Source organism: Mauremys mutica, chromosome 2 (genome assembly GCF_020497125.1).
Source record: "Mauremys mutica isolate MM-2020 ecotype Southern chromosome 2, ASM2049712v1, whole genome shotgun sequence".
Taxonomy (NCBI): Eukaryota; Metazoa; Chordata; order Testudines; family Geoemydidae; genus Mauremys; species Mauremys mutica.
The window spans coordinates 236,707,033-236,833,333 of record NC_059073.1 but is presented as its reverse complement, the minus strand read 5'-3'; the positions used below and the strand labels follow the sequence as shown (position 1 = coordinate 236,833,333).

At 43.4% G+C, this 126,301-nt stretch overlaps 3 protein-coding genes and 1 pseudogene across 3 annotated transcripts; all 4 read left to right on the top strand.

Moving 5' to 3' along the window:
• Positions 1-17,542: 17,542 nt before the first annotated feature.
• Positions 17,543-27,628, top strand: LOC123363273 (phosphatidylcholine translocator ABCB4-like; the record flags this gene model as incomplete). Its single annotated transcript, XM_045004140.1, has 6 exons — positions 17,543-17,657; positions 23,806-23,912; positions 25,368-25,455; positions 25,546-25,594; positions 26,450-26,603; positions 27,570-27,628. Coding segments are annotated over exons 2-6 (399 nt in total), but the record flags the coding sequence as incomplete, so codon positions are not given.
• On the top strand, positions 27,617-66,700 carry LOC123363994 (ATP-dependent translocase ABCB1-like). The gene is made up of 19 exons (XM_045005675.1): positions 27,617-27,636; positions 27,831-28,022; positions 29,108-29,279; positions 30,005-30,129; positions 32,256-32,433; positions 34,327-34,440; positions 36,872-36,982; positions 39,393-39,518; positions 41,550-41,753; positions 42,615-42,785; positions 46,090-46,251; positions 47,174-47,410; positions 48,870-49,016; positions 49,970-50,074; positions 50,985-51,062; positions 52,098-52,181; positions 55,728-55,931; positions 64,378-64,478; positions 66,416-66,700. Exons 1-19 carry the CDS (start codon positions 27,629-27,631, stop codon positions 66,558-66,560), a joined length of 2,664 nt encoding a protein of 887 aa, XP_044861610.1. The 5' UTR covers positions 27,617-27,628; the 3' UTR covers positions 66,561-66,700.
• Positions 66,701-66,910: 210 nt separating this feature from the next.
• LOC123363272 (ATP-dependent translocase ABCB1-like) lies at positions 66,911-78,308 on the top strand. Its single transcript, XM_045004139.1, has 7 exons — positions 66,911-66,944; positions 67,014-67,204; positions 73,841-74,038; positions 74,915-75,121; positions 76,041-76,187; positions 77,698-77,964; positions 78,246-78,308. Exons 1-6 carry the CDS (start codon positions 66,911-66,913, stop codon positions 77,893-77,895), a joined length of 975 nt encoding a protein of 324 aa, XP_044860074.1. The 3' UTR covers positions 77,896-77,964; positions 78,246-78,308.
• A 34,385-nt stretch (positions 78,309-112,693) lies between these two features.
• LOC123363990 overlaps positions 112,694-126,301 on the top strand; it is a 184,822-nt pseudogene continuing 171,214 nt past the window's right edge.

Genomic DNA, 126,301 nt, shown 5'->3' with positions numbered 1-126,301 from the left:
CAGAATTGATTCCTTGAGGACCTGCTCCATGATTTTTCCAGGGACTGAGGTGAGGCTGACTGGCCTGTAGTTCCCCGGATCCTCCTTCTTCCCTTTTTTAAAGATGGGCACTACATTAGCCTTTTTCCAGTCATCCGGGACCTCCCCCATTCGCCATGAGTTTTCAAAGATAATGGCTAATGGCTCTGCAATCACATCTGCCAACTCCTTTAGCACCCTCGGATGCAGCGCATCTGGCCCCATGGACTTGTGCTCGTCCAGTTTTTCTAAACAGTCCCAAACCACTTCTTTCTCCACAGAGGGCTAGTCACCTTCTCCCCATACTGTGCTGCCCAGTGCAGCCATCTGGGAGCTGACCTTGTTTGTGAAGACAGAGGCAAAAAAAGCATTGAGTACATTAGCTTTTTCCATATCTCTGTCATTAGGTTGCCTCCCTCATTCAGTAAGGGGCCCACACTTTCCTTGACTTTCTTCTTGTTGCTAACATACCTGAAGAAACCCTTCTTGTTACTCTTAACATCTCTTGCTAGCTGCAACTCCAAGTGTGATTTGGCCTTCCTGATTTCAGTCCTGCATACCTGAGCAATATTTTTATACTCCTTCCTGGTCATTTGTCCAAGGTTCCACTTCTTGTAAGCTTCTTTTTTGTGTTTAAGATCAGCAAGGGTTACACTGGTAAGCCAAGCTGGTTGCCTGCCATATTTACTATTCTTCCTACACATCGGGATGTTTTTTTCCTGCAACCTCAATAAGCATTCTTTAAAATACAGCCAGCTCTACTGGACTCCTTTCCCCCTCATGTTATTTTCCCAGGGGATCCTGCCCATCAGCTCCTTGAGGGAGTCAAAGTCTGCTTTTCTGAAGTCCAGGGTCTGTATTCTGCTACTCTCCTTTCTTCCTTGTGTCAGGATCCTGAACTCAACCATCTCATGGTCACTGCCTCCCAGGTTCCCATCCACTTTTGCTTCCCCTACTAACTCTTCTCTGTTTGTGAGCAGCAGGTCAAGAAGAGCTCTGCCCCTAGTTGGTTCCTCCAGCACTTGGACCAGGAAATTGTCCCCTACAGTTTCCAAAAACTTCCTGGATTGTCTGTGCACCGCTGTATTGCTCTCCCAGCAGATATCAGGGTGATTAAAGTCTCCCATGAGAACCAGGGTCTGCAATCTAGTAACTTCTGCTAGTTGCCAGAAGAAAGCCTCATCCACCTCATCCCCCTGGTCTGGTTGTCTATAGCAGACTCCAACCACGACATTACCCTTGTTGCTCACACTTCTAAACTTAATCCAGAGACTCTCAGGTTTTTCTTCAGTTTCATACCGGAGCTCTGATCAGTCATACTGCTCTCTAACATACAATGCAACTCCCCTACCTTTTCTGCCCTGCCTGTCCTTCCTGAACAGTTTATATCCATCCATGACAGTACTCCAGTCATGTGAGTTATCCCACCAAGTCTCTGTTATTCTAATCACATCATAGTTCCTTGACTGTGCCAGGAATTCCAGTTCTCCCTGCTTGTTTCCCGAGCTTCTTGCATTTGTGTATAGGCACTCAAGATAACTCGCTGATCGTCCCGCTTTCTCGGTCTGAGACAGGTGTCCTCCCCTCTTGCACTGTCCTGCTTGTGTTTCCTCCCAGTATCCCATTTCCCCACTTACCTTAGGGTTTTGGTCTCTTTCCCCTGGTGAACCTTGTTTAAAGCCCTCCTCACTAGGTTAGCCATTTAATCCTGGCATAGCTTATTTTGGTTCCCCAAATCAGAATGAGCTATACTGGTTTATGCACCCTATAACTATGTCAGTACTGGAGCGCTTTTGCTGCTTTAACTATGCTCACACAGTTAAAGTGACAAAACTTTTAAGTGTAGACAAGGCCTAGGTATGTGCTTCTTTTGGCAATGCACACTCGTCATACCAATATGATCAGCTAGCCTGGTCTAATACTGCTGAAGAGTTAACTTTCTGCTTCTTTCTTGATGTGGGTCCAGATTCAGCCTTGCTGTTGCCCCAGGAGGGAGTCACCCTGGGGACCATGTGTCACCCACTCCAGGGTTATAACTCATGCTGCAGAACGGCAACTTTAAAGTTTGCCAGAGGTTCTATAGGAGCCATGCTGGTGGAGGCTGCTGAAGGGATGTTTTGAGTCAGTTCATCACAGCCACCCCCGGTGGTCACACACTCTGCCTAATAAGAACTCTCATTTTTGGCACCTTTACAAGTGCTGTTTTCTATTGCTGCAACCTCCCCACTTTCACACACAGGAGTCCATGCCGAGACTGGTGCCACCTAAACTGGCACAGACCCTGTGTGAATTTGGCAGGTTGTCTTTAGAGGAAATATAAAACATATGATCTCCCCAGTGTATGGTGCTGCACCTACCCATTGCTCCATTCAGGCATGCTGTACAGTCAGGTAAAAACCTTATTTTCTCACCACACACAGGGTGTTTCCTCTTCTCCCCTTTTATAGTAACAGATAAACTACATTGACCTAAAAAAGCCACAAGACTACGTCCTGCCCCTTTTGAGTAAGAGGTGATCTGAGAGATCTGCCAGATTCTTTGCATTTAATTAAATTTCTCCTAGGGCCTAGAGCAGATGTACAAACTTTTCAGGAGGCAATTAGAATGTCATTTCTTTGTTTTTCTTCCTTACGCAGATGTGATCAAGGTGAAGTGATCAAGGTGAAGAAGGAATTAATGGGCGAGATCATCCTCATGTGTACAGAGCCTGAGTGAACTGGTTTAACACAGGTGACTGAGGCAGGGGTTGGGCTAAGAGGGAAAGAATCTTATACCGTAACTGGGGCATCAACCCAGACCTGTTCCCAGGCTGAAATTTAGGCCCTGCAATACGCCATGGACACCCACCATTGCTGCTTATATAACACAACCCGGAGGAGATGGCCAATAACTGGGAAACAGTTTTTTAAAGTAAACTAATGTCAGGCAGAATTGCCTTCGCTACAGTATCCATCTTTAATCTAAATTGCCAGAAAATTTATAAAGTACATATAAAAAATTATCAGTGAAAAATCAGTCATGTATCCACATCTACATATCTATCATTATGTATTGATCAACATTTTTAATGAAAAGCTTGTGACGATGAGCTGTTTGTGAGGGACCATCTTTAATTTAATCTGTGTGCAGTATTTAGCGCAATGAGGCCATGTTCTCTGTTTGGGGCCTTGAGGTGCTAGCTGCAGACTGTAAATGTCATAATAAAAGTTGTGTTTTATGTTTCACAATAATGCCCTAGAACTAGGGAAGGTGCGTGTGACAGAGGGGGGATGCTGGGATTGTGAAGGTGACCTAGGAAACTTCAGAGTGTCGTGCCATCAGTTTCCTCTTTAGCTCCTGATTTTTCACAAATATTGGAGCAGAAGGATTTTTTGTTGGTTGTGGTGGTGAGGGAGTACTAATTATGTCTGTATTTAAAATGTAGTAGCTTACACTATCAACTAGAATTGGTACAATGGCCTAAATTCTGCCCTCAGTGACACAACTGTAACCCCACACGGATTGCATGGTTGTAACTGAAGGTAGGATTTAGTCACCAAACTCTTAACCCTGTAACAGTTGTCCAACACCAACCAGGTCTGGGTACTGCTGTGAGAGGCACCCAAGAAAGGAATTCTGTCTTCCTAGTATTTGCCTACTATATCAGGGGTGGGGGTGTTAAGCCGAAAACAGTATCTATTATTTTACCATTGCCACATGCAGATATATTAATCTGAGAGTTGCCACACATTGGGGTATTTCCAGCTCAATCACGTCAGGAAAACAAAGTGTAGCTTGTTTTTTATGAATGCTATAGTGGGTATATTCCAGCTGTAACCAGTATTTCCTTTAAGCAGATACCACCCTCCAATCTAGCCAGTTAGGACTGATCCTAGTTAACTCAACTTGACTGATGTTGCACTGTAGTTATTAGGCCCTTCCCATTAGCAGCTGCCTCTCGGAAGGGCAATCAAATACAGTGAAGTGCTGGAACAGCCTCACAATAGGAGTTGCAGGGACAAGCAACTTAATTTTAAGAGAGCTGGACAAATTTCTGAGTGGGATTGTATGATGTGGTTGGTTAGGGGAGCTGGCTTCACAGCCCTGAGCGTCCCTTTTGGTTCATGTTTTATGTTCCTGAAATATCATGCTTAAGGGATTCAGCTGGTCACCTGCAGGGATCCCCCCCCCCATTGTATTCTGGTGTTTATCTCCTTCCTCTAAAGCATCAGAGATGGCCATGGCTGGAGATGGGACACTGGATGAGGTGGGCCACTGCTCTCAGGTGTTACTGAGAATTTTCTTATGTGCTTAGCCAGCTGGCTCTTGTTCATGTGCTCAGGGTCTAACTGACCACCATGTGTGGAGTTGGGAAGGCATCTTCCCCAAGTCAGATTGGCAGTGAGCTGGGGGCGTGAGGGGGTTGTCTTCCTCTGCAGCATGTGGTGCAGTTCTTGTGTTAGAATCATCAGGGTATATCTTATTAACTCAATTCCTTGCCATGCCCGGTGCACCTCCGCACCTCCTATTCTCTGCCTGTGACAGTTTAATCTCCTGAGGGATTTAATACTTTGGTCTAATTTCAGTTGTTGGGTTTAATGCCTGGGTGTTGGAGGCCTGTGATATACAGCAGGTCAGACTAGGTGATCTGTTTGTCGCTTCTGGCCTCAAAGTCTGACATTTGGACCTGAAGATTGTCTATTTCAAACCAAAGATGATTTTTAAAATTAATTGAGTGGTTTCATAAAATAGAACTCCTAAAAAGGGAAATGGCATTCTTCCTTCCAAAGCGCACACTTTCCTTAAATCATAAACAAAACAGTCTTCAGTATTCTACAGTAATGACTCAAAATACTGTAGAGACATTATTGTAAACTATAGTGTTGTGGATCATGACAGTGTAAAAGAAAAAAAAAGGTTTAAGTTGCCATTTAAGTATAAAAAACAAAGCAGCTGTTAAACTAAGTCTTAGCCTAATATCGCAGAACCTGTTAATGCAGGGGGCTTACATCAAAAGCAAATAAAAACAGCAAAATAGTCAGTGTGACCCTACCTTAAAATAGCAATATTTAAAAACAAAAATAAAAAATACAAAAATAAGCAAAACATAACATAAACAAACTGCAAATGTTTTTAATTAATGCATGACAGTAAAATGTATAAATGCTTGTGTAATATTGTTTGTACTTTAAAAAAACTAAGTCAAAGATGCTCTCTGTCAGTTGTGTTCTTTCCTTGCAATTGCATGTCCTAAACAAAGCTGTCTCTAATTTTGTTGCTTCCAACCTAAAAGTAAAGTCTGTTTCTTCAACAATATTTGGTGCCGTGAGACTCAGATGGCTACGCCCGGCTGAGCAGTGACCGCTACTACAGACCATTCCCTTCGAACCCCAGGTGCCTAGCCAGAGATAAGAGACCAAGCGGTGTCAGAGGAGGACTGACCGTGGAGCTGTCTGTCCCTTTGGGCTCACGCCATGCAAACTTTTGCTTATGCAACAAGATCAGACGCAGAACGGTGTTGGAGAATTGGTTGCCCCATGTAAGGTCAATAATATGCATATGCGCGGCTGGGAAATGTGTTGTTGCCCCAGGGTAAGCCAATGTGTGGCTTAGGTCAGACCTATTGAGTTGAGGGGTTGTGGTAAATCCCTGAAAAAATAACACAGGTGTGTGCAGTCCGGACAAAGGGGTTGTGGTAAAGCCCTCAGGTAAAAAAAAAAAAGAGAGAGTGAGAGGAAAAAAACCTGATGCTCCGTGGTAAAAATTTCCTTTATAAATTAAAAAAAGCCAAAAATAAAAAACAAAAAACAAAAACAAACAATCAATCAAACAAACAAGAAACCATAGCTAGCAAGTTATAAAAAAAACACTGGCATAGCTTATTTTGGTTCAAAAATAAAACACTGGCCTGTTCAAATATGCTGCTCACAGCTAAAACTTGGCTAACAACCAAAAAAAAGGGGACTTAAATATGCCCAAACAGCTGTAAAATCTGCCAAACACTGCCAAGCATTAATAAAATGTGTTAGGTTTCTTTTCTCACAAATAAAAAAAGCGCTACCCCAAAACCCTAGCAGCCTTGCCACTTCTTAAAACCAAAAAACTGGATCTATGTAAAGGTCCACCAACAAAAAACTGCTTTGGTTCCACGCTAAAAAGGCCCTTACCAAGTCCTGCTAACTATCAGCACCGCAGTAAAGTTCCAAAAACTAACTGCCTGGACCCATGCTTCTCACTGCAAAAAACCCCTCCGCCTCAAAATAATTCCACTCCTACTATTAACCAGCCTCTCTCTCCTTCTAGTATTTCTTTTCCTCCTTCTAAACAGCAAAAGAAAAAAAACAAGGTAAAGTGCTAGTAACCTCTCCCTTGTCCACTGACAAAGCTAACCTGAATTCAGTATTTGCTACAAAAACCAAAGCACTACAGGGTGATGTGCTGGTAACCTCTCCTCGGTATAATGCTAAGCCACAATTGCTTCCAAAAAAACCCCAAAAAGAAGAACAAAAAAACCCCTCGCTCCACTAAAATTGCCGAAGTCCAAAAATTCCTAACTACAAAAAATATTAACTAACCCTAATTAAAAAAACAAAAAAATTATACACTGGAGAAAAAAATACTTGTAAAACTCATCCTTGAGAATGTGGTATTAATTAAATTTTGGGGTTTATTCTACAGGCTGCGCCTTGTGTTTTTAAATAAGTACTTTCAGCATGTATTGCCCTCCCTAATTAAATTTTAAATAACAAATACCAAAGGCACCTTATTGCCACGGCCCCCGCCATCTCCTCCATTACACTATTACCCCTGTAATACATCCAAATACAAACAATGCCATATATCTAATAAAACCCAATGGCCAGAGCCTTCATACTTTAGTAATTTATTTAAATATTGTTTTAAAAAAATATTTTTAAAGTTCAAAATATCCCATATAAGCAAACAATTAAATAAAAAAAAACTAATAAAAAACAAATAAAAATATATAACATCACTACAAATAAGCTTCAAAATTTTAAAATTAAAGTTTTATAATGGGGTTAATATAATGGCCAAACCAAACGTCTATACTATATATTTTTTAAAAATTCCTTATTGTTTTGGTCACCCAATTAATAAATAATCAAACTCATACTCAAAGAATATGTTTTGCTGCTAAAAATTTTACTTGTACTGAAATAATCCCAGTAACTAATAATTTAACCTGTACCATATTACAGTATCAGAGGGGTAGCCGTGTTAGTCTGGTTCTGTAGAAGCAGCAAAGAATCCTGTGGCACCTTATAGACTAACAGACGTTTTGCAGCATGAGCTTTCGTGGGTGAATACCCACTTCTTCAGATGCAAGAAGTGGTTATTCACCCACGAAAGCTCATGCTGCAAAACATCTGTTAGTCTATAAGGTGCACCAGGATTCTTTGCTGCATATTACAGTATACCCCTTCCTATGCTATTAATGTTAATGCCTCTCAAAATTACCTACAAATATTTAAACAATAATATAATATAATGCTATCCCCAAAAATATTAAAATATCAAATAACAATAATTAATGCTGCATTAAAAACTGTAAAATTTACGCTGCCCCTATCCAGCTTTCAAATCACTTTCATGTATCCAAATTGCTCAAAGGAGCTGCCATCTGGCTAGCACAGCAAAAAGTAGAGGTCTACTCTAAAAAAAAAAAAGGCTTAGCTAAACACTCATAAAATGGTGCAAATAGTGCAGCATCAATTTGAAATATTCCTAAGGACCAACAGAGTAACCCAAGTACAAGCTAAAGTTGGTAAATACATGTTATTTCTGCCCTTAGCCCTGGTCTACACTAAGCTCGGGGGTCGAACTAGGGTACGCGAATTCAGCTACGTGAATAACGTAGCTGAATTTGAACTACCCTAGTTCGACTTACTTACCGTCCAGACGCCGTGGAAGCGAACTCCGCGGCTCCAGGGTCGACTCCGGCAACTCCTCCTGCCACGGTGGAGTACCGGAGTTCGAACTAGCGCTTCCGGGGTTCGAACTATCGCGTCTAGATCAGACGCGATAGTTCGAACTCCGAGCAGTCGAACTCGCCGCGTCGACCGTCCCGGTAAGTGTAAACGTACCCTTAGTTTAATAACCCAAAAGCTGTTAACAAAAATAATATTAAAAATCACTAAGGCAAAAAAAAATTGCAATAAATCTAGCATGTTCAAAAATTCAAAATTTCCTAAATGACCAACTAATGGCCATTCAAAATCATCTCAAGCATCAAGTGTGGCCCACTGCCCTTACTAGTGCTTCAAAAATGTCATCTAATTTGTGGCCATAAAAACATACTTAAAAATTTTCAAAATAAATGTGTAAGTACTCGCAGTGCTCCTTCCAAGCATATGGGCCGATAGGAGAGGTGTGGGCTCCCACATACCAAATCCTGCCAAGGACATAAAAAAATGCATGTACAATTAAATAATTCACTGTAATATCTAAAAAATTAAACCACCTAGTAATGTCTAGCCAATTTGTTCTCAGTGCTTCTAAAATAACAGCTAATATTTAAATTGCAATAAAAAAATCAGTAAACATTTTGGCCCTTAAAACCCCCATAGCTTTAATATGTAAAAAAATTAAAGCAAAAAAAATTGTCACAATATTTAATAAAATATTCTAACAAAATAATTACTGTTCCAAGCTAATAATAGCTGCATATACATTAAGGCCACCTCGTTACTAAATATGCATGTAAATTTCACCATAACCACAAAAAATCACATTATTTTTTGGCCTGCAAACAAGCCCTACAATCAAACCTTATTATTTTAATTGAACCACTTTAATACCTAACCAATTTCAAAATTTGCGCTTACTCCTACCAAAGGTTCAAAAATTTTCTAACATTCAGGGTGTGACGTTATTGATATAAATGGGGACCATATAGAACATGGGTTGCAACCAAGGTCCTGTAGTGGCACCAAATCCTAAGTAAAGGGGGTCATATAAGGTGTCTAAGACCAGGTTCTGGGTTGCTGGTTATGATTATGCTGTCTGTATGTCTGTGTATCATTTTGTAGTTGAAGTTATAAGTATTGGCTCTGTAATATCTATATTTTGTTTTATGCTCTGCCTCTGGGAAGTGTCCCAGACAAGCTGATGTCAGCCCTGCATAGCTGGCTTGATGGCCCATTAAGGGCCATCGGCTACACAATGGACCCATGGAGAGAAGGCAGACACGCCTTGTGACTCAGCAAAGTATGCAGGGACTGGCCCATGTGACTCCAGGCTCCATTTTGCTGTAAATTTCCACAGTGAAGACAAAGGGATTCTTACACCTGGAAAAGTCTATATATGGCTAATGCCTCATCTCCATCTTGTCTTCAATCCTGCTTCTAACCTCTGGAAGGACTTTGCTACAAACTGAAGCTCTGCACGAAGGACTGTTGACCCATCCCAGCAGGGGATGTTCCAGAGACTTAATCTAAACCTGCAGTTTACTCCAGCATTGCTGCAAGCCTGAACTAAGAACTTTGCCATTACTGTATGTAATTGATTCCATTTAACCAATTCTACCTCTCTTCTCTACCTTTTTCCCTTTGTAAATAAACCTTTAGATTTTAGATTCTAAAGGATTGGCAACAGCGTGATTTGTGGGTAAGATCTGATGTGTATATTGACCTGGGTCTGAGGCTTGGTCCTTTGGGATTGAGAGAACCTTTTTCTTTTATTGGGGTGTTGGTTTTCATAACCATTCATCCCCAGGACGAGTGCACTGGTGGTGATACTGGGAGACTGGAGTGTCTAAGGAAATTGCTTGTGTGACTTGTGGTTAGCCAGTGGGGTGAGACCAAAGTCCTTTTTGTCTGGCTGGTTTGGTTTGCCTTAGAGGTGGAAAAACCCCAGCCTAGGGCTGTGACTGCCCTGTTTAAGCAATTGGTCCTGATTTGGCACTCTCAGTTGGGTCCCGCCAGAATCGCTCCGTCACAGTGGCGTAGTCGTGCTTGGATCCACAGAACCAGGTCAGTTAAGCTTTGGGTCAGAACCCCACGCTATCCAAATTTTAACTGTGAGATTGAGAGTTTGGTTGGTTAAAGATCAGTGACCATGAGACAGAAAGCATCAGGAAAAGCAAGGAAACTGCAAGCCTTGAGAGACAGCCTGCAGTTTGATTATGAGCAAGAACTGGCAGAAATTTGAATGGAGAAAGAGGCTGATGAGAGAAAGAAAGAAGTTGCTAAGAGAGAAGAAAAAGCTCGTAAGAGGCGTCTGGAGCTGCTGGCTGCTGAGGAGAAAACTCAACAGATGCGACAGGAGACAGCTAGACTCCAACCCCAAGTCAAAAAAGCAATGGAAGAACAGCAGAGACTGTATCCTCTTGAAAGTCCAGTTTGTAACAATGTTGGTATGTTGTATAAATCTGAGCAGTTGTCTGGGGGTAACCAAATGTACCCCAACAATGCCACCTTTTATGTCAATGCTGTTACTGTGTGTTCAGTAGGGGGTGGCCCCATAAATTGTGCCAGTGCTATGGATGGGAATGGTAATGGAAAATTCATAGAGTGTGTAAAAGTCAATGGTAAAAGCTGTTTAGGGCAAATTATGGCTTCTAACATCACTCTTGTTAGAGCAGATCTGGTCAAAGAGGAAGATTATTTACCAAATCAGAGTGTGAATGTTGTGATCCTCTGTGAGTTTACTGTCCGTGTGCCTTTAGCCAGAATCCACCTTGAGTGGAATGGGGCTCAGCATGAAGTGATAGCTGGCGTCAGGAAGTTATTGCCTACAGATCTTTTAATTGGGGAAAATGTTAAAGCCTTGTTCAGGCCAGGTAGCCAGTCACAGGAGAGGAATAATCTTAAACCTGTGTCTATTGTGGGCAATGATTTGCCTGAGGTGGGTTGCTCCAAAGGTTTGTCTGTGCCAAGAAGCAGTGTGTCTGGGAATGAAGTTTCTGAATGTCTGTCTGATGTCTCAGAAGTTAATCTGGAGTTAGATCAAGAGCAGAAAGATCTCATTGGGGAGGAAAATGTTTCTCAGGTTAAATCCCTAACTGAGGAAGGAGAGGGTAAATTTGTAATGGGTAATGGATTGGTGGCTAGTGCAGCTTGTAGAAGTAAACCTGAAATGGGTAACTGTGATTTGCTAAAAGTAGCTCAGTGTAGTGAAAAGAGCAGCAGCTTATCTGTTGGGAGAGGCAATGTGCCTGGTAGGGAAAGTTTGGAGAAGCCTAGGCAGCCTTGTGAGCTGATGGCTTTGTCTAATCAGCAGTTTGGGAAGGGAGGGATAGTGGAAGATGAGTGTCCATATCCCTTACCTGTTTCCTGTGTGGAGAAATGTGACAGTGAAGGGAATGTGCCTGTCTCTGTCAGGGGTATTGACTTGCCTATGAAGGGAGCTACCTCGGTCTCCGAGCAGTTGTCTGTGAACAGCCCTGTGTGCTGGGACAAGGGAAATGAGATCCCAAGCTGTGTGTCTGGTAAAGGAGAATGTGTCTCCGGCTCTTCTGTGTCTGTGGAGCAAACAGAAGGGGCCTTTCAGCCTGTGATGGTTGAGGGTGATTCAGTTGTCTCGGAGTTGGTTGTAAATACAGCTAAAGCCCAGGAAGGGAATAGTCCTAAGTTTGTGTCTGCTGGGGAGAATGGCACTGTGACTAGGTTGCATCCAGTTAGTGTCATAGCAAGGTCCCAAAGACCAGACAGTTCTGGTGCTTGTAGTTTGCCAGTTGCTAATGTGTGGTTGGAAAAGGGTGCAGCAACTCTGTCTGATCAGGGTGATACCCTAGCCAGGGCACAAGGAGAGCATGAAGGTGATTTAAGTGTGTTACCTACTGACAGTTTGACAACTTGTAGCAAGAAGGAAAAGATTCCTAAACTTGTTCATGGCCAAGGGAAGGAGACTGCTTTTGACCTGTTATCTAGAAAGTCTGTAGGTGTGCCTAAAAGGGGATTGTGTAGAAATCCGCCTATTGGGCCTGAAGTGATTCTAAGTGTAAGTGAGACCCAGAAAGCGGCTGTGGTTGCTCAGGGAAGTGTTCCTGTAGAGCAAGCCCTAGGCGGAGAGGGGAAGGGCAGAATTTCTGAGAGGGGTGAATTGCTGCTTAGAGAAGCTCCTAGGGAAAGGAATCCTCATGGTAGCCTGTGCAAGCAGTTTACTGCAACTGAAGGGTGTAAAAGTGATTTAATCAAGAAAGTTTCAGTTCCTAACAGCCAGAAATTTTCTGTTGTGAATGGATCCACTGACTTTCCTTTTGAGAGATCCAGTGTGGGCAGCTTTGAAAAGGTCTCAGGTGGAGTAGAAGCTGTTAAGGAAGTTGAGCAGCCCTATAACCACGTGGCTGTGTGTGGCCAGCTTGTTGGGGAGACAATGCTGTTGGGACAGGAATGTCTCCACGCTGAATCTGTAAGTGAGCAGTCTGTGCTTCAGGATCTGAGGACAGATTCAGTTACTGGTGTTTCAAAGCAGAACAGTTTTATGGCTGAATGCTTGAGGAGGCAGGGGAGTGCAAGCCAGCTCTCACCCTCAGACCCTTTAAATTGGTGTGATGTCTCTGTAAGACGAAGTCCAGCCTTGAAATCCATAGCAGCTGAAGAGTTAAAAGCTAGTGTCTGTGTTAATGCAAATTACTTGGCTGGCAGGGAGAAGAAAGAATTGCTAAGAGCTGTTAGCACGGAGGGCCCACCCCATCAGCCAGTGAATTCTGTTAAGCAAGAGAAATCAGGGTTTAATCCAAAAGGAAAGAGAAGACTGAATTTTGCAAAGGGAAGCCACAGGTTAACCCTAAAATGCCCAAACTCCAATGGTATTGAGCCAAGGGTGTGGCATGACAAACATGATTGTAAATGGACACTTGCAATGAATTTGTTGTTATTGCTAATGCTAATTTTTGTAACTAATGTGTTGCTATTGCCAAGAACTGTAACAATGTACAATGTGCCTAATCTTTTGGAAAATCCCTTGAACATGTTGGAAGGAATACATGAAAACACACTTTATGTTAAAGGGCCTTGCTATACTGATGTTTCACAGTTAATGCCTGTGAACGGTATTGGAACTTTTCACAGGGGAAAATACATTCCAGACCTGATGTGCTGTATGAAAGGGGAAACTGAGGCACACTACCATATTGCTTTCATGGCTAAATGCCAAGAGTCCTGTACTATGAACAACATCAATATCTACATGGGTTTAATGTTAATTGGGTTCAAAACATTGGCCAGAGCTGGTATGGATAAAGTAGCTGTTTTCTTTAGCTCTTGGCAAGATCACATGAAACATATAGGAACCATGCTGCAAAAGCTAATCAAGTTATACCTTGAGTTTGTAAAGAGATTCATTCATGTTATTGAACATGACTTTGATAAACCATTTCTGTTATACACTGGTACGGCCTCTAGCCCAACACTAGCTGTAGTGAGACAGACCCAAGGAAAGGGGGCTCTTGGGATGCAGTCAGCGATGTTTTGTCATCCCTTCCTGCATCAATTTTGCGTTGGGGGTGTGACGTTATTGATATAAATGGGGACCATATAGAACATGGGTTGCAACCAAGGTCCTGTAGTGGCACCAAATCCTAAGTAAAGGGGGTCATATAAGGTGTCTAAGACCAGGTTCTGGGTTGCTGGTTATGATTATGCTGTCTGTATGTCTGTGTATCATTTTGTAGTTGAAGTTATAAGTATTGGCTCTGTAATATCTATATTTTGTTTTATGCTCTGCCTCTGGGAAGTGTCCCAGACAAGCTGATGTCAGCCCTGCATAGCTGGCTTGATGGCCCATTAAGGGCCATCGGCTACACAATGGACCCATGGAGAGAAGGCAGACACGCCTTGTGACTCAGCAAAGTATGCAGGGACTGGCCCATGTGACTCCAGGCTCCATTTTGCTGTAAATTTCCACAGTGAAGACAAAGGGATTCTTACACCTGGAAAAGTCTATATATGGCTAATGCCTCATCTCCATCTTGTCTTCAATCCTGCTTCTAACCTCTGGAAGGACTTTGCTACAAACTGAAGCTCTGCACGAAGGACTGTTGACCCATCCCAGCAGGGGATGTTCCAGAGACTTAATCTAAACCTGCAGTTTACTCCAGCATTGCTGCAAGCCTGAACTAAGAACTTTGCCATTACTGTATGTAATTGATTCCATTTAACCAATTCTACCTCTCTTCTCTACCTTTTTCCCTTTGTAAATAAACCTTTAGATTTTAGATTCTAAAGGATTGGCAACAGCGTGATTTGTGGGTAAGATCTGATGTGTATATTGACCTGGGTCTGAGGCTTGGTCCTTTGGGATTGAGAGAACCTTTTTCTTTTATTGGGGTGTTGGTTTTCATAACCATTCATCCCCAGGACGAGTGCACTGGTGGTGATACTGGGAGACTGGAGTGTCTAAGGAAATTGCTTGTGTGACTTGTGGTTAGCCAGTGGGGTGAGACCAAAGTCCTTTTTGTCTGGCTGGTTTGGTTTGCCTTAGAGGTGGAAAAACCCCAGCCTAGGGCTGTGACTGCCCTGTTTAAGCAATTGGTCCTGATTTGGCACTCTCAGTTGGGTCCCGCCAGAATCGCTCCGTCACACAGGGTCAAATCCATGTGCTTCAAAATATATATTAAATTAAAAGACATGCTTTTCATACAGCCTATAAAGTGTCTATGTACTAATTATAATGTAATGTGCTATATAACTAAGGCAGTAAAACAACCCCAGCATATTATTACAATAAAAACATTAATGCGTGTATTGCTTTTATTGACTCTAAAAATATGTTGTTGTTGTTGTAATAAATGTAATAACAAAATTGTCTTTCATGTTCATACTCATCATGCATTATTGTTATATCCAGTTAACACTTATAAGGCTAATTCTAATCCTCCTAAGCTAAAAACAAAAATAGAAAGCTTAATGCAATTAAAAATTTTAAAATGTTAGTTATGCTAAAAAAAGCACAACGGGAGGAGTGTAAAAGCAAAAAAAACAACAACAACAACAAAAAAGAGGGTTTAAGTTGCCATTTAAGTATCAAAAAAAAAAGGAACTGTTAAGCTAAGTCTTAGCCTAATATTGTGGAACGTATAAAAGCAAAGCTCACATCAAAAGCAAATAAAAACAGTAAAATAGTCAATGTAACTCAGCCTTAAAATAGCAATATTTAAAAACAAAAATGAAAATTACAAAAATAAGCAAAACATAACATAAACAAACTACAAATGTTTTAAATTAATACATGCCACTAAAATATATAAATGCTTGTGTAATATTGCTTGTACTTTAAAAAAACTAAAACAAAAATGCTCTCTGTCAGCTATGTTCTTCCCTTACAATTGCATGTCCTCAATAAAGCTGTCTCTAATTTTATTGCTTCCAACCAAAAAATAAAGTTTGTTTCTTCCACAACAGTTAAATACTGAAGCTTTATTTATAAGCTTATGTCCGTTCTAAGTTACCAACACATTTATTTCAGTCCACTGCTCTCCGTTCTGTTCAACTTTTAAATAATTGTGGTCATCTTTTACTTATAAAGGAGGTTTAAAAAAAATAATGCAATTTTCTTTGACTTTCCCTGGTCTTCTACCAAGTGATAAGTGGGGCCCTTATATCTCACTGGGTTACTGCAGGAATTATTTGCCAACTCTTCCCTTTCTCCTCCTCTCACTTTCCCTTTGCTTCCCTGGTTTTTACTTTTTAAAGTTGCTTATTAACATTACAACTAGTCAAAAATTTTCAGATAGAACATTTTCCCATCATAAAATGCCATTTCATCGAAATCTAAACTTTCTGTGGGGCTGTGTCAACCCTGACAAAATTTTATTTTGGGAGGGAAAGCATTTTGATAATGCTAAACAACATGTATTTACAATGTTTAGCACGATGTGGCTCCAGTCTTGGTTGGGTTATCTACACACAAAAAGAGCAGAACCTCTGTTTTACAAACTAATTGGGGACTGAGGAGTTCATAACATTGAAAAGTTCATAAAATTGAATATCTCGAAATAGCAGTAGGTACAGTGCGAGTTGCAACATGGTGCACTGCATCACTTTCTCCTTGTCCTTCAAACCACAGCAAAACATTTTCCAACACACTGAAGGCCTCCAAATGGGAAGGGATGTCAACTTGTTCTTCATCAGATCACATTCATGCTGTGATTTTCTCCTTCCTCCTCCCAATCGGAGGGGGGGGGGAATGATTCCTGTCACTGGTTGTTCGTCAGATTGGTGGTCATAAAATCAAGGTTGCTGTAATAGTAAAATGGCCTGATTTTCTGATGTGCCAAGCACCCAGCAACTCCTCGAGAGTTCAAATAAGAGTTGTGGGTGCTTAGCATCTTCAAACTTCTGGTCAAGACTTTCCTATTTAATTCTTCTTATATTCTTAGATGGCATTCCTTGCTGTGGTATCTGAGATCAGCCACGACCACCACTAAGCCTATGGCCAGGTCTACTCTTGAAAAGTCTTTGCCAGTAAAGCTATACCAGTCTACTACACCAGCAAAACGCTCCAAGTGTGGATGCAGGAGTTGTTCCTGTTCCCACTGAAATGGCAAATATCCCATTGACTCCATTGGGATTAACACAGTTTGGGGTTTGGGACAATCATGTATTTGTGCTTCTCACCTTTCCTCCCTGCTAATGTACAGACGCAGACTTCTGAGCTATGGAAGCCAAGGAGTTTATAAACTCTTAGGAAGAGTCAGTCCCTGTCCCAATGTGTTCTGTACAATGCCTAGCATAATGGGGACTGAAGTTGAGTCCTGTAATAAACTTGAGAACAAAAAATAATGTTATGGTAATGAGAGCGTGGGGCCCTAGAAATAAACAGACTTGCGGTGTAGGGTTTTGAGCAATATCGAAGTCCAGCTGTAAAGTAAAAAGTAGTGGTGGTGGTGGTGAAGAAAGCGATGGGAAATGTTGCCTTTTCTTTCAAAGGGAATTATATCATTTTACCCTGAACCTTGGGGGGGTGGAGGATGAAAAGAGGAATCATCATATGGGGCCCAGGCTTAAACTCCTTAATTAGGCAAAACTACCACTGCTTTCCCTGACTTTCCAAAACCCTTGGGCACTCAGATTCCAGCATGATGAGGATGATATCAGCACCCAGATGGGTGGAAAGATAATTATGGGATTTTGTTTTTGCACAGTGGAAAGGGGTGGGGAGCCACAGGGTCCTGTAAAGCCTGCTAAGTTTTCCCAGAGTAACTGAGAGACGTCCCTACAAGTGTGGTGACGAATCTGAGCTTCGGGGTGTTTTTCTGAATCGACTCTCTGAACTTCTTAGGAGACATTTAAACTCATTTAAGCAGGGAAGAACCACAATGGGAGGCTTTAGTCCTTTTACCCATTTCTGGTCCCCACAGCAGCACGTCTTCACCAGAAATGGTTTTCTTGCTTTGGGCGGGGGTAACGGTGGGGAAGGAGTCACTGACAGGAGATGTGGAAAGGGGGCCCCAGAGCGTTACCTTGAAACCTGATCCCCCGGGATGTGGCGGGAGGGAAACAAGGTAGCTGAAAAGTGGGCGGCCGGCAGCAGCCTGCTGTTTATAAGGGGCAGGGGGAAGCGGGCACGGAGGTTTAGGCAGAGCAGCGTCTGGGACACACCACAGCGGGGAGGCTGCCTGGGGCAGGGAGCGGAGGCAGGTGCGGGCGCTCCGCAGTCACAGCCGGGCTGGGAGCAGCGCAGGGAGCAGCGGGCAGGTGAGGCTCAGAACCGCTGGGCCGGGGCCAGTCTCCTGCTGACGAATCTCTCCCAGCCCCGAGCCCGGCTTCCCCTACCTGCCCCCCCCGCCCCGGGCAGGAGGCCGCCGGGGCTCGGCCCAGGGCTGAGCGATGGGGAGGCTCCAGCCCCCCTGGCGCCAGCGGCGTGTCCGAGCGACCCCCTGGCCCAGCCCCTCCCCGCTCCCCGCTCCCCTCCCGCGGGGGCTCAGCGGCGCACGCGGGCAGCGGGGCCCCTTCCCCGGCAGGAGCGGGGCCGCGTCTCTGGGGGCTGCTCGCTCCGTGGCCAATGGCAGCTCGGCGTGACCCGCGCCAGGGGAGCCCTGCCTGCCGCCGGGACTGACAGCAAAGGGCTCGCGGGCACTGCGGGGGGCGGAGGGGACAGTCAGCGGGTCCGAGCCTGGCGGCACCAGGCAGGTGTAGTGTGTTAAAGTGCTCTGGGCAGGAATGTGCTACTGGCAGCAGTTACCGGTACCTAATGTGAGAAACTGCTATTGGAGTAAACTGCTCCCGGCTGTAGCAGATGCCTACAGGTAGCAGTTTCATGCACTACGGTCCACGTGAAATTGCTACGTGTAGAAATGTGCTACCTGTAGCAGTCGTTTATAGTGTAGATTGTAAGAAACAGCTTTTGTAAAAAGATGCTGCTTCTCTCATAGGTCATGTTCTAGACCTTATGTTTTTTCTCTTCTCTGGACTCTCTTCAACTTGACCACATCTATCCTGAAATGTGGCACCCAGAACTGGACACAGCGGCTGTCCAGCTTCAGCGGTAATTTGGCGGGGGGCGTCCTGGTTTGAGCATTGGCCTGCTAAACCAGGGGTTGTGAGTTCAATCCTTGATGGGACCCTTTAGGGATTAGGGGATTGGCTCTGCTTTGAGCAGGGGGTTGGACTAGATGATCTCCTGAGGTCCCTTCTAACCCTGATAATCTATGATCATGGGAGACTGTATCAAAAGCCTTACTAAAGGCAAGATAGACCATGTCAACCACTTCCTTACCCATCCACAAGGCTTGTTACACTGTTAAAGAAAGCTTTCTGTTTGGTTTTACATGTGAGACTACTTGAATTAGCTATATCAGGCCTTTTTTAGCATAGTAGAACTTGTCGCTGCTGTAGGTAGCCCAGTCCTACAGCTTGCAGATTCTTACGTGTGTGTGTGTGAGAGAGAGAAAATGCAAAATGCTACCTGTAACACTGCAATCTGATGAAACTAATTCCTACAGATAGCAGTTTCTCACACCCTAGATATGTGAGACTGCTATCTGTAGCAGTTAGCTATGTCAGATTGCCCTTTTTAGCATAGTAGGATATGTCGCTGCTGCAGGCAGCCCAGTCCGACTGGTAGCATTTTCTCACCCACTGCCCTCTGTAGGGATGTGCTACCCAGCGTACACTGCCAAACCAAAGCTTCCCAAAATACAGTGGGATATCTATTCATGGTGCACCTCACTCTAAATCTGTACAAGTGCTTCTGGTGAGTACCCGGAGTGCTGAGACAAGGAGTCCAGGAGGCATGCACACAAGTGGCATAGTGACTGTATGCTGACATAAGTTGAGTTAACCCACACATAAAGTGTAGATATGGCCCTAGGCATATGAAATGTTTGGGAGAGGTAACAGGAACTGTATGAGTGTAGTCTAAGAGTCATTCAGGGGTTTAGGCTCAAGGCATTGGAACTGGCCTTACTGCACCCTACAGGCTCAGGAACAAAGAGGCACATAAAAAAATCATTTATTTATTAAAATTTCTTGACTCAAGGGTGTATAACTCATGTTTCACTGAAGTAAACCTCAAGGATTATCTACACTGGCAAGTTAAAGCGCTATAACTTGCTGGCTCAGGGGTGTGAAATATCACACACACACACACACACACACACACACACACACACATCGCAGCAAGTTTGAGTGCTTTAAAGCACTATTGTGGACAGGCTCAGCCAGGGGTGGCTCCAAGCACCAGCCCACCAAGCGCATGCCTGGGGCAGCAAGCCGTGGGGGATGGCCTGCTGGTCACTGTGAGGACAGCAGTCAAGCTGCCTTCAGTGGCATTTCTGCAGGAGGTCCGACGGTCCCCTGGCTTCGGCGGCAATTTGGCAGTGGGTACGCCGAAGGTGCAGGACCAGCGGACCTCCCGCAGGCATGCCGCCGAATCCACATTACCAGCGGACCTCCTGCAGGCATGCCGCTGAAGGCTGCCTCACTGCCGTGCCTGGGGCGGCAAAATACACAGAGCTGCCCCTGGGCTCGGCTGCCAGTGCTTGGAGCTAATCCCCTCATTGAGGTGGATTACCAGGAGCACAGGCACCCACGGCAGCGCTTTGAACTTTGTAGTGTAGACATGGCCTTAGTAGGTTAGATCAGACAAAGAAGAGTTGCATTGACTAGGCATGGGAATGCCTGTGCCTTTAAGAACCCAGCCTTGTGCTTGTTCCTTTAAGAACCCAGCCCTGGGAAGCGGATGCTGAGAGGTGCTGTCTGTGAGAGAAGAAATTTAAAAAAGCCCCTTTGCCCCCCACCATTTTTGCAAACACGGGTGTCTCAATGCCACTGGGGTAACTGTTACCCCCTGTGCCCAGGGCCGGCTCCAGCTTTTTTGCCATCCCAAGTGGCGGGAAAAGAAAAAAAAAGAAAGAAAAACCTGGTTGAGCTGCTGCCAAAGTGCCGCTGAAGAGGAAGACGGAGTGAAGGACCCGCCGCCGAATTGCTGCCGAACACTGAAGCTGACCGAGTGAGCTGCCACTGAACTGCCACCGCTGACCTGGATGTGCCGCCCCAACAATGGATGGTCTGCCTCCCCTTTCTCTAGGCCACCCCAGGCACCTGCTTCCTTTGCTGGTGCCTGGAGCCAGCCCTGCCTGTGCCCCTGCCTGTGGCAGGTTTTGCCGTCTGTCATCCTCTGCCAGCACCTCACCTTGAGCTTAACTCCTGCTCCCCCCCCAGCCCTGATTTTGCCCTTTAGCCTAGTGCTGCCTCCAGCTTCTTGACCTCCGAACCAGTCAATTTCCGCCCCCTGCTCAGACCCTGGCCACACTACCCCCCCCCCAGCTCCAATTTGCAGCCTTTGCCCCCTTTTATCCCCTGCAGATAGCAGTCAGCAGATTTATGCAGCTAATAAGGGCAGGGTGAAGGGCAATGGCTTCAGCAGATGTTACTGAGCATGCTCAGTTCGTGTGACCATACAAGAAAGCCACTTTGCCCAAATAAAAAAGCCTCTTGTCCCCTCAACAAGCTAGTTTTTGCAAACACTGCTGTCTCAGTGCCACTGGGATAACTGCTACCCCCTCTGCCCCTGCTTGTGCCAGGGCTTTGCCCTCTGTCACCCTCTGCCAATGCCTCACTCCTGGGCTTAACTCCGCCTCCTCCCCCCCATCCCTGATTTTTCTCTTTAGCCCCTCTCCTAATGATGCCTCCAGCTGATTGACCCCCCCAACCAGTAAATTTCCACCCCCTGCTCAGACCCTGGGGACCCTCCTCTTCCAATTTGCCCCTTTGCCACTTTTTAACCCCTGTCAAAAGCAGTCTGTAGGATCCTATGGCTAATAAGGGCACGGTGAAGTGCAGTGACTTCAGCAGATTAACTGAGCATAAGTAGGACATTACTACGGAGAGCACTTTATTACACTACACTCGCAGCGGGGCTCAGGCAGTGATTTAAAGGGCCCTGGGCGGTAGCAGTGGGCAGCCAGGAGCCACTGGCCCTTTAATTCACCCCCGGAGCCCTGGGAAAGCAGGCGGTAGGCTATGAATAGCTTGGCTTTCCCACCATGTGGGAGAGACCAGTTGGGAAGCAGAGGGGAGAGCAGGGCTGCCTGTAGTCTGCCAGCACAGCACTTCCAGGCCCAGCAACTGGCCTAACTTGTAACCCCAGCCTGCAGAAAAGCCCCAGGAGAGGACAATCCACCTGTCGCTGCCTGCCAGCAACCAGAGGAGATGGCAGGAGAGACAGGCTTTCACTGCTTCCAGCCTGTCTGCCCTGCAGCCAGCCCACACCAGATCTGGGGTTTTAGAACCCAGGGGTTCCAAGCTTTAAAGACTGTCAGCACTGTTTCAGAAGGGAGTGGGCGGTTAGTCCATTTCCAGTGATCGCTAGGCAGGACCTGCTTGCCCGAATCAGTCTCCTGACCATTCGGCCAGAAATAGAACCTGAGGGAGTATCCGGCATTAGGACATGGCTACACTTGCAGATGTAGAGAGCTTTGAATTAAACCAGCCTTCAGAGAGCGCAGCAGGGAAAGTGCTGCATTCTGTCCACACTGACAGCTTCAAGCGCACGGGCGTGGCCACATTTGCAGCACTTGCAGCAACACTGGGAGCAGCTATCCCAGCATGCAAGTGACTGCAACGTGCTTTTCAAATTGGGGTGTGTGGAGTGGAGTGTGAGAGGGAGAGTGTTGTGTGTATGTGTTGGGGGAGGCAGAGAGTGGGTTTTTGGGGGGCTGAGAGCATGTCAACATGCTGTCTTGTGCATTCAGACAGCAGCAGATCCCCACCCGCAGCATTCTGCAGTAATGGTTGCTTTGTCTCAGAGCAGATAAGCATGCCGGTTGTCAGAAATGGAGCTTTGAAAGGGCATATCCGCATTCCTGCAGTGATTCCAAAACAATGACAAGAGTGGCCACTTGACTTAAGGGGATTATGGGATGTTTCTGCAGGCCGATCAGAGCGCAGTAATGCAACACCCTGTTCACACTGGTGCTGCAGCGCTCCAGCGGGGGCACATCAAACGTTATTCCACAAGCCGAGGTGGAGTACCAGGTCTAGTTGCGGAGTCAGAGCGCTCTACGTGCCTTGCCAGTGGGGACAAGTAGTGAGCTAAGGCACCCATGCCTGGTTTCATGCACTCTAACTCACAAGTGTAGCCAAGCCCTTAGAGTTATATGGGCAGTTAGGTTGTAATTTTGCACCATGAATGCACATTGCATCTGCAGAAGGATTTTCATCTACCTGGATCATCAAGACCTGCACTGCCAATTCCCAGTATAATAAAGTGTGTTTCTAACAGCATTTTCTTACCAGCCTGCAACATGTCTCCACATGCACCACCTGAGATGCAGGGAACAGACAGAACTGGGGGTGGGAGTGGGAAGAGACACTTTAGTTTAGGAACATTCAGAGAGAATGTGGTCACGTGACCTAGCATGCCTCTTGGCAGAGCCTTTAGTAATTACAAAGCATTATTGATCTCCAATCATTTTAATCATTTAATATTTTCACTGATTGTCTATTTCTCTTTGGTCATGTCCTTATATAAAGTTTATAGTTATTTTTTATAATGTGTTTGCTTATGTGAGTTTGAATTATTTGTGAGTTCAAGTGCTGTAGCCACAACCTTAGTGTGGTTATCCCTTGTCTTACTGGAAGCATCACCAAGTAGCTTGATCCTTTAGCATGCCAGGAGGGGGAGGCAGGCACCTACCAGCAGCACACACAACTGAGCCCAGGGTGACCAAAACTTTGGAACTGTCCAAAAATGGTGAGGTACCCCTCTCCTGTTTGCACTGCATTCAGGTACTAAGCCAGCACTGACAGGGGGGTTACATCTCTACTTTGTTAAATAAACTTTTGCTCGTTTTCACTATAAATGTATCTAAGTGTCGTGTGTTAAGCAAAGAGGTGATCTGAGCTGGAACTGCTAAGCTGGGGTGTACTGTTCCTTTCCAAAGAGCAAATCTGTAAATACTGTGAGTTTGCAGTGGAGCAGGGAGATGCTCGGAGAGCTCAGGGGTTGGAATGTGCCTACCGCTAACCTGTAAAGAGACAGCAGGGCCTGCCTAGGCCTAAAGGGGAGTGCTTGTGTTGCCTGTGGCCACTGGAGTTGAGGAGCTGACCCCCATCAGGCACAGACAAGACTTTCTCGTGCTAAGGGCAGATGGCCACTGCCCTGTGTACCCCCAGGAAGCAGGCCACATTGTTGTCCTAATTTTTAAAAATGAACATAGTTCTTTAGAAAAATAATTTACCCTGATGTAAAAATAGTATGTAATGATAATATTTTTTCTTCCCTGGGAAAAGTTGTTGAAAGGAAACAAATAATTAATAAAGAAACATAAACATATCTTAATGTGAACTCTTTGAATGGCTATTGTCTCTGAAAGGTTGTGCTGTTTTCTTGTGTATGCAGATTTTACACAAAGTGATCTACTTCTGCAAGTCTAATAACCATACAACAGAATAACACAATGAAGGATGATTTCATACATTACACAAAAAAGGAACCACTTAGTCCCAGTAAGTTTTTCAGTTAGTTGTTTCTTCTTTTGAATGTTAGGCTAGTTGTTGGAAGGATGTACTCCATTGCCACGAAACTAATCCACATGTTGAATCTTGTCTGGTAGCCATGAGGGATTTCTATGGAAAAACAGATCAGCCCTCCCATCGTCCTCCACAAATCATGCTGCCCTGGCTATTATGGACCCTTCTTGGGGATCTGTGTGGAGGAAACAGCATTCAGAAAATATTCATAGCAAGCACTGAATACACGTATTCTCTTTTAACTTAATCACAGCACTGGCTGGGCGTAGCTCTGTGTGGCCTTTCTACCAACTTAAGTGACCCTGGTGTACCTAGAGAGTCACTCTAGTTTGAAAATAACTACGTCTTCCATCCTGCAAGCATTTATGCACATGAGTAGTCCCATTGAGTTTCAATGTGGCCGTTCACATGCATAAAGTTATTGACATGCATCAGCAATGGGGTCTAAGTGTGCAAATGCTCCACTATGTGAGTCAGGAACCAGTTTACTGCATTTGAAGTATTTTATATAATTATAACAAAAATAATAGTGTCCTGTAAGTCTCTACAAAGATGTTCTAAAAACTAGTGATGGAAAACACAGTAGTTATAGTTCAGGTTGAGAGAGGATAGACAGCTGGTGTGATGTGACCATCTTTTATCCAGTAGTTCAGAGTCACCTCGCTATTCTGTTCTGATTCCTCTGCCTGTTTCTTTCATCCACTTGTTATTTCTCATCTTATTCCTTGATTATAAACTCTTTTGGGTGGAGATCCTCTTTTTTTGCTTGTGTTTGTGCAGCCATAGCACAGTAGGGTTGAGGCCTGTAGGTACTACTGAAATGCCAACAAATATGTCTGCCTGTTCCACTCTAAGGCCCCAATCCTGCAAAGACAAAGGCCTGGTCTACACCTAAAAGTTAAGTCCACCTAGCTACATTTCTCAGAGGTGTGAAAAATTCATGCTCTTGCGAGACATAGGTAAGCCGGCCTAAGCCCCAATGTAGGCACCATTAGTTTGACAGAAGAACTCTTCCAGCAACGTAGCAGGTGGATTCACTAATCCCTTCAACCATTGTAGTAAGTGTATATGCTACAGAGAGCATAGCTTTAGCTGTGCTACTGTCGCATTTCTAGTGTAGACATACACTTAGGCATTCCCTCAGTTTTTGCAAGGCTGAGGCCCAAGTTAATCTTTAATGACTTCCCTTAAAATTATTTTTTGAGCTGAAAATAATGTTTGTTCTCAGCTTGGATGTGATCTTTGGGGAGGAAAAAATTGAAAGTTACTGACCTGTTTCAAGAGCATGAGACAAATGTGGTTTTCCTGCTTTAAAAAAATCAACAGTTTTGGTGCGCCGATAATTCAGAAAGGGATTTATTGTGCTTCAATAGAATCTGACTTAAAAGACCTTACTATTTGTGAAAGCAAAACCTACTTTCTCCTCCACAGAATCTGCAAATAATGGCTATTACAATCCTGCTTTCCAACATGATGAAATACCAGAGCAGAATAGCGAGTTACAGAAGAACAAGAAAAAGTAGGGGTTCCTTGATCTTAATATGCTGTTAAATTTCTTGCCTTGCCTTTCAAGAAAGGGTCTGGATTAATTTTTCATTAATCTTTTTAGAAAGAAAAATGAGGAGTCAAAGGAAAAGATGGTTGGCATTTTGAAATTGGTTAGTGCATAGTTTACTGGTTTGATTTATAGTTCTCATTGTTCCTTTTCTTTGCCTATTGTACGTTATGTTGACAGACGAATGTGCATCCACAATACTGCATTTCGAAAGGGAAGAAAGAGGTCTGTGCAAAACTTAGTATTGCCGCACAGCCATTTTGTGCATTGACTCAGGTCCACTCTTTAAAAATACGGCCTGTTGTGCAAAGTTCCCCCCACAGCTAACTGCCAGTGCTTGACGATGTTTCAGCACTAGCACCATGACGGAGTGAAATTCACCCATGTTAAGGACTGAAGTGAAGCATGTGCGGTAAGTAGGGCCTTGCCCTGGGTCTCTCAACTGGAGATAATTTTACCATTCATGCACAATGTCTTATGAATTATCCAGGGAAACAAGTGCCCTGTTTTTCTTAAATGTGATAACTGCTACGTACCCATTTCTGTTGGTAGGCAGCAGCCAAATGTTTGTTACTTACCTGTGCTTGTTTACATTTTCAATGCACTGAGTAAATATGTGCTGTAGTAGAATGCACCCAGGGAGGCAGTGAGTTGCACAGGTGATGTTAGATACATTCTTTTTTCTGCAGATTAGGGGATTCATCCTGCCATCGTGTCCTAACTCTCTCAATAAAAACTGGCCTAAAATGGTGTGTAAGCTTTTTCTAAGTGTATCCCATGTGTTGTGTTTGCCTTCAGACTATCTAATTCATTGCTTCATAAAGTGCTTTGGGATACCCAAATTGCAAATGGTGCTATGTAAAAACAAATCCTATTCTGTGTGTCTTAGTAGGATATTGTCACAATTATGTGAATTTGTCAACCTTCAATTAATTCCTTTTTCTTTATATTCATGTAGTTTGCGTATGCCGATTGGCTGGATATCATTTTGATGATAATAGGCTTGATTGCAGCTGTTGCAAATGGAACAGGGCTGCCACTTATTTTTGTTGTCAATGGAAAGATGACAAACAGATTTGTGACGATTGGCCAAGCAGTAAATATGTCTTCAGGTAAATAAAATTTGTTCAACTTCTGAAAATATTTGGTAGGGTCTCTTATTTACTGGATTGGCAGAGGTTCAGGATGGAGTGCTGCTGTGGTGTTAAAAACCATGAAGAGCAGAGTGAATTCTGAGCAGTCTTTCCTTTTTACCCTGCTGTATAGTACAGTAGCAAAACAGACACTTGATAAATTACAGAGCAGTACATTTGATAACTGTAAAACTATTTACTACTTTCTATAGCTTATAGTTAATCCATGGAATTCACTGCCCAACGAGGTCACAAAATCAAATTCTGTGATCGGATTTTTAAAACAACAAAATATGACCGTTAATTCTATTTTTCCTCTATATGAGCTAAGCTTATGAGAAGGGCAATCATAACTTACCCTAAAATATATGTGCTGACACCTGGAAGGGGTCTGCTATTTCTCCCAGGTCTGAAAAGTTCTGCACATTCAGTTAGGTGCATTATTAGTGAAATTTACCCTTTTTGCAGACAGCCAGCAAAACGCTGAGCCACCACTTGGACCCTATTTGGGTCCAGTTTTGAGGCTTGGGTGGAACCTAAGTGGTGCATAAAAGTCAGCCTTATGGTGTCTGCGTGGATGAATTTTGCCTTGTGTGAGGTACAAGGGGGAGTTATCAACTTCTGAAAAATCAGATATTGGCCACTGTTGGAATCTGAAGGTCAGATCAGATGAAGCTATGATCTGACCAGGGCCCTTTGCGTAGTGAGCTAAACCCATGACATCACTCTACAGTAACCCTCTGAGCTGACTCAGAAGTTTGCCCTGTTTAATCTTCCACTGGAAGGATAATGGCCACCATGAAAGTTATAAAACTACAGAGCTGTTGCAGGGAGTGTAGCGTCATACAAAACACCCATAAGATTATGGCCTAAAACCACCTTGATTTCTTTTATGCCTGTTCTAATAAAACTGAATATTTTTCTTTGTTATAATTAATCTTTCAGCTGTGATGAATAGTAGCTCTACTTGTCCAGTAATGCCAGGTTTGGATATAGAAGCTGCAATGACCAGGTAAGAACCTCTGCAATTATTTTCATAAGAATAGCACAGTGTAGTTTCTATATTTTTTTTGTCCATTAGACTGTAAGCCAAATTTGGCCCTCAATTATATCCCATTGGCTTCAGCAGGGTTGAATGTGACCTGATGTGTCTAACTTATCTTGCAATATGCAATTGACCTTATGGACTTTTACTATTTACTATAGGTTTGCCTACTACTATGTGGGTATTGGTTTTGCTGTAGTGATATTGAGCACCATCCAAGTCTGGACATTTCTGACCTCAGCTGCAAGACAGACAGCAAGAATCCGACAAAAGTTTTTTTTTGCAGTACTTCACCAGGAAATAGCTTGGTTTGATATCAGCAAGATTGGAACGTTGAACACCCGACTGACGGAGTGAGAAGGGTTTATTTATCTATGCACCAGAAACCTGAGCCAAAAAGAAGTCTGATGTTTACCTTTATAGAATTAGCTACAGGGAATTTCCAGGAAACCTTTTTAACTAAGACCCAAAATATTTCTTCTATGTGAGGGAGGAATTCGTTACCAGTTTTCACTTCACTTTCAGGGTTTCAGTGACATTTCCACTGCGAGGGCTTATGCTGTGAAATGCAATATCTTACTCCTCTGACATTGGCTTGGTAGTGTCTATGAGCTATTTTGCAAACTACTGTAGATAAACAGTTCTGCTATCTCCAGCTAGTTTACAAACACTGAAAACCCTGACATTGTATGAAATGAAACTGCACTCATAGTTATAGGCACTGTTATCATTTTGAACCTGATCCAAAACCAGTTAAAATCATTAGGAATCTTTGGATCAGGTCCCATGTGCAGAGATTCAGAGGAAGGTATGATCAGGGTATGCAGAGTTTCTCCAGATTTAATGTTTGCAGGGAGGGATATGCCCAGTTTTTGGAAGATGTGAATCCTGAAGGGAATGAGAGAGGCTTGAATTTCACTAATCCTAGTTCCCACATATATAAATAACAAGAGAAAATTAGCATGACATACAATGATTTTTCAATTAATAATTTACTAACACTGTACTTGTCACTGTATAGGATGGAAAAAGGAGATATTTCTTGCCTCAAAGATCGTAAAATCTAATAACAAAATTGAAGATGATCGGATACATAGGGGAACTTAGAGGAAAAAGTAATGTAAAGGTTTTGGGATGATTTTTTTTTAATGGATTATTCCTTTTGGCTATTGCATGAATGAATTGGGTCACGTGTGAATGAGCAGGGGTAGCAATGGCAGAAGTCTCTCTGGAGGTTACATCACAAACAATGAGTTGTGATCTGCTAGTTCCTAGCCCCACAAAAAGCCATTGCTGCTGTTCAGTATCCTCGTCCAAAATTCCTACTACCCAATGATTTGAACAGTTAAACTTCTGACAAGCTTCTCTCCAGCAAAACAGAAAAATGTGTGAGGAGGAGGCATTCATCAAAGTTAACAAATCTCTTTTTAATTAACAGTGACATTAACACCATCTACGACGGCATCGGAGACAAGTTCTGTATATTTGTACAATTCTTTTCCACGTTTCTGACAGGGATTGTTATAGGATTCGTCTACGGATGGAAACTGACTTTGGTGATTTTTTCAGTTAGCCCTCTCCTTGTTGCAGCAGCAGCAGTTGGATCATTTGTAAGTGCTGAGGAAAATCAAATAAGAATTTTACCTCTAAAAACAGAGGAAATGACCCCCAAAGCAATATGACCCTAAAGTTTGGAGAGCATGGAAAGCAGCCCTTCTCCTACTCCACTGGCTCCTGCCCCAAAATTTGCAGAGCTCTGTCTACACTGAGCATGAGCGGGCAGGCATTAGCATGCCATGGAGGCCTGGACTGCTTCCAGTTAACACCACTCACCACATGGGAAGAGGATGATCAGCATTCATCAACTGTGAGCACATTAGTAGATATTGCTTGTAATGCACAGAAAAATTTACAAAATGTTTCTGTGTATAGATTGTGTTGGTTTTTGCTCCCCCTTTCCCCCACCTAAGCACTGAAAATGGTGGAGGAAGAAACAGGATTGTGACCTGTAATTAAGATAGCTAAGTTATTTACATGGCCTCCATTACTATAGTTTCTGAGTGCCACACAAGCTTCATCATGTTTAGCCTCACAACACCATGCAAGAGAGGGGATTCTCATGTTACACATGGAGAAATGAAAAACGAAGAAAAATTACTTACCCAAAGTTGCCCAGGAAAAGTGTATTGGAGTGGGGACTTGAACCCAGGTTTGCTAAATTCTAGGCTCTTTTGCTAACTGTTTGATCACCCTTTGTATCAGTACATAATTTACACCATTTAAATAGATTTTCATAAAATACTTTCCCCTTCCCCCCACCCTCCCAATTTTCCAGTTCCTGTCATCATTCACTACAAAAGAGCTGACTGCTTATGCTAGAGCAGGAGCTGTGGCGGAAGAAATTTTGACTTCTATCAGAACAGTTGTTGCTTTCAATGGAGAGATGAAGGCATTAGCAAAGTGAGTTTTTTTAACTAATTATTGATTGTACATAATATTTGGGAAAGTGATGTGGTTATTTAAAAAAAAATCAAAGATGATCAGTCAGTTTATCCCCCAGACAGCTGAGAAATTCAGATGAAGATAAATATGAGCATATGGAAGGAGATGTCTACTGTCACTCATGAATATTTGCAATCATTCAATTGACCTACATTATGGAGGGACATTGTAAGGCCCAATTTCCCTCTGACACTAACCTGAAGTTGAATTTGGAAGCTGAGGCTACAGAAAATGCAATCTTCTCTAAGGCTCCAGTCCAACAAAGCACTTATGCAAATACTTTAAGCACATGCACACTCCCACTGAAATCATCTATTAAAGTGTTTACAGTTAAGTTCATGCTTTACTGGATCATGAGCTTAGGTAAGATTTCCTATCACTTTCCTATGTCATCGACTTCAAGGGGGCTACCCACATGCTTAAAGTTAAGTATGTGCTTAGTGCTTTGCAAATAATCCTCCTCTTGATCTAATCTGAACAGCACCAATGATATCCCAGCATTATATGTGGAAGAAATTAATTGCACATCATTTTAGGATCCTTTCACTACTGCGTAAACTGTGCCATTCATTTTGGGCCTTCCCACTTTTGATCAGGGCATTTTTGTACATAATGTATGTGTCGAGAGGTTCCTACAAAGCTTCTGAGCATGTCATTGAACAATAAAATGATATGCATGTCCTCCTGAAATGTTCTGGGAACATTGCTGGGCTGAGCGGTGCTTTCTATAATGCCCTTGAGAAGCTAAAGGGGATTAGATAGCTAATGAGTGAACAGAAGCTGCTATTGATTGATGGAAAACCATAAGCTTGTAAAGGAATCACAAGCAAAAAGTTATACTTTTGGCCTGGCAATGAGTTGTTGACTGCATTATGTGAAGAAGTACTTCATTCTGTAAGTTTTAAACCTACTACCTATTAATTTCATTGGGTACCCCTGGTTCTTATATTACATGAAGGGGTAAATAAGAATTTCCTATTCACTTTCCCTTCATTCATTTTCTAGACCTCTATCATATCCTCTCTTAGTCATCTCTTTTCTAAGATGAACAGTCCAGTCTTTTTAATCTCTCCTCAGATGGAAGTTGTTCCAAACCACTAATAATTTTTGTTGCCCTTCTCTGTACCTTTTCTAATTCTAGTATATCTTATTTGAGATGGAGCAACCAGAACTGCACACATTATCTGAGGTGTGGGCATATCATGGATTTACACAGTGGCATTATGATATTTTCGCTCTTATTAGCGATCCCTTTCCGAATGGTTCCTAACATTCTGTTAGCTTTTTAGACAGCTGCTGGACATTGAGCAAATGTTTTCAGAGAATTGTCCATGATGTCTACAAGATCTTTCTTTAATTGTATCAGTTAAATTAGGCCCGATCGTTCTTTATGTATAGTTGGGATTGTTTTCCAATGTGCATTACTTTGCATTTATCAACATTGAATTTCATCTGCCATTTTGTTGCCCAGTCACACAGTTTTGTGAGATGCCTTTGTAGCTCTTTGCAGTCAGCTCTGGACTTAACTATGTTGAATAATTTTGTATCATCTGTAATTTTTGCACCTCATTGTTCACCCTCTTTTTTCATATAATTTATGAATATGTGAACAGCACAGGTCTCTGTACAGGGTCCCCAAAGGATAATTTTTCTCTCCCTGCTGTGAAAACTGACCATTTATTCCTACCCTTTGTTTCCTATCATTCTTATCCCAAGTCTTTGCTTAAGAGCCTTTGTTTAGGACCTTGGTGTGGACTTTCTGAACTGGATCACCCATGTCCACACGCTTGCTGAAACTCTCAAAGAATTTTAATAGATTGGTGAGGCACAATTTCCATTTACAAAGTTGTGTTGACTGTTCCCCAACATATCATGTTTATCTGTGTGCCTGATAATTCACTCAGAGCAGCCATGGGCCAGATCCTCTGTTGATGTAAAATCAATGAAGCTGTGTTGATTCACACCATCTAAGAATCTGGATAATTGATTTTTATGGCAGAAAACCCTGGAAGCATGAGAGGAAGCTAGGGAACTGAATGTCATCTGGGTACATACCAAATTTAACATTTATCATCTGTTTTCAGATATGATGTTAACCTGGAGAATGCTAGGAAAGTTGGAGTAAAAAAATCCATTACCACATACACATCTTTGGGTTTCACAGAGTTTATTTCATTTGGAGCCTTTGCTCTTGCATTTTGGTACGGAATCAAACTCACAGTGGAGGAGAAAGAGAATTATGACATCGGACATGTGCTAATTGTAAGTACAGCACAGTATAGTCTGATTAACTGAGGCAAACTTTTTAAAAATGGTCTATAAATTCAGTACTGCATAAAAAGATCTATAATTTCTGCTGAGGCACAACCTACCTATCAGACTAAGTCTTAAAACATGTTTTAATATAAATCAACAGAAATGTTGAATCTACATACTTAAGACCTCAAAGTTCCTAAACAAATATCTCATTTGGTCACTGTCATGCTGTCTGGAGCGATTCACGACCATGAGTGCCTACCTCAGGGCAGGCTGTCAAGAAACAGGGTAGACACCCTAAACTGGTGCTGTCTATAATTAGATTTCACCAAGCCAGTAACAAATGTGATTTCCTGGATCATTACACCAGTCTTACCATGGAGTCACAGACAGACTCTCCAGTCTATCTTGCCACACAGACAAACCCGACTTTGTGATAAAAGGTCATTTACACCAAAAATCACACCACATTCAGGTTGCTTCCAGTCCCAGAGACTAATCACTTACCCCAGATCAATTGGTATCCTAGATTTTATACCAAAGACAATGCTGGTAGACAATTCTGTAGTAAACTAACTAAAGATTTATTAGCTAAAAAAAGGTAATACGAGTTATTGAGAGATTAAAGCAGATAAAATATATGTACAAATGAGTCAGTCTATAATTTCAAATGATAGCAGAAATGTAGTGATCTGCCAGTTTTGCAAAAGTCTCTCAGTGTTCAGGGAATCTCCATCTCTATGTTCATTTATTTTGCCCTGCTAGAATCCAAACAGTGCAGAGATGAAGGATTTTTCCCTGAATCCATACTCATAGTTTTCTTCCCAAAGAAAACAAGCTGACAGGGTCAATACCCATGTGGGCTTTTCCTTTGATGGCAGAGAGTGAGGAATACATTTGGAGTCTTTGACCTTTGATCATCACACACAATGACCACTTGCTTTGAAATTAACACTTTTCTGTTAAATTCTTCATTTGCATTCCACAAGACTTCTTTCTCATTTGATGGATTATTTACTGACAGGGGCATACACTATGTGAATGTTTGCTACAGCATTATAACGGGATCCAGATAAGTGTTACTAATGCATTGTTTTCAGTGCATTAACATCCCATTAGTTTTCATGAAGTTTAAACACCAAATACATTCTTATACATGTAACAATAACTTTGCTCTATACTAATACACATGTGAATTGGCCTGGCTTCCAGCTATGCATCTGTAATCACTGAGTGAGGTCTGGGGTTTTGGCATGAGCTGGCGCCTGGTCTGCTAGTGTCACAGCCATGGGACCATCTTTCATTTTTTTAAATCCCTGCAAGGGATTTTTGTACTTTATCAAAATTTTTAGATTATTTTTCCTTTGGAAAGGAATAAGGCCCTGATCCTGCAAAGACTTAGGTATGTGCGTTATGCACTGTGAGTAGCCCCACTGACTTCTGATGAGAACTTGACTTCAGTGGAACTAGTCACAAGGCATAATGTTACGTGTGCACTTTGAAGGATTGGGGCCTCAGGAAACTGTGGATTAACTCTCTTTGAGGACGCTGAGGTTTTTATTATTGCAAAGAGATGGAGAGATGTCTAATTTCACTATTTATTCTCTTAATGGGAGTTAATGAAAACAGGAGCAATAAAAAAAGCTAATCCAACTGTTAAAGGGCATGTGGGTGCACACAATAGCTACATTCACCACGTCCTGTATCAAATCCAGCGAAAGATTAAAAACTGGGGGAGCTGGAAAAATGCAGCCTGAAATCTTAGTTTTGATTTTCTTTTTTATATTTTTTTTCTGGAAAAGCTCTTACAGAACCACCAGGATTACCATGATATTTAACACTAAGGAAACTGCAGGTCTGGAACCACTGTACACTAGCTCCTGTTTTGTTTCCCTGTAGGTATTATTCTCTCTGGTCCGTGGCGCGTTCTTTCTCGGCCAGGGCTCCCCACACTTGGAGAGTATTGCCAGTGCTCGAGGTGCTGCCTATGAATTGTACAAGGTCATCAGTAAGGTACTGTGACAGACCCAGACCAGTGGGGTACAGGAGTCTGGTAGAGGGCAAATATACTGGCCACTGGATGAACAATTTTCTGATCCCTGAGTGACCAGAGCAGGGGCTTCCCTAGAGCAATCAGGAACCTGCTAGAACTAAATAAGACCAGCGAGCTAATCAAGACACCTGGAGCCAATTAAGAACTTTCTAGAATCAATTATGGCAGGCGGGCTAATCAGGACACCTGCTTTAAAGAGGACCTCCCATCAGTTAGTAGGGGTGTGTGCAAGGAGCAGGGAGTGAGAAGCCGTGCTGCTGGAGGAGTGGAGAGTTCAAGCGTGATCAGGCTTCAGGAGGAAGATCGTGCAGTGAGGATAAAGAAGGTGCTGGGGAAGGCCATGAGGAAGTAGCTGAGGGAGTTGTGCCATCACGCAGCTGATACAGGGAACATTGTAGACAGCTGCTATCCATAGGGCCCTGGGCTTGAACCCCGTGTAGAGGTTGGGCCTGGGTTTCCCCCATCCCCCCAACTCCTGATAGGACACAGGAGGAGTTAACTTGGTCTGTGAGAAACACCAGAAGGGAAGGTCTGAATTGGAAAGGGATCTGGCCTGTCCCCAAGCCACTAGGTTTCCCCCATGCTGGCCACTGGTGAGGTTAGATGAGTGGACAGCAGGTTTGAGCATTATCAAAAGTAGCCAAACTGAGGGCTGCCATGAATCTCTGAGGCAAGCAAATCCACCTGTAAGTGCAGGACCCACCAAGGCAGATGAGGAACTTTGTCATTTAATGTCACTTTTCTAGCAGTCTGAAATTTCTGATTTATTTCTCAAAAAATTCAAAAAGTGAACGAACTGCATAGACTCAGACCACTGAAAACAAAAGTAAGACGACATTTCTCTTCATATTAAGGAGAGACGAGCCTTAACCAAAGCCCTAAATGAGCTTATTTCAAACTTGGGGGAAACTGAGATCTATAGCTCAACTTTACAGATTGGGGCCCTCGTTCCTGTTAGGTTTGTCACTCCCTCATTTATTTATTTTTTTAGAGTAAGTGGTGAAGAGCTAAGTGAAATGACATTGCTCTTTAAAACACAAGTATGTGGAGTGGACATGATTTCAGTTCAACTGCTTTTGATTTGGTGATTAACAGTACTGTTGAAGTATCAGAGGGGTAGCCGTGTTAGTCTGTATCTGTAAAAGCAGCAAAGAGTCCTGTGGCACCTTATAGACTAACAGACGTTTTGGAGCATGAGCATTCGTGGGTGAATACCCACTTTGTCAGATGCATGACAATGCATGCTGTTGAAAGCTCTGGTAATACTGTTGCTGGGGAAGAGGGATGCCACACTTTCAGTAACTAACTCTTAGAATTTTGTACAGCAGTTTGTTATATATCTGAAGTCCCAGGTTCATATTAGGTTAGAACAAAGGGTTGAGTTTTGTCCTCTGTTATGGCTATAAATGCTGATGGGTGTCAGTGAGGTTGTGTGAATATAACAAAGGGTGGAATTTTGCCCAGAGAAACTGAATTAAGGGTGATCAAACTCTGTGTAACCACCTCTGATGTTGGTTGTTCCTGACCTATTACACTAAGCAAGTCATTAGGGGACTCGCCTCAGACTACAGTAACAATGGCTATAGAGACTCAGGACTCTGTTTCCCAGATTGTCTAGAGTCCTGGATGGAGATAGAACAAGCTGGAAGCTACTACCAGAAAACAGAACTCTGAGACAAAGGGTTTGGTTTTATTTTTGGTTTTACTGGTCTTAGAGTGGAGCAGAGAGAGCCTACGGGGTCCCCTTTAAACTTCCCATTTCTACTCCAAAGAGAAATTTTGAACTCTGTTGGTGGTTACTGGGTCATTGAAAAGTGTCAGTCCAGCAGAGATCAGCAACATGGGAAGTGGAGGAGCAATTGCAGGTCAGGCTATTTAGCGCCAGGCTAATTTTCCATTGGACTTCAGACCAGGGAGCCTCAGGATGATGGTATCTTTTTTAAGAGATGAAGACTTTGTAATAAATCCCCAGTTTGTTTATTTTGCTTGTGCATTTTAAGCCAACCAACAATTACAGGCAGCATCACTCCTCCAAGAACTGATTCTCAACCCACATTCTGCCTAGGCAGATGCTGGGAGGGAGCTAAGGGATTTGGGCCCATTGTAAATGTTGAGAGATGGATGATTTAAGGTATAATAGATGATTTATTATTCTAGTTACTCCTGTTCTTTCCTTGTCCCGTATCCCAAAATGCTTTGCAGGGTATACACAAGGATTGTATTTCACTGATAGGCAAAATCCTCTGGGGTGAAATACAGCAACCATTGATCAGTTAAACTGCTATGTAGTGTTGCAGTGTTTCTTTTTTCTGTCCTAAACAACTTATCTATCAAAAGACACATCTGTAAAATCACAGAAATGTGTAATACCTTTTCAAAATCTCTCTCCAGCACCGTCTTCTAGATAGCAGTGCCAAGGAAGGATACAGACCAAACAAGCTCAAAGGAGAAATTGAATTCAAAAACATCCATTTCAGTTACCCATCCAGACCTGATGTTAAAGTAAGTGATCTTTTTAAATTCATCTTTGCAGTGAAGAGCTGCTGCCATTATCTGTGTGACCAAAAAGAAAACTGATATTTTATCAATTTAATGTATTTATTTTAAAACAGTATTTTTTAAAGTGCCCATCCTGTACTCTGGGTATTTATGTAGCACAGTGTAGTCTAGTTGAAAGAACATTGGGTGAGGACTCAAGAAACCAGGATTCTATTCCCAGCTCTGCCATTGTCCTGCAAAGTAACACTTGGCAAGTCACTTCACCTCTCTCCCTCCATTTTCCCCATCTGTAAAATGGGGATAGTAATACTGACCTCCTCTTTAAAGTGCTTTGAGATATATGGATGAAAAGTACTATGTAAGAGCTAAATGTTATTATACTAGTTATAAAAATACAACAATAAAGAAGGATGAATGTCCTCCCAAAACTAAAGCTTTGTCTTCACCACCATCATCCACTTTTTCTTCATTTTCACTTGCTGGAAAAAGTAAGGGAGAACAAATGGGGCTTACAGCATAACCTGAAGGTGAGTAAATTTGGCCTCCGGTGAATTGAATCAGAAGCAAATTCTTCATTCAAGCTCACTCACCAACAATGCCTCACCTCCAGCCCTCATGTGGTTAAACCCAGAAAGCTGTTTGTGTCTGCGCTTCAGAAGATCTCAGCTGCTGTGATATCCCATGTGGGGAGAGGTAATCTTGGAGATAGCCAGGACTCAACCTATTTTAAGGCTTATTGGTTAAAGCCATTATTCTAAATCACTCCAGACAATGAAATGGAAGCCAGTGCAGATCACAGAGCATGGAGGCAAGATTCTCCCTACAGAAAATGCCCTCTAAGAAACAGACTGCCATGCTCTCCACCGGCTGAAGTTTGTGAGGGGAGTCATCTTGTTGTACAGTCCCATGTATGGTATTTTGCAGTAATCCAATATTTCTCTCTGGATTGACATCTGTACCAGAACTGAAAGTTCAGAACCTTCTGGCCAAGTGTAAAAGACAAACAAAATGCTATTAGCCGCTACTGCTTCCTGCGTGCAAAAGCAGCTCTGGATCCAACAGGTTACGAACTCACTTGAGTGTGCTGCTGTTAGCTCTGCCATTTCTTCTGATGGGTTCCTCCAACCTACAACCATAAACTCAGTCATCTCTGAGGTGAGTCACAGCTGACTTGCCTGCCTCAAACCTACCCTGTAACTTGCTGGCTAAGCCAGTCAACTTCTCCCAGCTGGGTCTGATGAAACAGAGACCTAGAGCTATATTATCTGAATACTGAAGTCAGCATAGTCTGTAATGTCTCAGTGTCTTCCCCTAATGATCTTGCATACAAATTGAGCAGGAGGGTGACAAGATAGAATCCTACATCACTCTACACAAGAGAAATCCTGGGCTGGATGAGTCACAGTTTGGGGCTGTGGCTGGAATGGGATGGAGCCATTCCAGAATGATTCCATCCATCCCTTCTAGACTCCACCCTGTTTCAGCAGTGGCTCATTATCAATGGTATCAGAGGTAGCTGGCAAAGCTAAAAGAATCATCCTGAATACCTGGTTCTCATCAATCACCAGCCAGAGATGATCAACAGACCAGATCAAGGCAATGTCCATTTAGTACCTAAATTTGGAATGAACCGGGTCACAGAGAGCTGAAGACTCTAGTTATTATCAGCATTACCTTGACATGCCCTTTCCTGCCTTACCTAAAAAGGGAGATTAGAGCTGGGATGGTCGTGATGAGAAATGATGTTAAAGGGGTGGAGAATGATGGTCAAGCAAACACCAAAGCTTATCCACTATTAGCTTACTGGAAAACTGGAGCTCTTCTGGTATAGTATAAGGAGACAAGAACAATATTACTGTTTTTATCTTCTATTACAAAAAAATGTGTAGTCATAAATCAGCCTAAATATACATAAGAGTTCCCATAGAAGACAAATATTTGGTCACTAACAATATTAGACATTCATAAGATGGGATAAACAGACTGAAGTAAAATGTTCCTAAATGTGAACATAGCAACAAAAGTGTCATTACTCCATAACTAATTCCTCTCTAGTAAATTCCAGAGATTGTCGAATCCTGACCCTTCATTCCATTGGGGATATTACAACACCCACTTTGTTTTCAGAGCCAAAGGGTTTTTCTTAGGGCAGTCTTTATAGAATAAGAATAGAACAAAGCAAGATTGTTATTAGTAATAAAAACTTTTTCTTGTCATCTTCAAAGTGCTTTCCAACCCGGATTGGAACAAAGGACTGAAAGCAGGCCTGGGAGTTCAATACACTGTTAGACCAGACCTCTCATTATTGGCTTGATCATGATGCCAAGCATCTTAATAGACCTTTTTCTAAACAAACCATTTATTTAAGCAGCTCTATATTTATTGGACTAACATATAAAAATGATATTTCCAGATTCTCAAGGGCCTGAACCTGAAAGTTCAATCGGGGAAGACCATCGCTCTGGTTGGCTCCAGTGGCTGTGGCAAAAGTACTGCTATTCAGCTGCTACAGAGATTCTATGATCCAGTCCAAGGAGAGGTTAGTTTGGATGAACTGTCGATATTCCAGGCTACTAGGATGAAGATTAATTTCCTGACTAGATTACACCTATACTTTAAAAGGATATTACACCAAATTGGATTCTTAAAATAACAAAAGATCAGGGAAGGCTCCAGGCCCCAGCACGCCAAGCACGTGCTTGGGGCGGAATGCCGCGGGGGGGCGCTCTGCCGGTCGCCGGGAGGGCAGCAGGCAGGCAGCCTTCGGCGGCATGCCTGCAGAGGGTCCGCTGGTCCCGCGGCTCCAGTGGACCTCCTGCAGGCGTGCCTGCTGAGGGTCCACTGGTCCTGCGGTACCACTGAAGCCGTGGGACGAGCAGACCCTCCACAGGCACGCCTGCGGGAGGTCCACCGGACCAGCGGGACCGGTGACCGGCAGAGTGCCCCCTGTGGCATGCCACCGTGCTTTGGGTGGCGAAATGTCTAGAGCCGCCCCTGCAAAAGATACGTAGCATCCAAAGAAATTCTAAAACAGATTTTTCATTACTTGTATGCCATGAGGATGAGAATATTGTAAAAACTTAGATAGGACTTTACTGACATTAAGGGAAGTCAAAATTTGTATTTAAATATTCAGGGAGAAAAGGCAAATGCGTCACATTTATTGAAAATACAACAGTTAGCATATGCTTTTTAGTATCTCTCTCTCACACACACTCTCTCTGTCTCTCTCTCTCTCTCTCCTGCCAGTTGATGTTTATAGTTACCAGTTTGTTGTAGCTCGAGTCAATCTAACGGCCAGTTAGATTGAGCATGAGTCTCGATCCGATGCTCCCAGGCTTTGCAGGACTGAACCCAGAGTTCTGTGGCACAACAACCCAGCTTTGCAGTTGTAAATTCCTATTTGAGTCCATGCATTTTGCAATGTCATCCTGTCCTTAAGTGGTGTTAATCTTGGGGTTTTCTGCTATTATCATTTGATGGTTATTGTCAGGCTTCCCATTGTTATCTCCTATTTGTTGTCTCACTTTCTGAGGTGCCTGCCTCACCTTAGAGGTTGTCAATGCTGCTAACATATTTAGCATTGGATACAATGGCTGTTTTCTGATTGTCTCCTGTCTTTCCAAGTCTCTCACTTTTTCTTGACCATCTGGACCTTTGTCATGGCTTTCTTTGACACCTTATCTTTTCCTGATGCATGCATTCCTCATTCACACAAACAATCTCTTACAGAAACCTTCAAAGGTATAGAGAAGCAGTATTTTATATTCAGCAGAATACATTATAAATCAAGCCTAGCTAAATCTTATAACTTAAACAATTCCCACTGGTGCTTCAGGCCCTCAACATCTCTCTAATCTCCTTAACATAGATACAATACAAGATCCTGTCTCTTACTTACTAAAACCTTAAAACAAAGAAATGTATATTTAACTAGAGTCCCTAATTTGTAATACATATAGGAAACTATAGTAGACATTATAACTTATCCAAAAACAAAAGGGTGACCATAATCAGTCATAAGGATTGTTCTGGTCTGTCATTCCTTTCTGCTATTCAAAAAGGATGGCTGGCAGGATGAAATCAAATCATACATTAATTCTCATAGTACAATTATAAAACACTGCTCCTACAATATCCTTTTTGTTTAACCTTCTCCTTTCATTCTTCTAGTCTGAGGTGATTGTGAAGATATAGTTTTAATTTTTCCTTGTCATTTTGTTTAAATGTTATTGCTTTATTCTATGTGAAAAGCTGCTAAACAAATATTGAAGTCAGTTATTATACATCTCTACCTCGATATAACACTGTCCTCGGGAGCCAAAAAATCTTACCGCGTTATAGGTAAAACCGCATTATATCGAACTTGCTTTAATCCACCGGAGTGTGCAGCCCCACTCCCCCGCAGCACTGCTTTACCGCGTTATATCCATATTCCTATTATATCGGGTCTCGTTAAATCGGGGTAGAGGTGTATCATTATTATTATTATTATTATATCATTATAACAACTAATTATTTGAAACATAATACATTTCCTCTAACTCTTCATTTATGCCTTTCCACTCAGATTACCTTAGATGGACGAGATATTCGGACCCTTAATATAAAGTGGCTAAGAGAACGTATTGGCCTTGTAAGCCAGGAGCCTATTTTGTTTGCTACAACAATAGCTGAGAACATTCGCTGTGGCAGAGAGGGTATTACTGATTCTGAAATTGAGAAAGCAGCTAAAGAAGCCAATGCTTTTGATTTTATATCCAGACTGCCTGATGTGAGTTGATGTAATTTGAGCACCGTATAACTGTGACAAATTCTTTGGTTTCTCTCTCTCTCAGTTCTTCTGAATTTTTGTGGCCCAAATTCTCTGCTGGTGCAAATAGATGGTGCTTTACTAGCTTTTCACTGATGTTTTGTCATTTATTCCAATTGACAATTTCACCCACAGTGTTCTTAATTTACAATACTAACTGTATGTCATGTGGCAACATTTTTAATAGGGTGGATAAGGAATTTCTATGGACAATGAGAGATTTTTTTTCAATTTATCAGATTGTTTTTATTCTGTTTTCTTCTGCTAGGTATTATCTATCTTTTTCTACTTCCAATATTCCCATCTTTTTTGTTTTTTTGTTTTTGTTTTTTGTTTTTAAACTGGTTTTGCTTGGCAAACAAAATTGCTTTGTGTCCTGAGTAGTCACTGGTTAGTATTGTTAGCCAAACAAATAGCTGGATTCCTTCAGCCAGTTCTAGTTTGTCTGGTTTTTTTCACTTCAATTGCTGCTTTTTATAATAATTGAAAAATCTAATTTTAGAGTACCTTTTTTAAGCTAATAGAAAACCATCACACCACATACTAATTCCTAGCCAACTAGAAGGTGAGACAGAGACAAAACTGTAAACCAATCATTAGGAATTTTAAACTGTCCTCTGCCTCAAGGTGGGAAAAAACACTGAATGTAATTGGCCAAGACACTTCTTTAGAAGTAATTATTCTTAAAGCGTTTATTGGAGCATCCATCATAAAACTTTTAAAAGAGGGAATTTCTGTATGTGATAGTAACAGTAAGATGGGGGTGGGGGTGTAAAAGGATTTCAACTGACCGCTTCTGCAATCTCGATACTCCTCTCTCAGAAACTTAACACCATGGTGGGGGAAAGGGGAGCTCAGCTGAGCGGAGGGCAGAAACAGCGAATTGCTATTGCCCGTGCCCTGGCAAGGAATCCCAGGATTCTGCTGCTGGATGAAGCCACGTCTGCTCTGGACACTCAGAGTGAATCTATTGTGCAAGCAGCTCTTAATAAGGTAGGAATCCTGTTGCTAGAGTTATCAATCAGTATTAAGAAGCACAACAACCATATGGCAAGCTTGACATTAAAGGCTATAGCATGCCATCTGTTTTTAAGCACAGCTCTCCGCTGGTTTCGAGGAGGGCATTGAAATCAATAGGGATGCATGCTCAAATTTTGGTGTCATGATATGACCCTGTAATATTTAATCAAAACTCCATTAAGCAATCTCAGGGTGCTGAGCCTTATATTCTACATAGATAATATCAATATTTATACTGAATTACACACACACACACACACACACACACAGTCACTCTACATGAAAAGAACATTAAGGTTCCAAAGTCAAGCCCTCAAAATGTAGGGAATGACAGAATTAAAGTTTCCTGGTCAACATTAATTTGGTCCCCTTGTGTGTCTGCATTAGGGGACAGTCGTCAGTTACATGATCCCATACTATTTTTTCCACAAGACCCCCTGCTTCATTCAGTGCAGAGGATGGTGCTATTCAACATTCAGTGCTAGTCAATATTTCTTTTCATCCTCAGCATTCAGTGGATGGCCCCATGCCATTCAAACCCTGCTGTGAAAACAGAATTATTAACTTCCTCATGGGCTTTTCTATACCTCTCATCACTCTAGTATCTGAGTGCTTCATAAACACTAATGAATTTATCTTCACAACACTCCCAACAGGTAAGGTGGTAGTATTACTCCCATATTAGAGAAGGGGAACTGAGGCACGGAGACGTTAGTGTTGAAAGTGCATACTACTTTTGGGTGCACTATCTGTGATGCCCAGGACTCAATATTTCAGAGAATTTTGCATTATACAGTGCTAGATATGTTAAAAGCACATCTCCCATTGACTTCAGTTGCAGCCGTGAATGCTCAGCACAGAGACATGTCTAGAATCCAATTCTCTAGGGCAGTATTCAGCTGCTGCAACAATAATGAGACCATCCTTTCTTTTCCTGCAATCCCCTGTCTCATTCACTACACACCTTACAACAGGGCCTCCCAGAGGTGGGGAAAAGTGGGTCAATTTGCCCCAGGCCTCGGGCCCCGCAGGGTTCCCCAGGAGAGTTTTTCAGGGCCCCTGGAGTGGGATCCTTCGCTCACTTCGGGGGCTCGAAAAACACTCATGGAGCCCAGGCCCCCGGAGATTCTGCTCCTGGTCTTCACCGGCAGCGGGTCCCTCCGCTCCGGGACCCGCCGCCAAAGTGCCCCGAAGACCTGGCTGCACTTCAGCGGCGGATCCTGCTTCAGTGGTAATTTGGTGGCGGGCGGCCCCCATTGCGGGTCTTCGGGGCACTTCGGCGGCAGGTCCCAGAGTGGAAGGACCCCCCGCCTCCGAATTACTGCCGAAGCAAGGGCCCCCCACTGCCGAAGACCCCAGTCCCCCGGAATCCTCTGGGCGGCCCTGCCTTACAACTTCTGCAACAAATAAGGCAGGTTTCCTGCAGACAAGAGCATCCTTTACTGCATAACTTTGATTCCTTCCATAATCACTGTTCATTCTGCTCTCCCTACTCTTGTTTCCTGTGCTGGTGTCACAACCCAATGGCCCCCTCCCCTTAGGGAGGTCCCTGGGAAGGCAGATTAGCACTGTATATTGCTAATGCTGTTGCAAGCATGACAAAGCATTTTGGGGAGGATTAAAGGTGTGTGAGTGGAGAGTGGAAGGGTTTTTTTAGGTCACAAGAGGCCGAAGAGGGGGAGAAGAAAAAGAAAAGAGCAGAGAACAGGTTAATTCAACACTGCAATTAACAAGCTCAGTTTGAAGATAAAACACTGTCCTCCACCCAACGACACTGCTCGCAGCCAAGACTTGGCTGACAGCCGAGAAAGACGGGGGCCTGAAAATTGCCCAAGCGGCCATGAAAAACCAATTACACAGACCTGCACCTGCAGGACAGCAAAACCAGCAAAGAGGAAAACAAAGCCCAGGGCTGCAGAGGCTGAAAACACAGACGAGACAACACGAGTGGGAGCCAGACAGGCGTCCCTGGAGCTGGGATGCTTTGGGAAAGGGAAAAAAACCATATCAAGCCTGTTTGAACTGGTACAAAGAGCACCGGAATAGAGGGCCCTGACTGAAACCACCCCCAAAGAAGCCCAGGACCCTCCTGAGAGCTGGGACAACTTGGAGATTACAGTGGATCCCTGGGACGACCTGGGCCCAGGGCAAGAACTCCCGTCCACCCCTTCCCCTCTTCTTCTTACTTTACACCCAGGCCTGGCCAGCTTTGGGTAGTGCTTGTGTGAGTATGAAGGTGGGTTAGGGCTTGGGGCCCTAATGCTTTCTCTCTTCCCTTGAGTGACGTGGGAGCATTCCCAGCACTCTCTGCTGTATTTTATTTTATTAATAAAGCTTTAAAATTTAAACACTTTATGTGTTACGTCATCTCCTCCTCCCCAAACAATCCTGCTGCGTCAGCCCGATCACCTGACGCTCCAGGTAGATTGTCACACTGGGGATCACAACTCCCCCTGACTATAGGGAGGAGAAATTGTAGGGAAAGTCCTGCTCAGCCCCTACAATCCTGGGCAGGAACATGCTTAGTCACTGTGTGGGGATGGTGCATGTGCACTCCTGTCATACAATGCAGCAAGCTCAGACTGTTTCTTTGGGGAATTTAGCTGCTGAACTCTAATAAGTCTCTACTGAGCACATGCAAATTGAGATGTTCAGAGCCTCATATCTCTGCCCCCCAAATTTGGGCAGATTTTCATGGGAATGGTAAAAGGCACATCCCTGATACCAGTGAGCCATGCTCATCTCCTCCAAATTTCATATCCCTGCTCTCAAGCATTTAGGTGATAAAGCTTCTCAATTAAACAGTTATAAGAATTTTTTAATATGGGCATAACAACATTATTTTCTCTAACCTCATTCTGAGAAATCATTGAACCATTTTTGCTAAAATAGGTGGGGGGGGGGGAGGAGAAGAAGCTGAGGCAGATATCAGCATGGAAAGTTTCATCCCAAATAATTAAATCTTGGCAAAGTTATAAGCATCTGACAACAGGTCTTACAATTGGAAGTGTCAGGCAACCTTAGCTATAGGTAGTGAGTACCTGCACAGCCTATAAAATTAATCCACTTTCCCCTGTCATTATTATAAATGTGGATTTTGTAATCAGAAGTGTCCTTTGGTTATTAAATCAGACAGCAGGCATGGAAATATTGATCAGCTATAGAGGATCAGCAGGGCTTTTACGCTTGTATTTTCCACACTGTTAGGTAGGGATATTCTGGGGCGGGGGGTTCACCACATTTTAAAATAAATCTCTCTGTTTTTTCCCCCGGTAAGGCTAGGGCTGGACGTACCACCATTGTGATAGCTCACCGGCTCTCCACAATCCGAACAGCTGACATTATCGCTGGATTTCACAACGGTGTTGTTGTTGAACAGGGAACACACAGTGAACTCATGACACAGAAGGGTGTCTACTATTCTCTTGTGATGCAGCAGGTAATGAGATGTGATAGAGCACTCCTGACTAAATGCTTCAGATTTACTGGCCATCTCTCTACTCCAGAAAATTATCTGCATATCTCACTCACAGGTGCTGATTTTTGAATTTGCTGGAGGGTGCTCCTCTCCGTCCCCCTCCCCCTCTCTTGTGACCTGTGGGCAGGGCTTCGGGGGTGAGAGGGAGGGAAGCTAGGCAGGGGTGGCACCTCTGGGCAGAGCACAGGTGGGCCTCGGGGAAGAGGCTGAGCAACAGCGGGGCCTCTTGTTCGAGTGCGATGGGGCCTTGGGGAGGAAGAGGCCAATCGGGGGAGAGGCCTTGGGGTGGAGTGGTGGGTGGGCCATTGGGGAAGGGCCACAGTCCAGGCGCTGGGGCCCACAAAAGATTATCCAGCCCTGCAAGTGCTGAACACCCCCTATTTTTTTTGGTGGCTGCTTGAGCCATTGAGCACCCACAGTGTTGACGACTATGATCTCACTCATACTATTGCTGACACATGCAGGTTCTGCACTCAAACAGCTGGGCCATTTTCACTTTGCAGTTTCTGCATATTTTCTAGTTTAGTGAAAGTTGATCAGTCAATCTTGTTTCTGAGTTGGAAGTGGTTGTTTTTCACCGGTAGCTTCACATTTACACAGTGTAATGAGTCAAATATAACTGAGCAAAAGAGGTGGATGACATCATCACAGAACTATATAGATAGTGCGGGGGGGCATACAGAGCCAAATTCTCTGCTGGTGTAAGTTGCAACTGCACCAACTTATACTGGCAGAATACTTGACCTATACAAACTACCATATGAAAGTGACAATGTAACCAAAGTGATGGTGGTTTTGTTTGTTTCCATACCAAGTACATGTTCCTTTCCCTTGCTACAAACTGTCTTGTGACTGTGTATCACTGTTCCTTGCTTGTCACTAGGGTCATGGTGGAAACACTCAAAAGATGTCAGAAAGCGATGAAGAGACAGAAGATGAAGACTATGAGGAAGAGGATTTAGATGATCTCAGGATGGAGAATCTGACTGATCTTGGTGGTTTTGAAAAACCAGGAATCACTGAGATGGGAAGCATTCCTAAGAGATCCGGAAGGCATACAAGCAGAAAGACTTCTTCTAAGAAAACGTCGTCTGAAAAGAAGAAAACAAAGGAGAAAGAAGTTAGTGTTACAATTCAGTTTAATCCTAAAGTTTAGTGATAGCTTGTGAGAATAGGAACAAAGGTCATTCTATTTTCTTTTTTAAAAAGATCTTAATCCATGTCACCTTTGCTATGATTCTGTCATATGCAGCATTGACCTGGGCGAATACTTGAATTGGGAATCTTCAGGGAAAATACAGGTGTAAACAAATCAGTCTTGAGACAGATCCTAGCTCCTGTCCCGCAGGACTAGCTGGGCTTGGCTCCCTACTCCTCAGAGGTTGCAGCACTGCTCAGATTTGGCCTGGCTCCCCTGATGGGCCAAATTTGTGAGAGTGGTGTTGTGACCATGTGCATCTGGTCAGAAAGCCCAGAGTGGGAAGCTGAGCCCAGCCAGCCCTGTGATCCTTCAACACATTCAGATGACCCAATTTTGGGTAACAACCTACCAGTGAAGAAACCCTCTTCTAGGAGCTCTTTTTATATTATAGTACAGTCTACTGGTAGAACATGATGCAAACAGTAAGCAGCAACTGGATCCATTCTTACAATGTATCGCCCAGAAGTCCAGAACACACTTTTTTTATCAATTCATAAATGTTGCATTTGGGCCTTGTCAGAGGAAATACGGTAGATGGCAAGATACATGGCTTCAGAATTCATACTGTTTGCAGTAAAGTGAAGAAATCAGATTGAAAGACATGAAATTATTGATGTCACAAAGTTCAGCAGGTTTGTATGGTTAAAGTGTGGGCAGGCTTTTCCAGTATCTGTAACACAGGCAAAGATAATCAGGCGAGGCCATCACAACTGGCTCAGAACCTCATTTAATAATTTGTACCAGTTCTTATGTTTTCATTTCATTTCCCACAACTTCCTCAACAAATGTATGGACATTTTGAATAGCTCAGTGAAGCTGAATTGAGCTGCCATGTGTTTTTCAAGGGAGATGAAGCCTAAATCACTGTTTCATATGTGTTTCCATGCATATGGTAATGATTCATGGTCTGTATTTTGTAAAAGACAAAACAGACTACCTGACATAAGTCAACCCAATTGTACTACTGCAAACCCACTAGCATTTAGCAGAGGCTGAACTAGACTGATTTTTTTGTGCTCAGAACAGTGAGACTTTTTAGGTCGTTATAATGATTCATGTGTTAGGGTCAGTGACCATGGACTGCAACTTTATCTGACATTTCACTGAACTATGTAGTCCCCATCCCACCCACCCCCCAGTTAGCCTTTTGTTAAATTGATGCCTGCAGATTTTTTTTTATTTACAATTGCAGTTTTAAGACCTTAAATTACAGAGCGGCAAATCTTCAGTACGTTTGCTCATTCAGTGTGTACATTGGAGGCTGGGGTGAATTATCTGTGAACAGTTGCTAGGACAGTTTACTGATTTACCCCCTAGCTGAGGAAATTATCATGTTCCACAACTTTCAGTGAACAGCTGAATTTTATCTCTTATGTAGGAGGAAAATCTCCCTGCTGTGCCTTATTCCAGAATTCTGGCTCTCAACAAACCTGAGTGGCTGCATATATTCTTTGGCGTGATTGCTGCTGCCTTCTCTGGTGGCGTCCACCCTGCATTTTCTGTTATATGTGGAAAAATAATTGGGGTAAGTATCAAAACTGTATGGTAAACTAACTTGAACCAGGCACAAATGCAGAACTTTAAATCCTGCCCGACCCTCCAGCTAGTCCTCTCTGGTGATGCCTTAGAGCCTCCTTCTACTCCCACTGTCACTGAACTCTACTGGAGTCTTTCCATTGACTTCAGTAGGAACTTGATCAAGCCCTTAATCTCCTCTCCCCACTTGGGACTTCTTGCCTATTTTCCAGCCCCGTATTTGGAATGACTTCACCTTTCCAGAGAAGCAAATCACCTTCCCTTATCAAACTCAGTTTTCATTTACCCTGCTCCACTGTTGTGCAGACTCCCTGCCTTGTACTTGACCCTGCTCTTTGCATTGTACCCGTTCTCTTCGGACAGTAAGCTCCTTCAAGGTACCTTGCATTCCAACATGTTTGTAAGTACCAGAGACATCCATGGAACTGTCTGAATAATTAACCCCTTGATTCCTGAATCATTGAGGGAAGAAATGGAGTCTTCCTTTGGATTCCAGTATATGATTGTTGGAAGCTGTTGGGAGTTGGAGCAGCAGCCAGGGAGAATGGTTGGAGCAAGATGTTAAGGGAATCTTTTATCTTCAGGCAAGAGAAGAGGGGTGTTGTAGTCAGCTGGAGGGGAGGTTGATGGTCTGACGGAGTGACGACATTCAGTGGAAGGCAGATGAGAGCTGGTGAAGTGGCAGCCTGGAGGCAGGGTTTAGTGGAACTGCAGCTCACAGGCAAATGAGGGGAGGGTCTGGTGGAGGGTTAGAGAAGGAGCAGCTGATGAGAGGCAGGTCAGCTGGGAGAGGTGGAGTGACCTCCTGGCCAGCAACAGAAAGCTGAGGGGTGGCAGAAGTCAGGTGCTGGGGAAGAGCTGAGAGAAGGTGAAGTTCAATAGCTTCTACAGTGTTTCCTGAGCTATTGTAACTGGTGGTCACTTTGTGCTTTTCTTACTTAGGCTTTTCAAGAAACAGATCCTGAAAAAAGGAGCAAAAACACCACGTTGCTTTCTCTAATGTTTCTTGTCCTGGCAGTGATCAGCTTAGTAACACATATCATCCAGGTAAACTTCACTACATTGAAAAGTCAAAGCTGAGTATCTGGTCACATACATTATGGTCCAGATTTTCAGATCTCGTTGAGAGGTATGTTGGGGACATAGTGCAACTTTGTATTCACTACAGGGCTGCCCAGAGGATTCAGGGGATCTGGGGTCTTCAGCGGCGGGTCCCGGAGCAGAAGGACCCCACCGCCGCCGAATTGCCTGTGACCCGGAGTGAAAGAAGCGAGAGTTTTCTGGGCTCCCCGGAGCAAGTGAAGGACCCTGCTCCAGGGCCCCCAAAAACTCTCATGGAGGCCCCTGTGGGGCCTGAGGCCTGGGGCTAATTGCCCCACTTCCCTGCCCCAACCCCCTCCCCCCCCCGGCCATGATTCACGATGTTTCTTATAAACTGTTCCAGAGTCAAGCCACTGAATGGCTCAAGTGGCTGATATGGAATACAGAGCCTTACACTTCCCGATTGCTAGTTACCAAGCAGCCCAAGGCAGCAATGCCTGAAAGATGCTGCTGACCATTCTGTGTCCTAGGGGAAATGCGTTTGGGCACAGCCCAGTTCCACTACATTGCTGTGTACGCTACAAAAAACACCGTCCCAGTCGGCACTGTTAGATAGCAGTGTGAGTAGTGAGGCTAAGGAAGGGAAGGTGACTCCACTGCTGACCTCTACTGCTGGCTGCGGAAGTATGTGGGTGGGTCAGTACGATGAAACTTCAGTTTCCAGGAATGTGTGTGGTACCTTTCACCAGCTTTAAACTAACATCTGAAACCATCTCCCAAAACACTGTGTAGGTTCTGTAAACTGTGTGGCTGAACGGTTGAAATATCATCACATTCACAGCAGGTTGTTCAAAATATGACTGTACAGCCCAGCACATACAATTCAACTGTTCTATTTCCCATTCTCCCTTTTCAGGGATTCATGTTTGGAAAGTCTGGGGAAGTTCTGACCAAGAGATTGCGATCTTTGTCATTCAAAGCATTGCTTCAGCAGGTACCGGCCTCGTTTCTGGGTCAGAGCGATAGACAGCAAATATGCAGCACTCCTGCCATGTGAGCCAGGTGGCTTTTGTGGGGTGATATTTGTATAACACCATGAAAATTCCTGGTTCCCTGCGGCCTGTGTAGAGCCTCCCTCCAACATGGCTTCGAGAGAACCCATCCTTTTAGTGACACTTCAACACTGCGCAAGTGGCAAGTCTGTGAGCACACGTGCGAAACAAAATAAAGCAAAAGCATGTACAAATTAACTCAGTGCTGGTAGGAGAGCTGTCTAATTTTGATGCCATCTCTTTCATTATCGACCATGCTGAAGAGTGTATAAAACATGCATGTATCTGAGTGCATTGGTATATTTGCAAAGATTAACAAAACAGAAGATAAATCTGTATCTGACCCTGATGGTCATGATATAAATGTTTAGATAAATAGGTTTAGGTCTGTTTGCATCCAACTCCATAGCAAACAGACCATATCATAACAGGTGTAGGTTCTCAAAGCATTATCTTTGCTCACTAGAGTGGTTTCTCTAGTCAAGATGACCAGCTGGATCAGGACTGATTTACAATAATACTATTGCAACATGACTGTCCTTGGATACTCCCTCCTGATGGATCCCTGGGAAAGGACACACCTCTCTTTGTTCCTTGCTGAGGATTCTCTGAGGGTGAACACTTAGGCACCCTGCACACCCATTGGTAGCGCTTGGTATCACAGGGTTCTGCATATGCACAGGAGCATTCTAAGGGGATAGGGGAGGAGAGGGAAAATGACCAAAAAACCCAAATGTTCTGCGGGTAAGAATAGTTTATTTTAACATTGTTTTGAGTTTATCTGACAAATGTTGCTCATCACAGAAGAAGAGTGAGTATCTTAGTGCTTATGTTGGCTCTCTCTCTCCCCCACGCACACGTGCTAGTCAAGCTTTAAATGTCCACACATTGTACTAATGACCCTGACCAGTCTGAGTTACGGTAAGAAGATTTCACTTGCAAAAGCAAAAATAACGGAACCGTCTATTCCCTTGCAGGAGATTGGCTGGTACGACGATCCTAAAAATGCCATAGGGGTTTTGTTAACCAGACTAGCTACGGACGCTTCACAAGTCAAAGGGGTATGTGTGTTTTTGTTTTTACGTTTTGCTTGCAACTATGAATTGCAGTGTTGGCAAGGGGCGATGAAGTTATTTTGGAAAACGAGTTGGTAAATCTACTCTAGAGGCTCTCTGACACATTTAAATAGTCTTGGAAACAGTTTCACTGGTCCCAATTAATGACGATTACTAAAGCTTCAGCAGATGTTCTTACACCTTCCATTTCCTTGCTGTAAGCGACTAAGTAAACAACTTAGTAACTTTAAAATTAAGCCATGTCCAAGGGCCAGTGTAAGCACTTCTGCACCACTTAAACTGCCTGATGGATCAAAGTCTTCCATGTATCAAGTGGCCCTAAAGTCCCACTTCGGTTGCTTGGAGAGGCTGTAGTTGTAGGAGAATTGCATTGCAGTCAATGCCCTGAGCTCATGTTGATGTGGGTAGATTTGTTCTTCCCAGCTCTGTCCACTACTCTTCATACACAGGAAGCCTGTTTATGTGGGCTTTCTGGGGTGAAGTGAATTGTCATTAATACAGAGTATCAGTGATGGCAGAAGCACAAGGGACTGTGTGACTTTTGGGAGTGGGGTAGGATAGGAGCCACTGAAAATCCTGCATGTAAGTGGCCAATTCTGCAGAATTTGCCAATCTCCCCTTTCCTCCCCACCACACGACCCCATCAAAAAAATTCTGAAGAAAAAAATCAGTCATACTTTTTAAAATAAATTCGCTCATGAGCAAAGAGTAATAAGTTTCCTGATTTATTCAATAGTTTAAAATAAAATTTAATTTCTACTTCACTTGTATTAAAAAAAAAAAATCCCTAGCTCTCGGATTCACTAGACTCACTAGATCCTCTGGTTTCAGAGTAGCAGCCGTGTTACACAAAAAGATCAGGAGTCCTTGTGGCACCTTAGAGACTAACAGATTTATTTGAGCATAAGCTTTCGTGGGCTACAGCCCACTTCATTGGATGCACAGACTAGAACATACAGCAAGGAGATATTTATACATACAGAGAACATGAAAAGGTGGAACTACCCATACCAACTGTAAGTCTTTTTTTCTCCTGCTGATGATAGCTCAGGGTTTCTCAAACTGGGGGTCAGGACCCCTCAGGGGGTCACAAGGGTATTACATGGGGAGTTGTGACCTGTAACCTCTACCCCTAACCCCGTTGTGCCTCTAGCATTTACAATGGTGTTAAATATATAAAAAGGTGTTTTTAATTTATAATGGGGGTTGCACTCAGAAACTTGCTATGTGAAAGGGGTCACCAGGACAAAAGTTTCAGAACCACTGTGATAGCTCATCTCAATTGATTGGCCTCTTACAGTTGGTATGGCTACTTCCACCTTTTCATGTTCTCTGTGTATATAAATATCTTCGTACTGTATGTTCCAGTCTGTGCATCCGATGAAGTGGGCTTTAGCCCACAAAAGCTTATGTTCAAATAAATTTCTTAGTCTCTAAGGTGCCACAAGTACACTAGATCTTCAGACTCAGTAGATTTCATACTCCCTCCCATCTCCTCTTTACTGCCCAACACAGAGTGGGAATCAATCAAAGATTTGACTGAACGTACAATTATTTGAATCTTTAAAAGCTGCAACTTAATTCTTGAGGATAAGGTCCATCATCCCAGCTGTCAAGGTAAAACAGGTGCATGGGATCCAAACTATGAAAAAGCTTAATAGATCAAAATGAACATGAGAACACTGCATTCCCCGGAGCAGTGGTTCTCAACCGGCTGCGAGCAGGTTTCAGGGGATCCGCCAAGCAGGGCCAGCATTAGACTCGCTGGGGCCAAGGGCAGAAAACCAAAGCCCCACCTCATGGGGCTGACGCCCAGGGCCCTGAGCCCCACCACATGGGGATGAAGCCAAAACCTGAACAATGTAGCTTCATGGGGGGCCCTGTGACCTGGGGCCCCAGGCAATTGCCCTGCTTGCTACCCCGTAATGCTGGCCCTGGCTTTTATATGCAGAAAACCAGTTATTGTGGCACAGATGGGCCATGAAGTTTTTATAGCATGTTGGGGTGGGGGGGAGAGGATCAGAAAGAAAAAGAGCGAGAACCCCTGCTCTGGAGAACCAAGGAAAATCAGTGAGCGAGAAACAAGGTGGGTGAGGTAATATCTTGTATTGGACAAACTTCTATTGGTGAGAGAGAGAAGCTTTCGAGCTCACACAGAGCTCTTCTTTAGGTCTTCTTCACCAAGAGTAGTTGGTCCAATAAAAGATATTACCTCACCTACCTTCTCTCTCCTATAGTCTGGAACTAACACGGCTACTGCTAAGTAAGTGGGCAGCCGTATGTTGTGCTAACTGAAGTCTCAAAGTGATCTTTATGTGTAAGCCCCAGAGTATATGGCAATAATTCATCTTGGCATTGGTTTGGTTGTATAACTTTATTGAACACAAAAGTCTCTTGAGGGCAGGAAAGCCTCTGGCTACCAAAGAAAGTATCATACTTCCCACCCAAGGTTTTCTTGGTTTGTCCACAGTCCGATATTTGAAAGATGGATTGTTTCCACAAAAATTTCCATTTTATCTGCAGGCATGAGTAGAGCTGGCCAACATGTTTTCAGTGAATGGTATTTTTAGGAACCCCAAATCTATTCATGAATTTGACTAATAGTCAAAAGAGATAAGAAGGGAGATTTGTTTTAAGTCTAAATGTTTCATTTTGAACATTTAAAATAAGCCATTTCTACTTTTGTTTTGAAATGGCATTTCATTTTCAAATTTGACCAAATAAAAAAGAAGAGAAAAACACTGCAAAATGGTCAAATCAATACAAAAAAAATTGTGTGGGGAGGAACGGGGGCAGTTTTTAGTCAACCAAAATGTTTTGGTCAATTTGAAATTATTATTTTTTATTTGACCCCCCCCAGCCAAAAAATGATTTCAGATCTAATCAAATCAATTTTCCCCCTCGATTTTCCAGTTTGGCCCCCAGCTGGAAAATCCACTATTTGCTCAGCTGAGCCATGAGTATTGTCACAGTTTACACGGATCCCGTGTGCCAATCATCACTTTTACATTTCTTGATGACATGGATGTGCAGATCCTCAGGGAGAGAAGAGCTCTTTGGTGTGAACGCTCATTTCCTGCTGCTAATACTGCTGAAAACAAAGTGCCTAATTAAAGGAACCTGCAGCTTCCATTATCTTCAGCTGATGTACAGCACCTATGAAAATCAGGCCCTAGATGCCTTAAGCTGGGCACCCAATAACTGAAATGCCCCAAATTAGAGGCTGTTGGCTCTTCATGATTTCTGTGCCTCGTTGTGGCACAGGAGGGCCCTGATATTTTTTGTTGAATTGAGCCCATGTGGCCACATTTTCATCAGGCTTCCTGAACCTCACCCACAGCTTGAGATATTTGCATATTTAATTGTCCATATGGGTTTTTGCATATATAATTGTCCATTTTAAATGCACAACATTTATGATTGTTCTCCCTCTGAATATTTGATCCTGAGTGAACAATGATTTCATACATTTGATCGCTATTTAGTGTGTCAAGAATTAACTCTAACTTTGGACTCTTTTGCTTTTAATAGGCTACTGGAAGCCGACTTGGCTTGTTCACTAAGACTGCCTCTACCCTTCTGTCCGCCATCATTATTGCTTTTGTATATGATTGGCGATTAACTTTGCTTATCCTGGCTTGCATTCCTTTCATTATTGCTGCAAGTGCTATTCGACTGAGCTCTGTGGCTGGTCGTGCGTCAAAAGATCAAAAAGCTTTTGAAGAGGCCGGAAGAGTAAGATCTCCAATATAAACTAAATGGGTATAATGTTATATCGTTTTGAGGACAACATGGTCAGTGATGAGTGTCTACAGAAATTACTCTGAAAATATATTAAATAAAACAGTGATAAAGAGAGACATTCTATTATAGTGGGATGCTGTTTCCACTCTAGTTAAGGTTGAGGATGACTTTTCTTATTGCTTTAAAATCCACACAGTTACTCATATTGCCTTGAAATTCAATGGCAAAACAATTATGTTAACACAAAGTTAAGGTTGCTTGGTGGCAGGTTGTCCCCTTGGTGAACCTTGAGTTGAGCAAAACTCAAACTTCTGAACATCAGGAATTCCCCAATGCTTTCAATAATTCCCCAGTGCTCCCTGTTAACACATATACCTTTACTCTGCCAACCCCACAGTTGCTGACATGTTCAAGCTCTTCACTTTCTTCTCCAGTCCATTCAATGTCACCCACAGGATTCCAGCTAACAATATGAAAGGACAAGAATGGGTAGGGGAAGGTTGACCATGCTAGCTTCCCTCTAGCCTCTTTCAGCTATGCCTCACTGTGCATGTACTCTTGTCACTTTGAAAATTCAGAAGGTTCCAGATTGTGGTGTACACTTACCAACTCCGCAGAGAGAATATCAGACGTACAATGTGAGACCCGCTTTACAGCCTTTTATAGCTCCCATGCCCTGATGGTATGTCTCAGCTGGGAGGTGATTCCCAGGTCTCATAGACATACCCATGCTAGCTTTGCTTGAGCTAGTGCACTAAAAAGAGCAGTGTAGCTAGGATGGTGGCTTGGGCGAGCCTCACAGGTAGTATGTGCCCATGGGGTCTGGGTGGGTTTGTACTCATGCGGCTAGCTCAAGCCACTGCTCGTGCCACCCTGGCTATGCACAGTGGGTACATCTATGCAAGCTGGGACTCGCACCTCCCAGCTTAAGGGTAGGGCTACTGTTACATACAGGATACCATCTCAAGCTACACTTTCCTTTAGCCATCCTGAAAGCATTAGAATCCTTTCAAATTCCACCTCACAGCTGGCAATATCCTTTGTAATTAAAGCCCCGTGCCCTGTTACTGACATAACCCACACAATTCCACATAGAACTCAGACATACTTCATTCTGCACACCTGCACCTCCTGCCTTTCCACACACACACATAGATCTCCTCATATCTCAGTCACAGCTCTGTCACACATCTCCAAGTCATCCAGAGATCTCGCTAACACACCTACCAAGCAGAGCTAACTACATCCTCCGCTCTTCAGTACAGTTTCATTTGTCACTGAGCACACTCACTTTGCCTGGAGTGTGCATAGATAATAAATGCTTAGATTGCTCATATGGCAGCTCGCTACTGAAAATACCCTGTGCCCTGCTAATGATATAAGGTACGCAATTCTGCACTTTTCTGTTGCACACAGGATCCTGGAGGTACATAGATTAATAGATTCATTGACTCTAGGACTGGAAGGGACCTCAAGAGGTCATCGAGTCCAGTCCCCTGCCCTCATGGGAGGACGAAATACTGTCTAGACCATCCCTGATAGACATTTATCTAACCTACTCTTAAATATCTCCAGAGACGGAGATTCCACAACCTCCGTAGGCAATTTATTCCAGTGTTTAACCACCCTGACAGTTAGGAACATTTTCCTAATGTCCAACCTAAATCTCCCTTGCTGCAGTTTAAGCCCATTGCTTCTTGTTCTATCAATAGAGGCTAAAGTGAACAAGTTTTTTCCCTCCTCCTGATGACACCCTTTTAGATACCTGAAAACTGCTTTCATGTCCCCTCTCAGTCTTCTCTTTTCCAAACTAAACAAACCCAATTCTTTCAGCCTTCCTTCGTAGGTCATGTTCTCAAGACCTTTAATCATTCTTGTTGCTCTTCTCTGGACCCTCTCCAATTTCTCCACTTCTTTCTTGAAATGCGGTGCCCAGAACTGGACACAGTACTCCAGTTGAGGCCTAACCAGCGCAGAGTAGAGCGGAAGAATGACTTCTCGTCTCTTGCTCACAACACACCTGTTAATGCATCCCAGAATCACGTTTGCTTTTTTTGCAACAGCATCATACTGCTGACTCATATTGAGCTTGTGGTCCACTATAACCTCTAGATCCCTTTCTGCCGTACTCCTTCCTAGACAGTCTCTTCCCATTCTGTATGTGTGAAACTGATTGTTCCTTCCTCAGTGGAGCACTTTACATTTGTCTTTATTAAACTTCATCCAGTTTACCTCAGACCATTTCTCCAATTTGTCCAGATCATTTTGAATTATGACCCTGTCCTCCAAAGCAGTTGCAATCCCTCCCAGTTTGGTATCATCTGCAAACTTAATAAGCGTACTTTCTATGCCAACATCTAAGTCGTTGATGAAGATATTGAACAGAGCCCGTCTCAAAACAGACCCATGCGGAACCCCACTCGTTATACTTTTCCAGCAGGATTGGAACCATTAATAACTACTGAGTATGGTTATCTAGCCAGTTATGCACCCACCTTATAGTAGCCGCATCTAAATTGTATTTGCTTAGTTTATCGATAAGACTATCGTGCGAGACCGTAGCAAATGCCTTACTAAAGTCTAGGTATACCACATCCACCGCTTCTCCCTTATCCACAAGACTCGTTATCCTATCAAAGAAAGCTATCAGATTGGTTTGACATGATTTGTACTTTACAAATCTATACTGGCTATTCCCTATCACCTTACCACCTTCCAAGTGTTTGCAGATGATTTCCTTAATTACTTGCTCCATTATCTTCCCTGGCACAGAAGTTAAACTAACTGGTCTGTAGTTTCCTGGGTTGTTTTTATTTCCATTTTTATAGATGGGCACTATATTTGCCCTTTTCCTGTCTTCTGGAATCTCTCCCGTCTCCCATGGTTTTCTAAAGATAATAGCTAGAGGCTCAGATACCTCCTCTGTTAGCTCCTTGAGTATTCTAGGATGCATTTCATCAGGCCCTGGTGACTTGCAGGCATCTAACTTTTCTAAGTGATTTTTAACTTGTTCTTTTTTTATTTTATCTTCTAAATCTACCCCCTTCCTATTAGCATTCACTATGTTAGGCATTCCTTCAGACTTCTCAGTGAAGACCGAAACAAAGAAGTCATTAAGCATCTCTTTGTTTCCTGTTACTGTTTCTCCCTCCTCACTGAGCAGTGGGCCAACCCTGTCCTTGGGCTTCCTCTTGCTTCTAATGTATTGATAAAAAGTCTTCTTGTTTCCCTTTATTCCCATAGCTAGTTTGAGCTCATTTTGTGCCTTTACCTTTCTAACCTTGCCCCTGCATTTCTGTGTTGTTTGCCTATATTCATCCTTTGTAATCTGACCTGGTTTCCTAAGTTCTGCTTTGCTCTCTCACATACCTCAGAGTGATCCACACATCCTCACATCACCAAGACACTTACCAAGCAGTCCCAGCTACTGTTTCCACTATTTAATGTAGGTACACCTAGAATCCTGACTGCAACTGGAGTATATGTAAATAATTCCCATTCGCTACTGCCAGCTCTATGGAACAGATGGAACGTGGGGTGGGCAGCCTTTGGTTTTCTTTTTTATTTCTTTCTTGTCCTGTAATATTGTTAGATGGAATCCTGTGGGTGACAGAGAATGGGCTGTAAAACCTTGTGCATGTCAGCAGCTGCGGGGTTGGCAGAGCAAAGGAATGTGTGTTAACTGGGCACTGCGGAAAGAGGGCAGAGGTAAGCTTGCATGCACAACCTGACTTGTGCATCTCCTGGTTTTTGGTACTTTGAGTTTTGTTCCACACAGCATTCTGCAGGGGTACGATACCCCCAAGCAACCTTAACTCTGCATTTAACGGCAGTTGTACATACAGTGTTCTACAATTAGCATACTGAGCCAGCTGCACCCCCTGACACACACATTTATCAGCTGTGCCTCACGGGCCCTGCTTCAGCACACCTCCCCCGCCATACCTCTGACCCATTCACTGCATTCCCCCGTCCCCACTACCATACTGAGGCCTCCCTACTACAAGCAGGGAACACATCTCCCTGAAGTTTTCACTCCCTGTATACTGACTTTTCCATTGCTGTCACTTATTCCCTTCTCTAATCTGACTCCCATGCAGTGCCTGGGATGAAGGACAGCTGTGTTCCAGTGGCATAGTGTTCCTGGTCGTGTTCCAGAATGGCTAGAGGGTGGAGTTTGTAGCAGGCTGGTGGGAGAAATCCCAGATAGGGTTTGTGTTCCAAAACACTGACAATTTTATGTTTGAGAGAAAAATCCTCTGACCCCTTTCCGATAGATGTACCCAATCTCCAAGAACAGTGAGGTGTCAGAGCTTGTAATGGTTTCTGGTCAGCCACGAACCCTCCAATTTCCCCATGAATGTGTATCCAATAGCTTTCCTGTAGTGTTGGGGTGCACTGACAGAGCTGGGACGTGCAACGGGTCAGGTGCATTGGTAGAACTGGGGTATAGGAAGGTTGGGGTACACTGGAAGGGCTGGGGCTGCAGGAAAGTTGGGGTGCATGAGAGGTTGGGGTGCAAAGACAGCTGTGGGATGCAGAGGGTTAGGATGCCAAGACCAAGCTGGGGGTTGGGGTGCAGGAAGGTTGAGGTGCAGCATGGCTTGTTTATTGGCAGAGAGGGCACAGCGGGTTGCGGTGCAGGGCTGGGGTGCACTGGAAGAGATGGGGGGTCACGTACCTTCATCACTTGAACCTCTTACCTCTCCTACCACCCATTCCTATTTACCCCAATCCCCCTTCCCAGCAGGGTTGCCAATTTTGGTTGAACCTATTCCTGGAGGTTTCATCACATGACACAATCTTTGAAGATTAATCTTTAATTCCTGAAAAACAACGAGGAGTCTGGTGGATTTGTGGATACAGACTAACATGGCTACTCCTCTGATACTTTAATTCCTGGAGACTCCAGGATAATCCTGGAGGTTTGGCAACCCTATTTTCCAGAAACTTTACACATCCAATTTTCCACCCAAATGCTTTGATTGCATTTCTCCCAAAATGAAATCACCTCCTATGACTCTCACATTGTAGCAATCTCCAGCCACTCAGTTCAAAATTCCTTTTAACTTGAGAGTGTGTGTGTGTGTGTAATTAACTTATCTTTAGCAGTGTTAATTGAAGGGTGAGTTCACAGCCATCCAGTGGTTTGTGATTCATCTTCCAGTCCTTAGTATCTACCTATGAACTCTAGCTCTATAGTTCTAGCTCTAAGATTTTGTTTTTGTTATTTTTTTAAAAACACCCACCACCTAGAAACTTTTTTTTAAAAAATGACTGTTTTAGGGCTTGTATCTCCAGAATGTCTGGCTCAACAGATGTCAAGTTTGGGTCATTAACCCTGCCCTGCCATCTCCTCAGATGCACCACTATAAATTGGTGAACCTTATGGGGGTGCAAGATACGTGTAGTGATCCAAATTTGGGGTTATTTGACCAACGGGTTCATGAGATGCCATTTCCCACCAAATAATCAGCTTTTCTAAAGGTTCGTTCTAGTAATGGTTTTTTTGCGCACATCTAGAGATCAGATTATGGGTCTGATCCTGGCACAAGGGTCTCATTCACTTGAGGGTTAACCCCAGAGAATGCATGGCATCCACTAGCCACTTGGGGGAAGCAAGATTCAGAACATTATTAGCAAGAGAGTTTGGCCATCCACTTAGGCTCTTGAGTAAAGGTCAAGCACTCCACAAGTTACATTGAGCACGTATGTAAAGTGAACCCCAAAGGATTTGCAGGTAGAATATGGTCAAAGTGGCTGGATAGACTGAAGAGATGTACAGTAAGTGTTTGTTCCTGAACTCCCCCAGCTACTGACAGTTCACGGTGCCCTTTGCTGAAAACCTGGGAAAGCTTGGCTGGCATGTTGCTAAAATCTGGTACTATCAGGCTTTTATTTTGGAGGGGGGTGTAATGTCATCAAAGTATTTTTGTTTAAAAAAAATAGGCGTGCAAATGCTTGCTGGCAAGACAGGAGCATTTTATGGGATGGAGGAGTTAGGGGAATGGGGTGAGAGGGGTTTGGGGCTGCACGGAGAAGAGGGGGGATTATGGGGAGGGAGATAAATGGGGACAGGTGGTAGAGGAGTTGGGTTTGGGGAATGGATACTGGGAAGCAGACATGGGGGTTTGTTGCACAGGGTCTGGGGGGAATAGGGGCAGCTCCACATTCTCCCCTTCTGTTCCTCTTGTGTGTGTGCTTGAATCTGGGGGACCCCCTAGCTCTCTAGGGAAGTCTTACCCCTCCCCCCACCCCCTGCATGTGAGGTGGAATTTTTTTGGGGGAGGGGGGCGCTTGCCTCTCTGGGGGTGACTGAGCCCTGCACCTGACCCTCCTCTGTTTGCCAGGCTCTGAAGCTGCCTTGCCCAGCCGCGGGGATCTATCTGCCTTCCATGTCCCCTCTCCTGTGAGCCAGGGTCTGCAGTAGGCATTGCTTTCTGGGGACATCTAAGCCCCTCTCCCTACCTCCTCACATGAACTGGAATCTGGGATGCTTTGTCCCTCTAAGGGAGTCTGGCCCCTCTCTCTGCCTCTCCCCATGTGAGCTTGGATCAGGGAAGTGCGGGTCCTCTGAGTGGGAAGCTTAGAACAGGCATGCTCAGAGCATGGCCCAAGAACACACTGCTGAGAGAGGGCTGAGGAGCTGAGAATGGGCATGTCAGAAACTCTACAGTCCTGGGGAGGGGGAATGGGAAAACCCACTGGCATGAATGGAGCAGTTCATATGTCTCAGAGCTAGGTGACCAGGTGTCTCAATTTTATAGGGACTGTCCCGATATTCGGGGCTTTGTCTTATATAGGAGCCTATTACTCCCCACCCCTGTCCTGATTTTTCACACTTGCTGTCTGGTCACCCTCCTCAGAGCTAGATTCTGGCTGAATTCAGGCTGGGTGTTCACTTTCAGCTGAGAACATCCCATTGAGATGAATGGGCCACTTCACAGCTCTCTGAGACTATTATGATGCTGATGGATGTGTGGAGCACCTCTGCTCCATTGGCCTTCTAATTGTATACAGCATTATAACTGAGCACCAGCTCTGCTCTGGCTAAGGTGGGGAAGCCCCTCCTGTTTAAAGGATGACTACTAAGTATGCTAACATCTGTGTGTTTACACAGATTGTCTTGAAATTTGCTATGTGTCATGAAAGCGTAAGGTAGGGTGAGTGATCCAAAGATGGGGTCATTTGAGTATGGGGTTCCCCAGAGCCTCCAGGGGAAAAAAATTAAGTTCACAGATTCTAGCAGCTTTGAAGTTCTACGCCCACCCTGAGCAGAAATCTGAAAACGAAATGTAAACTTATGTTTTGTTTTAATTTGGAGAAATGGACTCTGAGCACAGGCTCTCAAACTGTGTTTGAAAAGAAAATTAATTACAAGGGGTGATTGCAGTGTAAGAGTAAATGGGAAGAAGGGAGCTGTTTTGGGTCTAGAGCAAGGGATGGGGGCATAGGTGCTGACTCTGTGGGTGGAAAAAAATTGATGGACGCTTAGCACCCACTGGCAGCCAGCTCCCTCCCTTCTCCCACAGCGCCTCCCACCCACTGGTGGCCCCACAGATCAACTCCTTCCCCCTCCCTCCCAGTGCTTCCTGCCCACCACAATCTGCTGTTCTGCAGTGTGCAGGAGGTGCTGGGGGGAAAGGGGAAGCAGGGGGATGAGGTGAACTCGGGAGAGGGGGAGGAACTGGGCGGGAGGAAGTGGGGTGGGAAGAGGCAGGATGCAGGTGGGACTTTGGGGGAAGGGATGGAATGGGGGCGGGGCCTGGAGATGAGCAGGGGGCTTGAGCACCCCTGGGGAAAGGAGGAAGCTGGCACATGCAAATTTAAATATCTGAAATCCAGAAAATGAGAAGTTAAGATACACGTTGCCCCTGTGGGAGTGCTGGTCAAAGCGTGTGGGGGAAGGGCCTGGTTTGGAGAAGGGGTGGACTGGGTGGGCCTGGCACATGGCTGGGGAAGCCTGGCAGAAGCAGGAACAGGAGTCCCCATTGGGGGTGGGTAGTAGGAGTGTGGGGCTCACCCAGTTCCATGTGCCGCTCAGGCTTCATAACCAAGGTAGCATGCAGCCCTCCAGTGAGCTGCTTCCTGGGATATGGGTACTCAGAGCAAGGAGCAACTTCTTACCTTTTAATGCCTTCTATAGTGCCAGCTAATGCTGCTGTACAACAAAATGTACAGATGGGGGAGGAGTACTTAGGAATCACATAGGAGCCATGTTAGCTTAGCAGAAAGACCACGGTGTGACCTTAGACAAATAATTTAATGGTTGTGCCCCGGTTTCCCTGAGAATGATACTTAATCACATTTTTTTATTAAAAGAAAAGCACTTTTAGAGCGAAAGATGAAAAGTGCTAGAGATGTGCTAACTACGTAGCGGTAGGAGTAGACTCAAACATAAGAGAATATTTCATATCTGTCTTGTCTCCCCATTTAGATTTCAGTGGAAGCAGTTGAAAATATAAGAACTGTGGCTTCATTAACTAGTGAAGATGCATTCTATGAGAGATATAATGCAAGTTTGAATGGTCCATACAGGTAGGATTTGCTCTCAAACAATTCTGTTTTTTAAAAACAATGAATACATATTTTCTTAATTTAAAACAACTCAGGATTTATTCATATTACATTCATTTGCAGACTGAAAATATTAAACACATAAATGATTTGAAAAGATTTTGGCAGAGTAAAATGTTTTTACTCAGTTTCTTTAAAATATCTTCTTAGACGCTATTGTGAGTGATGTAATATTTGTGTGTGAGAGAGAATGTAATGACCTGGTTTAAAGTTTGTTTTAACATGAATATGGGATGTTTACTTGCTTCACAGCAGAATGAGTTTCATAGGTCAAGTGGCAAAGACTTTATACTACATAATGTCACCGTGGATTATGACTTGTACTACAAGTAAGGACTTGCAGGTCTTGAAATAAGGTGCATTTCTTTTTCCCCTTTGGCCTTTTCAGTCACACTCGACAAGCTAACCACTGCAGGGGCTAATTTCTAATATCCAAAATGTCCGACATTTTCCTAGTCTCCATTTTATTTAAATGAAATGATCTACAATCCATTTTGTTTCTTTCCCCTTAAATAAGTTTTAAGTAAAAGCAGGGATTGAAAAATGACAGTCCGCTGCCAATGACAGTTTTATGGCTCAATATTCTATAGACCATTAGTATGAGGGGAAAAAATCTATATTTAATTGGAGGAATAGGATTCTTAGATTTAGCACTTATCTCAAGTCTTGGCAGGTCATTGTATCACAATATTATGAATTATAGAGAAACTATTTTGGAAAACATTTTTAAAAATGTATGAGCACTAGAGATGAGTGAAAATCTGAATTTCTATCCTGTGGGAAATTCTAATATTTCAACCTCTGTTTTGCTCTGAAGTAGGATAAAATGTGAAAATATATCAATTTTTTTTCACAGAAAGAAATTTTTTTGAAAAATTTCAATGTAGAAATGGCAAATCATTCCATTTTTGCATTTTTTCTCCAAACAAAATATGTTTGGAGAAAAACATATTTAATTTTTCTTTTGTTTAACTGATCTGAAAGTTTTTGTTTTTATCTAGTTCAACATCAAACTGCATATCCCTGTTTTGGAACATTGCCTTTCTTACAGGACGGGCTCCCTGGTTGGACTACATCTCCCATGATGCAGTGTGGTCTCCCCTCTGACTGAGTGGCATAATGCATTATCGGAGTCCCATAGCTATGGGCACAAAGCAGAAATATTCAGATCAAACCAACCCAGAATAAAATATTTTGTTACTTTTTTTCCCAATGGAAAATTTGAAATGTGCAGAAATTGCATTTTCTGTTCAAAAATCATTTTGTCAGAACTAGTACCAGAGTCTGTCACAGCAAGGTCTGCACATAATTAGAGTGATTTAGTTTTACCATCCCACACAACAACATTGGTCACCATTTAAAAGTCACCACTGTACAATGGGGTCTGAGTTGCTACTTTTTCCCCTCCTGTACTCAGAGCAGGCAATATCTGCAGTGCTTCAGTTATGCTGTGTTGTAGACATTGACTTTTCCCTGGTAACCACTACATTTATACAAATTGTCCAAAAGTCCAAACATTCAAAGATCATAAGAGACTTATCGAAATTATCAATTTGCTTTGTGTCAGCTTGCTTTGGCCATCCATAAACATTTATTCTGGAAACCAGCATTCAAGTGTTAAAATGTTTTGAGTATTAAAGGTAATTTTACCATTAGGTCCTATCCAACAAACAGCTAGTTAGGATGAAGGGATCTCATTTGCCATAAGTTCTCTCCAGCGGCACCTTCATGGAGGTCCTAGCATGCAGATTTATTAATTATTATTATCTATTATTTGAGTGAGTGAGGTATAGGGTTTGCCTCCCCTAATCCAAAGGTCTGACCTTCTCCCAGCCAGTCTCTGCTCTTGGCATTTCATGAGAATTTTTTCCTTTAACATAAATCTTTTCTTTTATCAGGGACTCTCTAACAAAAGCCCCCCTATATGGACTTACCTATGGAATAGCCTTATGTGGAAACTACTTTCTTTATGCAGCAGTCTTCAGATTCGGGGGATGGCTCATTGCTAATTGTTATACAAACTTTGAAAATGTATTTATGTGAGTACACATCAGTCCAAAGGCAGTGATTTCAACACATGGTTATTGTGTATAGTCTAGTTACTGAGGCAATAGTACTAGAGGTCCAACAGTTTAGAACCTGGTGAGGAGTTCAATTCAGGCAGAAGAGTTATTTCTGGGAGAGGAAGCTTGAGACAGGCGTGTTGGCATGTTTGGAGCCTGGCTCAGTTTATTTACTATGGAGAAACTTTTACTGCTGATAGTTCATTGCAGACAACGGGCTTTGTGAAATGCTTCTGTGTGGAGAAATTACATTCCATTAGTCACCCATAAAAATATTGATAGCTGTTTCTAATCCTGTGTGTGTAATTTTACTAAGACAAAGTTCTAAACATGTCACAATTCTCAGATTTATTGATAGTGTTAGGTCTGTTTGTTTTAAATAAGGAAAACAATATTTGTAATGTCTGAACAATAATAAAAAGTCTCTCTTAAGATGAACTGAAAGATGTTTTGTGTTTGGTTTTCAGAGCCCTTTTTTCAGTTCTATTTGGTGTTTCAAATGTTGGCCTGTCCACTTCTTTGGCACCAGATTTCGGCAAAGCTAAAGTTTCTGCCCAACGAATCTTTCAGCTTTTGCATCGGAAACCATTAATTGACAGCTATAGTGAAGAGGGTACAAAACTGGTAAGGCCATTCAGAAAGTCCTTGAAACTAACAAACCTGGTGGTACTGTATTGTCCTTAATTGTATTAATCTTGTTCAATTGCCTTTTGCAATGTCACAAAAGACAGGACCAGACAAGTAGGGTAAAATTTAACAGCAATAACTAAATAATTTTATATTTGCCCAGTACCATTTAATACCTTTTTGCTTGAGAAATTAACAGAATACTTTTAAGTGCAGTTCTGTTTTGAAAAATGACTGGAAGAATGACATTTCATTCACCGGTTCTGTCCGTTGGGTGTATTGTGAGGCCTTTTCTACACTACCAGGGTAAGTTGACCTAACTTACTCTACTCCAGCTACGTGAATATTGTAACTGGGTTCTATGTAGCTTAGGTTGATTTACCGCTGTGTCTTCACTGTGCTGTGTTGACAGGAGATCCTCTCCCATCTACTTACCTTACTCTTCACGTTCCGGTGGAGTACCAGAGTTGATCAGAGAGCACTCTGCTATCAACACCTGCTGAATTAATTGCAGCAGTATCAATCTTCCTGGTAGTAAAGACAAGCCCAGAGTTATAACTGCTTTCTTTAGCAACACAAGTATGTTTTCACTGCTTTTTACTTCTGTAAACTAGGCAGCTGTGGGGGAGAGTGAGTTAGATTCTGTTCCTTCTTGTGCATCATCAGCAGACTTGTTTGCTAAGTTCCAGTCAGTTACATCTGTGTAACAGAGAGTCAAGGTGGGTGAGTTGATATCTTTCATTGGACCAAATTCAGTTGGTGAGAGAGACAAGCTGTCAAGCTTACACAGAGCTCTTCTTCAGTTCTGTATAAGCTCGAAAGCTTCACTCTTTCACCAACAGAAGTTGGTCCAATAAAAGATATTAACTCACCCATGTTGACTCTCTAATATCCTAGGACCAGCACGGCTATAACAACACTGCATACAACATTTGAGTAACCTCATTCAAGTCAAAGGGGTTGCACAAGTATTAATGAGGATGTAATTTGGCGTACAGAACCTTTTGTTCCTGGTGATTATACGTGAGATGGAAAGAACCCAGATTGTCTCTCAAAGTCGAGTGTTGACAGTTAGAAACTATCTTTGTATTTGTAAACTGAACACATTTCATATTGTCTCTCAGTGCTTTCCATAAATGCTTTTACAAGCAGAACCAGCTTTTCAGAAACTTGAAATTCTAGCTTTTGGATAGTAGCCTTGATTCAGAAAAGGACTCAGGCACATACTGTAAGCATGCCAGTAACTCATGTGCACAACTTTAAGTCACACATGTGCTTGACTACTTTCCTGAATCAGCTCCACATGCCCAGACTGCTAATGCTCCCGGGGAAATATCTTCTTGCAGAGAAAGACGTTAATTGAAAGTGAAACCACTCTGGGCCAAATCCTGATGCCAGTGAAGCAGCTGCCTTTGACTTCAGTGAAGCTAAGATTTGGCCCAAAGAATTTAAACCTTGGAAGTCCAGTTCTCTGGGTGCTGTAAGAGCCCATTGTACTGACAGTGCTGGTATTGTGGTCCTGGAACTGTCCCGTCCCCCAGGCATCAGAGGAGGCTCCCACAGTCTCTCCTAACATCTCCTTCACTCACCCTTGTCTTCAAGTCTTATACACGGAGCTCCCTTCCTACATGAAAGAGCCAATCAGCTACCCTTTCCCTATTCAAACCTACACTTAAAACATAGTTGTCCTTGAAAACTATGAATAATCCACCAAAGTAAAAATGTTTAACCCAATCTGAGATCTGATGTTCACCTTGTACTATGTTCATCCTGTGTACTGTGTGTTGAACTTACACTATTTAGAGAGTGAACTCCCAGGGGCAGGAACTATGTTTTCCACACACAATGATAGTTGTTGCATTACAAGCGGGCCGGATAAAGCACAACAACCAATATGATTGCAAGCTGAATCGTTTATTATGTACAATGCATCATATTATATAGACTTCTCCATATTAGCAAACGTCAGACCCACCAACATTACATTGCTGCTGATTGGTTCTTTGTCCGATACACACGCTTTTCACACGCATGGCCCTTTGCTTACTGATTTCCCATTTCCCATGCAACTCATCTGATTTATGGACTTGTTTATCACCTTGAAACCGATCCCAGCTAGGCCACCTGGCGTCTGCCTCCCTCTGGCTAGCTCTCAACTTTCTCATAACAACTTTATCTAACTCCTCTGTTCTTGATGTGCTGCTGCTATAAGTTTCCACCAAGGCAGCATAGGGATGATGTAACCCCACATCTCCCCCTCTTTTCTTATAAAAACATCCAATAAACCTCTCCAAACTACATTGCAAAAGGCATACAAAACAGGGCAAGCAAATAAAAAAACAAAAACAACTCCCAACGCAAATTCCTATATGGAGAAAAAAATAACCCAAGTGGGCCAGCCAAGGCCATTAAGCCAATCCCACAAAGGATTATAATCACGCGTAAGCTTATACATATTATCCTGCAATTGCTAAAGCAACGCATATATAAAATACAAATAATCAAATAAATTCATACAACACACACCTTCAAAATTCTTATAACCATATCCTTGCTTTCCAAGACTATTGGTATGCAAATTTTAATAACCATTCTAAAACAAAAGAATTGGCCAATAAAATTTCTCTCTTACTTAAGAAAATGCATTAAACTTTAGCATATCACATTTTTCTTCTAATATATCCAAACACTTTATATTCTAAATTAAATAAAACCAGTATCTGCATTTCAATTTAACCCTTCAGCTTAATTTCAAATCAGACCATCTCATAAAAATATTAAACACAACAATTCTGGCCACAAAACAAACACCACAAAACAAAACATAAAACACAAAACATAATTTTTACTCTATTAATAAATGCATGGTATATAAAATGCTATGCAACTGGCATTAATTTTCTTTAATTATCTAAAAAACAAAAACAAATCTACCCCTACTGGGCAATCAATCATTACTTAAAATATACAAATACCCTTGTTAATTTTAGGCAAAACAGGGGAACATTAATACAGATGCTTTTTGGCTTGCTCTTTACTTTTAACTTCTGGTTTTAAACACTAAAAGAAAACATCATCACTTACAATGCCCTTAAAGCCTAATACAATTTTAATTACATAGCACTATATACATTCTTTAATTAATTTAACAAAATTGTTCATAACCAAACAATTGCAAACTAATTTCTTTCGCCTAAATTTATTTACAAACATTTCAAAAACACCAAAAACTTTTCTCTTTAGCATCTTTACAAAATTCAACTGCTGTTCCCTCTAGCAACCACAGAGTTAAATTTCACTGTGCCTTAAATCACTCCCTTGTTCTCCAACAACCACTTTTCTCAACTGAAATTACCATTTCAAGTATCCTCCTGAATATTTAAAATTCCCATGCTTGTGCTTAACTACCTTTTCTCTCCACTACATCCTCAAAAGTTTTCAACCTGATTTCCAATCTCTCTGTCTATTGCCTGCCCGCCTGGGCCCGATCCTTTTTTCCTCTCCAAGTTCTCTGTCTGTTGCCTGCCCGCCTGGGCCCGATCCTTTTTCCTCTTGCTAAACCGTTGCTATCCTGGGCACAACTTGTTCCACTATCAATTTAACTAGGAGAATGGGCTTTTTAACTAGCCCCAAACCTTCTGATATTCTTCTGTGAACAGTTATCTGTACTTTCCCACTGTGGGGGCTACATACTCATGCATGCAACTTTAATTACAGCATCTATTTTCCGCCTATCTCATTTAATATAGGCTACATCTAGTATCAAACAGCCTTGCAACTGCCAATAGTCAGCACATAACACAAGAAATTACAAAAATCAGGTAAGGCTAACAAAAGCACTTTACATAAAGGTACTTTGGGTCACACAGGCCCAAAGCCATCCTCCCGAATTACCTAGATTTATGCCTAGTAACACCAACTCCTCCACCCTTTGAGAATACCCAACAAACTTTTGGCTGAGTTTTCTCAAACTTTAAAAACAAAAAGCAATTAAGCTCTAGAAAGCTGAAATTAGTAACGAGGGGGTAATTAGTTCTACATTCATCCTCCCCATGGACCCGGCAGGATTCGGTATGCGAGAGCCCTCACCCACCCTAACCGGTCCACATGCTGGGGAGGAGCACTGCAAATATTCACACTTCCACCCAGACAGTGTCCAAGTATGTCTCTACAACCCCAGATCAGATGGTACTTCTAATGTATCTATAAGGGCAGTGGGCCATCCTGGTGCTTAAAATCACTCCGAATGGCCATCCGCTGGTCATTCAGGATTTCAAACATACTAGCTCCCACTGCAATGCTTTCTCAGCCTCAGTAATAGCCCATACCATCTCTGCCAGTAGCCTTTGGATTCTAACACTAATGGCGGAAATGACATGTAACTCACCAATTCCAGCCTGTACTTGGATTAGCGGAGCTCCAACAATAAAAAACTAAATAAGGGCAATATCATTTACAATCCAATTAGGGAGGGCAATACATGCTAAAAAAAATTTCTCCAGAACACAGGGCGCAGCCTGTAAAATAAACCCCAAAATCCAATTAATACCACATTTCTCAGCAGGAGTCCCAAATTTCTTCCTGCCAGTGTACAATTCTTTGTTTCTTCACCAGGGTCAGTTCTCAATGTCCTTTTAGTCAGGAATTTCTGGACTTTGGCAATGTCAATAATGTAAGTGTTTTTTCTTCTTTTCCACCACCGTCGTGGTTCAGCTTCTACGGGGGAAATTATCAGGACATCATCCTATAGTGGTTTTGCTTCTTTCAAAAAAAAATCCAATAACACAATGGGGGCTACAGCGGACAAGGGGGAGGTTAGCCAGCACGTCACCTTGTCCTTTTTTCCTGCTATTTAAAAGCACAATGGAGCTAGAAAAAAAATAGGCCAATCATCAGTAGGAAAATTCTCCTAATGTAAAGGGGTCTTTTTGCAGTAAAAATCATGGGTCCAGGCAGTCAGTCTCCTGGTTCCAAGGAGTGGCAGGGCTGCTAGGATCTTTGGGCAGCTCTTCCATACCTGTGAGAAGAGACAGCTAACACATTCCGTTAGTGCCTGGCAGCGTTTTGCAGCTCTCATTAGCTTTTTGGGCCCAGTCAAGCCCCCCTTTTCCTTGGCTGTCCACCAAGTCTTAGCTGAGCGGCGTGTCCTTGACCGGGCCCAGAAAGATTTCTTCGGTTAACTCATTCTATTCTTTTTCCTTCCCTGCTTGGCTTCTTTTAATCTGTGAATCCTGTGTCAGAACACCCAGCTGTTGCAGCTCATACCGGAGAAGCATAACGGTTTTCTCGGCATTGTCCCAGGCTCAGACCAGCCAGCATAGGACGCCTTCTCCAGGTTCCTGCCAAAACAACTTACTTGCTTGTAGGTCCAAACGACCTCCGGGGCCATGGCACGAGCCTCTGCCTGCACCGTGCACTCCAACGTCTTCCCGTCCAGGGCTCGCTTCCAGCGGAGCACCTCCTCGTCGTGTGCCCGAAGGGCGGTCAGGAGGAGCCTCCCTAGCTCCCCCTCTTTCCTTAATAAGTGAGTAAGTGCAGCAGGGGAAATCTTTTCCCCCTGTCAGTTCATGATGTGCAATAAAAGCTTCTGTGTTATCTTTTCTTCAGCTGATACAGCGGTACTCATAACTTAGCCAGCCGTTTTCCTGTGAGCTCAAACACCTGTGAGCTCAAACGCGCCTCTCTCGGACGCCCAGGAGCCGCTATTCCACGGTACCTCCTGCAGCGGCTGTAACCCGCAGCCGCTCAAACGCGCCTCTCTCGGACGCCCAGGAGCCGCTATTCCACGGTACCTCCTGCCGGCTGTAATCCCCGCTTTTCCACTCTCGACGAACGATCCGACTTATTCGAATCGCATCACGTCGGGGTCACCATTTGTTGCATTACAAGCGGGCCGGATAAAGCACAACAACCAATATGATTGCAAGCAGAATCGTTTATTATGTACAATGCATCATATTATATAGACTTCTCCATATTAGCAAACGTCAGACCCACCAACATTACATTGCTGCTGATTGGTTCTTTGTCCGATACACACGCTTTTCACACGCATGGCCCTTTGCTTACTGATTTCCCATTTCCCATGCAACTCATCTGATTTATGGACTTGTTTATCACCTTGAAACCGATCCCAGCTAGGCCACCTGGCGTCTGCCTCCCTCTGGCTAGCTCTCAACTTTCTCATAACAACTTTATCTAACTCCTCTGTTCTTGATGTGCTGCTGCTGTAAGTTTCCACCAAGGCAGCATAGGGATGATGTAACCCCACAGATAGTGTCTGGATTATATGCATTGATGACATCAAAGATAGGTATTAGGGTTGTTTACTTACCTAAAGTAATGATAGTCCTTGCGAACCAGGCTGAAAAGGAATGATATAAATGAGAGAGAGAGATGCAGAAAAGAACCACTCAGCAAGGAGGTCCTGTACACAGAAAATACCAATCCAATTTCACTGCATATTTAAGCAACAATAAATTGACAAAAATGCTCTGGGTTTGAAAATACCATACCATTTCCAACTGACTTGTCAACGCCTTCATTTAAATGACCATACTGAGTTGTGTTTGATGCTTCTGTACAAGATAGACCGGTCTTCTCTCATACATTTATATTTTCTACTATTTCCAGAGTCAGTTTGATGGCAACATTGAATTCAGGGACATCCATTTTGTATACCCTACAAGACCAGAAGTTCAAGTTTTGCAAGGACTCAACGTGAAGGTTAATAAAGGCCAGACGCTAGCCTTGGTGGGGAGCAGTGGTTGTGGCAAAAGCACATCCATTCAGCTGCTGGAGAGATTTTATGACCCTATGGCAGGACAAGTGGTAAGAAGAGATGTGTGAAGCTGTTAACGCTTAGGACTTATAAAACTGTTCTTCAAAGTATTTTACAAACATTAAATCATCCGCACAACACCGCTTTGAGGTGGATAAGTGTTGTTACAGGTCCGGGTACTGCAGAGAAGACTTGGGACTTGCTTAAGGTAGAGCTGGGAGTAGAATTTTGGATCTTCTGACTCCACATCCTGGCTCTAGATCACTAGATTGCATCTCTTTATTGATTTACTTGATATATTGGAGGGGACATTAGAATATACTTTCCATAATGTAACCCTTGTCACTAGTCCTCTAGTCATGTTAACATGACACAATTTGAGGTCTAATTCATCACTTGATGAGACTTTTGATGCAAGTCCTATTAATGATGATGGGAGCTCCAAGAAGAATAGCCTAGAGATGGTGAGTCAAAGGGTGTTTGAATAAATGCCCAAAGATGTGGATTCTTGTTGGAGCTCTTCAACCGTCTAGGTCTAAGAAGACCATGAACAGACTTTCTCATGAGATCTCTGGTACCTGACATCATCAGTAAAGATGGAAATTCTGTGGGCACAACTCATTATAGATTGGCAATTCCACATCTATTATGGAAGCTAGAAGGGTAGATGTGCAAAAAAAAAAATCTGAGAAGAAAAGGTTATCTGAGCTTCTTTTGAATTTTCAGAGTTTTGGTTCAGTTCAATTTTGGATGAAAGATCTGATCTATTATTTGATCAGAAGTGGTTTACTGACCACTTTACATTTACTGCAGCTCTAACACAGGTCAGAGGATTTTCACAGATTCGTCTTTTACATTTACATTGTACACCTGAGGAGGAGTATTGCATTCTGCAGGGAATGATTTTTCTCTTTTTCTGTTTCTAGTTTGCAGATGGGTTAGATACTAAGTCTTTGCACTTGCAATGGTTAAGGTCCAAATTGGGTATTGTGTCCCAGGAGCCTATTTTGTTTGACTGCAGCATTGCTGAAAATATCCAGTATGGAGACAACAGTAGGGTTGTCAGTCAGGAGGAAGTTGAAGAGGCAGCTAAAGCAGCAAATATTCACACCTTCATAGAAAATCTCCCAGAGGTAAGAGAAAATGTCTCAGTGTGGGGTAAATATTCACCATGACCTATCTAAGCAACTCCCATTAATGCAAAACAATATGCTTTTTCGTTTATTTTCTTGTGTTTACTGTTCTCAAAGAGGAAAATAGGAAGCTGGTGTTTAAAAATGTAACTTGCAATAGGTATTAACACATACGCGGTTGTAATTAGCTAATTCAAATGCAAATTCTGAGCTCCAGTTTTCTTATTTTCCTCTATCACAGTGATATTATATAACAACTATAAAAGAGACATTCAATTCTTAACTTTGCCAATTCTTTTTCCTTTTTTTGGCTGAAACTTTCTGTAGTTTTAGTCTTATCTGAAAGGTAAAATGTTTCAAGTACATTTTAACCTTCATGTTTGCCATGGACTTAGTTCTCAAAATGGAGAAAGACCTTGGAAAAGCCCAAAGAAATTGGGCTTCCTGTAAAGTTACATGGAATTGAAGACAATTGAAAATTGAAAAAAACCCAATATTTCTTTTTCATTACCACCTAGTTTTTGAAAATGTACTGAGAAGAAAGTTTTGGACGTGTAAGAATTAAAGGTTCACCTCCTGAGTGTGGGTCTCTAGGGCCTTGAAATTATAAAAGTCTCTTGAGATATATTTTTAAGTACAGGTGTCTTTGACTAGACACATCAGTGGTTGCACCACTTGGGAATTAGTCTTTTTCTAAGGCTGAAATGAATTTTCATTACAGAGCATTTATCAATATATGTAGCTGTATATATGCATTTTGATTCAAACAGTTAAAATTGTTATAAGATTTTATTATTAAAAACAATTACATTATTATTTATCCTTCATAATGGAAATGCTTAATATGGTACATTATCTGCTATTAAAATATAACTTACTGTTTCTAACTTTCCTTGACAATGAATATTTACTTATACAGAAGTATAATACCCAAGTGGGTGACAAAGGAGCACAACTTTCTGGAGGTCAGAAACAAAGAATAGCAATTGCTCGTGCTCTAGTTCGTAAGCCAGCAGTTCTGCTTCTAGATGAAGCCACATCTGCTCTTGACACAGAAAGCGAAAAGGTTAGTAATATGCATTCTACCATTTGTAATACACACAAAATACCTGGTTCGAATTCTTCACTGCAAGAACACAGGCGCTCCATCTACAATACAATTTTGAAAGTTCCACAGAACAACCCTTACATCCCTCTCTGTCTACCGCCTGGTTTTGCAAGGTGCAGAGTGCCTTCAACTCCTGGTGTCTAAATTGGGAGCTGATGGTAGTCAGCAACACTTGGGGCTGGAGAGAAAGTGGGGTTTTCAGAACTCCTCATTTTTGGCCTGCCTCAGTTCCTTCAAAGTCAGTTATGAAGTCAATGGGACTTTTTTTTAATGGGTTCACAGTTAGACCAATGCTGAGCACTTTGGAAAATCCCATTCATAATTAGCAACTTTGAGTTTGAGACAGGTGTCTTCAAACAGTTGACTGTGATCTACTAGAGGAGGCCTTGTAAGGCAAGTCACCAGCTCCTTCCTCTTTCCTTCAGCCAGCAGCACTAGCAGCAAAGTGGGTCTCTTTCTGCACTATTTCCTGCTCTGTCTGGGGAAACAGGTGTTGCTACAGAAACCGAGAGGGTTTGTAATGTACTCTGCCAGTAGAACTGCTGGCTGTCAGGACAGAATGGAACAATGAAGAAGCCTCTGTCCGCTTCCCAGTCCTTTGATCCATCTGCATTCAGAGGGTAAGAGGTGACATGTAGGAGCAGCTGGCTTGGAAAAAAGGCTTCAGCAACACCTCCTACCTCTCAGGAGATGTTGTGAAGGGAAGAGAGAGTAATTAAGCTATCCTCTGCTGCTCAGCTGGCTGAGCTTTCTCACTGCATCCACCATCTCCAGGAGAGGGGGCAGACTCCATAGGGACGAATAAACTGTTCATTTGGATGGGGATGCAGTGGAAGTGAAAAATGCCACCATGCAAACCACCATCCAGTTGTGAGCCAGATGTCAATATCCTGAATTTTGGATTTTTATGGCTATCAAGAAGTGTCTGGCATTGCTGTTACTATCAATGAACATGCAAGTTTGAGTCATGTCTATGTATTTGGCTGGTCTGCTTTCTCCAAACTGATCTAAGTACTGTGCATGTCTAACTGACAAACACCTGGACAAGTGCATATGGCAGGGAGGACAGAGGTGGTTAGTTTCTCTAAATTTGGCGTGTAGTTGGAAACAGACAGCATGCAGGATCAAATATAACACACACATTTGGTAAGCAGCCGCTATCACAGACAATTCATTAGACCTCTGCAAATTAGTTGTGTTGGTCCAAACTAGATCCTTATGGACCTCATTCTGCTAGCCTTTGTTCATGAGAGTAGTCTCAATGACTTCAGTGGAATTACTCACACAAATAAAGGTTGTAATATCAGGCCCCTGTGTTTGAGGCCTCCTTCATGCATGGGAAGTCCTGACTCCTAAACCCCAGTGAGGAACACCCAAGTGATAATGTGAACTATAAAGGCAAAGGTGTTACCTATGAAAGGGAAGATTCTCCAAGTAATAGCAAGTTTTTCACTGCATCTGTCTGCAGATTATCCAGAAAGCCTTGGACGATGCCAGGAAGGGTCGAACCTGCATTATTATTGCTCACCGCTTGACGACCGTCCAGAACGCTGATGTCATAGCAGTGATTCATAACGGAAAAGTAGTGGAACAAGGGACGCACAGCCAGCTGCTGGCAAAGGAAGGACATTACTATGCACTTGTAAATGCACAAGTTTCTCATTAACATTAATGTTACAAACTAATCTATTTATATAAATACACACACAACCCACAGATAAATAATATTAATGAGGTCAGGGGCGGCTCCAGGCCCCAGCACGCCAAGCGCATGCTTGGGGCGGCATGCCGTGGGGGATGCTCTGCCGGTCGCCGGGAGGGCGGCAGGCAGCTCCGGTGCACCTCCCGCAGGCGTGCCTGTGGAGGGTCTGCTGGTCCAGCGGCTCCGGTGGAGCATCCGCAGGCACGCCTGCGGGAGGTCCACCAGACTCGCGGGACCGGCGACCGGCACAGCGCCCCCCGCTGAGTGCCGCCGTGCTTGGGGCGGCGAAATGGCTAGGGCCGCCCTTGAATGAGGTGCATCTTTACTGAGATGTCTGCAGGTTTAAAACACGTAGTAAAAAACAGAGCAGAGACATTAATTTCTTTGTTGTCTCACAGCTTTAGTGTTACTTAATCCTATTGGTAAAATCCTTTGGGGCGTGTTGGTTAATTGTTCTTTTTTATTTTATCTTCTAAATCTACCCCCTTCCCATAAGCATTCACTATGTTAGGCATTCCTTCAGACTTCTCGGTGAAGACCGAAACAAAGAAGTCATTAAGCATCTCTGCCATTTCTAAGTTTCATGTTACTGTTTCTCTCTCCTCACTAAGCAGTGGCCCTACCCTGTCCTTGGTCTTCCTCTTGCTTCTAATGTATTGACAAAAAGATTTCTTGGAAACCCTTTGCCTTTCTAACCTTGCCCCTGCATTCCTGTGTTGTTTGCCTATATTCATCCTTTGTAATCTGTCCTAGTTTCCATTTTTTATATGACTCCTTTTTATTTTTTAGATCATGCAAGATCTCGTGGTTAATCACAGAATATCAGGGTTGGAGGGGACCTCAGGAAGTCATCTAGTCCAACCTACTGCTCAAAGCAGGACCAATCCCCAGACAGATTTTTGCCCCAGATCCCTAAAGGGCCCCCTCAAGGATTGAGCCCAAAACCATGGGTTTAGCAGGCCAATGCTCAAACCACTGAACTATACCCCTGCCATTCCCATTGAATTTTGGAAGATATGAGCATAGACAGAAGCCATCTTTGGCATCCATCACTAAATACACAAGGGAACCGAGCTCTTGCAAGCTAAGAAAGATGGGTCCTTCAACACACCTATTCCTAGTGGATGGGTTTTTTACCTGCTGAAAATATTTAACATGAACCTATAAATATTCAAGGCAACATCTGGGAGTAATTCAGATAATGCTTTTGATTTCTGGAAGTGGTTGGTAAGATAAGGTAGTTTTGAAAAAGCCGAGAACAGTGTATCTGACACACCAAAAGGACACTGAAAAACTGTGCTGCATGTCGTATGAAGTCAATGTTAGGGAGACATTTAAAAAAAAAAGCTGAGTGAAGGTGAGGAAAGGACTACTGCTATGTTGTGTAATGCCCACAAAATCCATTAACCTCTGTGCTTCAGTTTCCCCATCCAAAAAGTATTGCTACCTCACTGGAGAGCCGATGCCAAATTAACCCCATCAAATGAGCCATGTATAGACTCCAGTAGTCCGATGAGCTACTAGAAAAAATTTCATTGGTTCCTGTTATTATTTACTATTTCTATCATGGTAAAGACTATGGACCTCCGAGAGGGATGAGGGCCCCATTGTACTAACAAATAACACAGAGACGCCCTGCCCCAGAGAGCGCAGTCTGACAATATACACCAGATGACTAAATAGACAAACAGGGAAGTACAAAGTAGCTGTAGAGGCAAGTTATTTTATATTATTAATCACAATAGTCTATCTAGTCTAAGATGCTTATAGGACCCACATTACCATAGTACCTGATTGCTTCACAAACTTTAATTTATTTATCTTCACAACACCTCTGAGATGGAATCTGGGGTGCTATGCTGACCAGAGAGAGGTTGTCACCATGTGTCCTACAACCCTGGGTACCTTATAGTGTTTTGCTACTGTAGTTCCCATCCTGGGATGCTCACAACCAGCCTACAAGCATGCAGGTCACACCCTGAAGTGTCTGTGCACTAGGCAACCCTAACTCATCAGCTCTGACCCCAGCACCCTGTCTACCATCCCACAGCCCCACTCAGACTTCCAGCAGCCTTGGTTACAACCAGCAAGATCACCGCAACACACTCCTGGTCCCGAATTTTTCCAAAACGGTGTGCTCTCTATTATCCAGACCTCTCCTGGAGAGTTCAGAGAATTAAAAAGGTCCATTTGTTCTTCTAAAGACCCAAAAGCATATCACAGCTTATTAACTTTAAAGGGAAGGGTGTACTTACTCCAGTTAACACACCATGGAGTTGGTTTATAATAAAAATAAAAGAAATTTTATTAACAATAGGACATAGGTCAAGTGATGCCAACTAAAAGGAATAAAGTTAGAAAGGGTTAGCAGCAAATCAAAGTGAAAACATGCTTCTAAAAGTCTAAACCTTAATCTAGCAAGTTACAGGCTTTGTTCAAGATGGTTTCTCATTCTTCTTCCCAGCCATGGCTGACTTTCCTTCAATCAGGACCTTCCACAAAAGTACAAGGTGCTGGCTTTCCTTGTCTTCTTAGGCTGAAAGATCTTTGCCAAAGCAGGTTTCTCATCTATATTCAGTTCCAAAGACTTCACCCCCTCCCCACCCTTGGTTGAAGGACCCCTCTTTCTTAGCTTGCAAGAGCTCGGTTCCTTTGTGTGTCTAGTGATGGATGCCAAAGAAGGCTTCTTTCTATGCCCATATCTTCCAAAGTTCAGTGACTTTGTTTCAAGAGGCAGGATGACCTCATGTTGTTCTTTGCTTCCTATGGGCTTCCCATCCCCCTATATGTAACTGGAGTTTCCATTGTTTTGATTCCAGCATGCTTAATTTACACAGGAGACAGGTAAATAGTTGCCTCCTCTCCTGTATGGGAGGGAAACTGTTTCTCCCTGTTTGCCTGCAGAATTTAAAACATAACATCATTAAGTATCCATATGTCCTTAGATAGCGGTAATAGATACATTTCATAATGATATTATCACTAGTGTGTCATTAGCTTTCAGAAAAGACCTTAGTCTATACACTCTTATAATACAGTAATATTGTATACAATCCATTGATTCAATTGCTTATTACTTGAGGTTCCACCGCCTATGTTTCTACACCAGCAGACCTTTAAAATGGATTCTTCTGAAGGTTACCCCTCAAAGTGAAGTTTGTTCAGGTTATGAGGAAGGCAACATGGAGGTACATGCTCTTTCTTCCCTCAATTGTGTTTGCTGAAATGCAAATTGTTCTATTTCCTGCCATCTCCTCCCTCTGCTGTCTTGCTGTAAACTCCCCTGACACACTTTAACCATAATTCCAGCATATATTCATAACTCTCAATACACATTGCAGACACACATCACACAAGAATGTTAATGATCAGGATTAATTAGCTTTCAAATGATATCTCACAAGACATACTTTGTTCCAAGATTATTATATCAGTGTGTAAAGACTGCAGTGTTTATCGTCACAATGTCTGTGAGGTAGGGAGGTGTTGTTATCTGCATTTTATAAGTGGGGACCTGTGACACAGAGAGGCCAAGTGCCGGGCCCAAGATCACACAGGAAGTCTGTAACAGAGCAGGGACTTAAACCCAGGTCTTCTAAATCCCAGGTAGAGTTCCTAGTCACTAAACCATCCATAGTCTCTAGTAGTCACAGCCGATCATAGGCGCTGACTCCATGGGGGCTCTGGGGCTGCAAGAAACTGTGTGGTTTTTTTCCTAACGGGAAGAAATTGTTTGCTCATATTCAATTTGTGATCCACTATAACTCTCAGACCCTTTTCCGTAGTATGGCTGCCTTTACATTGTGAAGTTGTATATTTGATTTTTCCTTTGTAAGTGACTTTCCACTTGTCTTTATTGAATTTCATCTTGTTGATTTCAAATCAGTTCTCCAATTTGTCAAGGTCGTTTTGAATTCTTATCTTGTTCTTCAAAGTGCTTGCAACCCTTCTCAGCTTGGTGTCATTCACAAATGTTATAAGCATACTCTCCATTCCATTATCCATGTTGTTAACTAAAATGTTGAATTGTACTGACCCTAGTACAGATAAATCCTCTGTTTGACTGTGAACCATTGATAATTACTTTTTGAGTTTTTTTTCAATCAATTCCGCATCTGCCTTATAGTAATGTCACAGAGCCCACATTTCCCTAGTTTGCTTATCAGACTGTCATATGGGACAGTGTCAAAAGCCTTACTATAATCAAGATTAATTATATTTACTGCTTCCTCCCTATTCAGTAGGCCAGTAATCTTGTCAAAAAAGAAAATTAGGTTGGCCTGATATGATTGTTCTCTTAGCAAATCCATGCAGACTATTACTTAACACCCTATTATCTTCCAGGTGCTTACAAAGTGATTGTTAAATAATTTGTTCCAGTATTTTTCTAGGTATCAAAGTTAGGGTTACTGATCTGTAATTCTCCAGGTCCTCTTTGTTCCCCTTTTAGAGCTAGGTACTATGTTTGCCCTCTCCAAACCTCTGGGAACTCACCCATTGTCCATGAGTTCTTGAAGACATTGCTCAGGGTTCCTAGATTGCTTCAGTTAGCCCCTTAAGTATATCCTAGGGTGAATTTCATCAGGCCCTCCTGACTTGAATACATCTGACCTCTCTAAATATTCTTTAACCTGTTCTTTCACTATTTTGGCTCGTGTTCCTTCCCCCGATTGTTAATATTAATTATGTTAAGCCTCTGGTCACAGTTACCCTTTTTAGTGAAGACTGAAGCAAAACAGGCATTAAACTTCTCAAGGCTTCTTGAGGTCATCTGTTATTAACTCTCCTTCCCTGCTAAGCAGTGGACCTACACTTTTCTGTGTGTTCCTCTTACTCCTAATGTATTTATAGAATACTAAAGACATATTACATTAAACATTAACATTGTTCAAATTTGACTTGTCTCTCACATGAACAGTCCTAGTTTCTGTAGGGAGGACTCAGTTTCGTTTAGTTGAATGTATGGACACGTGTCTGCTATGATAGTCCAGGCAGGACAGAATCTCCCATTAGACATGAAAGGGGGCAGCGGGAGAGGAGCGCAGCCTCCAGCTGCTATGGTATTCCAGCCGGGACTGAATCTCCAGGAGACAAAGCTTAAAGAAGGGAATGACCGGGAGTCATTCCCATTTTTGCCCAGGTGCCCCCGGCTGACCTCAACGAGGCCAGCCAGGAGCACTCACGGGATGATGATGATGGTTATCAGTCCTATTGGACCGTCTGCCATCGGGGAGGGGAGCGGAGGGAATGCTGTTGTTTAGTGCTGCAGCACCCCATCTACTAGCAGCATCCAGTAGACATGCGGTGACATTGAAAAAAGGTGAGAAACCATTTTTTTCCCTTTTCTTTCATGGGGAGGGAGGGGGGTAAATTGACGACATATACCCTGAACCACCCGCGACAATGTTTTTGACCCTTCAGGCATTGGGAGCTCAGCCAAGAATGCAAATGCTTTTCGTAGACTGCGGGAACTGTGGGATAGCTCAAGTCCTCAGTTCCCCCTCCCTGCCTCCATGAGCATCCATTAGATTCTTTGGCTTTCCATTACGCTTATCACGCAGCACTGTGTTGAGTCCCTGTTGTGGCCTCTGTCTATCATAGCATGGAGATTTTTTCAAATGCTTTGGCATTTCATCTTCTGGAATGGAGCTTTGATAGAACAGATTTTTCTCCCCATACAGCAATCAGATCCAGTATCTCCCGTACGGTCAATGCTGGAGCTCTTTTTGGATTTGGGACTGCATGGTCACCCGTGCTGATCGGCGCTCCACACTGGGCAAACAGGAAATGAAATTCAAAAGTTTGCAGGGCTTTTCCTGTCTACCTGGCCAGTGCATCTGAGTTCAGATTGCTGTCCAGAGCGGTCACAATGGTACACTGTGGGATAGCGCCCGGAGGCCAATACCGTCGAATTGCGGCCACTTTAACCCTAATCCAACATGGCAATACCAATTTCAGCACTACTCCCCTTGTTGGAGAGGATTACAGATATCGGTATTAAGAACCCTTTATATCAATATAAAGGGCTTCGTTGTGTGGACGGGTTCAGGATTAATTTGGTTTAACGCTGCTAAAATTGGTATAAACGTGGAGTGTAGACCAGACCTTACAGCCGCTGGAGAAATTACTGTGGTGGCTGTCCACACTACCTTCCTTCTGTCAAAGGTGCATGTTCTCAACAGGAGCACTTCCACCGACTGAAGAGGGGCACTGTTGGGGGCTGAGAGCCCGGGCTTCTCACCTCTGGCAGGGAGATCCACACCAGGAGTCTGGTTACCATGCTCCCAAATGGTTAACAGGTTTAGGAATTTGTAATAATTTCTTTGAATTTTTAGGAGCATTGACTGAATAAACCAAGTGACTTCTCCGAATGTAAATTCACCTTGCAAATTGTAGAGTGTATCACATTCACCGAATAGACAGTCACCACACTTTTAGAGCTGCTACTCTCTGCTGTACACCAGTGTCAGATTTTTAAAAAATGTTTTGACATATGAAGAAAAATATCCAGATGCAAATAATAGGTTTTTAAAAATATTTTTAAAAACCTTCATCTTACCTTAGCACCTGCAAGGTGGATCCATTCTCTCGCAGCCTTAGAAGTTCTGGTAACTGTGATGTCTCTGAATGTTGAATTCTGGGGCACTGCAGTAGAAATAGACCTGGATATGTAACAATGAAGGATTATAGGTATTTTGGTCCCAATTGTGCCTCCCTTATTGGGTGTAAGGTAGAATCCAAAATAACTAAGAATAATACAGTCCTGAGACATTTTTCAATGAGATTTTGTGAACGCTTCTCTTATTCTTTCTATTTTGGACTTTCAACATACTATATTTTTGGGGGGCTGATTGATTCAAAGAAAAACCCAAACTTTCAAGAATGACTCCTAAGGTCTCTACCCACTTCTATTTGCTTTTTTAAATACCACAGTCAATGGTCTCGTTCACTCATTATTTACAATAAAAATATTGATATTATATGAAACATACACCACACAGGGAAGTGCAAGTGCATCATGTGTTATTATTTCAAGGATGATCATTAAGCACCTGGTTGCACAGCCCTTACTCAGTTTGCCTGAAGGCTTGTTTGTCAGCGTGGAGTAATTGATGGGAATAAGCTGTTCTGCAATAGCTATTCCGGAACAGTTCCCTGCATGAACACTGCATTCCAGAATAAAAATCACCTTATTCTGGAATAGTTACTCCATTCTGGAAGTGCAGTAGTATTCCCGAATAAAACTAGGGTGACCAGATAGCAAATGTGAAAAATTGGGGCAGACGGTGGTGGGTAATAGGAGCTTCTATAAGAAAAAGACTCAAAAATCAGGACTGTCCCTATAAAATTGGGGCATCTGGTCACCCTACATAAAACTGATTTTTATTCCGGAAAGATTAAAAATTGAATTGACTGTAGTGGAAGTATAGTCTTCTTGTTCATATGTGGTTAACTGTTGCCAAATTAGTTCTTTTTCAGAACATGTATTTTATCAATATTCCAGATTTTAGAATACAGCTTTACAGACCATGTTAGCGTTTGCACTATTAACTCCATTCTAAGCAATCTTTACTGAAGTGGCAATCTGCTGCAGGGGTGACATTTCAGATTTCAGTAGAGGTGAGGGAGCCCAGCTTTGAGCAAGGGCCCAGGAGCCACTTAGGCCACTATAAACTCTTGGATTGTTGTGAAGTATAAAATGTAAAAAAATCAGACAACTAACTAGAGTTTGAGGTGAATCATCTGCCAAGCTCAGCAAGAATTCATCCAGCACAGGATAGTAGAAACCGGTTTTTATATTTTGTTGACCGCTCTTCAGAACATTATATGCAGACAACTGATCCTGTGTGCCAGAAACAAAGAGCTGTGCCAGCTTGGAGTATATTTTGTTTGTTCTTTGTGGCCTTGCTGGTTTGCAGTGCTGAGATCAACTTTTGCTACTGCCTGAGGGGAAAAGGCAATTTCAGGCTCCTTGGCTATGTTTTCAGCTTCCTCACATAACTCCTTCCATTTGCTTTCAGATGATTTCATTTTTTCAGAAGCAGGAATATTGCTTGCTACTAACTCCAAGGAACTAGATATATTCCGGATTTAATTTTGCAGCTCTTCTGAAGCACTGTTCAAAATTTGCAGATCTATTCCTTTTTGCTGAGGTTCTTAATTTTTCAAAAATTATTCAGTCTCTCTAGGAGGTCCTTGACAGTGCAAAAACAGCTGTTATTAGATTTACAACGAATTTTCTGAAGTGGAACTCTTGCACCATTTATATCCTAAAACAAAAACAAAAACATATCACTCTCAACTGACCGACTGTAGTGAGGAGGATTGGCCACCCACAGACCCAGATGGGGAGGGGCCCCTCACTGAACCCTGGTGGGCAGAGTCACTCCACGCTCAACCCTCCAGCCGGAAGTCAGTGGGCGGGACAGGAAGTACAAAAGGTGGGCCGGAAAACTCAGTTGAGGCCCAGCTGGTGGTGGAGCCAGACCGTTCCTGCAAGCTTCCAAACTGGGAGGCTGCCACAGACCCTGAAGGAGCTGAGGACTGGCCAGGGCCATTTAGACACCTGAGCACGGAGAAGCTGCAAGCCCTGACAGAGGCCCTCTTCCCCGACAACCAGGATGACCCTCTACAGAGCCAGGTATGCCCTGAGGGAGAGTTGGCCCAGAGGTAGCCGACCCCTGTCTGGCTGCAACGCTGCCAGGAAGTGAGTCAGTGTGTTGCAGTCAGGATCCCCGCTGACCAGTGGCAGACCGCTCTGGCACTGCTAGGGCCCTGAGCCAGGACCTAGCGGAGTGAATGGGCCTGCGTCCCTCCTGCTACCCCAATCCGCGGGTGGCATCTCCCCTTCTCTTAGGCAAGACGCCTGCGCTTGTCGGCCCTGCGCTAGAGTTAGGAGGCCCGACTGTTTTGCTGAGCAGCCTGAGTGCAGGTCTGAGCCAGAGCCTCTGTGCTGCCCTGCCCTGCCCAGGTCTGGGCTCTGAAACCATGTTTGTCTTTCAGCCCTAAAAGAAAAAAAAAGAGGGGGGGGGTAAATGGAGTTTGAGAAGCTCATTAAATATCTGGCTGAGAGCCAGCAGCAGCTACAGCAACTGGTGCAGCAGCCGGGGGCGCAGCAGCAGCAGTTACTCCTGGAGCTGGGGGCCCAGCACCGAGAGCAATAGCGACGGTGCCTCCAGCAACTCGGGGCCCAATTCTGCAGCGTGTTTAGACCACTTTGTGCTAGTGAAACAGCCAGTTAAGCTGGCGACTGAGGGATTCCTCTTCCTTGGCTGGTAGAGTCCTGGGAGTGGATCTTAAGTCACTCCACTCTGGGCTGCTGCCACAGGGGACGTGGCTGGGAATGTACCCGTGGGGCGACCAGATCACAACAGTAAAATATTGGGACACATTGGGGTGCTGTCAGTCCCGCCCACAGTCCACCCCCGCTCTTCCCATGCTCTTCCCCCACTTTGCCTCAGGTCCCACCTCCACCCTCCTGCTTGACCCTGCCATCGCACCCTCCTCATCCCCTGGCCAACCGCTGGCTTGCTGCATGCGTCCCTCCTCAGTCCCCCACCCGCTGCTCGCCTCCTCCCATCTGCCACTCACCTTCCCACTCCCCTGCCAGAAACCCCCATGCCTGCCCCGAGAACCCCCACGTGCCACTGGCTCACCACCCACCTCCTCACCCTCCCACCCACTGCTGGCTCCCTCGCCACTCGCCTCTTCACAGCCCCCCGCCTGCCACTGGCTCACCACCCACCTGCTCACCGTCCCACCCACTGCTGGCTCCCTGGCCACTCGCCTCTTCACAGCCCCCCGCCCGCCGCTGGCTCACCTCTCGCGTCTTCACCCCTCCTGCCGCAGATCCCTCTGGCTCCTAGGATCAGGGGCAGCTGAGGGGTCTCCACTTGCTGCGCTCGCCACAAGCATGAGCTCCTTGGCTCCCATTGGCTGGGAAAAGTGCCAATGGGAGCTGCCAGAGCCGCGGAGTGGGGCTGGCTGGCGCCGGCAGCGTGCAGAGAGCCCTCCGCCCCCCTGCCCAACCTCACCCAACCAGACACTAATTGCCAGAGGGCTATTAGGGTACCTCTGGCTCCTAGGGTTCGGTAGGGTTGGGTTGGGAGGCTGGGTGCAGGGCTCTCTGCTTGCTGCTGGCACTTGCAAGCAGGTGGGTTACTATACGTCCATATTTTCCTGGACGTTTTTAAATATTTAAAAATTCCTCCTGGATGGCGATTTAAGAACTAAAGAGCCGGACATGTCTGGGAAAATACAGACGTATTGTAACCCTAGGTTTTGTGGACTGTAATATGCAGGAGGTCAGACTAGATGATCATGATGGTCCCTTCTGGCCTAAAAGTCTAGGAGTCTATGAGACACCATTCTCTAGCCAACATCTCACCTTCAATCAATCTCGTGATCCACGAAATCCTCATCCTACCAGAACCTGCTATTTGCCTAAGCCTAACCATGCTATCTTTTACCACGACAGCACGTCCTTCTGGAATATGTGGTGCTTTAATCTGAATGCACTGAATATTTCCTTATACAGAAATATTAACGGGCAATTTAAACTTTTTTAACTCTCCTATCACATTATGAATCCTAACCAGACACAAACACTGATAACAAACTTTGAGATATTGTCTGTGAAGCACTTATTAAGAAATTAGCTAAACTTCTGTGACCAATTTTGTCACCAATTCACTGCCAGAGTAAAATAAATTGCCAATGACACACACGGTTTTTGATTTACCAGGAGGAGGGTGATGGAAAATACAGTGCCCGCAACCGTTTGTTGTTCAGCCTTGGTACTGTCCTGAGGGAATGCTTTGGAAATTGGAGTGGGCAACTCTTTTCCTGATGCTAACAGTTTGGGTTGGTGGATTTGTGGGATTAGTAGGAACAGGCTGGGGAAACTGTAAACTAGAAGTAGCAGGAAAACAAATTACATATTTTAGTTATATGTATCATTCATAAAAATAACATGTGGTATGAAGCACTGTGTGGGGAGAGAGGCAACCCAAATGGTGTGCCTGCTCTGCTGCAATCTGCATAATTGCAGAGTTCATGGAATGTTCATTTAACCCTAACAAACAAAAATGATTCTTGGCTTGTTAAAGTTTGTACTGGAGAAAAGGAACTCATTTATACCAGCTGAGGATGTGGCCCAGGATGCTTATGGAAAATGCAGATATGTTATCACCTGAGCAGGGAGTTCTTGATATTAACCTATCTCTGACCTCTTAGAATCATAGAATATCAGGGTTGGAAGAGACCTCAGGGGGTCATCTAGTACACTCCCCTGATCAAAGCAACACTGATCCCCAGAAATATTTTTGCCCCAAAACCCTAAATGGCTCCCCTTGAGAATTGAACTTCTAACCCTGGGTTTAGTAGGTCAAGGTGCAAACCACTGAGCTATCCCTCCCCCATTTTGCTAAGGACTAATCAGATAGATCCCTCTTCCTCTTCTACTACATCCATCTGTCCAATAATTCTTCAGGATCTGTATCAGAGGGGTAGCCATGTTAGTCTGGATCTGTAAAAAGCAACAAAGAGTCCTGTGGCACCTTATAGACTAACAGATGTACTGGAGCATAAGCTTTCGTGGGTGAATGCCCACTTCGTCAGATGCATGTAAAGGATCTGAATCAGAATAGAGTTCTATGGACTCTGAAATGAAGATGAGCTATTATAAAAACTGCAGCCTAAGGATGAAAATGCATTTTGGGCATGAAACCATTGCAACTGTCTGCAGTACCAAGGCATTTGTCCTCCAAAGAGACTAACACAGCCAGTAAGTACCCATAAAGATTACCAAGATAGCTAACTTATTTTTACATTTCCTTTGGGTTTCTTAGGTATGTATGAGCTAAACTTACCACTCCTGTATTTGAACAGTATGAGTGCCTCTGACGAAAGGTGTTCCGTAAATGCCAAGTACTATTATTTTTAGTCTCTTATTCTGCCATTCCCCTACCTAGATTAAATATTAGACATTGACTGAAAGTTAATGCCCGTGGCCATCCTCACAGAAAATAGAAATCCATTCCATTCTTGCAAGGCAGCAATTTGATTCAGTGACATGATTGTGAGATTCATGATGCACATAAGGACATCTTAAACACACTTGGATTTTATACTGGGATCCCCCTGGATGAAAGGGACTTGAAGCTAGTGTAACCAGATAACAAGTGTGAAAAATTGGAACACTTTTTTTTCTCGGGTGGGGATATAGGTGCTGTGATGCACGGCTAGAAAGGGTTAAATATCCTGCAAATAAATAACCCTCAAAAGAGGTGGGGAGATAATGTTTGTGTTTTTGTGTGTTTATATATGTATGAGTAGGGTTGACAATGTAATCAACAGTCCCTTGTCTATGGTGTATTCTGATAATTCAGAGATCAAAAGAACATCCTATCATTCAAATGAATTGTAAACATGGGATATCTTGGTATTCATCTCTCTTTGAAATGTACTGTGGATGGTGGAGGAACAAGCAAATGGCCATATGTTAATTCGTATAGCTAAATACCAGTGATGGACTTCCTTCAAAGTCATCCTAATTACCTTTTGTTCCCTGAGGAACTCCAACTTGTCAAAAGACATGAAATTGTATAAAACATCCTTGGGTCCTGATTCTGTCATCTCAGATCTACTTGGACTTCATCAGGAGAATTTTGAGTCGCAAGACTGAGGTCCCAGTTATGCTGGTATGCCCTGAATATGTTTTTTGGACATTGGACTATAACCTATGAACTATTTCTGAAAGAACTCTTTGCAACTACAAAGCTCACCATCTCTGCTCTGAATCTGCACCTCAATTAATTGAACTCATGTATATTGATCTTTTAACCATACTGTCTCTTTTGTTTTTTAATAAATTTTAGTTTAGTTAATAAGAATTGGTTGTAGAGTGTATTTGGATAAGATATGAAACATTCATTAACCTGGGAGCTAATGTGTCTGATTCTTTGGGATTGGTAGAATCTTTTCTTTTATATGATGAAATAAGATTTACAGAAATTTTCATCATATTTGACATGGGTACCTGGATGGAGGCCTGAGGCTGAATCACTAAATGGGAACTGTGTTGTTTGGACTTCTGAGTAACCAGTAAGGTAATAAAGAAGTTGTTTTATGCTGGTTTGGTAAATCTAAGTATTGGAATATCCACCAGCTTTTTGGGGTTTGTCTGCCCCATTCTTTCCACCCTAATTGAGTGACCACAGTTGACTCCCCACTAGGATCCTGGTCATAGTTGACTATATAAGACAAAGCCCCTAATATTGGGATGGTCCCAATAATATCGGGACATCTGGTCACCCAACTTGAAGCTCTGATTCCTGAGAGCATATACATATGTCATTCAACTCCCCTCCAAATGTTTCCTATTCTGTCTACCAGAGTCGTGCTGAGAGCTGGTCCATACAAGTTTCAGAGGAGCCTCAGTCACTTGGGAAGGCACTGTTTGAAGCAATAATTTGAGAAAATAGGGCTAGAGAGGAAGGGTAGACTACTGACTAGTGTGCTAGTTTAGCCTAAGAAAAACCCAGGTTTAATTCCCTGCTCTGTCAAAGGCTTCCTGAATCTTTAGTCTGTCTCAATTCCCCATTTGTAAAATGGGGGTAATAGTCCTTCTTTACCTCACAAAAGTATTGTTGGGATAAATGCATTAAAGATTTTGTTGAGGTGATTAATTATTACACTATTGGGGACCATATATGTATTGTATAGAGCCAAAATAAAAAGATAACTAGTAAGACATTTTTCAAGTATGGAAGGAAAATGCATTGCACTTGTACCACTGTAAGGCATTTCATAGAATCATAGAATATCAGGGTTGGAAGGGACCTCAGGAGGTCATCTAGTCCAACCCGCTGCTCAAAGCAGGACCAATTCCCAACTAAATCATCCCAGCCAGGGCTTTGTCAAGCCTGACCTTAAAAACCTCTAAGGAAGGAGATTCACCACCTCCCTAGGTATCCCATTCCAGTGCTTCACCAGTCTCTGAGTGAAAAAGTTTTTCCTAATATCCAACCTAAACCTCCCCCACTGCAACTTGAGACCATTACTCCTTGTTCTGTCATCTTCTACCACTGAGAACAGTTTAGATCCATCCTCTTTGGAACCCCCTTTCAGGTAGTTGAAAGCAGCTATCAAATCCCCCCTCATCCTTCTCTTCTGCAGACTAAACAATCCCAGTTCCCTCAGCCTCTCCTCATAAGTCATGTGCTCCAGACCCCAAATCAGTTTTGTTGCCCCCGCTGGACTCTTTCCAATTTTTCCACATCCTTCTTGTAGTGTGGGGCCCAAAACTGGATACAGTACTCCAGATGAGGCCTCACCAATGTTGAATAGAAGGGTATGATCACATCCCTCGATCTTCTGGCAATGCCCCTTGATAGGAAAAATATCCCCCCACCCCGCTTATAGGCCTAGACTTTTAAGCGTACCTTAACACCCCCCCCCCCATTGATGCTTGGTGTAATTTGTAGGCCTTAACCCCTTGCCCTACTAGCATATATAAGCAATGGGTTTAATACTTCTGCAAAATGTGTTTGTCTGTATAAAGGGCACCAGGAAGTAAAGCAGAAAAGAGGAACCAAGCGGCCCTAAGGAGCCCAGCTGTAATATGCAGAGTCTAGCAAGAGCTTTTGCAGAAGAAACCGCAAGCAGAGGTCCAAAGGCAGGCAGCTAACCCCTTGCGTGGGGCCATGCTGACCTTCCTTGTATGCATATTCGTACTCTAATAAAGGTGCCTCAGGCTGTCTGATCCAAAAATCAACGGTGTGGTTAATTTTCCACAACACCCTACTTATACAGCCCAAAATGCCATTAGCCTTCTTGGCAACAAGGGCACACTGTTGACTCATATCCAGCTTCTCGTCCACTGTAACCCCTAGGTCCTTTTCTGCAGAACTGCTTCCTAGCCATTCGGTCCTTAGTCTGTAACAGTGTATGGGATTCTTCCATCCTAAGTGCAGAACTCTGCACTTGTCCTTGTTGAACCTCATCAGGTTTCTTTTGGCCCAGTCCTCTAATTTGTCTAGGTCCCTCTGTATCCTATCCCTATCCTCCAGTGTATCTATCACTCCTCCAAGTTTAGTGTCATCTGCAAACTTGCTGAGAGTGCAGTCCACGCCATCCTCCAGATCATTAATGAAGATATTGAACAAAACCGGCCCCAGGACTGACCCTTGAGGCACTCCACTTAAAACTGGTTGCCAACTAGATATGGAGCCGTTGATCACTACCCGTTGAGCCCGATCTAGCCAGCTTTCTATCCACCTTATCATCCAGCCCATACTTCTTTAACTTGCTGGCAAGAATACTGTGGAAGACCGTGTCCAAAGCTTTGCTAAAGTCAAGGAATAACACATCCACTGCTTTCCCCTCATCCACAGAGCCAGTTATCTCCTCATAGAAGGCAGTTAGGTTAGTCAGGCATGACTTGCCCTTGGTGAATCCATGTTGACTGTTCCTGATCACTTTCCTCTCCTCCAAGTGCTTCAGAATTGATTCCTTGAGGACCTGCTCCATGATTTTTCCAGGGACTGAGGTGAGGCTGACTGGCCTGTAGTTCCCCGGATCCTCCTTCTTCCCTTTTTTAAAGATGGGCACTACATTAGCCTTTTTCCAGTCATCCGGGACCTCCCCCATTCGCCATGAGTTTTCAAAGATAATGGCTAATGGCTCTGCAATCACATCTGCCAACTCCTTTAGCACCCTCGGATGCAGCTCATCTGGCCCCATGGACTTGTGCTCGTCCAGTTTTTCTAAATAGTCCCAAACCACTTCTTTCTCCACAGAGGTCTGGTCACCTTCTCCCCATACTGTGCTGCCCAGTGCAGCCGTCTGGGAGCTGACCTTGTTTGTGAAGACAGAGGCAAAAAAAGCATTGAGTACATTAGCTTTTTCCATATCTCTGTCATTAGGTTGCCTCCCTCATTCATTAAGGGGCCCACACTTTCCTTGACTTTCTTCTTGTTGCTAACATACCTGAAGAAACCCTTCTTGTTACTCTTAACATCTCTTGCTAGCTGCAACTCCAAGTGTGATTTGGCCTTCCTGATTTCAGTCCTGCATGCCTGAGCAATATTTTTATACTCCTTCCTGGTCATTTGTCCAAGGTTCCACTTCTTGTAAGCTTCTTTTTTGTGTTTAAGATCAGCAAGGATTACACTGGTAAGCCAAGCTGGTTGCCTGCCATATTTACTATTCTTCCTACACATCGGGATGTTTTTTTCCTGCAACCTCAATAAGGATTCTTTAAAATACAGCCAGCTCTACTGGACTCCTTTCCCCCTCATGTTATTTTCCCAGGGGATCCTGCCCATCAGCTCCTTGAGGGAGTCAAAGTCTGCTTTTCTGAAGTCCAGGGTCTATATTCTGCTACTCTCCTTTCTTCCTTGTGTCAGGATCCTGAACTCAACCATCTCATGGTCACTGCCTCCCAGGTTCCCATCCACTTTTGCTTCCCCTACTAACTCTTCTCTGTTTGTGAGCAGCAGGTCAAGAAGAGCTCTGCCCCTAGTTGGTTCCTCCAGCACTTGGACCAGGAAATTGTCCCCTACACTTTCCAAAAACTTCCTGGATTGTCTGTGCACCGCTGTATTGCTCTCCCAGCAGATATCAGGGTGATTAAAGTCTCCCATGAGAACCAGGGTCTGCAATCTAGTAACTTCTGCTAGTTGCCAGAAGAAAGCCTCGTCCACCTCATCCCCCTGGTCTGGTTGTCTATAGCAGACTCCCACCACGACATTACCCTTGTTGCTCACACTTCTAAACTTAATCCAGAGACTCTCAGGTTTTTCTTCAGTTTCATACCGGAGCTCTGATCAGTCATACTGCTCTCTAACATACAATGCAACTCCCCTACCTTTTCTGCCCTGCCTGTCCTTCCTGAACAGTTTATATCCATCCATGACAGTACTCCAGTCATGTGAGTTATCCCACCAAGTCTCTGTTATTCTAATCACATCATAGTTCCTTGACTGTGCCAGGAATTCCAGTTCTCCCTGCTTGTTTCCCAGGCTTCTTGCATTTGTGTATAGGCACTCAAGATAACTCGCTGATCGTCCCGCTTTCTCGGTCTGAGACAGGCGTCCTCCCCTCTTGCACTGTCCTGCTTGTGTTTCCTCCCAGTATCCCATTTCCCCACTTACCTTAGGGCTTTGGTCTCTTTCCCCTGGTGAACCTTGTTTAAAGCCCTCCTCACTAGGTTAGCCATTTAATCCTGGCATAGCTTATTTTGGTTCCCCAAATCAGAATGAGCTATACTGGTTTATGCACCCTATAACTATGTCAGTACTGGGGCGCTTTTGCTGCTTTAACTATGCTCACACAGTTAAAGTGACAAAACTTTTAAGTGTAGACAAGGCCTAGGTATGTGCTTCTTTTGGCAATGCACACTCGTCATACCAATATGATCAGCTAGCCTGGTCTAATACTGCTGAAGAGTTAACTTTCTGCTTCTTTCTTGATGTGGGTCCAGATTCAGCCTTGCTGTTGCCCCAGGAGGGAGTCACCCTGGGGACCATGTCTCACCCACTCCAGGGTTATAACTCATGCTGCAGAATGGCAACTTTAAAGTTTGCCAGAGGTTCTATAGGAGCCATGCTGGTGGAGGCTGCTGAAGGGATGTTTTGAGTCAGTTCATCACAGCCACCCCCGGTGGTCACACACTCTGCCTAATAAGAACTCTCATTTTTGGCACCTTTACAAGTGCTGTTTTCTATTGCTGCAACCTCCCCACTTTCACACACAGGAGTCCATGCCGAGACTGGTGCCAGCTAAACTGGCACAGACCCTGTGTGAATTTGGCAGGTTGTCTTTAGAGGAAATATAAAACATATGATCTCCCCAGTGTATGGTGCTGCACCTACCCATTGCTCCATTCAGGCATGCTGTACAGTTAGGTAAAGACCTTATTTTCTCACCACACACAGGGTGTTTCCTCTTCTCCCCTTTTATAGTAACAGATAAACTACATTGACCTAAAAAAGCCACAAGACTACGTCCTGCCCCTTTTGAGTAAGAGGTGATCTGAGAGATCTGCCAGATTCTTTGCATTTAATTAAATTTCTCCTAGGGCCTAGAGCAGATGTACAAACTTTTCAGGAGGCAATTAGAATGTCATTTCTTTGTTTTTCTTCCTTACGCAGATGTGATCAAGGTGAAGTGATCAAGGTGAAGAAGGAATTAATGGGCGAGATCATCCTCATGTGTACAGAGCCTGAGTGAACTGGTTTAACACAAGTGACTGAGGCAGGGGTTGGGCTAAGAGGGAAAGAATCTTATACCGTAACTGGGGCATCAACCCAGAGCTGTTCCCAGGCTGAAATTTAGGCCCTTCAATACGCCATGGACACCCACCATTGCTGCTTATATAACACAACCCGGAGGAGATGGCCAATAACTGGGAAACAGTTTTTTAAAGTAAACTAATGTCAGGCAGAATTGCCTTCGCTACAGTATCCATCTTTAATCTAAATTGCCAGAAAATTAATAAAGTACATATAAAAAATTATCAATGAAAAATCAGTCATGTATCCACATCTACATATCTATCATTATGTATTGATCAACATTTTTAATGAAAAGCTTGTGACGATGAGCTGTTTGTGAGGGACCATCTTTAATTATATCTGTGTGCAGTATTTAGCGCAATGAGGCCATGTTCTCTGTTTGGGGCCTTGAGGTGCTAGCTGCAGACTGTAAATGTCATAATAAAAGTTGTGTTTTATGTTTCACAATAATGCCCTAGAACTAGGGAAGGTGCGTGTGACAGAGGGGGGATGCTGGGATTGTGAAGGTGACCTAGGAAACTTCAGAGTGTCGTGCCATCAGTTTCCTCTTTGGCTCCTGATTTTTCACAAATATTGGAGCAGAAGGATTTTTTGTTGGTTGTGGTGGTGAGGGAGTACTAATTATGTCTGTATTTAAAATGTAGTAGCTTACACTATCAACTAGAATTGGTACAATGGCCTAAATTCTGCCCTCAGTGACACAACTCTAACCCCACACGGGTTGCATGGTTGTAACTGAAGGTAGGATTTAGTCACCAAACTCTTAACCCTGTAACAGTTGTCCAACACCAACCAGGTCTGGGTACTGCTGTGAGAGGCACCCAAGAAAGGAATTCTGTCTTCCTAGTATTTGCCTACTATATCAGGGGTGGGTGTGTTAAGCCGAAAACAGTATCTATTATTTTACCATTGCCACATGCAGATATATTAATCTGAGAGTTGCCACACATTGGGGTATTTCCAGCTCAATCACGTCAGGAAAACAAAGTGTAGCTTGTTTTTTATGAATGCTATAGTGGGTATATTCCAGCTGTAACCAGTATTTCCTTTAAGCAGATACCACCCTCCAATCTAGCCAGTTAGGACTGATCCTAGTTAACTCAACTTGACTGATGCTGCACTGTAGTTATTAGGCCCTTCCCATTAGCAGCTGCCTCTCGGAAGGGCAATCAAATACAGTGAAGTGCTGGAACAGCCTCACAATAGGAGTTGCAGGGACAAGCAACTTAATTTTAAGAGAGCTGGACAAATTTCTGAGTGGGATTGCATGATGTGGTTGGTTAGGGGAGCTGGCTTCACAGCCCTGAGCGTCCCTTTTGGTTCATGTTTTATGTTCCTGAAATATCATGCTTAAGGAATTCAGCTGGTCACCTGCAGGGATTCCCCCCCCCCCCCATTGTATTCTGGTGTTTATCTCCTTCCTCTAAAGCATTAGAGATGGCCCTGGCTGGAGATGGGACACTGGATGAGGTGGGCTGCTGCTCTCAGGTGTTACTGAGAATTTTCTTATGTGCTTAGCCAGCTGGCTCTTGCTCATGTGCTCAGGGTCTAACTGACCACCATGTGTGGAGTTGGGAAGGCATCTTCCCCAAGTCAGATTGGCAGTGAGCTGGGGGCGTGAGGGGGTTGTCTTCCTCTGCAGCATGTGGTGCAGTTCTTGTGTTAGAATCATCAGGGTATATCTTATTAACTCAATTCCTTGCCATGCCCGGTGCACCTCCGCACCTCCTATTCTCTGCCTGTGACAGTTTAATCTCCTGAGGGATTTAATACTTTGGTCTAATTTCAGTTGTTGGGTTTAATGCCTGGGTGTTGGAGGCCTGTGATATACAGCAGGTCAGACTAGGTGATCTGTTTGTCGCTTCTGGCCTCAAAGTCTGACATTTGGACCTGAAGATTGTCTATTTCAAACCAAAGATGATTTTTAAAATTAATTGAGTGGTTTCATAAAATAGAACTCCTAAAAAGGGAAATGGCATTCTTCCTTCCAAAGCGCACACTTTCCTTAAATCATAAACAAAACAGTCTTCAGTATTCTACAGTAATGACTCAAAATACTGTAGAGACATTATTGTAAACTATAGTGTTGTGGATCATGACAGTGTAAAAGAAAAAAAAAGGTTTAAGTTGCCATTTAAGTATAAAAAACAAAGCAGCTATTAAACTAAGTCTTAGCCTAATATCGCAGAACCTGTAAATGCAGGGGGCTTACATCAAAAGCAAATAAAAACAGCAAAATAGTCAGTGTGACCCTACCTTAAAATAGCAATATTTAAAAACAAAAATAAAAAATACAAAAATAAGCAAAACATAACATAAACAAACTGCAAATGTTTTTAATTAATGCATGACAGTAAAATGTATAAATGCTTGTGTAATATTGTTTGTACTTTAAAAAAACTAAGTCAAAGATGCTCTCTGTCAGTTGTGTTCTTTCCTTGCAATTGCATGTCCTAAACAAAGCTGTCTCTAATTTTGTTGCTTCCAACCTAAAACTAAAGTCTGTTTCTTCAACAATATTTGGTGCCGTGAGACTCAGATGGCTACGCCTGGCTGACCAGTGACCGCTACTACAGACCATTCCCTTCGAACCCCAGGTGCCAAGCCAGAGATAAGAGACCAAGAGGTGTCAGAGGAGGACTGACCGTGGAGCCGTCTGTCCCTTTGGGCTCACGCCATGCAAACTTTTGCTTATGCAACAAGATCAGACGCAGAACGGTGTTGGAGAATTGGTTGCCCCATGTAAGGTCAATAATATGCATATGCGCGGCTGGGAAATGTGTTGTTGCCCCAGGGTAAGCCAATGTGTGGCTTAGGTCAGACCTATTGAGTTGAGGGGTTGTGGTAAATCCCTGAAAAAATAACACAGGTGTGTGCAGTCCGGACAAAGGGGTTGTGGTAAAGCCCTCAGGTTAAAAAAAAAAAGAGAGAGAGAGAGGAAAAAAACCTGATGCTCCGTGGTAAAAATTTCCTTTATAAATTAAAAAAAGCCAAAAATAAAAAACAAAAAACAAAAACAAACAATCAATCAAACAAACAAGAAACCATAGCTAGCAAGTTATAAAAAAACCACTGGCATAGCTTATTTTGGTTCAAAAATAAAACACTGGCCTGTTCAAATATGCTGCTCACAGCTAAAACTTGGCTAACAACCAAAAAAAAGGGGACTTAAATATGCCCAAACAGCTGTAAAATCTGCCAAACACTGCCAAGCATTAATAAAATGTGTTAGGTTTCTTTTCTCACAAATAAAAAAAGCACTACCCCAAAACCCTAGCAGCCTTGCCACTTCTTAAAACCAAAAAACTGGATCTATGTAAAGGTCCACCAACAAAAAACTGCTTTGGTTCCACGCTAAAAAGGCCTTTACCAAGTCCTGCTAACTATCAACACCGCTGTAAAGTTCCAAAAACTAACTGCCTGGACCCATGCTTCTCACTGCAAAAAACCCCTCCGCCTCAAAATAATTCCACTCCTACTATTAACCAGCCTCTCTCTCCTTCTAGTATTTCTTTTCCTCCTTCTAAACAGCAAAAGAAAAAAACAAGGTAAAGTGCTAGTAACCTCTCCCTTGTCCACTGACAAAGCTAACCTGAATTCAGTATTTGCTACAAAAACCAAAGCACTACAGGGTGATGTGCTGGTAACCTCTCCTCGGTATAATGCTAAGCCACAATTGCTTCCAAAAAAACCCCAAAAAGAAGAACAAAATAACCCCTCGCTCCGCTAAAATTGCCGAAGTCCAAAAATTCCTAACTACAAAAAATATTAACTAACCCTAATTAAAAAAACAAAAAAATTATACACTGGGGAAAAAAATACTTGTAAAACTCATGCTTGAGAATGTGGTATTAATTAAATTTTGGGGTTTATTCTACAGGCTGCGCCTTGTGTTTTTAAATAAGTACTTTCAGCATGTATTGCCCTCCCTAATTAAATTTTAAATAACAAATACCAAAGGCACCTTATTGCCACGGCCCCAGCCATCTCCTCCATTACACTATTACCCCTGTAATACATCCAAATACAAACAATGCCATATATCTAATAAAACCTAATGGCCAGAGCCTTCATACTTTAGTAATTTATTTAAATATTGTTTTAAAAAAATATTTTTAAAGTTCAAAATATCCCATATAAGCAAACAATTAAATAAAAAAAAACTAATAAAAAACAAATAAAAATATATAACATCACTACAAATAAGCTTCAAAATTTTAAAATTAAAGTTTTATAATGGGGTTAATATAATGGCCAAACCAAACGTCTATACTATATATTTTTAAAAAATTCCTTATTGTTTTGGTCACCCAATTAATAAATAATCAAACTCATACTCAAAGAGTATGTTTTGCTACTAAAAATTTTACTTGTACTGAAATAATCCCAGTAACTAATAATTTAACCTGTACCATATTACAGTATACCCCTTCCTATGCTATTAATGTTAATGCCTCTCAAAATTACCTACAAATATTTAAACAATAAATATAATATAACGCTATCCCCCAAAAATATTAAAATATCAAATAACAATAATTAATGCTGCATTAAAAACTGTAAAATTTACGCTGCCCCTATCCAGCTTTCAAATCACTTTCATGTATCCAAATTGCTCAAAGGAGCTGCCATCTGGCTAGCACAGCAAAAAGTAGAGGTCTACTCTTAAAAAAAAAAAAAGGCTTAGCTAAACACTCATAAAATGGTGCAAATAGTGCAGCAGCAATTTGAAATATTCTTAAGGACCAACAGAGCTAACCCAAGTACAAGCTAAAGTTGGTAAATACATGTTATTTCTGCCCTTAGTTTAATAACCCAAAAGCTGTTAACAAAAATAATATTAAAAATCACTAAGGCAAAAAAAAATTGCAATAATCTAGCATGTTCAAAAATTCAAAATTTCCTAAATGACCAACTAATGGCCATTCAAAATCATCTCAAGCATCAAGTGTGGCCCACTGCCCTTACTAGTGCTTCAAAAATGTCATCTAATTTGTGGCCATAAAAACATACTTAAAAATTTTCAAAATAAATGTGCAAGTACTCGCAGTGCTCCTTCCAAGCATATGGGCCGATAGGAGAGGTGTGGGCTCCCACATACCAAATCCTGCCAAGGACATAAAAAAATGCATGTACAATTAAATAATTCACTGTAATATCTAAAAAATTAAACCACCTAGTACTGTCTAGCCAATTTGTTCTCAGTGCTTCTAAAATAACAGCTAATATTTAAATTGCAATAAAAAAATCAGTAAACATTTTGGCCCTTAAAACCCCCATAGCTTTAATATGTAAAAAAATTAAAGCAAAAAAAATTGTCACAATATTTAATAAAATATTCTAACAAAATAATTACTGTTCCAAGCTAATAATAGCTGCATATACATTAAGGCCACCTCGTTACTAAATATGCATGTAAATTTCACCATAACCACAAAAAATCACATTATTTTTTGGCCTGCAAACAAGCCCTACAATCAAACCTTAGATATCAAATTATTTTAATTGAACCACTTTAATACCTAATCAATTTCAAAAATTGCGCTTACTCCTACCAAAGGTTCAAAAATTTTCTAACATTCAGGTTCAAATCCATGTGCTTCAAAATATATATTAAATTAAAAGACATGCTTTTCATACAGCCTATAAAGTGTCTATGTACTAATTATAATGTAATGTGCTATATAACTAAGGCAGTAAAACAACCCCAGCATATTATTACAATAAAAACATTAATGCGTGTATTGCTTTTATTGACTCTAAAAATATGTTGTTGTTGTAATAAATGTAATAACAAAATTGTCTTTCATGTTCATACTCATCATGCATTATTGTTATATCCATTTAACACTTATAAGGCTAATTCTAATCCTCCTAAGCTAAAAACAAAAATAGAAAGCTTAATGTAATTAAAAATTTTAAAATGTTAGTTATGCTAAAAAAAGCACAAAGGGAGGAGTGTAAAAGCAAAAACAACAACAACAACAACAACAACAAAAAAGAGGGTTTAAGTTGCCATTTAAGTATCAAAAAAAAAAAGGAACTGTTAAGCTAAGTCTTAGCCTAATATTGTGGAACGTATAAAAGCAAAGCTCACATCAAAAGCAAATAAAAACAGTAAAATAGTCAATGTAACTCAGCCTTAAAATAGCAATATTTAAAAACAAAAATGAAAATTACAAAAATAAGCAAAACATAACATAAACAAACTACAAATGTTTTAAATTAATACATGACACTAAAATATATAAATGCTTGTGTAATTTTTCTTGTACTTTAAAAAAACTAAAACAAAAATGCTCTCTGTCAGCTATGTTCTTCCCTTACAATTGCATGTCCTCAATAAAGCTGTCTCTAATTTTATTGCTTCCAACCAAAAAATAAAGTTTGTTTCTTCCACAACAGTTAAATACTGAAGCTTTATTTATAAGCTTATGTCCGTTCTAAGTTACCAACACATTTATTTCAGTCCACTGCTCTCCGTTCTGTTCAACTTTTAAATAATTGTGGTCATCTTTTACTTATAAAGGAGATTTAAAAAAAATAATGCAATTTTCTTTGACTTTCCCTGGTCTTCTACCAAGTGATAAGTGGGGCCCTTATATCTCACTGGGTTACTGCAGGAATTATTTGCCAACTCTTCCCTTTCTCCTCCTCTCACTTTCCCTTTGCTTCCCTGGTTTTTACTTTTTAAAGTTGCCTATTAACATTACAACTGGTCAAAAATTTTCAGATAGAACATTTTCCCATCATAAAATGCCATTTCATCGAAATCTAAACTTTCTGTGGGGCTGTGTCAACCCTGACAAAATTTTATTTTGGGGGGGAAAGCATTTTGATAATGCTAAACAACATGTATTTACAATGTTTAGCACAATGTGTCTCCAGTCTTGGCTGGGGCTTCTACACACAAAAAGAGCAGAACCTCTGTTTTACAAACTAATTGGGGACTGAGGAGTTCATAACATTGAAAAGTTCATAAAATTGAATATCTCGAAATAGCAGTAGGTACAGTGCGAGTTGCAGCATGGTGCACTGCATCACTTTCTCCTTGTCCTTCAAACCACAGCAAAACATTTTCCAACACACTGAAGGCCTCCAAATGGGAAGGGATGTCAACTTGTTCTTCATCAGATTTTCTACTTCCTCCCCCTAATCGGGGGGGGGGGGGGGAATGATTCCTGTCACTGGTTGTTCGTCAGATTGGTGGTCATAAAATCAAGGTTGCTGTAATAGTAAAATGGCCTGATTTTCTGATGTGCCAAGCACCCAGCAACTCCTCGAGAGTTCAAATAAGAATTGTGGGTGCTTAGCATCTTCAAACTTCTGGTCAAGACTTTCCTATTTAATTCTTCTTATATTCTTAGATGGCATTCATTGCTATGGTATCTGAGATCAACCACGACCACCACTAAGCCTATGGCCAGGTCTACTCTTGAAAAGTCTTTGCCAGTAAAGCTATACCAGTCTACTACACCAGCAAAACGCTCCAAATGTGGATGCAGGAGTTGTTCCTGTTCCCACTGAAATGGCAAATATCCCATTGACTCCATTGGGATTAACACAGTTTGGGGTTTGGGACAATCATGTATTTGTGCTTCTCACCTTTCCTCCCTGCTAATCTACAGACACAGACTTCTGAGCTATGGAAGCCAAGGACTTTATAAACTCTTAGGAAGAGTCAGTCCCTGTCCCAATGTGTTCTGTACAATGCCTAGCATAATGGGGACTGAAGTTGAGTCCTGTAATAAACTTGAGAACAAAAAATAATGTTATGGTAATGAGAGCGTGGGGCCCTAGAAATAAACAGACTTGCGGTGTAGGGTTTTGAGCAATATCGAAGTCCAGCTGTAAAGTAAAAAGTAGTGGTGGTGGTGGTGAAGAAAGCGATGGGAAATGTTGCCTTTTCTTTCAAAGGGAATTATATCATTTTACCCTGAACCTTGGGGGGGTGGAGGATGAAAAGAGGAATCATCATATGGGGCCCAGGCTTAAACTCCTTAATTAGGCAAAACTACCACTGCTTTCCCTGACTTTCCAAAACCCTTGGGCACTCAGATTCCAGCATGATGAGGATGATATCAGCACCCAGATGGGTGGAAAGATAATTATGGGATTCTGTTTTTGCACAGTGGAAAGGGGTGGGGAGCCACAGGGTCCTGTAAAGTCTGCATAAGTTTTCCCAGAGTAACTGAGAGACGTCCCTACAAGTGTGGTGACGAATCTGAGCTTCGGGGTGTTTTTCTGAATCAACCCTCTGAACTTCTTAGGAGACATTTAAACTCATTTAAGCAGGAAAGAACCACAATGGGAGGCTTTAGTCCTTTTACCCATTTCTGGTCCCCACAGCAGCTCGTCTTCACCGGAAATGGTTTTCTTGCTTTGGGCGGGGGTAACGGTGGGGAAGGAGTCACTGCCAGGAGATGTGGAAAGGGGGCCCCAGAGCGTTACCTTGAAACCTGATCCCCCGGGGTGGGACGGAAGGGAAACAAGGTAGCTGAAAAGTGGGCGGCCGGCAGCAGCCTGCTGTTTATAAGGGGCAGGGGGAAGCGGGCACGGAGGTTTAGGCAGAGCAGCGTCTGGGACACACCACAGCGGGGAGGCTGCCTGGGGCAGGGAGCGGAGGCAGGTGCGGGCGCTCCGCAGTCACCGCCGGGCTGGGAGCAGCGCAGGGAGCAGCGGGCAGGTGAGGCTCAGAACCGCTGGGACGGGGCCAGTCTCCTGCTGAGGAATCTCTCCCAGCCCCGAGCCCGGCTTCCCCTACCTGCCCCCCCCGCCCCGGGCAGGAGGCCGCCGGGGTTCGGCCCAGGGCTGAGCGATGGGGACGCTCCAGCCCCCCTGGCGCCAGCGGCGTGTCCGAGCGACCCCCTGGCCCAGCCCCTCCCCGCTCCCCGCTCCCCTCCCGCGGGGGCTCAGCGGCGCACGCGGGCAGCGGGGCCCCTTCCCCGGCAGGAGCGGGGCCGCGTCTCTGGGGGCTGCTCGCTCCGTGGCCAATGGCAGCTCGGCGTGACCCGCGCCAGGGGAGCCCTGCCTGCCGCCGGGACTGACAGCAAAGGGCTCGCGGGCACTGCGGGGGGCGGAGGGGACAGTCAGCGGGTCCGAGCCCGGCGGCACCAGGCGGGTGTAGTGTGTTAAAGTGCTCTGGGCAGGAATGTGCTACTGGCAGCAGTTACCGGTACCTAATGTGAGAAACTGCTATTGGAGTAAACTGCTCCCGGCTGTAGCAGATGCCTACAGGTAGCAGTTTCTTGCACTACGGTCCATGTGAAATTGCTACGTGTAGAAATGTGCTACCTGTAGCAGTCGTTTATAGTGTAGATTGTAAGAAACAGCTTCTGTAAAAAGATGCTGCTTCTCTCATAGGTCATGTTCTAGACCTTATTTTTTCTCTTCTCTGGACTCTCTTCAACTTGACCACATCTATCCTGAAATGTGGCACCCAGAACTGGACACAGCGGCTGTCCAGCTTCAGCGGTAATTTGGCGGGGGGCGTCCTGGTTTGAGAATTGGCCTGCTAAACCAGGGGTTGTGAGTTCAATCTTTGATGGGACCCTTTAGGGATTAGGGGATTGGCTCTGCGTTGAGCAGGGCGTTGGACTAGATGATCTCCTGACGTCCCTTCCAACCCTGATAATCTATGATTCTATGATCATGGGAGACTGTATCAAAAGCCTTACTAAAGGCAAGATAGACCATGTCAACCACTTCCCTACCATCCACAAGGCTTGTTACACTGTTAAAGAAAGCTATCAGTTTGGTTTTACACGTGAGACTACTTGAATTAGCTACATCAGGCCTTTTTTAGCATAGTAGAACCTGTCGCTGCTGTAGGTAGCCCAGTCCTACAGCTTGCAGTTTCTTATGTGTGTGTGTGAGAGAGAAAATGCAATGTGTAGGGATGTGCTACCTGTAACACTGCAATCTGATGAAGCTAATTCCTACAGATAGCAGTTTCTCACACCCTAGATATGTGAGACTGCTATCTGTAGCAGTTAGCTATGTCAGATTGCCCTTTTTAGCATAGTAGGACCTGTCGCTGCTGCAGGTAGCCCAGTCCTACTGGTAGCATTTTCTCACACACACTGCACTCTGTAGGGATGTGCTACCCAGCGTACACTGCCAAACCAAAGCTTCCCAAAATACAGTGGGATATCTATTCATGGTGCACCTCACTCTAAATCTGTACAAGTGCTTCTGGTGAGTACCCGGAGTGCTGAGACAAGGAGTCCAGGAGGCATACACACAAGTGGCATAGTGACTCTATGCTGACATAAATTGAGTTAACCCACACATAAAGTGTAGATATGGCCCTAGGCATATGAAATGTTTGGGAGAGGTAACAGGAACTGTATGAGTGTAGTCTAAGAGTCATTCAGGGGTTTAGGCTCAAGGCACTGGAACTGGCCTTACTGCACCCTACAGGCTCAGGAACAAAGAGGCACATAAAAAAATCATTTATTTATTAAAATTTCTTGACTCAAGGGTGTATAACTCATGTTTCACTGAAGTAAGTCTCAAGGATTATCTACACTGGCAAGTTAAAGCGCTCTAACTTGCTGGCTCAGGGGTGTGAAATATCACACACACACACACACACACACACACACACACACATCGCAGCAAGTTTGAGTGCTTTAAAGCACTATTGTGGACAGGCTCGGCCAGGGGTGGCTCCAAGCACCAGCCCACCAAGCGCATGCCTGGGGCAGCAAGCCGTGGGGGATGGCCTGCTGGTCGCTGTGAGGACAGCAGTCAAGCTGCCTTCAGTGGCATTTCTGCAGGAGGTCCGACGGTCCCCTGGCTTCGGCGGCAATTTGGCAGCAGGTACGCCGAAGGCGCAGGACCAGCGGACCTCCCGCAGGCATGCCGCCGAATCCACGTTACCAGCGGACCTCCTGCAGGCATGCCGCCGAAGGCTGCCTCACTGCCGTGCTTGGGGCGGCAAAATACACAGAGCTGCCCCTGGGCTCGGCTCCCAGTGCTTGGAGCTAATCCCCTCATTGAGGTGGATTACCAGGAGCACGGGCACCCATGGCAGCGCTTTGAACTTTGTAGTGTAGACATGGCCTTAGTAGGTTAGATCAGACAAAGAAGAGTTGCATTGACTAGGCATGGGAATGCCTGTGCCTTTAAGAACCCAGCCTTGTGCTTGTTCCTTTAAGAACCCAGCCCTGGGAAGCGGATGCTGAGAGGTGCTGTCTGTGAGAGAAGAAATTTTAAAAAGCCCCTTTGCCCCCCACCATTTTTGCAAACACGGATGTCTCAATGCCACTGGGGTAGCTGTTACCCCCTGTGCCCAGGGCTGGCTCCAGCTTTTTTGCCATCCCAAGTGGCGGGAAAAAAAAGAAAGAAAGAAAAACCTGGTTGAGCTGCTGCCAAAGTGCCGCTGAAGAGGAAGACGGAGTGAAGGACCCGCCGCCGAATTGCTGCCGAACACTGAAGCTGACCGAGTGAGCCGCCGCTGAACAGCCACCGCTGACCTGGATGTGCCGCCCCAACAATGGATGGTCTGCCTCCCCTTTCTATTGGCCACCCCAGGCACCTGCTTCCTTTGCTGGTGCCTGGAGCCAGCCCTGACTGTGCCCCTGCCTGTGGCAGGTTTTGCCCTCGTCATCCTCTGCCAGCACCTCACCTTGAGCTTAACTCCTGCTCCACCCCCCTAGCCCTGATTTTGCCCTTTAGCCTAGTGCTGCCTCCAGCTCCTTGACCTCTGAACCAGTCAATTTCCGCCCCCTGCTCAGACCCTGGCCACACTACCCCCTCCCAGCTCCAATTTGCAGCCTTTGCCCCCTTTTAACCCCTGCAAATAGCAGTCAGCAGATTTATGCGGCTAATAAGGGCAGGGTGAAGGGCAATGGCTTCAGCAGATGTTACTGAGCATGCTCAGTTCATGTGACCATACAAGAAAGCCACTTTGCCCAAATAAAAAAGCCTCTTGTCCCCTCAACAAGCTATTTTTTGCAAACACTGGTGTCTCAGTGCCACTGGGATAACTGCTACCCCCACTGCCCCTGCTTGTGCCAAGACTTTGCCCTCTGTCACCCTCTGCCAATGCCTCACTCCTGGGCTTAACTCCATCTCCTCCCCCCCACATCCCTGATTTTTCTCTTTAGCCCCTCTCCTAATGATGCCTCCAGCTGATTGACCCCCCGATCAGTAAATTTCCACCCCCTGCTCAGACCCTGGCCACCCTCCTCTTCCAATTTGCCCCCTTTGCCACTTTTTAACCCCTCTCAAAAGCAGTCTGCAGGATCCTGTGGCTAATAAGGGCACGGTGAAGGGGAGTGACTTCAGCAGATTAACTGAGCATAAGTAGGACATTACTACGGAGAGCACTTTATTACACTACACTCGCAGCGGGGCTCAGGCAGTGATTTAAAGGGCCCTGGGCGGTAGCAGTGGGCAGCCAGGAGCCACTGGCCCTTTAATTCACCCCCGGAGCCCTGGGAAAGCAGGCGGTAGGCTATGAATAGCTTGGCTTTCCCACCATGTGGGAGAGACCAGTTAGGAAGCAGAGGGAGGAACAGGTCTGCCTGCAGTCTACCAGCACAGCACTTCCAGGCCCAGCAACTGGCCTAACTTGTAACCCCAGCCTGCAGAAAAGCCCCAGGAGGGGACAATCCACCTGTCGCTGCCTGCCAGCAACCAGAGGAGATGGCAGGAGAGACAGGCTTTCACTGCTTCCAGCCTGTCTGCCCTGCAGCCAGCCCACACCAGATCTGGGGTTTTAGAACCCAGGGGTTCCAAGCTTTAAAGACTGTCAGCACTGTTTCAGAATGGAGTGGGCGGTTAGTCCATTTCCAGTGATCGCTAGGCAGGACCTGCTTGCCCGAATCAGTCTCCTGACCACTCAGCCAGAAATAGAACCTGAGGGAGTATCCGGCATTAGGACATGGCTACACTTGCAGATGTAGAGCGCTTTGAATTAAACCAGCCTTCGGAGAGGGCAGCAGGGAAAGTGCTGCATACTGTCCACACTGACAGCTTCAAGCGCACGGGCGTGGCCACATTTGCAGCACTTGCAGCAACACTGGGAGCAGCTATCCCAGCATGCAAGTGACTGCAACGTGCTTTTCAAATTGGGGTGTGTGGAGTGGAGTGTGAGAGGGAAAGTGTTGTGTGTATGTGTTGGGGGAGGCAGAGAGTGGGTTTTTGGGGGGCTGAGAGCATGTCAACATGATGTCTTGTGCATTCAGACAGCAGCAGATCCCCACCCGCAGCATTCTGCAGTAATGGTTGCTTTGTCTCGGAGCAGATAAGCATGCCGGTTGTCAGAAATGGAGCTTTGAAAGGGCATATCCGCATTCATGCAGTGATTCCAAAACAATGACAAGAGTGGCCACTTGACTTAAGGGGATTATGGGATGTTTCTGCAGGCCGATCAGAGCGCAGTAATGCAACACCCTGTTCACACTGGTGCTGCAGCGCTCCAGCGGAGGCGCATCAAACGTTATTCCACACGCCGAGGTGGAGTACCAGGTCTAGTTGCGGAGTCAGAACGCTCTACGTGCCTTGCCAGTGGGGACAAGTAGTGAGCTAGGGCGCCCGTGCCTGGTTTCATGCACTCTAATTCACAAGTGTAGCCAAGCCCTTAGAGTTATATGGGCAGTTAGGTTGTAATTTTGCACCATGAAGGCACATTTCATCTGCGGAAGGATTTTGATCTACCTGGATCATCAAGACCTGCACTGCCCATTCCCAGTATAATAAAGTGTGTTTCTAACAGTATTTTCTTACAGGCCTGCAACATGTCTCTACATGCACCACCTGAGATGCAGGGAACAGACAGAACTGGGGGTGGGAGTGGGAAGAGACACTTTAGTTTAGGAACATTCAGAGAGTATGTGGTCACATGACCTAGCATGCCTCTTGGCAGAGCCTTTAGTAATTACAAAGCATTATTGATCTCTAATCATTTTAATCATTTAATATTTTCACTGATTGTCTATTTCTCTTTGGTCATGTCCTTATATAAAGTTTATAGTTATTTTTTATAATGTGTTTGCTTATGTGAGTTTGAATTATTTGTGAGTTCAAGTGCTGTAGCCACAGCCTTAGTGTGGTTATCCCTTGTCTTACTGGAAGCACCACCAAGTAGCTTGATCCTTTAGCATGCCAGGGTAGGGAGGCAGGCACCTACCAGCAGCACACACAACTGAGCCCAGGGTGACCAAAACTTTGCAACTGTCCAAAAACGGTGAAGTACCCCTCTCCTGTTTGCACTGCAGTCACGTACTAAGCCAGCACTGACAAGGGGGGTTACATCTCTACTTTGTTAAATAAACTTTTGCTCATTTTCACTATAAACGTATCTAAGTGTCGTGTGTTAAGCAAAGAGGTGATCTGAGCTGGAACTGGTAAGCTGGGGTGTACTGTTCCTTTCCAAACAGCAAATCTGTAAATACTGTGAGTTTGCAGTGGAGCAGGGAGATGCTCGGAGAGCTCAGGGGTTGGAATGAGCCTACCGCTAACCTGTAAAGAGACAGCAGGGCCTGCCTAGGCCTAAATGGGAGTGCTTGTGTTGCCTGTGGCCACTGGAGTTGAGGAGCTGACCCCCATCAGGCACAGACAAGACTTTCTCGTGCTAAGGGCAGGAGGCAACGGCCCTGGGTACCCCCAGGAAGCAGGCCACATTGTTGTCCTAATTTTTAAAAATGAACATAGTTCTTTAGAAAAGTAATTTACCCTGATGTAAAAATAGTATGTAATGATAATATTTTTTCTTCCCTGGGAAAAGTTGTTGAAAGGAAACAAATAATTAATAAAGAAACATAAACATATCTTAATGTGAACTCTTTGAATGGCTATTGTCTCTGAAAGGTTGTGCTGTTTTCTTGTGTATGCAGATTTTACACAAAGTGATCTACTTCTGCAAGTCTAATAACCATACAACAGAATAACACAATGAAGGATGATTTCATACATTACACAGAAAAGGAACCACTTAGTCCCAGTAAGTTTTTCAGTTAGTTGTTTCTTCTTTTGAATGTTAGGCTAGTTGTTGGAAGGATGTACTCCATTGCCACGAAACTAATCCACATGTTGAATCTTGTCTGGTAGCCATGAGGGATTTCTATGGAAAAACAGATCAGCCCTCCCATCGTCCTCCACAAATCATGCTGCCCTGGCTATTAAGCTTTCTTCTGTGGCGTCTTTACCCAGCGAGTATGGACCCTTCTTGGGGATCTGTGTGGAGGAAACAGCATTCAGAAAATATTCATAGCAAGCACTGAATACACGTATTCTCTTTTAACTTAATCACAGCACGGGCTGGGCGTAGCTCTGTGTGGCCTTTCTACCAACTTAAGTGACCCTGGTGTACCTAGTGAGTCACTCTAGTTTGAAAATAACTACGTCTCCCATCCTGCAAGCATTTATGCACATGAGTAGTCCCATTGAGTTTCAATGTGGCCGTTCACATGCCTAAAGTTATTGACATGCATCAGCAATGGGGCCTAAGTGTGCAAATGCTCCACTATGTGAGTCAGGAACCAGTTTACTGCATTTGAAGTATTTTATATAATCATAACAAAAATAATAGTGTCCTGTAAGTCTCTACAAAGATGTTCTAAAAACTAGTGATGGAAAACACAGTAGTTATAGTTCAGGTTGAGAGAGGATAGACAGCTAGAACACTATTCTGTTCTGATTCCTCTGCCTGTTTCTTTCATCCACTTGTTATTTCTCATCTTATTCCTTGATTACAAACTCTTTTGGGTGGAGATCCTCTTTTTTTGCTTGTTTGTGCAGCCAAAGCACAGTAGGGTTGAGGCCTGTAGGTAGTACTGAAATGCCAACAAATATGTCTGCCTGTTCCACTCTAAGGCCCCAATCCTGCAAAGACAAAAGCCTGGTCTACACCTAAAAGTTAAGTCCACCTAGCTACATTTCTCAGAGGTGTGAAAAATTCATGCTCTTGCGAGACATAGATAAGCCGGCCTAAGCCCCAATGTAGGCACCATTAGGTTGACAGAAGAACTCTTCCAGCAACGTAGCAGGTGGATTCACTAATCCCTTCCACCATTGTAGTAAGTGTATATGCTACAGAGAGCATAGCTGCAGCTGTGCCACTGTCGCATTTCTAGTGTAGACATACACTTAGGCATTCCCTCAGTTTTTGCAAGGCTGAGGTCCAAGTTAATCTTTAATGACTTCCCTTAAAATTATTTTTTTGAGCTGAAAATAATGTTTGTTCTCAGCTTGGATGTGATCTTTGGGGAGGAAAAAATTGAAAGTTACCTGTTTCAAGAGCATGAGACAAATGTGGTTTTCCTGCTTTAAAAAAATCAACAGTTTTGGTGCTCCGATAATTCAGAAAGGGATTTATTGTTCTTCAATAGAATCTGACTTAAAAGACCTTACTATTTGTGAAAGCAAAACCTACCTTCCCCTCCACAGAATCTGCAAGTAATGGCTATTACAATCCTGCTTTCCAACATAATGAAAAACCAGAGCAGAATAACGAGTTACAGAAGAACAAGAAAAAGTAGGGGTTCCTTGATCTTAACATGCTGTTAAATTTCTTGCCCTGCCTTTCAAGAAAGGGTCTGGATTAATTTTTCATTAATCTCTTTAGAAAGAAAAATGAGGAGTCAAAGGAAAAGATGGTTGGCATTTTGAAATTGGTTAGTGCATAGTTTACTGGTTTGATTTATAGTTCTCATTGTTCCTTTTCTTTGCCTGTTGTACATTATGTTGACAGACGAATGTGCATCCACAATACTGCATTTCGAAAGGGAAGAAAGAGGTCTGTGCAAAACTTAGTATTGCCGCACAGCCATTTTGTGCATTGATCTCAGGCTCCACTCTTTAAAAATACGGCCTGTTGAGCAAAGTTCCCCCCACAGCTAACTGCCAGTGCTTGACGATGTTTCAGCACTACCACCATGACGGAGTGAAATTCACCCATGGTAAGGACTGAAGTGAAGCATGTGCGGTAAGTAGGGCCTTGCCCTGTGTCTCTCAACTGGAGATAATTTTACCATTCATGCACAATGTCTTATGAATTATCCAGGGAAACAAGTGCCCTGTTTTTCTTAAATGTAATAACTGCTACATACCCATTTCTGTTGGTAGGCAGCAGCCAAATGTTTGTTACTTACCTGTGCTAAGTAACACTTACACTGAGTAAATATGTGCTGTAGTAGAATGCACCCAGGGAGGCAGTGAGTTGCACAGGTGATGTTAGATACATTCTTTTTTCTGCAGATTAGGGGATTCATCCTGCCATCGTGTCCTAAATAAAAACTGGCCTAAAATGGTGTGTAAGCTTTTTCTAAGTGTATCCCATGTGTTGTGTTTGCCTTCATACTATCTAATTCATTGCTTCATAAAGTGCTTTGGGATACCCAAATTGCAAATGGTGCTATGTAAAAACAAATCCTATTCTGTGTGTCTTAGTAGGATATTGTCACAATTATGTGAATTTGTCAACCTTCAATTAATTCCTTTTTCTTTATATTCATGTAGTTTGTGTATGCCGATTGGCTGGATATCATTTTGATGATAATAGGCTTGATTGCAGCTGTTGCAAATGGAACAGGGATGCCACTTATTATTGTTGTTGCTGGAGAGATGACAAACAGCTTTGTGACAATTGGCCAAGCAGTAAATATGTCTTCAGGTAAATAAAATTTGTTCAACTTCTGAAAATATTTGTTAGGGTCTCTTAGGGCAGGTCTACACTACGCGGGAAAATCGATATAAGATATGCAACGTAGCTGAAGTCGAATTATCTTATATCGAATTACCTACCGTACTCACGGCGCGGGATCGATCTCCGCGGCGCCCCATGTCGACTCTGCTACCGCCGTTCGGGTTGCTGGAGTTACGGAGTCGACAGGAGCGCGTTTGGGGATCGATATATCGCGTCTAGATGAGATGCAATATATTGATCCCTGAGAAATCGATTGCTACCCGCCGATATGGAGGGTAGTGAAGACGTACCCTTATTTACTGGATTGGCAGAGGTTCAGGACGGAGTGCTGCTGTGGTGTTAAAAACCATGAAGAGCAGAGTGAATTCTGAGCAATCCTTCCTTTTTACCCTGCTGTATAGTACAGTAGCAAAACAGACACTTGATAAATTACAGAGCAGTACATTTGATAACTGTAAAACTATTTACTACTTTCTATAGCTTATAGTTAATCCATGGAATTCACTGCCCAACGAGGTCACAAAATCAAATTCTGTGATCGGATTTTTAAAACAACAAAATATGACCGTTAATTCTATTTTTCCTCTATATGAGCTAAGCTTATGATAAGGGCAATCATAACTTACCCTAAAATATATGTGCTGACACCTGGAAGGGGTCTGCTATTTCTCCCAGGTCTGAAAAGTTCTGCACATTCAGTTAGGTGCATTAGTAGTGAAATTTACCCTTTTTGCAGACAGCCAGCAAAACGCTGAGCCACCACTTGGACCCTATTTGGGTCCAGTTTTGAGGCTTGGGTGGAACCTAAGTGGTGCATAAAAGTCGGCCTTATGGTGTCTGCATGGATGAATTTTGCCTTATATGAGGTAGAAGGGGGAGTTATCAACTTCTGAAAAATCAGATATTGGCCACTGTTGGAATCTGAAGGTCAGATCAGATGAAACTATGATCTGACCAGTGCCCTTTGACGTAGTGAGCTAAACCCATGACATCACTCTACAGTAACCCTCTGAGCTGACTCAGAAGTTTGCCCTGTTTAATCCTCCACTGAAAGGATGATGGCCACCATGAAAGTTATAAATCTACCGAGCTGTTGCAGGGAATGTAGTGTCATGCAAAACACCCATAAGATTATGGCCTAAAACCGCCATGATTTGTTTTATGCCTGTTCTAATAAAACTGAATATTTTTATTTGTTATAATTAATCTTTCAGCTGTGATGAATAGTAGCTCTACTTGTCCAGTAATGCCAGGTTTGGATATAGAAACTGAAATGACCAGGTAAGAACCTCTGCAATTATTTTCATAAGAATAGCACAGTGTAGTTTCTATATTTTTTTTTTGTCCATTAGACTGTAAGCCAAATTTGGCCCTCAATTACATCCCATTGGCTTCAGCAGGGCTGAATGTGACCTGATGTGTCTAACTTATCTTGCAAGATGCAATTGACCTTATGGACTTTTACTATTTACTACAGGTTTGCCTACTACTATGTGGGTATTGGCTCTGCTGTAGTGATACTGAGCACCATCCAAGTCTGGACATTTCTGACCTCAGCTGCAAGACAGACAGCAAGAATCCGTCAAAAGTTTTTTTTTGCAGTACTTCACCAGGAAATAGCTTGGTTTGATATCAGCAAGATTGGAACGTTGAACACCCGACTGACGGAGTGAGAAGGGTTTATTTATCTATGCACCAGAAACCTGAACCAAAAAGAAGTCTGATGTTTACCTTTATAGAATTAGCTACAGGGAATTTCCAGGAAACCTTTTTAACTAAGACCCAAAATATTTCTTCTTTGTGAGGGAGGAATTCGTTACCAGTTTTCACTTCACTTTCAGGGTTTCAGTGACATTTCCACTGCGAGGGCTTATGCTGTGAAATGCAATATCTTATTCCTCTAACATTGGCTTTGTAGTGTCTATGAGCTATTTTGCAAACTACTGTAGATAAACAGTTCTGCTGTCTCCAGCTAGTTTACAAACACTGAAAACCCTGACATTGTATGAAATGAAACTGCACTCATAGTTATAGGAACTGTTATCATTTTGAACCTGATCCAAAACCAGTTAAAATCATTAGGAATCTTTGGATCAGGTCCCATGTGCAGAGATTCAGAGGAAGGTATGATCAGGGTATGCAGAGTTTCTCCAGATTTAATGTTTGCAGGGAGGGATATGCCCAGTTTTTGGAAGATGTGAATCCTGAAGGGAATGAGAGAGGCTTGAATTTCACTAATCCTAGTTCCCACATATATAAATAACAAGAGAAAATTAGCATGACACACAATGATTTTTCAATTAATAATTTACTAACACTGTACTTGTCACTGTATAGGATGGAAAAAGGAGATATTTCTTGCCTCAAAGATCATAAAATCTAATAACAAAATTGAAGATGATTGGATACATAGGGGAACTTAGAGAAAAAAGTAATGTAAAGGTTTTGGGATGATTTTTTTTAATGGATTATTCCTTTTGGCTATTGCATGAATGAATTGGGTCACGTGTGATTGAGCAGGGGTAGCAATGGCAGAAGTCTATCTGGAGGTTACATCACAAACAATGAGTTGTGCTCTGCTAGTTCCTAGCCCCACAAAGAGCCATTGCTGCTGTTCAGTATCCACGTCCAAAATTCCTACTACCCAATGATTTGAACAGTAAAACTTCTGAGAAGCTTCTCTCCAGCAAAACAGAAAAATGTGTGAGGAGGAGGCATTCATCAAAGTTAACAAATCTCTTTTTAATTAACAGTGACATTAACACCATCCACGACGGCATCGGAGACAAGTTCTGTATATTTGTACAATTCTTTTCCACGTTTCTGACAGGGATTGTTATAGGATTCGTCTACGGATGGAAACTGACTTTGGTGATGTTGTCAGTTAGCCCTCTCCTTGTTGCAGCAGCAGCAGCTGGATCATTTGTAAGTGCTGAGGAAAAACAAATAAGAATTTTACCTCTAAAAACAGATTCAGAGGGAATGTAGTGTCATACTGCACCCCAAAGCAATATGACCCCAAAGTTTGGAGAGCATGGAAAGCAGCCCTTCTCCTACTCCACTGGCTCCTGCCCCAAAATTTGCAGAGCTCTGTCTACACTGAGCATCAGCGGGCAGGCATTAGCATGCCATGGAGGCCTGGACTGCTTCCAGCTAACACCACTCACCACATGGGAAGAGGATGATCAGCATTCATCAACTGTGACCACATTAGTAGATATTGCTTGTAATGCACAGAAAAATTTACAAAATGTTTCCATGTATAGATTGTGTTGGTTTTCGCTCCCCCTTTCCCCCACCTAAGCACTGAAAATGGTGGAGGAAGAAACAGGATTGTGACCTGTAATTAAGATAGCTAAGTTATTTACATGGCCTCCATTACTATAGTTTCTGAGTGCCACACAAGCTTCATCATGTTTAGCCTCACAACACCATGCAAGAGAGGGGATTCTCATGTTATACATGGAGAAGTGAAAAACGGAGAAAAATTACTTACCTAAACTTGCCCAGGAAAAGTGTATTGGAGTGGGGACTTGAACCCAGATTTGCTAAATTCTAGGCTCTTTTGCTAAATGCTTGATCACCCTTTGTATCAGTACATAATTTACACCATTTAAATAGATTTTCATAAAATACTTTACCCTTCCCCCCACCCTCCCAATTTTCCAGTTCCTGGCATCATTCACTACAAAAGAGCTGACTGCTTATGCTAGAGCAGGAGCTGTGGCGGAAGAAATTTTGACTTCTATCAGAACAGTTGTTGCTTTCAATGGACAGATGAAGGCATTAGCAAAGTGAGTTTTTTTTAACTAATTATTGATTGTACATAATATTTGGGAAAGTGATGTGGTTATTTTAAAAAAAATCAAAGATGATCAGTCAGTTTATCCCCCAGACAGCTGAGAAATTCAGATGAAGATAAATATGAGCATATGGAAGGAGATGTTTTCTGTCACTCATGAATATTTGCAATCACTCAATTGACCTACATTATGGAGGAGCATTGTAAGGTCCAATTTCCCTCTGACACTAATTTAAAGTTGAATTTGGAAGCTGAGGCTACAGAAAATGCAATCTTCTCTAAGGCTCCAGTTCAACAAAGCACTTATGCTAATACTTTAAGCACATGCACACGCACACTGAAATCATTCATTAAAGTGTTTACAGTTAAGTTCATGCTTTACTGGATCATGAGCTTAGGTAAGATTCCCTATCACTTTCCTATGTCATCGACTTCAAGGGAGCTACCCACATGCTTAAAGTTAAGTACATGCTTAGTGCTTTGCAAATAATCCTCATCTTGCTCTAATCTGAACAGCACCAATGATATCTGAGCAGTTTATGTGGAAAAAATTAATTGCACATCATTTTAGGATCCCTTCACTACTGCGTAAACTGTGCCATTCATTTTGGGCCTTCCCACTTTTGGTCAGGGCATTTTTGTACATAATATATGTGTCGAGAGGTTCCTACAAAGCTTCTGAGCATGTCATTGAACAATAAAATGATATGCATGTCCTCCTGAAATGTTCTGGGAACATTGCTGGGCTGAGCGGTGCTTTCTATAATGCCCTTCAGAAGCTAAAGGGGATTAGATAGCTAATGAGTGAACAGAAGCTGTTATTGATTGATGGAAAACCATAAGCTTGTAAAGGAATCACAAGCAAAAAGTTATACTTTTGGCCTGGCAATGAGTTGTTGTCTGCATTATGTGAAGAAGTACTTCATTCTGTAAGTTTTAAACCTACTACCTATTAATTTCATTGGGTACCCCTGGTTCTTATATTACATGAAGGGGTAAATAAGAATTTCCTATTCACTTTCCCTTCATTCATTTTCTAGACCTCTATCATATCCTCTCTTAGTCATCTCTTTTCTAAGATGAACAGTCCAGTCTTTTTAATCTCTCCTCAGATGGAAGTTGTTCCAAACCACTAATAATTTTTGTTGACCTTCTCTGTACCTTTTCTAATTCTAGTATATCTTATTTGAGATGGAGCAACCAGAACTGCACACATTATCTGAGGTGTGGGCATATCATGGATTTACACAGTGGCATTATGATATTTTCTCTCTTATTAGCGATCCCTTTCCTAATGGTTCCTATCATTCTGTTAGCTTTTTAGACAGCTGCTGGACATTGAGCAAATGTTTTCAGAGAATTGTCCATGATGTCTACAAGATCTTTCTTTAATTGTATCAGTTAAATTAGGCCCGATCGTTCTTTATGTATAGTTGGGATTGTTTTCCAATGTGCATTACTTTGCATTTATCAACATTGAATTTCATCTGCCATTTTGTTGCCCAGTCACACAGTTTTGTGAGATGCCTTTGTAGCTCTTTGCAGTCAGCTCTGGACTTAACTATGTTGAATAATTTTGTATCATCTGCAATTTTTGCACCTCATTGTTCACCCTCTTTTTTCATATAATTTATGAATATGTGAACAGCACAGGTCTCTGTACAGGGTCCCCAAAGGATCTATAATTTTTCCCTCCCTGCTGGGAAAACTGACCATTTATTCCTACCCTTTGTTTCCTATCATTCTTATCCCAAGTCTTTGCTTAAGAGCCTTTGTTTAGGACCTTGGTGTGGACTTTCTGAACTGGATCACCCATGTCCACATGCTTGCTGAAACTCTCAAAGAATTTTAATAGATTGGTGAGGCACAATTTCCATTTACAAAGTTGTGTTGACTGTTCCCCAACATATCATGTTTATCTGTGTGCCTGATAATTCACTCAGAGCAGCCATGGGCCAGATCCTCTGTTGATGTAAAATCAATGAAGCTGTGTTGATTCACACCATCTAAGAATCTAGATAATTGATTTTTATGGCAGAAAACCCTGGAAGCATGAGAGGAAGCTAGGGAGCTGAATGTCATCTGGGTACATACCAAATTTAACATTTATCATCTGTTTTCAGATATGATGTTAACCTGGAGAATGCTAGGAAAGTTGGAGTAAAAAAATCCATTACCACCTACACATCTTTGGGTTTCTCAGAGTTTATTTAATTTGGAGCCTTTGCTCTTGCATTTTGGTACGGAATCAAACTCACAGTGGAGGAGAAAGAGAATTATGACATCGGACGTGTGCTAATTGTAAGTACAGCACAGTATAGTCGATTCGCTGAGGCAAACTTTTTAAAAATGGTCTGTAAATTAAGTACTGCATAAAAAGATCTATAATTTCTGCTGAGGCACAACGTACCTATAAGACTAAATCTTAAAACATGTTTTAATATAAATCAACAGAAATGTTGAATCTACATACTTAAGACCTCAAAGTTCCTAAACAAATATTTCATTTGGTCACTGTCATGCTGTCTGGAGTGATTCACGACCATGAGTGCCTACCTCAGGGCAGGTTGTCAGAAAACAGGGTAGACACCCTAAACTGGTGCTGTGTTCTATAATTAGATTTCACCAAGCCAGTAACAAATGTGATTTCCTGGATCATTACACCAGTCTTACCATGAGGTCACAGACAGACTCTCCATCTATCTTGCCACACAAACAAACCTGACTTTGTGATAAAAGGTCATTTACACCAAAAATCACACCACATTCAGGTTGCTTCCAGTCCCAGAGACTAATCACTTACCCCAGATCAATTGGTATCCTAGATTTTATACCAAAGACAATGCTGGTAGACAATTCTGTAGTAAACTAACTAAAGATTTATTAGCTAAAAAAAGGTAATACGAGTTATTGAGAGATTAAAGCAGATAAAATATATGTACAAATGAGTCAGTTTATAATTTCAAATGATAGCAGAAATGTAGTGATCTGCCAGTTTTGCAAAAGTCTCTCAGTGTTCAGGGAATCTCCATCTCTATGTTCATTTATTTTGCCCTGTTAGAATCCAAAGAGTGCAGAGATGAAGGATTTTTCCTGAATCCATACTCATAGTTTTCTTCCCAAAGAAAACAAGCTGACAGGGTCAATACCCATGTGGGCTTTTCCTTTGATGGCAGAGAGTGAGGAATACATTTGGAGTCTTTGACCTTTGATCATCACACACAATGACCACTTGCTTTGAAATTAACACTTTTCTGTTAAATTCTTCATTTGCATTCCACAAGACTTCTTTCTCATTTGATGGATTATTTACTGACAGGGGCATACACTATGTGAATGTTTGCTACAGCATTATAACGGGATCCAGATAAGTGTTTAACTAATGCATTGTTTTCAGTGCATTAACATCCCATTAGTTTTCATGAAGTTTAAACACCAAATACATTCTTATACATGTAACAATAACTTTGCTCTATACTAATACACATGTGAATTGGCCTGGCTTCCAGCTATGCATCTGTAATCATTGAGTGAGGTCTGGAGCTTTGGCATGAGCTGGCGCCTGGTCTGCTAGTGTCACAGCCATGGGACCATCTTTCATTTTTTTAAATCCCTGCAAGGGATTATTGTACTTTATCAAAATTTTTAGATTATTTTTCCTTTGGAAAGGAATAAGGCCCTGATCCTGCAAAGACTTAGGTATGTGCGTTATGCACTGTGAGTAGCCCCACTGACTTCTGATGAGAACTTGACTTCAGTGGAACTAGTCACAAGGCATAATGTTACGTGTGCACTTTGAAGGATTGGGGCCTCAGGAAACTGTGGATTAACTCTCTTTGAGGACACTGAGGTTTTTATTATTGCAAAGAGATGGAGAGATGTCTAATTTCACTATTTATTCTCTTAATGGGAGTTAATAAAAGCAGGAGCAATAAAAAAAGCTAATCCAACTGTTAAAGGGCATGTGGGTGCACACAATAGCTACATTCACCACGTCCTGTGTCAAATCCAGGGAAAGATTAAAAACTGGGGGAGCTGGAAAAATACAACCTGAAATCTTAGTTTTGATTTTCTTTTTTATATTTTTTTTCTGGAAAAGCTCTTACAGAACCACCAGGATTACCATGATATTTAACACTAAGGAAACTGCAGGTCTGGAACCACTGTACACTAGCTCCTGTTTTGTTTCCCTGTAGGTATTACTCTCTGTGGTCCGTGGCGTATTCTTTCTCGGCCAGGGCTCCCCACACTTGGAATGTGTTGCCAGTGCTCGAGGTGCTGCCTATGAAGTGTACAAGGTCATCAGTAAGGTACTGTGACAGACCCAGACCAGTGGGGTACAGGAGTCTGGTAGAGGGCAAATATACTGGCCACTGGATGAACAATTTTCTGTTCCCTGAGTGACCAGAGCAGGGGCTGCCCTAGAGCAATCAGGAACCTGCTAGAACTAAATAAGACCAGCAAGCTAATCAAGACACCTGGAGCCAATTAAGAACTTTCTAGAATCAATTATGGCAGGCGGGCTAATCAGGACACCTGCTTTAAAGAGGACCTCCCATCAGTTAGTAGGGGTGTGTGCAAGGACCAGGGAGTGAGAAGCCGTGCTGCTGGAGGAGTGGAGAGTTCAAGCGTGATCAGGCTTCAGGAGGAAGATCCTGCAGTGAGGATAAAGAAGGTGCTGGGGAAGGCCATGAGGAAGTAGCCAAGGGAGTTGTAGCTGTCATGCAGCTGATACAGGGACCATTATAGACAACTGCTATCCACAGGGCCCTGGGCTTGAACCCCGTGTAGAGGTTGGGCCTGGGTTTCCCCCATCCCCCCAACTCCTGATAGGACACAGGAGGAGTTGACTTGGTCTGTGAGAAACACCAGAAGGGAAGGTCTAAATTGGAAAGGGATCTGGCCTGTCCCCAAGCCACTAGGTTTCCCCCATGCTGGCCACTGGTGAGGTTAGGTGAGTGGACAGCAGGTTTGAGCATTATCAAAAGTAGCCAAACTGAGGGCTGCCATGAATCTCTGAGGCAAACAAATCCGCCTATAACGCCTATAAGCGCAGGACCCATCAAGGCAGATGAGGAACTTTGTCATTTAATATCACTTTTCTAGCAGCCTGAAATTTCTGATTTATTTCTCAAAAAATTCAAAAAGTGAATGAACTGCATAGACTCAGACCACTGAAAACAAAAGTAAGATGACATTTTTCTTCATATTAAGGAGAGACGAGCCTTAAACAAAGCCCTAAATGAGCTTATTTCAAACTTGGGGGAAACTGAGATCTATAGCTCAACCTTACAGATTGGGGCCCTCTTTCCTGTTAGGTTTGTCACTCCCTCATTTATTTATTTTTTTAGAGTAAGTGGTGAAGAGCTAAGTGAAATGACATTGCTCTTTAAAACACAAGTATGTGGAGTGGACATGATTTCAGTTCAACTGCTTTTCATTTGGTGATTAACAGTGCTGTTGAAGTATCAGAGGGGTAGCCGTGTTAGTCTGGATCTGTAAAAAAGCAACAAAGGCCTTGTCTACACTACAAGACTATTTTGAATCTACTTAAGTCGAATTTGTGGATTCGACCTTATGAAGTCGAATTTGTGTATCCACAGTAAATATACTAATTCGAATTTCCGATTCCACATTAACAGGGCTGGCATCGACTTTCGAAGCGGTGCACTGTGGGAAGCTATCCCACAGTTCCCGCAGTCCCCGCTGCCCATTGGAATGCTGGGTAGAGCTCCCAATGCCTGCTGGGGGAAAAAATGTGTCGAGGGTGGTTTTGGGTAACTGTCGTCATCGAACCGTCAATCACGCCCTCCCTCCATGAAAGCGCCGGCGGGAAATCTGTTCGCGCACTTTTCTGGTCGGTTACAGCGCGGACGCCACAGCACTGCGAGCATGGAGCCCGCTGCGATCATCGCTGCACTTATGGCCGTTGTCAACTCCTCGCACCTTATCGTCCACCTCTTCCACAGTCAGCTGCTGAGAAATCGGGCGAGGAGGCTCCGGCAGCGCGGTGAGGAGAGTGGCGCAGACCTCTCACAAAGCAGGGTACGCCGCGCAGTGGAGATCATGGTGGCAATGGGTCAAGTTCATGGTGTGGAATGGCGATTCTGGGCCCGGGAAACAAGCACGGACTGGTGGGACCGCATAGTGCTGCAGGTCTGGGATGAAACAGAGTGGCTGCGAAACTTCAGGATGCGTAAGGGCACTTTCCTTGAACTCTGTGACTTGCTGGCCCCTGCCCTGAAGCGCCAGGACACACAGATGCGAGCAGCCCTGAGTGTGCAGAAGCGAGTGGCCATAGCCCTCTGGAAACTTGCAACGCCAGACAGCTACCGGTCAGTAGCGAACCACTTTGGCGTGGGCAAATCTACCGTGGGGGTTGCTGTGATTCAAGTAGCCCACGCAATCGTTGAGCAACTGCTCTCAAAGGTAGTGACTCTGGGAAACGTCCAGGTCGTCATAGATGGCTTCGCCGCGATGGGATTCCCAAACTGCGGTGGGGCTATAGATGGGACTCACATCCCTATCCTGGGACCGGCCCACCAGGCCAGCCAGTATATTAACCGAAAGGGCTACTTTTCAATGGTGCTGCAAGCACTGGTGGACCATAGGGGACGTTTTACCAACATCTTCGTCGGGTGGGCGGGCAAGGTTAATGACGCACGTGTGTTCAGGAACTCTGGTCTGTTTAGACGTCTCCAGGCAGGAACTTTCTTCCCGGACCACAAAATAACGGTTGGGGATGTGCAGATGCCTACAGTGATCCTCGGGGACCCAGCCTACCCGCTAATGCCCTGGCTCATGAAGCCCTATACAGGCGCCTTGGACAGTGAGAAGGAACTCTTCAACTACCGGCTGAGCAAGTGCAGAATGGTGGTGGAGTGTGCTTTCGGACGTCTTAAGGGGAGGTGGCGGAGCTTACTGACTCGCTCGGACATCAGCGAAAAGAATATCCCCGTAGTTATTGCTGCTTGCTGTGTGCTCCACAGTGTCTGTGAGAGCAAGGGCGAGACCTTTTTGGCCGGATGGGAGGTTGAGGCAAATCGCCTGGCTGCTGTTTACGCTCAGCCAGACACCCGTGCCGAAAGAATATCCCAGCGGGAAGCGCTGTGTATCCGGGAGGCTTTGAAAGCAAGTTTCCTCGGAGAGCAGGGTAACCTATGACTCTCCACTTGATTTTAAGAGAAGCTGATCCTGGGCCTGTGTCTCTATGTGTTGAGTGAGATCTGCGGTTACATACCCCGTTCTCCAAGTTTCCCCCACTTCCAAAACACGTTTTAAAACAAATTAAACGGAACAGTTATTGTTAATAAATCTTTCTTTTACTTTGCATTTCTGTTCAGGGTTTGAAACATGGACGCATACTGTGGTGGGTACGGTGTGCACTGATGTCCAGACCGCTTCTACACTAGAGGAATGACAGGCTCCTGCTCCTACATAGGTCTCTGGGGTGGGGGACGGTTTCAAGTGGTTGTGCATGTAGGGGTGGGTTTGCAGGAAGGGGCGAGTGGTGCCGTCTTTGGATAGGGATTTGGATGCAGGCTCTGGGCTGTGGGTTTGGGCGTAGGAAGGGGTGAGGGGTGTGGGGGAAGGGTGAGTATCTGTCCGTGGATGAGGGCTCTTGTTGGGGCTCAGGGCAGCGGAGAGGATCGCGCCTACGGTGGAAGTGCATGGTAAGGGCAGCATGCCTTAACATTAGGGGGTGGCAGTCGCTAGGACTGTGGACAAGCGTACACATCACAGAATGACCCGGGGCAGCATACACCACACAGAGTGACCCTGGTGACTACTGACTGCAGTCTGTGTGTGCCCTGCAGTTGATCCTGCCCCCGATAGTCTGTACCCTGCTAATGTAGGCTATCCCGTGCAATTATAAATCCCCTGCCCCCCCCCCCCCCACATACACAGTCTTCTGACACGAAAGACGTGACGGAAAGAGTGAACAACAGCAAACAGCTTTTATTAATCTACTACATAGTGGGGTGATGAAACTTGGATTTGGGACTGGGTGATCCTGTAAGGGAAGCGCTTCTACACAGTTATAGCGTCAGAGGTGTGTGGTACATTAGCGCTCAGCTGTGGTGCAGTGACAGTTCTCACGGCCCCTACCGCCCCTCCGTTTTGTAATTTTCGGTGAGGGGGGGACAGGACTTCTTGGCGTTGGAGGGTGGTTGCAGATACAGTGCAGGGGGGCTCTCTCCTCCTGCCTGCGGTCCTGCAGAACATCAACAAGGCGCCGGAGCGTGTCCGTTTGCTCCCTCATTAGCCCAAGCAGCGTTTGAGTCGCCTGCTGGTCTTCCTGCCGCCACCTGTCCTCCCGTTCGCTGTGTGAGCACTGCTGCTGAGAGAGGGTCTCCCTCCACTGGCTCTGCTGGGCCGCCTCGGCTCTGGAGCAGGCCATCAGTTCCGCGAACATCTCGTCCCGAGTCTTTTTCTTTCGCCGCCTAATCTGAGCCAGCCTCTGCGAGGGGGATGCCGGGGCAGTCCGGGAAAGAGCAGAAGCTGTGTGATGGGAAACAGTAAGTGATTTCCTTGAACAGATACATGTTTGCGAACAGTGAACACAGTCTAGTCCGTTTCTCTGAACAAGACCATAGAGGGCACCAAGTTCCA

Bases quoted from the DNA above. Each gene is read 5' to 3' on its own strand.
- LOC123363994 (XM_045005675.1), top strand. The intron at 29,280-30,004 runs GTAAGTGCTGAG...CCAATTTTCCAG, and splicing joins CAGCAGCAGTTGGATCATTT to TTCCTGTCATCATTCACTAC. The intron at 32,434-34,326 runs GTAAGTACAGCA...GTTTCCCTGTAG, and splicing joins ACATCGGACATGTGCTAATT to GTATTATTCTCTCTGGTCCG.
- LOC123363272 (XM_045004139.1), top strand. From the start codon at position 66,911: ATGTCACAATTCTCAGATTTATTGATAGTGTTAG. The intron at 75,122-76,040 runs GTAAGAGAAAAT...TTACTTATACAG, and splicing joins TCATAGAAAATCTCCCAGAG to AAGTATAATACCCAAGTGGG. The intron at 76,188-77,697 runs GTTAGTAATATG...ATCTGTCTGCAG, and splicing joins TTGACACAGAAAGCGAAAAG to ATTATCCAGAAAGCCTTGGA.